This window comes from Anolis sagrei, chromosome 6 (assembly GCF_037176765.1).
Source record: "Anolis sagrei isolate rAnoSag1 chromosome 6, rAnoSag1.mat, whole genome shotgun sequence".
Classification (NCBI taxonomy): domain Eukaryota; kingdom Metazoa; phylum Chordata; class Lepidosauria; order Squamata; family Dactyloidae; genus Anolis; species Anolis sagrei.
In genome coordinates this window covers 78,732,474-78,876,652 of record NC_090026.1, presented here as the reverse complement: position 1 = coordinate 78,876,652, position 144,179 = coordinate 78,732,474, and the positions used below count along the sequence as shown (strand labels likewise).

General features: G+C 39.2%; 3 protein-coding genes across 5 annotated transcripts in view; all 3 read left to right on the top strand.

Annotated features, from left to right (window-relative positions):
• Positions 1–6,629, top strand: part of LOC132778630 (prostatic acid phosphatase-like) — a 25,921-nt gene extending 19,292 nt beyond the window's left edge. The window contains exons 9-11 of the mRNA XM_067470212.1: positions 2,083–2,193; positions 4,065–4,230; positions 5,930–6,629. Coding sequence (XP_067326313.1) covers positions 2,083–2,193; positions 4,065–4,230; positions 5,930–6,093 — 441 coding nt within the window. The 3' untranslated portion in view covers positions 6,094–6,629. The remainder of the gene's footprint in view (positions 1–2,082; positions 2,194–4,064; positions 4,231–5,929) is intronic.
• Positions 6,630–13,618: 6,989 nt separating this feature from the next.
• On the top strand, positions 13,619–40,533 carry LOC132779756 (prostatic acid phosphatase-like). The gene is made up of 10 exons (XM_060783427.2): positions 13,619–13,726; positions 18,488–18,583; positions 21,211–21,297; positions 22,712–22,864; positions 24,110–24,208; positions 26,706–26,810; positions 29,453–29,585; positions 30,963–31,045; positions 37,172–37,278; positions 40,374–40,533. Exons 1-10 carry the CDS (start codon positions 13,619–13,621, stop codon positions 40,531–40,533), a joined length of 1,131 nt encoding a protein of 376 aa, XP_060639410.2.
• A 21,102-nt stretch (positions 40,534–61,635) lies between these two features.
• DNAJC13 (DnaJ heat shock protein family (Hsp40) member C13) lies at positions 61,636–142,770 on the top strand. 3 transcript variants are annotated; one of them, XR_009631760.2, is made up of 58 exons: positions 61,636–61,886; positions 73,400–73,480; positions 83,151–83,226; positions 84,744–84,893; positions 86,130–86,171; positions 87,309–87,509; positions 88,498–88,704; positions 89,722–89,817; positions 90,028–90,119; positions 91,703–91,869; positions 91,998–92,077; positions 92,163–92,332; positions 94,526–94,625; positions 95,467–95,574; positions 95,847–96,002; positions 96,275–96,331; positions 97,568–97,689; positions 98,001–98,076; positions 100,268–100,363; positions 100,545–100,688; positions 102,639–102,653; positions 103,520–103,602; positions 103,796–103,949; positions 106,340–106,443; positions 106,532–106,691; positions 107,613–107,675; positions 109,567–109,668; positions 109,778–109,882; positions 110,516–110,718; positions 111,544–111,628; positions 111,900–112,054; positions 113,115–113,160; positions 114,668–114,822; positions 115,027–115,228; positions 115,547–115,662; positions 116,457–116,535; positions 117,122–117,257; positions 120,368–120,552; positions 121,052–121,126; positions 121,668–121,787; positions 122,211–122,390; positions 123,907–124,074; positions 126,045–126,158; positions 126,891–127,007; positions 127,452–127,629; positions 127,867–127,958; positions 129,787–129,886; positions 131,064–131,138; positions 131,241–131,353; positions 132,804–132,973; positions 133,273–133,315; positions 133,605–133,778; positions 136,047–136,226; positions 137,511–137,651; positions 138,615–138,758; positions 139,683–139,782; positions 140,203–140,317; positions 141,916–142,002. XR_009631760.2 is itself a non-coding variant. In XM_060781815.2 (57 exons), exons 2-57 carry the CDS (start codon positions 73,413–73,415, stop codon positions 142,011–142,013), a joined length of 6,738 nt encoding a protein of 2,245 aa, XP_060637798.2. In that variant the 5' UTR covers positions 61,636–61,886; positions 73,400–73,412; the 3' UTR covers positions 142,014–142,770. The 3 variants fall into 3 exon arrangements, 2 of the variants coding, with proteins under 2 accessions (XP_060637798.2, XP_060637799.2); XM_060781815.2 differs by lacking the exon at positions 140,203–140,317 and having other exon boundaries at positions 141,916–142,770; XM_060781816.2 differs by lacking the exons at positions 102,639–102,653; positions 140,203–140,317 and having other exon boundaries at positions 141,916–142,770.
• The last annotated feature ends 1,409 nt before the right edge of the window (positions 142,771–144,179 follow it).

The following is a 144,179-nucleotide window of genomic DNA, read 5'->3' as shown; positions in this document are numbered from 1 at the left end:
AGAGGGGAAACAAACAAGGACATCTCATCACCTCTCAACAAAAGTTTGCTCCAGGCACTGTGAGGCCATTATATTTATTTATTTATTTATTTATTATTTCACTTACTTATACCCCGCCCTTCTCACCCCGGGGGGGACTCAGGGCGGCTTACAGTGGAGGCACAATTAGATGCCCAAATCAATTGACAAGTAGTACAAAATACAAAAACAATACAACAATTAATTAAAACATCAATACATAATAAAATAATAAAACAATCTCATGCTAAAACAATCTCAAGCTCAGGGTTCAGAGTCCATATTTCATTCCATTCCATTCGTCCTTGTCTATCATCAGATCCTTAGTTTAGCTGTTAGAATGATCAAAGGCTTGGTCCCACACCCAGGTCTTCAGTTTTTTCCTAAACGTCAGGAGGGAAGTCGCCGATGTAATCTCCCCGGGGAGTGAGTTCCACAGGTGGGGGGCCACCACTGAGAAGGCCCTGTTCCTCGTCCCCGCCAGCCTCACTTGTGACAGTGGCGGAGTCGAGAGCAGGGCCTCCCCAGAAGATCTTAAGTTTCGAGATGGGATGTAGAGGGAGATCCGTTCGGACAAATACACTGGGCCGGAACCGTATAGGGTTTTGTAGGTCAAAACCAGCACTTTGAATTGTGCTCGGAATTGGATCGGCAGCCAGTGGAGCTGACGCAGCAGGGGGGTGGTATGGTCCCTGTACGTCGCTCCGGTGAGCAATCTGGCTGCTTCTCGCTGGACTAGTTGAAGTTTCCGAGCAGTCTTCAAAGGCAACCCCACGTAGAGTGTGTTGCAGTAATCCAACCGGGATGTGACAAGAGCGTGGACCACCGTGGCCAGATCTGACTTCCCAAGGTACAGGCGCAGCTGGCGCACAAGGTTTAATTGTGCAAAAGCTCTCCCAGCCACCGCTGAGACCTGGGGTTCCAGGCTCAGCGATGAGTCCAGGATCACTCCCAAGCTGCGAACCTGCGTCTTCAGGGGGAGTGTAACCTCGTCTAACACAGGCTCATCAAGGTGGTCAGTTGAAACATTCACACCTAGCTCCAGCAGACAGGAGTCCTTTGTCCCACCCTGGTCATTCCACAGATATATAGACCCTTTTTCCTAGTTCCAACAGACCTCACTACCTCTGAGGATGCTTGCCATAGATGCAGGCGAAACGCCAGGAGAGAATGCCTCTAGACCATAGCCATATAGCCCAAAAAAACCTACAACAACCCAGTGATTCCGGTCATGAAAGCCTTCGACAATACATTAATTAGTGTTTATTATATTTGTAAAATCTTTGGAAGATTCCAGCCTTTATCAAAGCCATTCTAAAGTATATTTGGAAACATTTGCCTTTGGGCATTCTCGTCTACATCTACAACAGTTTGCTCAGTCAATACAATCCCAGGCCCTCAAATTTCAGAGCCAAATCCAGACACATAGGGAGATCCTCTTCATTGTCAGCTTCTTTTAATTTGTACTTTTACAGTTTCATGATGAACAGAAATAGAAGAGAGGCAGGTTTTCCTGGAAAGGAGATGTGGAAATACATAAAGTGTCATCTAATTGACCTATACTTGTAGTAATGCTTTGAAGATTTATTGCCCTGCTGGAATTATGTAGGAGATTACACAGGGATGGGAAGATCTTTGGCCTAGATTCAGTTGTGATCACACCTAGAGAAGAACCATTAAATTTAAACATTTATTTATTTACCCAATTCCAACTGATATAATTAGTATGCTCTAACTAGCCCAGCCGTGGGGCCAGATGACTATAGGGCCAAATATCCACATTCCAGATAGAGCATAGTGGTGGTGTAGAGGGTGTGTTGCTTTTTATGTCTTGCAGAGGAAAATGAGCAAAGGAAGAAGAATATCCACTATGTATTCTCTGACCTGCTTAACTATTTTATTCATCTGACCATTAATAATACTGGCATCATTAAGATCTGTTTTCAGATTGTCTACATAGAATTTTGTGATACTGCCAATTGGAAACTTTGCCTTCCATTGACAATGCTGATAGATTTTGTCAAACGTAATATGCAATATATGTTCGCATTTGTCTCTTTGCAGCATGATACAACACTTGGAGCCCTGCAGATGGCACTCAACATTTACAATGAACAACTATTTCCATATGCTGCTTGTCAGTTTTTTGAATTGTATCAAGAAAGTGATGGGCAAGTATTGTATTGTGCTATCAACAATCACCATTCCTTTATTACCAAATACCAGTTTCCACTCATTTGTACTTTGCTTTGTTTCAATGTCTTCTGCAATGACTTTATACTTTTATAGATAGATGCACTCAGTGTAATAATATGTAATAATATGTACAAGGCCATTCAGTCCCAATTATGGCATTCCTAGCCACTATCTATTATTTGTATTTTTAAAAATGTGCTAATATGTCATCAGTTTGTAGAACGTGGATCAAAAAACTGCTTTCTTTCCATGTGAAACATGAGAGGCTTTACTATTACTTCTGCCAACCTAGCAGTTTGAAAACATGCAAATGTGAGTAGTACTGCTTTGGCGGGAAGGTAACGGTGCTCCATGCAGTCATGCTGGTCACATGACCTTGGAGGTGTCTACGAACAATGCCAGCTCTTCAGCTTAGAAATGGAGATGAGCACTACACCCCAGAGTCGGACATGACTGGACTTAATGTCAGGGGGAAACCTTTACCTTTACATTTATTATTACTATATATTGGCCTAGGGCAGAGTAAAAATGCAGAGGCAGAAAAATGTATCTATGTGTGACTCATGCAGAAAAAAATGGAGACAGGAACCTTGGTATGCCACTTCCTCTATTTTAAGAATGTCTTCTTTATATTCAATAATCAGTTAATTGTCTTTCTAATGTTTTTGTTGTTATTGTTGTTATTGTTGACATGATTTGCCAAGTGGAGAAAGGTGCCTGTTTGATACAGCACATTATTTCCCTTTCCTTAGCATCTTGTATTCAGTGAATTTTGTATTTTAATTAGTTATTGGAATTGAACATTGGATTGATTTGCAAATTTGATTGCAGAGACATGTATCTAAAGCAGTGGTTCCCAACCTTTTTTTGACCAGAGATCACTTGAACAGAGTCCAGCCTCCAACATTAGTACCAAAAGGATTATGAATCGGTTTTTTGGTCAACTTTAAATTTGGTTTGGTTAATCAGGGTGCTAATTCAGAAAATTGCATTGGATAGACCACATCAGCTTTAGTTTCTGATACAGAACATATACCATCCAGTAGTCGCTATCTGCTCACCCACAAAAAACATATTTAATAAGCCTCGGCACTATAAGAGAGTTTCACGAGCCCAGTTTCTCTTATTGCAACAGTGTAGTAACAGTGAGGCTGTTCTTGCGGACCAATGGTGGTCCACAGACCACAGGTTGGCAACCACTGATCTAAAAAAATCCCATGAAGAGAGCCGAAACAGTTTAATTATTGGGAATATGCATGCTGCTTAATGTCTAATCTGATCCTTTCAGCATTATACTATTGTGTATTATCTGCTGTTTCTAAACAGCTCGAAGACTGAAATGACAAAATAAAGTCACTCTTGGAGAAAGGGAGACAAGGATTCCCATTAAGATACTGGTTACCAATCATGGAATGGTTTAGGTTATTGGAAGAATAATTTCACTCCTTTTGTGGGTTTTATGTGACTTCACCTTTGACTTATATGACAGGTTACAGCAAAGCTTTCCAAGCAGTTCATGTTGGTGATACACTTTGTAGACTGGCAAACCAGAGATTGAACATTATGGCATAATGAGGCATTAGAACTCTCTGGCCTAGAATTCTAAATGCATATTCCCTAAACCACAAATATCAGAATCCCACAGAATGAAAGCATGGTAATAAATATTTGTGTGACCCTAGGTCATCAGTTCCATCCTGGGATAAATGTTGTCATCTAGATGTCATCTAGACCTCTGGAGGTCACCACTATATTTTGAAGAGACTCCCTGAAAATTTGGTAATCTGATCTTTTTCCCCTCTCTCTTTCTCTGCCAACTTTTCTTCATCTGACTCCTGCAAATCAGGGAGTACACAATCGAAATGTATTTTCGGAATGACACTACGAAAGAACCCCATCTACTTACCCTCCCTGGCTGCTCATCTGCGTGTCCACTATCACAATTTGCAGAACTGGTTTCTCCCATCTTAGTCGAAGACTGGGATAGTGAATGCCAGAAAACAGAAGAAAAAAAAGGTAGCGTAACAACTGAGTCAGTTGCATGAAATGGTAGAAATGAGTACCTGCAGATTATTGTAATATTCATTTGTTTAAATGTTTTAAATATTTTGAACAGCAGCTTGCAATTCAGTAGGAAAATAAAGCATAGCTGATTTTCACAGTGCTTTTACAAATTGTCAAGCTGCACTCTAAATATCTTGATACTTATAAAATGTTTTGTACTACATGTCCCATCAACCTCAGTCAACTTGGCAAGTGTTCAGAAATGAAGGGGTGGACTTTGAAAAATCTGGAGGGGAAACTGATACAGACAATCAATGTCAAGTTCCATAAAGTGTTGGTTTTCTTACTGTCTGTCATCTAGGCTTGACCACGATTTAGGTAGAATGTAGTAACCACCTCAAGTAGTAGAAGCAGGATTCAATCAACAGTCAACCATGCTGGAGAAGTTCAAGTTTCCACTAAAAATCTGATGCCATCCTTAGTCGAAGATGGGGCTAGTGAATGCCGGATTTGAATCTATTCAACAGCTTTAGCTCAATGGGATAGCCACAGAATAATGTGCGGATGGTTTTGCCAATAAAAAAAGAAAATGTAAATGTATCTGATGGGCACCTCTGATTTTCAGAGTTTTAGTAGCTAGCCTTGAATATATTCTAAGTTTAAATCAAAAGGGTGTATCCACACTATGTGCATATAGCGGTTTGTTACTACTTTGGCTGCCATGGCCCCATATTGTGGAACCCTGTGATGTAGTTTGATGAAGCACATAGAATCCTCTGTATTCCCCCAGAATACAGAACTATAATGTTTCTGGCAGATATTTTTCCCTGCTCCAGGTTTGTTACTATGGCCTTGACTATGCATAGGCTTTCTAATGGGAAGGCTAGAACAGTTGACTTCTGACTTCAGAGATGAAAGGAATGCTGGTATCTTTTAATATCTGAGGAATCTAAATTCTTATTTCTAAGAACTTCAAAGACAGTAACTACTGGGACTCTCTAACAGAAAATCCTCTAAGTTCTAAAACTAAAAAATCTCAAAATTCCACAAGCTGAAAGCATGGCTGTTTATGTGGCATCAAAGTACAGGCAGCCCGCAAGTTACAAACAAGATAGGTTTGGAGGTTTGTTCTTAAGTTGAATGTGTATGTAAATAGGAAAAGATACATTTTAAAGTGGAACTCCAGTCACACACACACACACACACACACACAGGCATATATCTTAGCTTTGGATAGCATAGGGGAGGTTTAACACCCCTGTGGTGTTTGTTTTGCTATCTGTGTCCCTGTTCAGATTATTTCACCTCATTTTCTGTCCCTGTGATAACTGGATTTTGAAAAAATGTGGCTTTTTTGTGGAAACAAAGATTGGTAGTAGATTTCTCTCACTTCTTGTTCTCACCGCTGTTCTTAATTATGACTCATTTGTAAAATGTATGTTTCTAACATGGGGACTGCCTATATTATATATAGTATGAAAACATTCCTGGTCCCTTGCCAGCTAGGCACAACTTCAACAACAGGCTACGGCATACATCTGGGTGCATTTCACTAACTCAGGAACTATTCTAGTACCATTTAGATTATTTTTATGGGTTAAATAGGTGGCTCAAGATTTGCACTTTGCTGATATTCAAAAAGTTGTGGTTGGAAAGATATCATTCGGAAATATCTTTCATTCTTAATCATTGTCATAATTATTTCCCACAGATAGTGACTTGGACATGAATCCAGAAGCTAAAAGACCAACAGTGCCAATGGAAAAGATACTAGACATCAGCGCCTCAAGTGAACCATACATCTCCAAGCCTAAGATAACTGGAACTCGTAAACCAGTCATCACCAATCCTAGACCAGGCATTGCATTCCCTTAATTCAACAACGGGCCACAACCCATTGAGCTAGGGCATCAGCATAGGAAAGGTGCTTGGCAAGAGTTCTTGTAAAGAGAAAGGGATGCTCAGCTGCCGGTCCAAGACCTGTCCTTTTAAGGCTTTTACATTATCACCGAGGGGGCAGAGCCAGAGATGGGTAGAGTTCAGAGTGTTAAGGCAAAAAAAGACACCAGTCTGATCCAAGAATTTATTGGAGTAAGTGACTCACTTGGCCCTGCCCTGCCCAAGGGATTCCCTCTGAGAGCTGGCTGGCAATTTTTTGTGTCTGTTCTGTCCATATGGGCAAAGGGAAATAATATAAAGATACCTGACTGGTTAGAAATGGTCTGGAAAGGAAAAGTCAGGTTTCAGGACACAGTATCTTTTCAAAATTCATTCAATGAGTTTGTTAAAAAAAGTCTTACAAGTTAGCACATCTTGAAAATAAAATTTGTTTTAAATAAAGTTAAGATTTATGTACTTGTTTGCAAATGAAACTTTAGCATCTATGGATTCTAGAGATTTCAACTGTTAGGCATATTCATTTCCAATATGATCTCACCTCTATGTGGGAATGTGTGTGCATGCACATGCATCATTTTTATACCCATACGGCAACTCAAGGCGGGTTACAAATTGGCATGATTCAATGCCATGCATTCATAAAAGTGCATTTAAAAACAGTCAACATAATAATATAAAAACATATATAAAATCCATTAAAACATGTAGTCACCAATGTCATCTTGTTAAAATACTTTTCCAGTAACATTATCTGGCCATTCTATGTTCATCATTCATAGTTTCATGTTATCTAAAAATAAAAAGATCCTGTCTGGATTAGACCAAAGGTATATTTTAACCGGAATCCTTTTTAAGAACATAAGAAGATCCCTGCTGGATTGGACCAAAGGCCTGTCTTGTTAGCTGGATTGCTTATGGCTCCATACTCTGTGTCATTTTACAAATCTTTATCATCCTTTTTTTAAACTACAACGTTTTGGCATAATTAGCTTTTCCAGTAGGAAATCACTTTCATTGCCCTTTCCTGATCTTTTCAAGCTCTGCAATATATTGTTGGGATGAGATAACCCAAATATTCCACAGTGTTCTGCAAATTGACAAGACTACCATCTTTGTAAAGGCATTCTGGTACTGGAAGATTATTTTCAGTCCTTCTTTTAATGGAAATGTCTATGTTTTTTCATTCAGCAATCTGAGGGGGTTTTTTGTTTTGTTTTTTCCCTAAGCATAATAACTGCAAGATTCTTTTTCTAGTTAGTCATTGTGCTTCACACCTGCCAGTGAATATATGAAGTTAGGGTTTACTCTTTTGTTCCAAATGTGTATCATTCTATACTTATTGTAGTTTGAACATCATTGCTATTTTATTCTCTGCTTATCTAAAATTTAATAAATTAACCTGTCTGTTTTATAGTTTGCTAGGATTTACCATATAGCATAGTGCACAACTGGATGGATCAACCTGTCTCTGCTCTGTGTTTTTTGCTTACTTTATTCCAGAACTTGGAGAAGTTATCCTTTGTATAGGATCCTTTGACTAGTATGACCAGTGGCCATGCAGACTGAACTTAGGAAGGTTTTGTTCTGTTTGCACAGAATGGTAATGGTTTCAGTTGTTTCAAGCAAGGAAAAATAATTTATATTCTATATAAATTAAACTGATCAATAATGAACTCATGGTGTCTCTCATGGCATTCACATGATGCATGGCGCTGATTTGCCCTGCATATCTGGAAAGGTAGCTTAACTTAGCCTTGTCACACATTACCCCAAAGTTTCACTGGACATTGGGGCAGTGCAAACAGTTCAGCCAGTTCTGATTTAGAACTGACCGCTGCCATCCCACTTTCCCTCACCTCGTGCAGCCTAGAGACAAAGGATGGCATTTGCCAGTCCCACCCTGTCCCAGTTGTAGCAGTGATCATAGGCCACGAAATTACTTGAGGTCTTTGTCATCACCAGTGCTAACTTTAGTTGAAGCGCCAACATGACTTGCAGAGGGAAGGGTGAAAGAAAGGGGTCAATCCCTCCTTTTTCCCATTCCCACTCCAAGTCATGCTGCTGCTTCCACAGTAGCTTGGAAGTTGGCCATGAAGACTCTTCAAGACAGATTCAACTCTATTCTTGATCAATCTCAGGTTAAGTGGCCTGTGTTAGATGTGCCAGTGAGGCACTGAATCTTCTCTGGCTTCCAGACTGAACTTCAAATGAGATCTCCAAAGAAGCCCAATATCCCGAGCCATAAAATAAGTTCAGCACCTTGGACAGTTCTGTTAGGGTTTTTTTCCCCATCGAACTCACTACTCCAGTAGCATAGAAGCTACCAGACTCCATCTTCATGTGTTTTGGTTATTTTTAGGGTAGATCACTTTAGAATGATGGCGCTTAAGTCAAGAGTAAAGTTTCATTGATTTCAGTTTGGACTGCTCCAAACGTTTGCTTCTTGGCTATGCAGACATTCAGCTATGAGATATGGGTGTTTAATGTACATAATGGTGTACTGCTTGTTTCTCATCTTGCAATATCATGTACCCAATCCTTTTAATGTTCCCTGTTTTTATGATCACAAAATAAATTATCTATCGAGCTAATGGTATTGTACTGTACTAATGTCCATTAGTCAAGCAGGAATGACCGTCCTGCTTGACTAATGTCAACCTTGATGTCCATGGTTATTTGCCCACACAGTATTTCAAATATCTAAAACCATCTGTGCCTACTCAATAGAAAGTCTCTCATACCAAAGGTCAGAATCTTTCCTTATTTTTAACTCAATCACAATCACTTGCTGTCCACTTGATTTACTCTCGTAAGGAAAAGAGTTAGATTTTTTTTAAAAAATCACATTTTAAGAAATGCATATGACAACCGTATCTGCAAAGGATAAATTTCAAGACCACCACTCCCACCTGAAACCATAGATAGTAGTGAATTCTTCACATTGACTATACTTTGGCCAGAAGTATATCATGGAATTAGACTGGGAGATCTAAAGAGGTCCATAAACAAAAGTATTCCACTGGGGAATATATATATTTTTGGAGGGTAGGGAGGTGAAACTGTGAGTAAACACCTTTGCAGAAGCATACGAGAAGTTTGGCCTCACATTGAAGATCGAGGAAACCAAAGTGCTCTTCCAGGAGTCACCAGCCAATTCCTCTGCAATGCCACAAATATAGCTCAACAGTGTAATATTACAAAATGTTGACCATTTCCGCTACCTTGGCAGTCACTTCTCCACAAAAGTCAGCATTGACACTGAAATACAACACTGCCTGAGCTCTGCAAGTGCAGTATTTTTCCGAATGAAGCAGAGAGTGTTTGAGGATCAGGACATCCGTAGGGAGACCAAGGTGCTTCTTTATAAAGCTATTGCCCTCCCAATCCTGTTATGCACCTGCAAAACGTGGACTGTTTACAGACATCACACTCAACTCCTGGAACAATTCCATCAGCGTTGCCTCCAGAAAATCCTGCAAAGACCCTACATTTGGAAGGCAATCATACTCGGACAACGAGAGATGACCTAAGCAAGTAAGTGAAACTATGAATATTGAACTGTGGATAACCCCCTTATCCACAGTTGGATATTCATAGTTTCACTTAGAGACCCTATGTAACATACAGTAATGTGCGATGCAAGAAAAGCAAGAAAATATAAACACAGAAGGAGAAAAAATAACCACATGTAAGTTTCTATAAAAGCTGATCAAATGGTCAAATATAAGTCCATTTGTAAATCCTGTCTATATTATTCTTTTAAATATTCTAAGCATTATTAGATCTATCTATTGGATTAAGGATAGAAAAATACATTTCAAGTAACAATGTATCAATCTTTCAGCAGTCAAAAGGATGTGAAAAATCCTCTTCCCTTTACTATTTGTTAATTTCTAAGAAACTGGTAACTGAAGAGAACATGCACAGCCTTAAATTAAAAAAAACTTTCCAAAAACATATTCATTCTGTGTTTATTCTTTCCCAAAAACGTAGGTACCGTTTAGAAAATCCCTTCTTGACATTGTAGCAACCAATACACCCACAAGAACCATTTCTGCACTGAACATTCCCTTCTCCACAGAACGACTATCAACTTATCCACAGATCATATCAAAATCTATTATTTTCACCCTAACACCTGCCCTCGATTTATACATGAGGTTAACTTATATATGAGTATAAGTTCTGGAGAATTTGTATTTTATCCCAATACTGAAATGTGTATACTTTTCAAAATGCATTTTTCTATAGTATACCTAACTATTTGTACCATTTACCTAATTTGTGTAACTTTTCCCTTGGCATTCTAGCATGTTTCTACATTTTTTAATGTTCATTTGACCTATTTACATTTTTAAATGAGCACATGGTCTTATGCACTTATCAATCTAAAAATGTAGGGCATATTTACAGTCTGAAAACATTACCTTTTTTGGATTGTGACTTCAAAGATTTCCCTGTGGCTTTATTGGAGATTCTAAGAGCTGTAAACAAACAAAGTATGTGTGTGTGTCTTAATATGGGAAATGCCATTACTTTCTACATACAAATTCCACATAGGGAGCAGTTTGATAGGCCCCAAGTGGCATCACAGGATCGATATTACAGGAAATTCCTCAAGTGATGCTTCCTATAGTACTGTATTCAGTAGCTTAGATGCATCTTATCCAAACTTGGAAACTGGGCATGCTGGATGAGAGGTAGTAGAGCCTCTAGTCCAAACAGCTATATCTTCCACGCTCTGCTCTTTTATTGGCATCTGATATAGATGGGCTCAAGAAGTGTGGAAAAGCAGAAGTAATGGAGTGGGAAGGAGAAGACAAAACTGGCCCACGAATTTTTTTTTTCATTATTGTAGAACTATAAAATTTGCTTTAACAAGGACCAGACAAAACACATGTGAGCCAGAACAAGCCCTCAAGGCTCTTAAACTGTTCAGGCTATCATTATATAGAAGTACTACCATTTTGACTTTGCCTCCTGGGATGACTGGATACACACAGCTTTTCTGTAATTAAGAAGAATGCGGTAGGTATTTAAAGATGTTACATCTGGAGGTAGAGTTTCTTGTAGAGGACTAAAGCAAATGCATAAAGTCCTCGGGGCAGAATTTCTTCACAGAATTCTCTGATTGCCCATTATGTGGTCAAAAAAAGCTTTCCTTGTATTCAATCATGTAACTACCAGCAAATATCCAATAATCCATTTTGGAATAAGGTACTGGACTTTGTGTTGCCATTTCCCAGCTTCAAGGATTCCTGAATGGAATTATTCTATGATTCTATGAATGGAATATCTTGCTTCATTTCAATCTGGCTTCAGGCCTAGTTATGGCATTGAGATCTTGGACAAAATAGTCAAAAGGAGTGTGTCCCTGTTGGTTCAGTTCGATCTTCAAGGGAATTTTGGTGCTACTAGCCATAATCTCTTTCTGGGTTATCTCCACAGCACAGGATTTGTAGGCACTGAATTGCAGTGATTCTGCTCCTTCTTGGATGGGTTTGTTTAGCAGATTCTGTTGATTGAGTCATGCTTGAACCCTTGCACCTTGGCCTGTGCAGACCCTCAAGGTTGTTTTGCCTCCAGTCAATTTAACATATACATGACATTATTGGGAAAAGTTGCATGGAGTTTTATTTCTATTTCTCTTTTTTGCGTAACTCCAAAGAAGTTGTCTCCATTCTAGATGTATGTCTGTCATGAGTAATGGATTGGATGAGGGCAAATAAATTTAAAGTTAATTTGGACAAAACAGAATAGCTTCTAATCACTTGAAAGAAAAATCAGGAAATAGAGTTTCAAACTATATGGGAGCTACATTTTCTTTAAAGACACAGGGCCCTTCCAGACAGCCTCATAATCCAGGACAAAGAAGTGGGTTTAAAAGCCATGGTAACTGAAAGCAAGTCCAAACATGGAGCTGTCAGTCCCAGCAAATAGTCCTCTACCCACCCACACACTCACCCCCCACCCCCACCCCCCGGGTGTCCTGAAAGTTTTGTTTGTAGTGGATTTTAGAAATTCACAAGATGGACTCAGGACATCTTCTGAAAGTTTTCTTTTAATTCTTATTGACTCTCCAAGATGCACACAAGCAGATTTCTTGTCATTATCTCTCATGCCTTTATGTTTGCCCTCTTGAAGCCCGTTCCCCTTGGGGTCACTTGCCTGTCTTTCTTGTGCCCACTGTGTAAATTCAAGCTCTGTTTAATTTCATAAATATGAGAACAAAGGAATGGTTACAAAGAGTTCTCATGGGAATTGCTTTGAAATTGTGCTTCCATTTAGCCACCTGTGTGTCAGTGGCTTAATTTGTATACAGCCCTCATCAGCTGTTTCGAGATTTTAAAATGCACACCTGCAGTAGAGTAGTCCACGCCAATATATCACAATGAAGTTTCATGTCAGCAAGTAGGGTCTCAAGCATTTTTGGTGTGTATTCATCCGCTGAATAAATATGCTATTTACTGTAAATCATAAATATATACATTACTGCAAAACAGGAAGTTCGTGAAAAACAAACTGCGAGGTAGCGCGGGAACACTGTACAGTGATGTGAGTAAACGCAGCTTCGAATTTTAAGCACACCTTTTAAATCCATGTTTTTTATGGATTTAAAAGTGATTCAGCATGCATTTTCAGCAAACATCATTTAGCTGCCATCACCCCTTTTATCCCAGTTTCTTTCTGATTTTAGGGCTTGTATAGAAGGGCCCACAGATTTGCAGTTTGGACACATTGCTGGTTTCACCTCTCAGCTGATTTCTGCAATGACCAGGAAAAAATTTGCACAGTACGTGTGCTGCCAGCTCCCATGCCTGGAACTATTTGTTCTGGTCACAATGAAATATGCTTTAGGTGCACCTTGTTTGGACTACAATATGACCCAATATGTGGCAGATAGGTTTACACACCCTGGCTTTGTGGATTGTGGCAACACTGGTCTGGAAACCCTACTCCAAATCAGCATTGCCATTTGTGGCCAGTGTAGATGCTCCCATTAACTGCCATGGCTCAATGCCGTGGGAACCTGTGAGTTGTAGCCTGATAGACCAGCAGCACTCTATGGCTAAACTACAATTGCCAGGTCTCCAAAGTATTGACTCATGGCAGTTAAAGTCATATTGATTCTACTGTGTGATTGCACACAAAGCCTAACTATCTTTTGCTCCAGGCAGGCAGTACTCTGTACTAAAATATAAACATGAAGATATCTCTTCATAGTTTGTGTTCTTAGCCACTATGTTCCACCAATATTTGATTGTTTACTATTAGTTTTGGAGAGGAAAAAGCCTCCGGACATCTACTGTGGTCACCCAATCCCACTGAATTTTCTGTACCCAATTAAAATAGATCATTAGTCAAAATGTTCAAATTAAAATTGAAGATTAAACAAACAGGGAAAAGAGAGTCTCCACCCCTCTCTTTGCTCTGTATAAAGCACAACTTTTTCCCTCATGGGCTACTTTCCACTAAAAAGCTCTTTCATACAGCTGTCAGGATGAGTATATCAGTGGTGTGTCTGATGTACAGCTTCACTTTCCTTAGCATCTTCTTTGGTCTACTTCTCCAAAGCACCACCGGAAGAGAGTTAAAGTTTGTGGTTACAGTAAGTATAAGATTTATTTCCACTGTTGCCTGTCAGCCTTGCAGTTTAGATCCACAACTCCTTTTCTGTAGCTGGCTCCCTTAACTAATCCAGCCTTGTACATTTCCCTTTGGCTGAAAAGATATATTTCCTTTTCTTATACCACCTTTCTTGCAAAATAATGGAGCAGTACACAAAAACAAAGAATCAACATCCAAAACACATTGAAACAAAAGGCAGAGTTACAATAAAAACAGAATTACAATTTATTTTCTTTAATGGACTTTGTAAATTTAGACTCTGATTTAACTTTGGTGCCTACTTTTCCCCGTCACAGCTTCACCACACTGATTTATCATCTACCATTTGCTTCAGCTAGATGCGTGGCTGATTTTATTGTTTCTCCTGTAGACACAGTGTTCTGGTGATGTTATCTATAAACTCTAAAACAAAATCCTGCCCACATTCATGCAGCCTTCTAGATTGTTCTGAAACTGTATTGGCACATTTGAAAACAGGTATAATAAAGTATTTTTTAAATCAAGTAGGTTAGAAAGTTTAGAAAGGTTTTCTTATTGCCAAGGGAGGAAAAAAAGCTTGAGAAATATTTCAGTGATTAATTTCAGCATGCCAGGCTTCAGTTAGAGTCAGGTGGCCTTCAACAATACATGGAGCAAGAATAGTATTTGTTTATTTAAAGAAAAGGAACTGGCAAACAAGAATAATAAGTTCCTTGTACATCTGATTCTCTGGATTAGAAGAAAAACTATGCGTTATTTCTGTCACTACAAACAATTTCTTACTACCATTTGATTGTACCAGTGTTTTTCTTCCCATTTAGTGTTACTATTAACCATAAACTTGTTTCATGCCCTGAAAAACGTCTGGATTGTATTTGGCCTAAGCATTCCATCTATTTGAACACATGTGATATTCTCATTACAGGTAGTTCTTGTTAACATTCTGGTTTTGTTTTGTTTTGTTTTGTTTTTGTGCACCTGAAATAAATAATAAGGTGCTTCAAACAACATTTCACACATTGCTTCCAAGGCCAGATAATATAGGCCTTAATATACAAAAACCATAAGCGGTTTATGTCGGCTGTCACAGAACTTTTTAGCCATGATCCACATTTAATTGTGCAAAACAAAATGTGCATTTTCACTTGTGAATTGGATTGGGGAAATGCAATGTCAGTTAAGTTGACAGCTTCATTTGTACCCAAAAGGAGTTTATTGCACGAGGGAGGCATTAAAGCAAGTCTACTACTTACTCTATTGTATGTTGTAAGATGCATCCCCCAGTTGGTCTGCCTCTTTTGTAAAGGCCATAAATACCTGTCAATCCTGCAACATTCCTATTGCCTACCTAGTGAGATGGAGCCACTTTGCTTCTGTGCCAGCATACCGGCATGAAGTGACACCAGGAGACAGGATACCCCTCCTCTCCCACTCTCTCCTCCCCTCACAATTCCTAAGCCAGTCTTTTTTATTTTAAATTTTGTAATATTTGGGGGTTTTCTTTCCAAAAAATTAACTCTAGCTAGAATTGTGAAAATTACAAAGCAGCAGATTTATGTGAAGGCAGGATTACGAGAATATGTGGAAGTACAAGTGCAGGACTACATATCAACAAAGTGTCCAAATTACACAAATGGAAGGAAGTGAAATAATGAGGGTACAATAGTCGTGATCCCCTGACTATTGCAGAATAGCAGCTTCATGTAATAAAGTCATATCCATTATTCATTGTGGCTGTATCTGATAGATCAAGGCTAAATAGAGTAGTGGTCACTAGATTGTTGGCTTCCCCTGAACTCTTGTCTATTGGTCCTGGATAAGTTCCTTGAAAAAAAAGAAGAAACTATTGTAGCAATGGGCACAGAATCATTCCCCTGGATATTAGAGGAAACAATCTATTTCCCTATGTCAGATAACATAAGCAGCGTCAAGACAGATTGCACAGCTAATGCGTACTGTGATGGGCAGTTTATGTTCCAGCACATCGTGTTCCAGTGCTCTTGCTGGTTGGCAGATTTGTGGAGCTAAAGTCTAAGGACCTAATTCCATTTGCCACTGAAATTGCTATGCATTGTGGTGAATCCAGCAGTACCCAGTGGGATATGTGGAGAATAAAGAGATTGGGATTTCGAGCATCCTCTGTCCATCAGAAAATGCTCAATGATTTTTTTTTATATTTCAAATATTTGTATCCCGTACTTCTCAACCCCCGGGAGGAGGGGGACTCAGGGTGGCTTACATCTGGCAGCAATTCAATGTCAGTACAAACAACAAAACAATATAACACAATCATTGGCTTAATTATTTTAAAGTTTATTTGCTGGATCCAGCACACTGTAATTTACCAATTAAAAACAATGGGACTTAAGCTGGAGGAGTGTAGGAGCTCCATTCATTTCAACATCATTTGTTTACCTGACTTTTTTTAGTGTTCTCCACCTATATTTGATTTACACCCCAAAGCTAAACAGGTATGCTACCCTATCTATCTATCTATCAAGTGAATAAAGTTCTGCTGTGTTAATGGGACAGTATGATTACCTGCACAACAGCCATGGAGTAACAGGTCCTTCTTATCTCATACAAGTAGAGCAGGTTTTGCAGGGCCGACTCTACCATTAGGCAGTGTGCAGTGCAAGCCACAGACTTACAAATTTCTACCATGCATCAAAAAATTGCCAGAACTCATATTCCTGTCATAAAGACATTGCATTATTTGGCAAGATTTTCTAGATGCCATGTCTGATCTTGCTAAGCTTAGAGTCTTAGTGGATGATCTCCGCAGAGAGCTTGACAGGGGGAGTGTGTCCTTGTTGGTTCTCTTGAACATCTCAGCAGTTTCCGATACCATCGACCATGGTATCCTTCTGGGTTGACTCTTGGGGATGTGTCTCGGGGGCACTGCACTCCAGTGTCTCCGTTCCTTCCTTGAGAGCCATACTCAGTTGGTGAACCTGGGGGACACCTGCTCAGACCCCTGGCCATTGACCTGTGGGGTCCCGCAAGGTTCCATTCTTTCCCCCATGCTATTCAATATCTACATGAAACCACTGGGTGAGATCATCCAGAGTTTTGGAGTTCAGTGCCATCTCTACGCGGATGACACTCAACTCTATTACTCTTTTCCACCAGATTCCAAGGAAGCCCCTCGGTTCCTGGACCAGTGCCTGATTGCTGTGATAGGTTGGATGAGGGCTAACAAGCTGAAGCTTAATTCTGACAAAACAGAGGTCCTCCTGGGCAGTCATGGGACTGATCGGGGCATAGGGTGGCTACCTGTGCTCGATGGGATTGCACTTCCTCTGAGGACAGGTTTGCAGCTTGGGGGTCCTTCTGGACTCCACTTTGACACTTGATGCTCAGGTGGCAGTGGTGGCTGGGAGGGCCTTTACACAGTTAAAGCTCATGCACCAGTTGCTCCCATACCTCGTGAAATCTGATCTGGCAATGGTGGTCCATGCCCTAGTCACCTCTAGGTTGAACTACCGCAATGTGCTCTACATGAGGTTGCCCTTGAAGACGGCCCAGAAACTACAGTTAGTTCAAAGATCAGCATCCAGATTACTCACAGGTTCTGGTAACAGAGAGTGGTCAGCCCTCCTGTTTAAACAGCTCAACTGGCTCCCAATAAGTTTCTGGTTCCAATTAAAGGTGCAGGTCATCACTTATAAAGCCCTAAATGGTTCGGAACCTGCTTATCTTCGCGATTGCATCTTCCCCTATGAACCATCTTGAGATCTTCTGGGGAGGCACTGCTCTCCCCCCCCCCCCCCGGCCGTCACATGCACGGTTGGTGGCGATGAGGGAGAGAGCCTTCTCTGTGGTGGCCCTCGAGCTCTGGAACTCCCTCCCTAGGGAGATCGGACAGGGTCCCACCTTGTCCTCCTTTCAGAGTCAACTAAAAACCTGGATGTTCCAGTGCGCTTTTGACTAAGCAGTTCACCAGTAACTTTCTTGTCCCTTCTTGAAGTTCTGCACTTATACCGACCTGCATTTTACACTGGCATACTTCCTACTTCAACATGTGTTTGACAGTATTTCCTGCCCAGTTTACTGTATTGTTGCACTTTCCTGCGCTCCTGTAAAAATGTATTGCACTCATTGAATCTGTACCTCAGTTATATTTCTTTCGGCTGTATTGTTTTTATATTGCTTTCAATTGTGTTGTTATTTGTTTATCTGATGTTTTAATTGGTTAAAATGTTTTACATGTGTGTTTTAATTGTAATCTTAATTGTAATCTTAATTGTAATCTTGGGCGTGTCCCTTGTAAGCCGCCCTGAGTACCCTAGGGGAGATGGTTGGCGGGGTATAAAAATAAAGTTATTATTATTATTATTATTATTATTATTATTATTATATAGAGTTGACCCTAAAACCCATTATGTGAGAACAATTCCTATTAAATTCAGTGGGAATTATCAGAGGTTAGTGGGTCTCACAACAGTGTCGTGGCGAATCCATTCCAGATTCCAGATTTCAATCCAAATTTTAAAAGGGTAATAAAGCTATTTTAGAGACAGAATTCATAACCTTGACGAGCTCCTATAAAGTCGGCAGTGCACCGATAATGGAGTCACTTAACAAGTCCATCCACACTTACCATTTCTGAGTAAACCTGCATAGAATTATATAGGTAAATGAAAGTTGTCCACTCCAGATATAGAGGTCAGTTGCTGACATTTAATTAAGTTAAATTACAGTAGTTTAAATCATAGTGAGTTTTCTGATAATTAACATAGTCTTTCAATGATTTCACCAGGTTTTCCGACATGGTGACCGGACTCCGATTTCAACTTTTCCCACTAACCCGGTCAAAGAAGATGTCTGGCCACAAGGTTATGAACAACTCACCAAGGTTTGATAAGTTTCTTTTAGAAATGAAAACATACCCATTAATCAGAATATAGTATGTCATTATTATTTCAAGCTCGAAACATTTTTCATGTCAGTTTCATACAGCATATTCGTACAGTATGTGCAATTCAGATCCCAGTTTACATTCCCAAAAGCACAATTCTACATTCCTACATGTTTTAAATAATTGCTTCCCTCTGTCTTTTAGTATTTCACCCTGTTAAGAGTCTGGAACAGTTACTTAACAACATGGGCAGAAGTTGGAAGCATTCCTTTTTGGGAATATAGCTCCCAAAATTCTTCAGCCAGCATATTAACCAGTCAAGGTGGGGAATTCTGGAAACTGTAGTCTAAAAAATTAATTTCCTCAGTGGTGAATCTTGGCTGTCCAGGGGCTTCAGGACTATAATTCCCACCAGCAATACCCTCTGGCTTTGGAACAGAGGATCAAGGGTCCAACCATATCTGGAGGCCAGAAGTTCCTCAGGCCTGACATATTTATATTCCCTCCCTATATCTTAGATGGGACTCAGGAAGGATTACAGTACGCATATATGGCAAACATTCAATGTTGTTATACAATTAACAAAGACAGTGCTCGACTCCAGCCACGGGGGGGCGGGCGGGATGCTGTCGTCCATCTTACATGCCGAAGAGCTTTGTTGTCTTTAGACATTGCTGGCATGCCCACATGGGCGCCTTTTATTACCTCCCTCCAAAGTGGCACTTATATCGAACAGCTGGATGAGCAGAAGTTGGGAGCTCGCCCCAACCTGGGCTTGAACTGTTGCCCTTTCGATCAGCAAGATTTTCTTCAGCTGCCAATTTAACCTGCTGTGCTAAAGCCTGGCAAAGTTGATGGGTGCCCCATACCTCCAAAGAGGCAGGCATACAAGCAAGTAGCACCCTTCATTCACTCACCCTGGTGTGGATGTGTTGCACTCCAGAACAGGAATAACCCTCTGACTGGTTAGGAAAAACAATTCTTTTTTACTGAAGACAAATAAAAACAGCAAAGTAAAAATATGCGTTGAAAAATAGATCAGTCTAATAAGGTAAAAAGGTATTCCAAGGCAGGGTTCAGCAAAGTTCAAAAGCAAAGTCCAGACTGTTATAATAAAATCCAGAGAACCAGGAAAATATTAATCCACAGCATGAATATATAATTCCAAGATACAAAGATTCAAACCATGAACAAGAAATCCATAACATGAATCTTCCAAGCAAGAATTCCATAGAACAACACTAAGGACTAGGCAGGATTCTGAAACAATGCTTCATCTGACAAGAATTTCCCTGGTGAGAACTATATAGGCTATTCCCTGCACCCAGAAATTGGCTTCGTTTTCCTTGACTGCCTCATGCCCTTATCTCTCGAAGCCTAGAAGAACAGTAAAAACCTTGGCTAAGCTGTCTATCCCGGCTGAATTCCAGCCGTCTGTCTATGTGCTCATTATCTATCTGCTCATTAATTTTTCCAGGTGTCAAGTTGTTTTCAAACCTCAAATCCTGAGAACTCTCTGTGTCAGGGAGTAAACTAACATCCCTATATTCTGTAGGAACATTCTCATGAGAAACTACACTTTGAACTGGTGTCCCTATGTCATTCTCTGAATTAATATCATTGACCAAACCATCTCCATCTTGACTCTCAATGACATCATAATTCCCCATATCAGATTCACCTTGATCCTGAAACACAGACACAGGCTGAACTTCAACAGGATGAATGAATAAAAGATGCAACTTGTGAGAGGAACAGTAAAACTGCAAATTTTGCCACTCTCAAAAGGGAAATTCAGCAGATATTATACCCGGTTACCTGCTCAAATCCCCTCTTCCATACAATCTTTAGTGGTACAGAAGCTCTTGCCAGTTTTCATTCTGACAATCCTACCCAAAAGTAATAATCCAAAAATAGACCTCCAGTTTCCTAGCCTACAAATGGGGCGATAAAAATCGGAGGGTTTGCTTCAACCAGGTTCTAGAAAAGTACCAATAAATTCAGAGCTGCCATCAGGGCTTTTTGCTATTAAGAACATCCTCATTATGTATAGGAGATTGTATCCTGTTCCTTTTTTAATTAGTCATGAGGTTATAGATATTACTGTTATTTATATAGATGCCATGAAGTTATGAAGGCATACTTCAAAGCTCAATTCTTTTGTTATACTGTATTATGATTGTTTCATTTGTAGTCAACACTGTTCTGGTAAAATGCAAGGGTCTTTTGAACTAGTAGTTAGCACAGAGATAGCTCAAAGAGGCATTAACAAATACATATGTTTATATTAACAGTATACTCAGTTAACTGGCATCCACGAGGATTGGAAGTTGCTGGATAATTTCTGGTTGCATGAGAGTTATGACAATATTAAAATAGACCTAAGTAATACTATACCATGATTGTATTGTCTTGATATTCATATTGAAATACAGTAATCAAAAGCAAATAAAGACAAATAAAGGTAAATGTAATATAACACAGTTTTACTGTTTCATTGTATTATAAAAACAGCTTTTTTCAAGTATTGTTTCTTTGATATTTTTTTAGCCTGTTGGTTGAGAGTTCCAGTTGCTTGAATTCTGGTTAACTGAAAAACTGCTGTATACTGTTTTCCCCCATAGATTGGAATGCAGCAGCACTATGACCTTGGACAATACATAAGGAAGACATATAAAAAATTCTTAAGTCAGGATTACAAGCGAAAAGAGGCAAGTACTTGAATCAACAATACATCTTTCCCTGCTCATTTAACAGTAGCATTAGCACAAATAAAATGATGAAAGTAATTGTGATCAGGGCTTTTGTTTCAGACAAGCAAATATGGGATACAAAATGAGGATTAATTTCCCTATGAAATGGGAATGTTTCACACCTGAGAGCAGCAATAATAAAACTTTATTTGTGGGTTGTTGTAGGTTATAGGAGGCATTCTCTCCTGATGTTTCACCTGCATCTATGGCAAGCATTCTCAGAGGTAGTGAGGTGAGGTGTATTTGTAACAATAGGATATAGTGCATCTTGCCTCAGAAATCCATAGATTTAACACATTCAGCATGTGTTTCAGTGAAGAAAAAGATACACAAGTATACATTTGGAAAATGTGTGTGGGGGAAAATGCACATCTTTTAAATATGTGCACATATATAACACAACCAGTAAGAAAATGTGTAAAAACGTATATCATAAGAAAAATGTAGATTTGATAAACATACTTTAAGAAACACATATACCAAAATATGTACATATTTCCATTTGGAAGATTAAGGAAAATCTTGGTGAGAGTCTGAAAAAGAGACTCTCCGTTTGTAAGGCAAATATGGCTCATAAAACTATTTTAATTCATCCCTGGTTGCTACTATATCTACTTCACAGTAGGCTTCTGCAAATATTCAGAGTGGTCGGTTCCCTTCAGCCAATCCGGATTGTTGGGCTTGAGCAGATGGCCATAACAACAAGGGCTCAGCTGTTACCTTTTTTCATCCATTACAGAACCACATGGCAGCCGATCACAGTTCGTTCTTCCCTATTTGACATCACACTGCTTGCACGGGATTTCCTTGTGAGCCCTGCATGTTGGGCCTATAGGAATAGAAGAATAATGTGATGTGGCTTACGCAAACTGTGTCTGCTTTCTTAACCCCATTGCTAAACTCAGACTCCCTTGAAGGGAAAAAAAGGAAAGGGTCCCAGGAAGATTGCTTCCTTAACCCTGTTGCTGAAACCCAGGCTCCCTTAAAGGGAAAAAAGGAAAGGAGCCATGTAAGTTCCTCATTGCTGCCAACTATTTGGATCTTTCAGCTGCCTAGGCAAAAACAGATTTTTCTATTAGCCGATTTTTCGGGAGGCTCCCAAAAATTTGGATGCCAAAAACCAATTGCCCTCCAGCCAAATTCCACAAGCCTATTTCATAGATACAAAACTTAATTCTTCTGTTTCACTTACCTGGTCTGTTTACTGTACATGTGCATGACTTATTATTAAGTCATGCACATGATGACTTAATAATAAGGATTCATCTACTGTAAAGTGCTAACACAGCTGCCGTGTGTACTATTATGGTAAAACAAGAACAACACAGAATCAACATGGCAGCTAAGCCATTCTTTCTGATTTCTTTTCTAGATCTATGTGTACAGTACAGATTATGATCGAACCATTATGAGTGCTCAGGCCAATCTAGCCGGTCTCTTTCCCCCTGAGGGCGAGCAGATCTGGAATGCTAAACTTCGTTGGCAACCTATACCAGTTCACACAGTGCCTCGGTCACAGGAAAAGGCAAGTAAATATGTGGTGTTTTTAACGTATCAAATAATGTGTATGTTATCTTGGAAAGTGTCCAGTTACGGTAGCAACATAGCAGTATTACAGTGATGGTGTACAGTAGTCACAACTACCCATTAGAAAAGCTTTCACAATATGCAAATTTGAGGAATTCAAGTATGGCAGGTCTAGGCACATCTCTCATAGTAATCAAAGTTCCTTGAAGCCAGGTCAGGATGGCAACATAGGAACAAGGAGGGAAAACCTTCCCCTTCTTATTTTGATATTCACCTCTATTGCTTTTTGTGCAGTGTTACAGATTTAAGAGAAGAGGAAAGGAATTGGTGTTTGTGAGTGATATGGTAGGAATAACCTTACAGATGGCAGATTCTGAATCCACTACACTGTGTATGGATGGTGGTGGTTGGGTGGGGCAAATGGACACATATAATTATTCCCAAACTGTACCATGTAGGGAACTGATTCTTGGCTCTACCAAAGAAGCCTTTGGCATAATTAATAGGGAAGGTATTCCTTTGTACACACAAAAGATAAAACAAAATACCGGTAATAATTTTTTTAAATGACCACCAAAACATTTCTCTTTGCTTTCAAGACTTCTCCACCAAACAAGTTTATGCCTGGCAAGTAGATGATGAAAATGTTTTCACTTCTCAGGCAATGACCAGAATGTTTTGAAAGTGGAGAAACCTTTCCTTAGCCCCATAGTAGATTTGTCAAAGAAGGCTCTGCTGTAATTGAATTAAGTCAAAGTTTTGAAAACATCAAACATTGGTGGAATAGAATTTAAGCCTATTATCTTCCCATTTTAAGGAAATGTAAAGCAAACAATTTTTGGTTAAGAAACAAGGTTGTGTCCTACCACACCTGTCTCCACCTTGCATTGTTCTTTTGTTCATATACTCTACTTTGCGGTGAGAAAATGTTTTGACCTGAGGGCCAAATTATAGGTTCCGGATAAGTATGTTGGGAGCACAAAACAGACGTGGGCAAGTCATAGTCGAAAGGGAATTGGCCCTACAGACGAGAAGCTCTCAATGTGTTTGTTATCCTCACACATGCATATACGTGGACATATACATGAACACATATACTGTATTTTGAGCATACTTACTCTGCCCCAAATTCCTAATATGTGGAGAAGACATCATACTAGGAATAATAATGAATCCAGTTATTATAGATAAATAATAGTAAAATAAATTTTATCAGCTAATAACATTTTTATTTGTTTTTTAGTTGTTATCATATCCTACTCGCACCTGTAAACGATTTCATGTCCTTCTAAAAGAAACCATGGCTGCAAAAGAAGTCATGGGTAAAGTAAAGCCAAACATGGTAAGAAACCAGAAGCAAACATGGGACAAATGTGTCAGGAAGTGGGCGTATTGATTGGTGGAATGACTACAATGATAGAGCTAATCATTATAGTGACATCTGGCAATGCAAGATCTCAGCTTTTTCTTACTGTGGAATTATGTATGTAATCTGATAACAGCTATCTTTTCCAGTTCCATCTCCTCACATTGCTTCTCCATAAGAGTTGCTAAGGTTTTGATAATTTCTGCTTGAATATTGTCATCTAGTTGTTCTGGAATCATTCTGAAAATATCAACATGTTTCACATTCCCTCAGTTCAATCAATGTAATCACACTCACGTTCTCAATTTTCCAGTTTTTTCTCTCTCTACAACTTCTTTATTTCTTTGTTTTTGATTCTGGATTTATTTATTTATTTATTTATTACAATTTTGTGAAAGTATTTCACTTCTGCCTCTTTATTTTTCATTTCCCATCTACAATTTTTCAACTCTGTTTAAAATCAGAGTCCATTTGTGCTATCTTAAGTTTTAAGGACTTCAGCTCATCTAAACTCGCTTGTGACATATCTCCAGATTTTCCTGTCATTTCCACTGATCCTCTTCCTTCATATGCTCTGGTCTTAAAACTAAGTCTAGAATTCACAATATCAACAAAAATAAAAAGGAATAAAACACTGACTGTAATTACTTATTTTGACCACCAGATGTGACCCTCTGCATATATATCTCTATATAGAGCAGGCATGGGCAAACTTGGGTCCTCCAAGTGTTTTGGACTTCAACTCCCACAATTCTTAACAACCTACCGGCTGTTAGGAATTGTGGGAGTTGGAGTCCAAAACACCTGGAGGGCCCAAGTTTGCCCATGCCTGAGATAGAGCCTGTTTACAGCAAACTTGCACATTTTTTGCTTCTAAAGTTTCCCTTTAACTTTAGAAGGCTGACCTTGGGCTTATGACAGGTATTCTTCTCACACCTTTGGTTTATTTAATATATTTAACATCCTTCTCTGTCATTCAAAATTAAAATCCCTCTACTTCTTCAGTTCTCCCTCCTGCCCCCAGTTCATTGCTTTTTGCTGTTTATTAAGAGCACTCCTTTAAAAAGACCGTTTAAGAAGGCTCCCAAGTTAGTTTTACTAACTGGCTGGATCTACGGCCCCATCTACACTGCCCTATAAAGTCCAGATTATCTGCTTTGAACTGGATTATATGAGTCTACACTGCCAGATAATATGGGATAAGCAGATAATAATAGGATCAGATCCTGAGATATAGGGCAATGTAGATCCAGCCACAGTCTCTTGATCACAGTGTGTTCCAAGGAGCATTTTAGGTGATTCAGAGTTACTTTGACTGGCAATCATCACACCAAGCATCTCCTTTCACAGCAGCCCTCACAGGAGAGAACCAGAGTTCCCATTTATTTGATTTATTTATTTATTTGATGCATTTATTAACCGCCATTCTCAGCCCTTTAGGGCGACCAGAGTTCCCATTCCAATGGCAGTTTCCCTAATTATCTAATATTCTTAACTTCTGAACTCTCTTGAGCTTTAGCAATATAGCAGTAGACTTCTGTGGCATATAACATATGGTCCTTTCATCCACCCCACTTTTACCACAGCCAGAGATGGCTAGTAGGTCCCATGTCATCGGAGACATGCTCCGGGCTTTATTACAGACTTAAAAGAAACTATCCAAGATGCTGAACCTGATTTTTTTAAAGTTCAGATGTGGGCACATCTACACTATCGCATAGTGCACAAGCTTCTGTGCACATCAAACAACTATTTCAGAGGCGTCCAAAGAAAATGATTGATAGCAGGGGCGGCTCAACCCATTACGCAAAGTAAGCATTTGCAGTACAGTTGATTTTGCCCAGGGGCACTCTTGAGGCACTCTTGGAGGAAAATAGACCTTGACATATGCAAGTTGTCGTTACTGGGATATATAGTTCACCTAAAATCAAAGAGCATTCTGAACCCCACCAATGATGGAATTGAACCAAATATGGCACACAGAACTCCCACAACGAACAGAAAATATATATCAGTGATTGGTGGGTGGGGGGGGGGGGGCAAAATACTGTTTGCTTACCATTGAAAATTACCTAGGGCCACCTCAGATTGATAGCCACAAAAGCACATGCTAGAATAAGCAAATTCATTTCAAAATTGCTACTGGATTCCTGGATTCCTTTTAATGCTGGTTTTATTAGTTATTGAAAATGTCTTACCTTTTTATTAAGTTTGATTTTATTGGCTTTGTGTTCCATTTTTCATTCTGCGTAACAGTCATGCAGCCTGCATTTTATCCCATGCCGTTGTTGTTGTCGTTGTTGTTCAGTCAGCCAGTCATTTATTGTATTCATTGCCTTTGAACTGAGCACTGAATACCAAGTTTAAAATCTGTAAGAAAAGTAAAACCCTGTCATTGCAGAAAGAGGCCCAAAATGTGTACACATTGATCCGAATGGACAAACTATTGACACTTCTTTGTTTTATTTTGCAGAAGTTTGTCGGTGAAATAGCAGCTAAAATGGGATTTGATCCAAAGAGTGTTCTCGATTTTAGCAATCATAAACTCTGGAATGCCTACGATGCTTTAATTGTCCAGGTATTTGTAATAAACTACTATAGGGGCCCTGGTGTCACAGCGGATTAAACCACTGAGCTGCTGAACTTGCTGACCAAAAGGTTGGTGGTTCGAATCCAGGGGGCAGGGTGAGCTCCCACTGTTAGGCCCAGCTTCTGCCAACCAAGCTGTTCGAAAACATGCAAATGTGAGCAGATCAATGAGTACCGCTTCTGCGGGAAGGTAATGGTGCTCCATACAGTCATGCTGGCCACATGACCTTGGAGGTGTCAATGGACAATGCCGGCTCTTCGGCATAGAAATGACGATGAACACCACCACCCCAGAGTTGGACACAACTAGACTTAACTTCAGGGAAACCTTTACTATGAGCCCTTCCACACTACCCTTTATCCCAGTATCTGATCCCAGATGATCTACTTTAAACTGGAATATATGAGTCCCAACTGCCAGATAACCTGGGTTAAACCTGGAATCAGATGCTAGGATATAGGGACAGTGTGGAAGAGCCCTAAGTCATATTAAGCTCCAACTATCATAAAATGTAATAAAAGTATTGCTAGTGAAGGCTTTTCTTATGCAATCACCTTCCCCAAATTTTATTTTTGAGGGAATCAAGAAGTCATTGTTTTCTTTTCATATAACATCCAAATTATCTGCTTTAAATTTGATTATATGGCAGTGTAGACTCATATAATCCATTTCAAAGCAGAAAAATGTGATTTATCTGCTTTGATAATCTGGATTATATGGCAGTGTAGATGTGCTGTCACACGCTGGGCCTGTGCATATGACTGTAGACAGGACATAAATTCTGTGTGCCCAACGGGATGCCGGGGCTGCCTCAGATTAAAGGCCCTTAGATTCCCCCAAACAGAGTCTTTAGATTGCTTAAAGTAAATCCAACAAAGTTCTTTATTAATGAAAAACAAACAGGTACTTTAAAGCATTCTTAACAGTCTATTGGCTCTTGCAATCTTGTTCACTGGGAACAGGCACTTTCTTCTTAACTGTAATTAACTAATGGGGAAATCCTTAACATCTAATCTGGGCAGTCTGTACTTGCCTCTGTTGGCGTGGAGCCCCTGCACCCGGTACCAACTGCGTCTGGCTTCCACGAGCGACCCTTGCCAAGCAGAGCTTTGTAGACTTCCAGGGAAAAAGAAGGAGCTGTAAGGCTGTATAATCCTTGGCCAAACTGTGGGCTGTAGAAGACGAAGCTTTCTACAGGAGCTCTTCTTTTATGTTCTGTGCGAAAGGCTTCTCTGTGAGAACTGAACTCAAAATGGCTCCTATTCCCACTAAAACTCAAAAAGGGGCGGGACCAGGGAACCTAACTATAATTGATAGGTGGCTTGCCCTATGATTGCAAACTATAACAGGACGCCACCCTGCTGCAAAATCCCAAGCCTGGGATTGCAAACAAACATTTAATGCAAAGCAAACAGAATTGGAACTTCTGGTACAGCTGTACCAGCACAGTAGAAGAGGCCTCAGGCAAAAAGCAAACTGTTGAACATCTCCCAAATTTTATGTTCTTCATGGATAACTCTGGCCATTTTGACCACACTCTGACATTGCTTTGCCATGTTTCCCAGTTTTCCTCTGTGAAATATTGGAGAGTATGAGGTTATGAGTGAGGCCTCTTCTACACTGCCATATAATACAGATTATCAAAGCAAATAATTCATATTATCTGCTTTGAACTGGATAAAATCATCTGGATTTTATATGGCAGTGTTGAAAGGGCCTGAGCTCTATGCTTCACAGGTATTATCAAGGCTGAAATGACAGCCTTCAATATCACACATCTTCCCCACAGATATGGAATGAAATGCTGGTTGGAATAGGGTTGGAAGTGAATTTATTTTTCCATCCTGGATTGTACTCCCTACTCAGCACTTTTTTTTTCATGTCAGGAGTGACTTGAGAAACTGCAAGTCGCTTCTGGTGTGAGAGAATTGGGCAATGTCTCCAAGGACGTTGCCTAGGGGACGCCAAGATGTTTTGATGTTTTACTATCCTTGTGGGAGGCTTCTCTCATGTTCCGCGTGGGAAGCTGGAGCTGACAGAGGGCCTCCCCGGACTCGGAGCGGCTTACATGAGGCCAAGCCAAACAGTATATCAATAAACAAAGCAATAAACAAAAACAATAAATACAATACAATTAATATAAATCACATATAAACAATAAACAGTAACACACAAGGATTTAAAAACCTATGGCTGGGCCAAATGTAATAGTTTAAAAATTAAAAAATGACAGAAATGCTCATTGCACCAAGTGAAAACGGAGTCTGGCCCCTTATACACTTGTCCTTATATCCCAGGTTTTCTTTGATCCCAGGTTTTCTGCTTAAACTGGATTATATGAGTCCACACTGTCAGATAATCTGGGATAAACAGATGGGATCAAATTCTGAGATATAAGGACAGCATCTGTTTTGTTTTATTTGATATATTTAAAATAAAAAACAATTTTGCGTGTTGTATTCATGAACTGTAGCCATCTGCCAACTTTTGGATCCTGTGTAAGCCAAAAAGTGCAGAAGAGGAGTCTTAAGACATAGTGTATATAAATAGGAAGGTCTATAAAACGCCCAAGCCAATGGGAATGAGAAAGGGAAGGACATGTCACAGAGAAATCTTTTTCTTTATTGCAGAAAATTCATTCTCATCCTGTACCGGCTTGGGCCACCCCACAAGCTATGGAACAAATGAAAAAGCTGTTGGGGGTTGCTCTAAGTGCCATGTTTGGGGTTCACAAAAGAGAAGAGAAATCACGGCTGCAAGGAGGTAAGCACAAAACCAAAAGCAAGGCCTTCCACATCTTTATTTGTACAATCGTTCAAACCCTAAATGTTGTTAAAATTGGGTTGCTGTGAATTTTCTGGGTTGTATGCCCATGTTCCAGAAGCATTCTCTCCTGATGTTTCACCCACATCTATGGCAGGCATCCTCAGAGGTTGTGAGGTCTGTTGGAAACTAGGCAAGTGGGGTTTATATATCTGTGGAATGTCCAGGGTGGGAGAAAGAACTCTTGTCTGTTTGAGGCAAGTGTGAATGTTCCAATTGGACAGCTTGATTAGCACTGAATGGCCTTGTAGCTCCAAAGCCTGGCTGCTTCCTGCTGTGCATTTGGAAACAATAAACATTGACAAAATCACAATCTGTCAACTGCAAAAGGCCACCTTATTTGGATCTGCGCGCATCATTCGAAAATGCATCACACAGTCCTAGAAGCTTGGGAAGTGTTCAACTTGTGATTTTGTGATACAAAATCCAGCATATAGATCTCGTTTGTTATGACATACTGTGTTTTTGTGTCAGTGTAATAATAATAAGCCAGTAAAGGTGGTCCCAGTGGTGATCGTCACACTGGTTGCAGTGCCTAAAGACCTTGGCCTGCACTTAAACTCAATCAGAGCTGACAAAATTACCAACTGCCACCTGCATAAGGCCACCTTACTGGGATCTCCATGCATTATTCGCCGATACAGCACACAGTCCTGGACACTTGGGAAGTGTCCAACGTGTGATCCAATACAACAGCCAGCAGAGTGATCTTGTCTGCTGTGGACTCATCTTGTTTTGTTTCAATAATAATAATAATAATAATAATAATAATAATAATAATAACAATAATAATAATACAGAGCTTTGGAGCACAATACTCCTCACCTCACGATTGTGGAAATAAAACAAAGTATGGATTGTCAATGTTGCAATCCCAGGTGACAGCAGAATTGACAAGAAGCAACTGGAAAAGCTTACACAATATGAGGATTTAAAGACAGAACTGCAAAGACTCTGGCACAAGCCAGTAAAGGTGGTCCCAGTGGTGATCAGCACACTGGATGCAGTGCCTAAAGACTTTGGCCTGCACTTAAAAACAATTGGCGCTCACAAAATTACCATCTGTCAGCTGCAAAAGGATCTGCACACATTATTCACTGATACAACACACAATCCTAGACACTAAGTGTATAACATGTGATCAAATACAAAAGCCAGCATAGTGAGCTTGTTCGCTGTGTACTAATCTTGTTGTGTATCAAATAATAATATCCATCCTTTTCTACGGTATTCAGACCTACTGTAAGCAGCAATATGTATTGAAACGCCTCTCCATTCCTTTAACATTTGTTGTTGTTTTTTTTAATACCCATTTAGGTGTACTTGTGAAAGCAATTCTGGATGACATCACAAAAGCTACCGATCCTAAAAATGAACTGAAAATGAAAATGTATTCAGGAGTAAGTTTTAACATTTCACATTGACCATACATGTAATATAACTTCTGGATTTTATATTGATATCGAGCTCTTTTGGGGGGTTCTCCCAGCGAGGGGAGACCCAAAGGACCTCGAATGGGGTCCTGACCTTGGCGAGCGGCCAGCGGATGCCAATTCAAAAAAACGCAAAAACGTTGAAAATCAATCTCGCCAGAGGCTGAAGAGGCAATCTGCGACCGAGGCGTTTATTTAGCGATTCAGCTGAAAAGGATGCATTACAGGGATGAATCCTCTAGTAAGCATGCAGTACAGTGAATTTCAGGCATATTTATACAGGCAGAACAAAGAAATCCTGGTTTGAATCCCCCGCCCGCCTCCTGTCAGTTCCCTCTGTCCTGATTGGCCGGCTCCAGAACAGCTGGGAGGAGGCTTGGCCGCTGGTCCCACCCTCCCTCCAATCGCCGGCCGCTGTTGCCTCCAGAGGGCCAATCAGAGCCCTCGGAGCGCCTCCAGAGATTGTCCAATCAGCGGCCAGGAGGCGGGCTCTAGTTTGACAGCGCAGAGGGGCGGAATGCCTGGGAGGCGTTTGCCAGCTGATGGAACACCTTTTGTCTCTTCACGGCAGGGAGGCGGATGGGGAGAACAAGGGATTTCCTGGGTCTTGATAAAAGATGTGTATGAGCAAAATGGGTGGCTATGGATGGTGTCTGGATCTCAACCCTGCAGGCGAAGGAAATCCTTTGACACAAGGGAGCATACACAAGCACCATGATTGATTTTATCAGTCTGTTTTTCCGGGCTTTTGGCTGACAAAATCTCTGGCCTTTGTTCGTCTGACTCTGAAAACAAAGCCATAGATCTGCCAGTATTTGTCCATGCAATGTCAATATGGATGGAGTTTCTTCCAAGGAAATTGGATTTCCTTAACTGTAATCCCCAGGTCACATACTTTAGTAGGGTAAAGTTCAGAGGGAGAAAAGGTGGGGGAGAGGGTCAGGGTACATTTCATAGATTTCATATCTTTCCATATCATGTACATTCTTCATAAACTTTCATAAGCTCACAGATTTCATAAAGGGGGTCCCCATCCCATCCCCATCCCCAGCAAAGTTTATTAGAAGCAACAACAATTGGCAAAAGCAATTCATCAGAGTTCTTGAGGTTTGATCCCTTGCAACGAGAGCATGCACACACAGGCGGGGAGCTCCTTCTCCCCAAGCGGCTTGGTTTTTGAGTTCATGGAGGAAGCCCGTGATGCCAGGGCACCAAGTCAATCAGAAAGGGCAGAAAAGTCCGCAAAGAGTCCACAAATGGTGGAGAGTGGGGCAATGTCCTTTGGGGGAACTGCATTTCCCTGATCAGGGGCCGGGGTCCAGTGCACAAGCCAGAGAATTCACAGAGAGGAAACAGGAACCCAGTTATGGGTGCTGGGTCAGGAAGCAGCAGAATCCATTTTCCGGCCCTTGGTGAACCACAAATACTTGGGGGGGAAGATGCTCTGCATCAAATCCTCCCTTCGAGGCTGGGAAATGGTTACACTCATTTCCTCAAGCCTCGACACTCCCCCCAAGTATCCAGGGCCTCTTTCTAGACTGATTAGATTGTGTTCAGTTGATTATTTCGGGGCCCAACTCAAGCAACAACAGCAGGACCCAGCCGGGTGGGAGAGACCAGTGGCAGAATGTCCTTTGGGCTGAAGAAGGTGAAGACGGTGGAGGCAGGGGATGATGGAGTCTGTGATGGCAGTCAGCATGGAGCACTCAGGGGTCCCGAGTGAGTTCCCAATGGAGAAGGATGGCACACGGTGGAATTCTCCCATCTGGCAGTGGTCCTCGGGCCTCCTGGGGGCGCTGGCTCCTCACTTGGCACTTGGGGGAGGGAGAAGATGGGGCACAGCCTTGCTACTCCTTCTGGCGTAGCGCCTCCTGGTGACCGCAGACAGGTCCGGCCCTCCATCATCACAGAGACTCAGGGATAGTGCCTAGGACAGTCAGAAAGAAGGTTTACAGCCCCCCCACCCCCCCCCCTTCCCAGCCCAAGGGTAGTTAGTGGGGAAACAAAAGGGAAAAACTTTCATACCTAGTGGGGACGTCAGTGGTCTCCTTTTGGGCCACTCCTCTGCACAGCCTCTGGAACTGGCAGGGCCTCCTTCCTCCATGGCAGTTGCTGTGGGATCCTGGTTGCTCCTCCTGCGATGGCATTCCCCCGTGGGGGCTCAGATCAGCCCCTAGGTGGGGGGGGGCTGTCTCTTCTGGGCGGCATGGGGTCTGGTCCTGCTCTCTGTGTGATCCTCCCATGCCTTCTGGGTTCCACACAGGAAAGTCCACAGACCTCCCATTGTTCACCGCACCCAGGTAGTTGTCCTCAGCGGCAGGAGTGGATTATGGGTCCCACAGTTCGACCAGTTGCTCTTCACTGCGCAGAGGGGACCCCTGGACCTCGACGCCCCCTTCATATTTAAGGCAGTTAATGGGATAATTTAGACATACACATACATGCGCTCAGGGAAAGGGGAGGGAGGAAGGGCCAGGAAGGAAAAGAGCATCAGAGGGACTGCGTGTGTGGGAGAGAGAGACTTAACCATAGATGTGGGTGAAATGTAAGGAGGGAATGCTTCTGGAACATCCCTTCCTTAGGTTTTAGGAGAAGGAGGTAAGAGAGAGCAGCAGGATTTCTCTGGGGGATAGAGGGAAAAAAAATTCGCAGAATGCTGGCTTCTTAGAAGATGGGAGGGGAGGGAAGAGAGAGAGAGAGAGAGAGAGAGAGAGAGGATGGGTTTCAGAGACATTTCACAAGCACATGGAACTCTTTGATGAGGTCTGGTCCTTAGAGAGAAAAGGGGAAAAAAAGGCAGGGGGAGAGAGAGAGAGAGAGAGAGAGAGAGAGAGAGAGAGAGAGAAAGGGACCCAGAAAACTTTATTTGGCAAGAGGAAACAGGAACAGAAAAGGTCCCCTCTTACACCTCCCTTTGCAAGAGGAGAAAGGGAGGAGGGGTTTTGGGAGGAAAAAAAGGGAAGTTGGGGAGTAAAGAGGGAACAAAGGATAAGGCAGGGACATTGGTGACTGCCCCTGAAAAATGGGTTTTGTAGTTGCACAGAAGAGAAGGGGAGGAAAAGAGAGCTCTTGGGTCAGGGAAACCAGGCGAGAGAGAGAGACTTTTTGCAGGGCAGCTGAGTCACATCAGTGGCAGGGTCTCTCCTGGTGAGGGGAAACACTGTTTATAAATAAACAGGCACTGAAGATTCAGCTTTTGAAAGAAAGGGATGTAGTGGCTTGGTGAAGGAGGGAATGAGCAATGCCTCCCTTTTCCATCTGAAGGAAGGAAAAAGGTGGCACAGGAGAAAGCAGGAGAGGAGGAGAGCAAAGAATTTCCCTGATCATTTCCTCAAGGAGCAGAGAAAAAACAAACAAACAGAGGGGCATATAAATGCAGACATATCATAAATAGGGAATAGGGAAATGGAGGGGTTGGGAAGGGAAGGAGGGAGTCAGGGAGATTGGGTAAAGGGAAATGGGAATGGGATGGTAGGGGAACAAGCAATTTCTTCCAAAGGGAGAGGGTGAAGGGGTCTGGAGGGGGTTTCCTGGGGGTTGGGGCTCTGTAACCTTCCCCTTGCATGGTCGGAGTTGGTCGCAGCTACCCCCCTTCCGCCTCCCACCGGCACATGGTAAAAAAGCATGAGGCAAAGGCGGTTTCGGCCCTCTTGGCCCCCTCACAGCGATCCGACTGCCATGAGGGGCCACGAAACTCCACCTGCTGAGGGCCCGGAGGGCCACCTCTCCATGCGATTTTTACCCTACTGGCCTGCGTCGGCGACGCAACCCTGCCCCATTCCGCCAGTATCTTCCCAAAAGATGTTTCCGATGAAGCAGGACGTTTGATCCCAGAATAACATGCGCCCATCTCTCTTGATAGCCCCACACTGAAGTGGCTAATCAGGGTAGCCCCCCCAACCGCTGGCAGGCTAGAGCCTGAACGGTCCCCTAGCAAGAGAGCCCGAGGCGATCAGCCCTTGGCAGCTAGGCAGTCCGAAAGGGAAGGGCTCCCTCTCCAGCGTAGCTCCAGCCAAGGCCGCAAAAGCGAGCTGAGTTGCTATTCTGGGCCTCAAACGTGGATGTTCGCTACCTCCCGCCAGGAATTTGTTACCGAGACCTAGAGAATCCCTCCCCAGTGGGCCGACTCCGAAGCTGGTTCAGAAAGCCTAGAATCCCCTCCCACCTGGCAGCCAAGGCAGCCCGCGGTTGGCTTCTTACCCGTCCGGACGTTTTCTTCCCCCCTTTCCGCGTCGGTCGCTCCTCTTCCTGGAAGTCCTTAGATCAAGGCTTCCCTGGCGCTCCTTTGTGCTGAAACCCTAGGTCAGAGCTTGGGAGGAAGTGGCTGCGGGAGAATTTGTAGTTTTGGTTAGCTGGTCAAATGAAAGTCCGAATTGGGAGAGGCGCCTCTTTTCCCAAGCCGTTCCTCCTTCGCTGCTGGCCCAAAGAATCAGACCAAGGCGCCTGCTTGAGAATTTAGGCTATAATTTGGTCTGGAACCTCAAGCAGCAGTCCCTTCGTGGTAAAGCCAAATGATATCGAGCTCTTTTGGGGGGTTCTCCCAGCGAGGGGAGACCCAAAGGACCTCGAATGGGGTCCTGACCTTGGCGAGCGGCCAGCGGATGCCAATTCAAAAAAACGCAAAAACGTTGAAAATCAATCTCGCCAGAGGCTGAAGAGGCAATCTGCGACCGAGGCGTTTATTTAGCGATTCAGCTGAAAAGGATGCATTACAGGGATGAATCCTCTAGTAAGCATGCAGTACAGTGAATTTCAGGCATATTTATACAGGCAGAACAAAGAAATCCTGGTTTGAATCCCCCGCCCGCCTCCTGTCAGTTCCCTCTGTCCTGATTGGCCGGCTCCGGAACAGCTGGGAGGAGGCTTGGCCGCTGGTCCCACCCTCCCTCCAATCGCCGGCCGCTGTTGCCTCCAGAGGGCCAATCAGAGCCCTCGGAGCGCCTCCAGAGATTGTCCAATCAGCGGCCAGGAGGCGGGCTCTAGTTTGACAGCGCAGAGGGGCGGAATGCCTGGGAGGCGTTTGCCAGCTGATGGAACACCTTTTGTCTCTTCACGGCAGGGAGGCGGATGGGGAGAACAAGGGATTTCCTGGGTCTTGATAAAAGATGTGTATGAGCAAAATGGGTGGCTATGGATGGTGTCTGGATCTCAACCCTGCAGGCGAAGGAAATCCTTTGACACAAGGGAGCATACACAAGCACCATGATTGATTTTATCAGTCTGTTTTTCCGGGCTTTTGGCTGACAAAATCTCTGGCCTTTGTTCGTCTGACTCTGAAAACAAAGCCATAGATCTGCCAGTATTTGTCCATGCAATGTCAATATGGATGGAGTTTCTTCCAAGGAAATTGGATTTCCTTAACTGTAATCCCCAGGTCACATACTTTAGTAGGGTAAAGTTCAGAGGGAGAAAAGGTGGGGGAGAGGGTCAGGGTACATTTCATAGATTTCATATCTTTCCATATCATGTACATTCTTCATAAACTTTCATAAGCTCACAGATTTCATAAAGGGGGTCCCCATCCCATCCCCATCCCCAGCAAAGTTTATTAGAAGCAACAACAATTGGCAAAAGCAATTCATCAGAGTTCTTGAGGTTTGATCCCTTGCAACGAGAGCATGCACACACAGGCGGGGAGCTCCTTCTCCCCAAGCGGCTTGGTTTTTGAGTTCATGGAGGAAGCCCGTGATGCCAGGGCACCAAGTCAATCAGAAAGGGCAGAAAAGTCCGCAAAGAGTCCACAAATGGTGGAGAGTGGGGCAATGTCCTTTGGGGGAACTGCATTTCCCTGATCAGGGGCCGGGGTCCAGTGCACAAGCCAGAGAATTCACAGAGAGGAAACAGGAACCCAGTTATGGGTGCTGGGTCAGGAAGCAGCAGAATCCATTTTCCGGCCCTTGGTGAACCACAAATACTTGGGGGGGAAGATGCTCTGCATCAATATGACAGTGTAGTTGGGACTTCTCACAGACATTGAGAGAAAGCTGGCATCACCACCATCAGCATCACAACTACGTGTAGTAGTACTATTTGTGTTCACTAATATATTTTTATTATGATAATTTTACCATTTTCTTTTCTTTCTTTGTGTAGCATGATATGACAATAGCTGCCCTCCAAGTAGCCCTCAATGTTTTTGAACCACATCTACCTCCCTATGCCGCTTCCCAGTTTTTTGAACTATATAAAGAAGACAATGGGCAAGTATTCTTAACTCATACATTAAATCAGTGGTTCTCAACCTTCCTAATGCAATGACTCCTTAATACAGTTCCTCATATTGTGATGACCCCCAACCATAAAATTATTTTCGTTGCTACTTCATAACTGTAATTTTGCTACTGTTATGAATTGTAATGTAAATATCTGATATGCAGGATGTATTTTGATTCACTGGGTGAAATTTGGCACAAATACCCAGAGCACCCAAATTTGAATACTGGTGGGGTTGGGGCAGGATTGATTTTGTCATTTGGGGGTTGTAGTTGCTGGGATTTATAGTTCACCTACAATCAAAGAGGATTCTGAACTCCACCAATGATGGAATTGAACCAATCTTGGTACACAGAACTCCCATGACCAACGGAAAATACTGAAAGGGTTTGGTGGGCATTGGCCTTGAGTTTTGGAGTTGTAGTTCATCTACATCCAGAGAGCATTGTGGACTCAAACAATGATGGACCTGGACCAAACTTGGCACACAAACCCAACATGGCCAACTGTGAATACTGGTGGGATTTGGGGAGGATTGGCCCACAATTTTGGTAGTTGCAGTTCACCTACATCCTTATGCATTTTCTAATAGGAACATTAATAAAAACAAAAGGAAAGACTAACTTTTTAAAAAGAAATAGTGTTACGAATTACCTAAGCTCCTTCTGCTCCTCCCCCGATGCTGCTGTCCCACGTCGTGTGGGTGCTTTCCCCCTGCCTTGAAGGGACAAGCTTCCCTCCAGCCTTTCGTGCTCTCCCTCATCCGCCAAGCACGCCTGCTCTCCCCTCCCCTGCTTGGTTTCAGAAACAGCTCTCCCCTTGGCTGAATGGCCATCTGAAAGGCCAGCTAATCACAGCAGGAGTAGGGCTTTTGGTGGGAGGATTCGCTGTCTGAAAGAGAAGGAGAGATAGAGAGATCTTCAGCCTTCTATGTCAAAGGGGTTCCTAAGACCATGAAATATGTGTTTCCTGATGGTCCTTAGTGACCCCTCTGAACCCCCCTCATGACTCCCTCAGGGGTCCCAACCCCGAGGTTGAGAAACGCTGCATTAAATAATCAACAATGGTGGTTTGCTGAAAAAACTTTTGCACCACTCATATTTTGAAACCAGACTGAACATACCATTTCTCCTCAGAATTAGTAAGATGCTAAAAAATGTGAAGATAATCAATTGCATTTCTTTTGTGCTTGAAAATGTGATGTTTCGCTGTTCAAATACTATTGAAAATTATTTTCCTAGATAAATGTCTTTACATTTACTTGGGAAAGACAAAAGGAGACAAAAAGAGTTAGATCACATTTGTTGCAACAGGTTTTTGTTTGTTTGTTTTGTTTACCTGTGCTTCTGTGTTATGCCAATTCTGCATAAGATTCCAATACTTATATCTAGTCTGTAGATGGTAACCTTAGTTTAGGGTACATACCTGAATTGCTAGATGGATTGTGGGGTATGCACACACATTTGCAAGGTACATGAAAATATATATAAACAGGTTATAATGTGGAGGGGCATCCTTATGGATGCTTTCTATCCATGCGTGCATGTCCATTTGTCTCCAGTTGGCACAATTCATAACTGATTTTGACCCACTCACACAGCTCCTGATCTAATGAGGAAACCCCACATGCAAACTTTAGTGTCATTTGAGAATGCTTCTGGAACATGGCCATACAGCCTGAAAAACTTACAGCAACCCATTTGCTCATTCAATTCTTGTAACTTAAATATGCATAACTTTAACTTGTTTGTATCTGTATTGTGAACACACTATGCACCAAATAGAATTTTATTTTTATACCCTGTCACCATTTCCCGGAAGGGACACGGGGAAGCTTACAAGTGGGACCGAGCCCAGAACATACAACAAAATACACCTACTAAAAACTCAATTAAAAATACAGCAGGTTATAAAACATCATTAAAAGTATATCAAGCCAATCTCAACAACCAGTAAGCAGGACAAGGGCATGATCTGACTAGAGAGGGCTGGGCATGGACTTGTGCAAAAAAGCAAACTATAGGGCCAAGGCTAGAGGTAAAGTGCTGAGAATGACCTTATCGGTAAATAGGGTCGGGCATTCATGAAGAGGGACTAACCATCATCAAATGCACACTGGAGCATCCAGGTTTTCAGATCCCTGTGGAAGGACCACAAAGTGGGGGCTAGCCTAATCTCCCTGGGGAGGGAGTTCCAGAGCAGCCCTATGTCCTGGACATAAGCCTAGGTACAAGAGACAGTCCGACCATTAGACTGAGTGAGAGAAGTGCTTCAGGTCACAGACGCTGAATTATTCCCTTCAATTGGAGGACAGACTTGTTTGTATGCATTCCCTAAAGAAGGCAGCAACCTTTAGATGCAGTTTAGAATATTGTTCCATTGTGTGTGCAGAAATAAACTTGAATTTCCAGTTCATCACCCCTTGTTAAACATCACTGCAGATGTTGACATATAACCAGTGGCATCTGGTGACTCCCATATCAATTGGAGCATTTAATCTAGGATGGAGCTCCTGGTGGCGCAGTGGGTTAAACCCCTGTGCCGGCAGGACTGAAGACCAACAGGTCGCAGGTTCGAATCTGGGGAGGGGCGGATGAGCTCCCTCTACCAGCTCCAGCTCCTCATGTGGGACATGAGAGAAGCCTCCCACAAGGATGATAAAACATCAAATCATCTGGGCGTCCCCTGGGCAACGTCTCTCACACCAGAAGTGACTTGCAGATTCTCAAGTCTCTCCTGACACGAAAAAAAATCTAGAATATTAAATGCCCACCAGAGTTCTGAACCCTATTTGTGATCTAGTTTATCACTTTAGATAGCTCCTAACTTTATGTAAAGTTGACCAAAACCTGAAATGGATTTACAGATCCACTGCCATGCTTACTCCCAAAAGTCAGAAAGGCTCCTCCGGTCTGTTTTATAAGCAGCAGAGAACTGCACCCAAGGGTTTTCAAAACAATTTTAGAATAAATATTTCTTAATGTGCATGTATACCAGAGGTCTCCATTTATGAAATGACAAAAATCTCAAACAAAGCAATTAGCATAACTTTCTTCTCTTTTTGGGGCCATCACTAAATCAGCGGCCACACCATTGAGATGTACTATCGGCCTGATGTCAATGCTGAACGTCGTCCGCTCACTTTACCTGGCTGTGAAAAGTCATGTCCACTGGAGAAGTTTAAGCAACTGGTTTCTCCTATTCTAGCAAATAATGTGGAAGAAGAATGTAACAAAGTCTAATCATAATCATAAATTACAGGTAAGGTTTTTGTATTATACATTGGAGCGCTTCAAGAAGTTCCCTCTTTGGATAGCTGTTCCCATAATTCCCTAGTCAGCATGGTCATAGCGTCTGGGGATAATGGATGTTAGAATCCAAAGTAACTTTTCACACTCTTCATATCCATGTGTTATCTGGTATTTTAAAAGGTATGATGCATTAGAGGTGGGAATGGTGTTTTTAAAAGTCCATAAAATTGATTTTGCATTCTTTAAAACCCCAGTTTGATTTCTTCGTTAAAAACAGTACTAAATAGTGAATCTGGCCCTGCTGTTTCTGGATAAGACATTTTTAACTTTCGGAGTACAGTTTTCGACATAGGTTTATCTGGACTCCTATCAAAGCTTTGTGTGTGTGTGGCCTATGACAACTATGGAAACTTTTATAGGCAACTGACTAAAGATAGTTTAGTCAGTTTATTTCTCTGAAATACAGCCTACAGCGTTCACTGATATCTCCCACCCAAATTCTAAACAGAATTGACTCTGCTTGGCTTCCAAAATCAGACAGATGTAGTGCCTTTAGGGTATTTAGGCTTTATACTGGCATAAATGCAAACGTCTTTCATGGAGATTGTGCAAGAGTTGTATTGTATCCAAGAGAAACAAGATAGTGTGAACTATCTAAAAGTGTAGTTCTGATAGAACAGTCCTTAGCATTAGATGGCGAGTTGAGCTTTGGGAGTGCTTATGGATGAACTACCTATTACCCAGTCAGTTGAACAGTAGTATGCCACAAAAACTGTAATGGAAGTATAATGTTATACTGTACAACTGTATAACATGAGGTCTTGGCCTTTTTCTTACCCTCAGCACTTTGGGGTTCTGTAACAATTAGGCTTCAAGAAGGTAAGGGACAAGCACTGAAATGGGCTGCTTCCCAGGCATGTCACATTTGTCCACTCACATTTCTTTCTCTTATTTTTCCTTTCTATCCAGAGGCTGGAAAAGTTCCCTTTTTGGTCTGTAACTCTCAGAACCTTTCAGCCAGTGTGAACATGGTGGTTGCGGGATTTTGGAAGTTAGGATCCCACAAAGCATGTTTCCAAGTTCTGCATTTGTGGGCAACCCTATCCATCTCAAAGGTTGCACCCTGATTATAGAAAGATAGACACTTAGTTTGCTGTGAGTTTTCCAGGCTGTATGGCCATGTTCCAGAAGCATTCTCTTCTGACATTTCACCCATATCTATGGCAGGCATCCGCTAACGCTGGCACAGTGCGTTAAACCCCTGTGCCGGCAGGACTGAAGACCGACAGGTCACAGGTTCGAATCCGGGGAGAGCGCAGATGAGCTCCCTCTATCAGCTCTAGCTCCTCATGTGGGGACATGAGAGAAGCCTCCCACAAGGATGGTAAAAACATCAAAACATCCAGGCATCCCGAGCAACGTCCTTGCATGCGGCCAATTCTCTCACACTAGAAGCGACTTGTAGATTCTCAAGTCGCTCCTGACACAACCAAAAAAAATTCCTCAAACATTGTAAGGTCTGTTGGAAACAAGGCAAGTGAATGTCCAGGGTAGAAGAAAGAACTCTTGCCTGTTTGAGGCAAGTGTGAATGTTGCAATTGACAACCTTGATTAGCATTGATTATCCTTGCAGCCCAGAAAACTCACAGCAACCCAATGATTCTGGCCATGAAAGCCATTGACAACACACAGATAGACATTTGTGGGAGAGCAAGTTCTGGTAGAGGACCATTCTCCACTGCCATATAATCCAGAATATCAATGCAGATAATCCATATTATCTGCTTTGAATGGGATTATCTTACTCTACACTGCCAGATAATCAGTTCAAAACAAATAATCTGTAATTTTTACAGCTCTTAAAAAATTAAGAGCTCTAAAAAATTGGCATCTCAGGCCGGAGCTGGCTCCAAGATACTCATTTTTACTGTCCTTCCACATTTCTGTAATGTCTTTTCTGTGAAGTCTGCCTATCCATGATATTATGATTTTTTAGGTGCCATATACTTGTTTGTATTTTAATTGCTAATAATAGCAATGCTATCTGAAATGCATGGAAATGTGTGTATATATTGTGCGTATAATGTGAAATAAGAACATTTATATTTCCCAAATATGTTTTCTTAATGTTGACAGTGCTGTTGCCCTTTTGCCATATTGCTGTCAGAAAGAAGTCAAAGGAATGGCAAAACAGAAAATTAAAATCTCAAGTGGAAAGAAGGAGGATGGCAAACATGAACCCTATAATCATCAGTATGATTCTCATTTTCCTCACAATTATTCCTAATCAAATAAAATGTATTAAAAAATCAGTTAGCTGCCATATAATTTTGTGGTTAATGTGGCCTATTCTACAGTGTCACTATGAAAAAGGTTGTGAACAGACATTCATCTTGCAGCCTTCTTGACAATAATGAAGATTTGGATTTTAAGGATATCTGTTCCAAAGTGCTATAGAGTTTCATAATCATTTTCAGAGGCCCGTTTCATCAAAATTCTCTGTCTTAACCTCAGAATCTCCAACTATTACTTTGATTTATATAAGGACAAATCACTGATGGTTAGGTGGGATGTCCACAGTCCAATGAGACATAGGTAACATGAAGACTGGATAGTCAGGGAAGGGGGGGGAGGTCGTCTTCAGTGTCAGTCAACTTTTCAAAAATATTATAGTGGCATCCGCAACTTGCAACCCTCCAGCTGTCCTTTAACTTAACTTCCCATCAAAGTTCCATCAATCTTGCCAGAAGCAAGAGATGACAAGAGGCACTGTTCAACAACATCTGGAGGGCAACATCTTTCCACTTTTGTTTTCAATGAAGAACATGAGAAAAGTGGCCATCATCCCATGAAATTATCAACAAGGACAATTTGTGCATCAGCTCAGAGGGATCAGTACAGCACTGTTTAGTTCATACAGCTTCTATTCTATTGACAGCCAGTCTAAGAGTAATCCTTTTCCATGCACAATATATAAAATATGAACATCTTCTCCTAGGCTATTTTCCATGCAATGTATCAATGTTACATAACTAATAAGTAATTATGGTGTTACTCTGTAATTTTACATTCAAGTAAAGTTGTAAAACTTTAAGATTATTTGAAGACTTGAGGTAGTCTTTGAAATCACTTTTAATACAGTATCATTAATTAGATGTCACTTTTTGCTTATTATATTTAATATGTTAATTTTGGCATACTTCCATGTGAGTCTTTCATCATGTGATAGGGTAGCAAAAGCAGAATTGTTGCACTTTTTTGTGGCACTAGGCATTATTTATTGGAAGCACAAATAACTGCATTTATCTAGATTTTATAGGACAGCTTCGAATCCTGTCATATATCTTTGGCACTGATTGCACAGTAAATTAATTTTTGTCAGCCTGTTTCACCAAGCAGAGTGTTCTCACAAGACTCAGACTTAATTAATTTCAATTAATTGATTCTAAATTTTATTAATTAAATACACTTAAACTCTTCAGATCATTCAAGCTAATAAAGAGAATGGTGTATCCACACAGATTACAATAACTGAATCTTCTATCATCACCTTTCAATGAAATCAGTAATTATATTGGTTTGTTCAGAAAATATCCAAAGCTTTAAGTCAAAGAAAAATTCATTCTTTGACTTTGGAGTCCTGGAACCAAATCTCAGTGGCTAACAAGGGTCCTTGTATCTGCAGACCAATGAGATTAACATGAGATAATAAGGTGGTTAACCCACTAAACATTTTCTCAATATATTCTTAACCGAACTGAAGGGAAGAGCTTGCACAATATCCATTGAGACTTTGTTATGTGTAATAACCATGCCAGGATCTTTGGATTCTCACCTATGTTGCCTTGATAAGATACAGTCAGCCTTTCATATCTGTGGGTTCAGCAACCACAGATTTAGCCAACTGCAAATTATCTTTTCTTTTAAAAAAATCAGTCCTGGATGTCTCATTTTTCTCATGGCCCACATGCTCTATGGTGGTCTCACAAGAGGACCATGGCAGAAATTTTTCTGAAGTCCTCCCTTGCTAAGGGTGAAGAAGCTGCTGAGACAGGGCAGAGGAGTATGTGAGAGGAAGAAAGAGAGAGAAGGAAGGAAGAGGATGCTCAGAGCAGAAGCTCAGTGAGTTTTGAGTACACTGAAGCTTAGTAGAGGCCAAAGAGCCATCCTACAGTCTTTTCCTATGGTGGTTGACCCAGGCCCCTTCATCTGACTCTTATAGTGGAGTGTATATTAACAAATTTTGGGTATATAGGAAAATTGTGCATATGTTCAAAGAAAACGATGTATAGTAAAAAAAAATAGTATTCAAAATGTGTTTGTGTGGAGAACTGCTTGCAAAAAGCTATATACATATATTCAATAAAACTTCATGAAAAATACATGTATTAAAAATGCTCACAAAATATATTCATACTTTCATACACATGTTTAACAAATTCTGAAGGCTCAAGGCAAAGCAGAATAAATGAGAAAAATTCAAATTGTAAGATAATCTGAATTTAAGATTAGAATCACCAGGGATCAAAGTTGATGGCCCTGTCTATCCCTAAATATATGTAGCTTCTCCATCAAAGTCATTACATTGTAGCTATTGACATGGTATGTTTGGATTTTGGATGTTTGGATTTGTGCATGGTGCTGTTAATACCAAAGATCTAGAAGTGTGACCTATCAAAGCAACATGTCATATTAGGTCCATGGCTTGTCTTTGCTATTTGCTGTCAAGCTGAGTTTGATTTATAGTGACCTTTGAAGGAGAGACCTTCAAGAGCAAGTAATCAATTCCTCTGTTCAGGATTATAATTCGGTCTTCCTCTTTTTCTACTGCCTTCCACGTTGCCAAGCATTTTTCCCAGTGAATCACATTATTTTATGATGTGCAGGGGCGGCTCAACCCATTACGCAAAGTAAGCATTTGCAGTATAGTTGATATTGCCCAGGGGTGCTCTTGAGGCGCTCTTGGGGGAAAATAGACCTTGACATATGCGAGTTGTAGTTACTGGGATGTATAGTTCACCTACAATCAAAGAGCATTCTGAACTCCACCAATGATGGAATTGAACCAAATATGGCACACAGAACTCCCACAACGAACAGAAAATATATATCAGTGATTGGTTGGGGGGGGGGGGGGGGCGCCAAAATACTGTTTGCTTACTGTTGAAAATTACCTAAGGCCGCCACTGATGATGTGCCCAAAGTACAACAGCCTCAGCTTAGGTCCCTTCCACGCAGCTGAATAAAATCCCACATGTTCTGCTTTGAACTGGAATATGTGGCAGTGTGGACTCAGTTCAAAGCAGATATTGTGGGATTTTCTTCCTTGAAATTCTGGGTTATATGGCTGTGTGGAAGGGCCCTGAGTCATATAGTTAGGATTCAGACTTGATTAGTCATTTATTTGTCTTTTGGGCATTTATAGTATCTGTATTCATGAGACACTCACTGGAACACCTCAGCAAGCAAGAGTCCAAAAGTGGCAGGCTCAAACCCAGAACCTTAATCAATGGCTGACACCACATGAGAGTCTGCCTTCTGAGCACACAGAAAATTGGGCGACTGAAGGCGCTGAACAGACTGCGCTCTGGCACCACAAGATGCAGAGCCAACCTTAAGAAATGGGGCTACAAAGTGGAATCCAGGACATGCGAGTGTGGAGAAGAGCAAACCACAGACCACCTACTACAATGCAGCCTGAGCCCTGCCACATACACAATGGAGGACCTTCTTGCAGCAACACCAGAGGCACTCCAAGTGGCCAGCTACTGGTCAAAGGACATTTAATAGAATACCAAGTCTGCAAACTTTGTTTGTTTATTTGTTTGTTTTTAATGCAATACAGCTGTTTTGGTCAGTTCATGACACAATAAATAAATATTCATGACTACTTCATGAATAATCTGAATATACAGGGAGTTACAGAGATCTATTACACACATTAAACATTCACAAATATGCACTATTTATGTTTTACATCACACCCAGACTACAGGATCATGAAAGTTGTAGACCAATTCCCTATCAAATTGTGCAAGGCAGAGGAAGGCTAGTGTGCATTTCCAAGTGTGTGTTCAAAGGTATTTTAAATTAAAGGCTGTTGCAGAAAAACAATGTAATCACTAGAGGTCACTCTACTCCTTAAAAACCTATTTCAATTCATTTTCGCTGAGTCCTTCCACATTGCATTTAGAATGTCTACTTTGCATACATTAACTTTTTATAGAGTGGCAAAATAATTCCAGATGGCATCATCCTCACCACTCACCCATTCTTAGTAAACTGTGGAGTGGGACTCAAATCTCTCCCAAAATAATACCAGTTGGGAAACTGCCGCTCCTCCACCAGGCCAAGGCTTGCGAGTTCGCTAGTCTCAACCTGACAGAGGGACATAAGCAAAATTTAGGTGCGCAGTTGTAATCATCACTGAATGTAATGCTCACCCTCATTTTGCCAAAAAACATGCACATTACATTCGAGTAAATACAGTATCAATAAATACAGTTGGACTGCAGCACGTCCAATGCTCGGCAGCCAGATTACTAACGGGTGCTGGGTACAGGGACCACACCACTCCACTGTTACACCAGCTCCACTGGCTGCCAATTAGCTTCCGAGCACAATTCAAAGTGCTGGTGTTAACCTATAAAGCCCTGAACGACTCCGACCCTGTTTACCTTTCCGAACGTATTCTCCCCTACATACCATCAAGATTACTAAGATCATCTGGAGAGGCCCTGCTCTCAGTCCCACCGGCCTCACAAGCGCACCTGGTGGGGACGAGGGACAAGGCCTTCTCGGTGGTGGCCCCACGACTCTGGAACTCTCTCCCACCGGAGGTCAGAACCGCCCCATCTATCCTGACATTCAGGAAACAGGTGAAGACGTGGTTGTGAAGACAGGCTTTCGATGAATGAGACAGCACCCTAGGATTGTGGATGGAAGATGAGGTATACTTGTTTTTAATATGACGACTGACCACAGTAGTTTTAAATATAGTTGTTATTTTAAATGTGTTATTGTAATTATGAACTATGGTGTTTTATTGATTGTATGTTTTTATGGTTGAGTCCCTCTAAGAGGTGAGAAGCTCAGTATAGAAAACTCTGAAATAAATGAAATAAATAAATAAATGATAAAGTAGAAAGACTTATCCCTTGAAACATGTGTTACACTGATCTCCATGAGATAACCTAGGGTGCATCTACATTGTAGAATTAATGCAATTTGACATCGCTTTAATTGCCATGGCTCAATTGGAGTTATAGATTTACAAGGTGCCTCACCAAACCACAACTCCTAGAATTCCATACCACTGAGCCATAGCAGTGAATGTGTCAAATGCATTCATTCTACTGTATAGAAATGTACCCTTGTAATGTAGATGATTCCAATATAATTTAGGCATTTCCTGCCATTAACAGTGCAAGATACAGCTATTTCTCTGAGATACTTATAGAGATGAAATTCCAATCATATTATTATCCAAGGTAGTGTCTTAGTTTTCTTCTATGGTTGAGTCAGCCCTGAGAACAATAATTCTTGTGCTTGTTGTTAGTATGTGGTTTCAGTCATTTCTGACTGATGGTAACACTTACCAAGAAAGATTTGTTCAGAGGGGGTTTGCCCTTTCCTTCAACTGAGGCTGAAACAAGACTTTGAAAAGTATTTTTAAATATCCTATGTTATCAAGAGACAAATGCAGTTCTGTGGGTCATCCACTGTCCGTAAACCATAAAAGTGTGGACTTTAAGTTGCTGAAACACCTACAAATCTTCATTATCCTATCAGGCCAGAAAATCAAAAGATGTCTGTCTTGTGCTGCCTTTCTTAAAACTGAATCACCTATGATAAAAGATAAGGCTCAACTCTGTGGCTGAACATTGAATTATCCTCAAGATCAATGAGAATCTTCTAGATTCCATTGAAACTGTAACATCAAACAGAATTATTTGGACAACTTTCTGCAGGGTAACAATAACAGGTCACAGTGGTAACTTGAAATATAACCCCTCAGAATATCATAATGGAATTGGTAAAGTTGTCATATAGGACACAATGGTTAGAGCAGTGGTGCACAACCTGTGGCCCTCCAGGTGTTTGGAACTCCAACTCCCAGAAGCCCTAACCAGCTTGTCCAATGGTCAGGTATTCTGGGAGCTAAAGTCTAAAATGAAAACACGCAGAGAGCCACAGGTTGTGCACCACTATGTCAGAGTGTTAAACTATAACCAGAAAGACCAGGATTCAAATCTCTACTTGAACATGAGGCTCACTGGCAGTGGGCCAGTTATACCACCTCAAACCAACCTCACAGATTAAATGTGATATCATTATGAAGGAAAAATACTCTTTGTTAGTATGAATTAACTGATGGTAATCATTAGCTCTTAAATATCAAGCAAAAAATGGGTGCTAGAAATAATATCATACGAAAGCTGACTGGCATAACCTTGGGATCACAACCAGATATAGTTATGACATCTGCCCTTGTGCTTTGCAACTCTGCTGCTGAGTACGCATGCCCAGTGTGGAACACATCTCACCATGTTAAAGCAGTGGGTATGGCTCTAATGGAGACATGCCGCATTATCACAGGATGTCTATGTCCACTGGAGAAATTATACTGATTAGCCGGTGTTGCACCATCTGACATCTGTCGGGAAGTAGCAGCCAGTAATAAAAGGACAAAGGCATTGACAGCTCTGGCCCATCCTCTATTCAGATATTAGCCAGCATGCCAATGCCTTAAATCAAGAAATAGCTTCCTAAGATCTACAGAGATACTCGCAGGAACACCCCAGCAAGCAAGAGTCCAAAAGTGGCAGGTTAAAACCTGGAACCTCAATCAGTGGCCAATACCAGATGAGAAACTCACGCCTGGGCACACAGAAGACTGGGCGACTTGGAAGGCACTGAACAGACTATGGTCTGCACTATGAGATGCAGAGCCAGTCTTAAGATATGAGGCTACAAAGTGGAGTCCACAACATGCGAGTATGGAGAAGAGCAAACCACAGAACACCTACTGCAATGCAACCTGAGCCCTGCCACATGCACAATGGAGGACCTTCTTGCAGCAACACCAGAGGCACTCCAAGTGGCCAGATACTGGTCAAAGGACATTTAGCATAATGCCAAGTTTTAATTTCATGGTTTTTCTATACATTATAACTATATTCTCAATTTGCTTCTGACAAGATAAAAAATTAGCCCTTTCAAGTTTACTTTTAGCAAACTCTTTGTATTTACTGGGCATTCGACACATTTCATATATAAATCTAATATAAAATATTTGAAAACATGGATATATCTGCATATAGATTTATTCAATATCAGTGTGGCAAGGATCAAAATGCTGAGGTGTATAATGTATATTGCCTTGAACTCCTTAGAGGAAAGGCAGAATATTTATGTAATTGCAAGTGCTAGAGTAAAAAAAATGGGTTAGGAAAATCATATATTTGGACAAATGTCTTTTCAAAGCACTTCATTTAAAAACCCATTAAATGTGTTGCCTAATTTAATTGTAATTTAATTAGTGGAAGGGTTTAAATGTAACATACTCATGTAGCAAACCTTTTCCAACATTATGAGCCTCCTCTCCATTAAAAAAGCATTAGTTGCAAAGCTTAAAACTGGCTTTATGATTGCAGTTCTAATACCCCAGTTACCTAGATTGTAGATTAGATACCATGCACGATGCCAAAAAAAGGTATGACTACCAATCCAAGTGAACCTTCTGTCTAGGAAAATGATTCAGGCATCATCACAAGGTATGAGCTTAACTACATCAGATCAAATCCATTTATTAAATTAGTCTATTGACTACTTCAGATGAAATAATAAAACAATACAATTATAAATATAGAATTCTGCAATGAGTGACTGAAATAGTGATACCTTTGCTTTTTGATGGTTCAATGTACACAAATCTCATTTCATACACATTATAAAATTACCTTCAGGCTATGTATATAAGGTATAAAACATACATGTTTTTCATGTTTGAACTTGGGTCCCACCTCCAATATATTTCATTATATACATACCGGTACGTGCAAAAATAAGTATTCTCAAATTTGAAAAAAAATCCCATATCCAGGATACTTCAGTTCTCAGGTCTTTCTTATAATAGATGTTCAACCTGTACTACAACACAGTTACAATAAAATTGTCAGAACCCAGAAGCCTTTAAACACGCCAGACACAGTTCAAAGGTACAAACACAGCTTTATTGTCAACAAAAGTCTTGAAAAGCACTTAACTGCAGTGCTTACGTCTGCTGGAGCAGTTTGGCACCAAAAACAAGTCAATAGAAGAAACTAAAATATAATCCGGATTATAGCACTGCCTCTTAATCTGGATTAAACTAAAGATGAAGCAAATTGCTTAAAAATCAAAATGCAGCAAGAATACAGTCTTTAAAGTTGAAAGAACGTTGTTTCAAAACTGAAAGTTGTTAAAGTCACAAAAATATAAACAAGCAAAGTCCAAAAGTCCAAAAGCGAAGTCAAACCAGTCCGTAGTCAAATCTGAGTTGAAGCAAAGCAGGAGCGTTGAAGTCTCTCAGGAAACAGGAGCACAGGAACTCATGAGGCTATAGCCCAGGACCCAAGGTGAAAGTTGGCAGATACAAAGACATGTCCCCAAGAAGACACTTTGCCTTCTGCAACCTGTAATTCAAACTGAACCCCCTTATATCTTACAATTCGTCATCGGAGCTTGATGAGCTCCCCACCCTCTCATCATCACTCCCAGCTGCTTCCAAGCCTGCAGCTGAATGCCCATCCCTCCACCTCTGCCAACGAATATCAGATCCTGCCAAGAGTCCTCTGGCTGCCAATCTTCAGTGAACCCCTCAAATTCCTCACTAGAGGTGGGCTGGTTACAGATATCCCTTATGTTTTGCACACAGGTCCAATTTAACTCTTCATCTTCCTCCATTTCACTCCCAGTCCCAGAACTCCCTTCAAACCCAAAGAAATCTTCATCCTCTGTTGGTGCACAAAGTATTTCCCGAATACGCTTCCTTTGTAATTCTCCTTCAGACTCTGGCTCTCGAGCAGCCCTCTTTACACCTCTGCTCCCTTCCCCATCCCCCATTTCCCAATCAGCGAAACCTGGGAACGTGTCAGTATCGCTTGGAGCCATAATGATTTCTCTAATTTGCTGACGCTGCTGTTCCCCTTCTGACTCCAAAGGAGACCCGTTCCCCCTGCTACTAGGAGTAGCAACTTGAGTAACATGCTGAACTACAACAGAAATCGTTGCCTTGTACTTAACTAGATACCAAATCAACTATGGAGATGGGAAAGGATTGCTTCAAATACTACTGGTTCCTTTTAAGTGCTGCATCAGAGAAGGAGATGGTCATAGTAGAATCAAACTTGCAGCCAGAGCAGTAATTTTTATGGTTATCTTACTTATTTTCATTTACATGTACTGCTTTGTGCTAAAAGAAAGGCAGAAGGGTTTTCTTAATAAAAGCCAAAGGCCCCATCTGTACACCCACACAAAATCCAGTTTATCTGCTTTGAACCGGATTATATGGCAGTGTAGACTCATATAATCCAGTTCAAAGCAGATAATCTCGATTATCTGATTTGATAATATGGATTATATGGCAATGAAGAAGGGACCTAATTCAGCAACTAAATCAAGGATGTAGCAGATAGTGGTAGGGGATAATTAGAACTATAGTGCAATGACATGCAGAGGGCCACGTTTTGCAAAATGAACCAAAATAGACAAACTTAACTATTACATCAGGCACGGGCAAACTTACCAGCTGTTAGGAATTGTGGGAGTTGAAGTCCAAAACATCTGGAGAGCCAAACTTTGCTCATGCCCATACTAGACACTGTGCATCCCACTTGGGATTGTGGAAACAAAGAAACAGTAATGCTTACTTACTTACTTACTTACTTAGGCGATCCCTCGTAGTCCGAGGATGATGGTCCTCCAAGTGTAGTATCCTGGCGGTGGGTCCATAGGTGACTGTGGAGCCCTATTCTTGATCTGCATCTTCTCTCACAGTGAGGGCATCGGTTTCCAAGTGGAAGGTGGTCCCGGTCGGGGTTGGCTTGATGCACCTTCCTCTTGGCACATTTCTCTCTTTCGCCCTCCATTCGTGCCTCTTCAAATTCTGCAGCACTGTTGGTCACAGCTGACCTCCAACTGGAGCACTCAAGGGCCAGGGCTTCCCAGTTTCAGTATCTATGCCAGAGTTTTTAAGGTTGGCTTTGAGCCTGTAATGAGTAACAGTAATGAGTCCTCTATCAAAATATCAGTTGCTCATAGTAATTATTATAAGCTTAAAGAGTAGGAGCATAAGTGCATTGTTTTAAATTGTCTTAAACTTGCCTTAACTTGTATTGTTTTCACTTGTCAAATTGTTTAATGTGCTTTAGCCTGTTTAGTAATTAAACATTACATTATTACATTACTTATTAAATACATTATTTAGATAATCATTAGTGTTTTATATTGTTTCAGGCGGTTTACATTTATTTTATTACATGTGTGTGTGTAATAGAAAATGGTTTCTTTTAAAACCCTGGGGGAGTGGGAGGAAAGAAATCCATTAACATACATGAAAATAATACTTGAAGGTGTTTACAGCTATTTGAATAAGCTTTGCCTCATCTCTAAACTGCCTGTGCCATATGGTGAAAAGTGTGCCAGCTTCTGCAAGTTATGGAGCTGTTACAAGCTGTAAGCTAACAGCTATGACTTCTGGTGCATTAGTTGCTAGAATGTCAAAGGAAACACAATCACACACACACGTGATCATTTCACTTGAACTTGGAACTTTTGGCAACCTCTGGTTTCAATTTGTTTTGCATCTAATCAGCCGAGCCTGTGCTTTCCTATTGTATGCTCGCTCTTCAGAAGAATCTGGTATCTGTCTGCAGAGTCAGCATTCGGAGCCTCTGTCACATCCTGTATTCATAGCTTTCTACAGCTGTTTTGAAAAGAAGGAAATCTACAGCAACAGTTAGCAATGACTGCAGAAATAGAAGGGTGGGGTCAAGAAAAAAACTCAATACCAGCTTAAAACGTCACTTTAACTTTGCATCTGTAGTTATTTGATTTATAGCTGCATTTCTCCTCCAAATGGGACTCAAAAGTATCATATGATTAATTATCCAAGTGAGCTTAAAAGTATGATATGTATAAAGAGGTTAAAAAAGATAAAGGACACAAAAATATCAGTAAAAGGAAAATTAAAAGTATTTTCTGCAACAAGTACAGTTTTATTTAAGGACTTCACCACACTAGAGAATTAATCCACTTAAAATCCGGTTTCTGCCTCCTGCAGAATTCTGTGGTTTGTAGTTTAGGGAGATGCCTTTAACAGCCTCACTAAACTACAAACCCCAGAATTCTGCAGGAGGCAGAAACCGGATTTAAAGTGGATTCATTCTCCAGTGTGATGAAGTACTAACTTGTATCTTCTTTGGATAATATGCAAATCTGAGGATGATATCTCTGGGCATTAATCCTCACTCAATATCCATATTTTTGGGGGCTCAGTTCATTAATCTAGCTAATGTTGGCCTATTTCCCTGCCCCATATGCTCTGGATTCACCCTAAATGAGTATTACAAAGGTGTCATGATTTTTGAAGTCTTCAACTTTATTTTGGAGATATTTATTGGAATGTTCTAGTCTCTGACTCTTGTTGTTGGGCAAGGAACTCTGCTGGAGGGCTGCATTTCAACTGTCCTTAAAGTCATGAATACAGCTGGTGAAAGCTGCCAGTTTAGTTAAAGAGCCCAGTCCTTTTGAAGGTCTTTCATCAGGAACTCAATCTTTCCAGCAAACTTGGAAATAGTAGATCTAATGCTCGTTGTTGCCTGTGTTTATCTCCTTTATTTGGGTGGGCCATGCACCATGTCCGTGTCGTCTCCAGGACTCAGTCTGTTTTTAGTTCCTTTGCAGATGGGCAGAAATCTGAGATCAACTGATCTGTGATCTGCTTTGGTTCTTGCATTTGATCATGTATTTATTTATTTACTATATTTGTATACCGCTCTTCTCAGCCCTCAGGCGACTCAGAGCAGTTATATGGAATTTCACTATTTGCTCAAATTTTGATAAAATCAACAAGATTCTGCTTCATATTCCCTTTAGGTTTCTGCTACAATGGAGGTTCAGCTAACCATACATTTTTTGCTTAAGAACAATTTGTTGGAAATGTGTCAAGAATCCTGATTACTTACAGCAGGGATGGGCAAAATCAGTCCTGTAATGATTGTTGGATACAGCACCACTCTTTTCAACTGGCTAAATTCCCTAGAGTTGCAGTCCCACAATATCTAGAGGGCCACTTTGTGCCTCTTCTCTATAGGAAAAAAATCTCACCTCATTCATGGTTTTCAGGATGTACGGGATAGAGAAAAATCCCTGTTCAAATTGAAATCTGTCATTAATTGTATTTGCTTACTGATTACACGTTCTTACGTTGAGAGATTCATGTGGCCATCTGTATACCTCATTAGCCCTAGTCAGTATAGTTGATAGTGAGGGATATTGGGAGTTGCAGTCAGGTCACATTGAAAGACTGTATGACTTCCACACTGTCACATATTAGAAACTCTTTCTGCTTTTTCATCAGAATATAATTCTCACTTCCTTTCTGTGACAGAAATTAATTTTCCACTTTACTACAAAATGATGAATGTATTGCGTACCATTCAGGAAACAGAAACAAAACTTTGTCAAACTGTGCAGACTGGGGTTTTATAATAAAGGTCTTCTCAGGATTGAGGCATAAGCTAATAATAATAATGATAATAGTAATAATAATAATAACTATAATTATTATATTATTTGAAAGACAACAAGATTAGTACACAGTATGCTGGTTGTTGTATTGGATCTCATGTTGGACACTTCCGAAGTGTCTAGGACTATGAGATGTATCGGCGAATAATGTGTGCAGATCCCAGTAGGGTAGCCTTTTGCAGCTGGCAGATGGTAATTTTGTCAGTGTCGATTGTGTTTAAGTGCAGGCCAAGGTCTTTAGGCACTGCACCCAGTGTATCAATCACCACTGGGACCACCTTGACTGGCTTGTGCCAGAGTCTTTGCAGTTCAATCTTTAAATCCTCGTATTGTGTCAGCTTTTCCAGTTGTTTCTCTTCAGTCCTGCTGTCACCTGGGATTGCAACACTGATGATCCATTATTATTGTTATTTGTATTCCACCCTATCTTCCCAGGGGGACTCGGGCGGATTCCAAATTTATATAATGACAAAAAACCTAAACAATAAAATATATTCAATTAAATTACAGAAAGCCAACTGAAGTTTGCAAAGGCGTGTCGGTTCAACCCCCCCCCCCCATTTTCAGATTTTAAAAACCCCTGGTTTTCTCATGAATTTTAATTGGTAAGCCAACCCCCCCCCCCCCCCCGCTAAGTCTACGAGAAGCAAAAATTAAACGAGTCCCTCCAGAACTGCAAGCACTATCTCAAGCAAATATGGAAAATTTATTCACAGTCATTACTTGCAGATATAGTTGATATAGTGGAAGCAATCAAGTTGGCCCACGCACAACTGATAGGCAAATCCTAAGGCATGGAAGGGATTTGAAGCCCCCCATGAAGGAGACAAGAAAATTGATTTAATTAAATCTATATATAAAATATAGAATGAATCATACCATTTAAATTATTTTGTGTTACGGAACTACTTCTCATGATTAGCTAAAAAAAATGTCAACTCCCCCCTCCAATTTTTTTTCTGGGGGTGGGGTCGGTCATGGGAACACACAGACACATACACACTATGATACAGTTGAACAAAGATTCCAGGTATAGCAAGTGTTTCGTTCAACATGATGTGTAATTTCACTCTTATATTAAACTCAGAGTTCTCTATATGAGAAGTGTATGCGTTATTAGCAAGCTAAAATATTTTCCCCACAAATCTGGGAGCTTAACAAAGTCTAGTGGAACATAAATGTTCAAGACAGCCAGCGAGAAGCCCTTTGCATCCTTCTTGGTAGAGGACAGAATGTGCATCTCTGTACTTGAGATGTGATTTTCTCAGCTGCCAAAAGTAGATTTCAACACATTGCCTACAGCACTGTGAACTGTAGTACAATAATAAGGCAATACTGCTACAGCACTGCCTGATTTACTGGGCACAAGAGCTTCCTCAAACAACAGCCTTCTTTACCAATAGTACAAAGTGACCTCACAGGATAGTAAACAAACAGTTGGCAAATGTGCTAATAAGATAAGTAAGCATATCCCTTGCTTGCTATAGTTTAAAATACCTTCTTGCAGGTTTTCCCCCCAAATAGAAGATATTTTCCTTTTGACAGTGAATGAATCACAGCTCAGCCTTAATTCAAGGATACTTCCCTTATTCTGAATTGTAACAGAATTTCTGGAAACTATAAATGAATCACCTCCTATTTCATGACAAGCAGTGCAGAAAAAAGATACTCATAAAATAAGCAAAGATTGATGTTGCTGCACTGGCTGACTGTTCTTTCTATCTTTTTCAGAAAACAATTAGGTTGGCCAATTAATTTTAAATGCATCGACAAGAAGATGTGACAGCAGAAGACAATGCTGACCAAAAGCAAGCACGATATTAACTTTATATCCAGCATCCAATTTAGAATGCATTAATTGCCTTCCTTATTGCAAACAAATAGAAGACACATTTAAGAATCCCATCTTCAAAGGAGGTCACCGGAAAAAGGAACATAGAAGAGGCCCATTCTGTGTGTTCTTATCTACAGTTAATTGACCAAAGAGTTTAGCGACAGAGCAGGGATAAATGAGATTAGGTTAGCATTAGATACCACTTTTCCCTTTAAAGTTGATTACAAAACTGAATGATGCCTATATTTCAAGCTATAAACTGGTTCTATGGCAATCATACATGTAAATGGGGGAAACCTAGAACAATTATTCCAACCTAACTTGTTTTCAGAGTACAACAAGTTGCTGACTTTTAGGAATGACTTCTGTGCTTTCATGCAAACACAGTTTCATAAGCACTGGCACAGAGCATTGATTTATGTGTGTTTTGAAAGACTGATAAATTAAATACAAAAGAGGAAGGGCACAAATATTTTAAAAGAACATTTTAAAATGCAAAATACCTTATCATAGAAATGCAGAACAAATATAGGCTGAACAAGAAATCTGAAATACCCCAGAAATCTGAAATATTCCAAAATCTGAAACTGTCCATATGGGTGGCTGTCTAAATGGTGAATAGCCCTCAATATATACAATTTTTGTTTTGTACACAAAATTATTTTAAAATATTATTAAAAATACTGTATAAATGACCTTCAGACTATGTGTATAAGGTGTATATGAAAAATAAATGAATGTTACATTTTGGAAATAGGCTGCACCATTTGAAACACAACAAGATTACTACACAGCAAACCAGATCACTATGCTGGTTGTTGTATTGGATTACATGTCGGACACTTCCAATGTAAGGAGGAGGGAGAAAACTGAAATTTCTAGTGTAGAGATTTCAGCTAGAGAGATCCACACCTGGTGAGCTTCCACTATACCAAATTAGCCAGGACAGAGAACAAGCACTCCAGGTTGAAGGCAAAGCTACAGAGTTTTATTCAGTTTGGCCAAATGAAATGTGAGTACCAGCAAATGCTCAATATGTACAAGCATAAATTCACTGAAAAATATAAGACAAAATATAAGTTCTGACAGATATTAAGACTTCCTGTGCCTCCCACTGATTGGCTGAGAAATCACACTGGCAAGAATCATTGCAGGGATTGGCTGGGGGTTTCCCTGACATTATTGACAGGAGAAGATCCCCATGGAGGGAAGAAGAACAGCTGATCATTGGAGGGGTTAAAGGTCCATCCTGTTGCAGATACGTCCACATGGAGAGTACAAAACAGAAAGGGGTGATGACATTGGTATGCAGATGATTCCTGGATGGACATAAGTGTCCAATTCCGTTGGGACAAAGAGGCAAGACTCAAAGGACAATAGGTGACAATCCCAAATAACCAGGAGCTGGGCTGCCTATTCAGAAGGCTAATGTATTTATATTTATTTAGTCTTCTCTTTCATGAAAATGTCGGGGGGGGGGGGCGCTAAGTCTGAGTGAAAGAGGGTCTACCCTAGCAAACCTTTTGTATTGTTACCCCAATACCCCCATGCATATGGGATATATTGAGCATGGTGATCAAATCAGTACCAGTAAGGCCTTCTCGCAGACCACCCTGAGAATTTCGGGGGGGGAGCTGAAGCCCCTCAAGCCCCCCTCCCCCCCCCCGGCTACATGCCTGCAAGTCCTGCCTTAAACTGAGCAGAAAAAAACCCTCTTAAGCTCATGTTGGTGACAAAAGGGATTATTGGTCTCATATACATACAAAAAGGATTTGATTTTATCTGACTTGGAAGATCACTAGAAATGCTTTTTGTTAATTATATAGCAATCTCCATACCCAGAAGCTTATGCAAACAGGGAGTATGGGGACAACAGATACCTTCAGGATACATTTGATACAAATGTATACATTTGGAAATTGATACAGTACACAAAAAATACAAGTTACACAAAAAGTATCATTTTATATATTAACTTTGCTAAAGTTTGGGACAGAGTTGCTGCTAAGTTCTTCCAGAGCCTCTAATGCAGGCATCCTCAAACTGCGGTCCTTCAGCTATTTTGCCCTCCAACTCCCAGAATTCCTGACCATTGAACAAGCTGGCTAGGGCTTCTAGGGGTTGGAGGCCCAAACAGCTGGAGGGCCGCAGTTTGAAGATGCCTGCTCTAGTGGGTTCGATAGATACTGTGCTGTTGCACGCTGGGCCTGAAGTAATGTCTGTTTACAGGACGTGACTTCTGTATGCCCAACGGGACGCCGGGGTGCCTCAGCTGAAGGGCCCTTTAGATTTCCCAACACGAAGTTCTATTGAGGCTCAAGATAAATTCAACAAAGTTTTTTATTTGGGCTTAAATCTTCAAACAAATGAATTAAACACTTTATAACCTTGGAAAACTGGTAGCTTCTTCAATCTGCTATCAAGGGGCAGGCAACTGGTGGTAAACTGTTCCTTTCTTCCTTATGGAAATCCTTTGACCCCTCCCTGGGCAATCTCTCTTTACCTTGCTGGCATGAGGCCCCTACTCCCGGCTCCAAGTTGCTTTATGGATAGCCTGAGTGGTCCCTTACCAGGCAAGGTTCCTGTAGATCTGCCAAGCTGAAATGTGTCTTTTAGTTTCTCCACAAAGGCTGTAGGAACTATTTCTTTACTCCCCAGCAGAGCTGTGGATCTATTTCTTTAACCCCCAGCAAAAGCTGTGAGAAGTGAAACCTTTGTGCAGGTGAGAGAGAGAGACCCACACGTCCAGCAACTACAACTCCTAAATGTCAAGGTCTATTTCCCCCAAACTCCATCTGTGTTCACATTTGGGCATATTGAGTCTTTGTGTAGAATTTGGTCCAGATCTATCATTGTTTGAGTCCACAGTGATCTCTGGATGTAGGTGAACTACAACTCCAAAACCAAAGGGCACTGCCCACCAAGCCCTTCCAGTATTTTCTGTTGGTCATGGGAGAACAGTGTGCCAAGTTTGGCCCAATTTTCTCATTGGTGTTCAGAATGCTCTTTGATTGTAGGTGAACTATAAATCCCAGCAACTACAACTCCCAAATGACAAAATCATTTTTGAGTGATGGTCACTCCTTGGCCTGAAAGGTGAATTGTGTCCAAATTTGGTGTCAATTCGTCCAGTGGTTTCTGAGTTGTGTTAATCCCACAAACGAACATTACATTTTTATTTATATATACTAGCCGTCCCCTGCCACGTGTTGCTGTGGCTCACATGGGGGTTCTGTGTGGGAGGTTTGGCCCAATTCTATCGTTGGTGGGGTTCAGAATGCTCTTTGATTGTAGGTGAACTATAAATCCCAGCAACTACAACTCCCAAATGTCAAGATTCTATTTTCCCCAAACTCCACCAGTGTTCACATTTTGGCATATTGAGTATTCGTGTAGAGTTTGGTCCAGATCTATCATTGTTTGAGTCCACAGTGATCTCTGGATGTAGGTGAACTACAACTCCAAAACCAAAGGACACGGCCCACCAAACCCTTCCAGTATTTTCTGTTGGTCATGGGAGAGCTGTGTGGGAAGTTTGGCTCAATTTTCTTGTAAGTGGGGTTCAGAATGCTCTTTGATTGTAGGTGAACTATACATCCCTGCAACTACAACTCCCAAATGTCAAGATTCTATTTTCCTCAAACTCCACCAGTGTTCACATTTGGGCATATTGAATATTCGCGTAGAGTTTGGTCCAGATCTATCATTGTTTGAGTCCACAGTGATCTCTAGATGTAGGTGAACTACAACTCCGAAACTAATGGACACGGCTCACCAAACCCTTCCAGTATTTTCTGTTGGTCATGGGAGAACTGTGTGGGAAGTTTGGCTCAATTTTCTCGTAGGTGGGGTTCGGAATGCTCTTTGATTGTAGGTGAACTATAAATCACAGCAACTACAACTCCCAAATGACAAAATATTTTTTTTTTTAGTGAAGGACATACATTGGGTTGCTAGGTGTCGTGTGTCCAAATTTGATGACAATTCGTCCAGTGGTTTTTGAGTTATGTTAATCCCACAAACTAACATTACATTTTTATTTATATAGATAGATTACTGTAACGAAATTTTCACTAATTGTACTTTAGAAACGAAATGCCAGTTTTGTAACGACCTTCGAACCATTTTTCAGCAGATCACACATCTCTAGTTATGCCTCTGAAATGTAGCTAGCAGCATGTGGCATTCATTGTCCGTCTCCCCTCCAAGTACTACCCAGGGTCGACCCAGCTGAGCTTCCAAGGCAAGACGGCGCCTTTCCTCAATGCTCCCCTTCAAGTAGAACACAATCCTTTCCATCTCTCTCTGCCCCGGACTTTGCCTGGCCGGCTCTTCCTTCTGCGCATGCTCTGCTCTCCTGATCAGGAAGAGGGGGGACTCCGAAGTCCCGGCAACGGAGGGAAGACAGCATCAGCGCGAGCGCCGATCAGCTGAACGCGTCGCGTGACACGCTGGGCAGCAGCGACTGCGCCTGCGCGCGGGAGGGAGGGCGGCTTCCCTGCCCGAGCGAAGATGGCGGCCTCCAGAGCCAGGCTCTGAGGGGAAGCAGGCGAGTTTCAGGCGCAGCGGGTGGAGCCCAGCCGGGGAGGGGAGCCTTCTTTCCCCTGGGCCCAGGCGAGGACGGCGGCAAGCAAAGCAGCCCCGGGTGAAGCTGGCTTGTCGGGTTTCTTTGCCCTGGGAGGCTTGGAGGCTCTGGGCAGCGCTGCTCCCTGTCCAGGTAAATGGCTGGGATTTACCTCAGGGAAAAGCCGAGGGGAAAACGCTCTCGTTTGGCCGACTCTGACGGAGGGAGGGAAGAGGACGCCTGGGGATAGCCCTTCCTTGGGGAGGGTTTTCCTCTTTCATTGATTGAATCCCCCCCATATTCAACAATAATAACAACAGCAATAATAATAATGGAAACAATCAATTGCATCCCAGTTTGTGGAAGTAGTAAGTTGGGGAGATAAGGTCGAGGGTGGCTCTGTACCTTCGTCCCCCCCCCCCCCATGTACTCTGCCACAGCAACAGGCAGAAGTATACACTATAATATATAACAAGTTGACCGTTATATTCCAGGCTTTCAAAAATGATGCTTGTTACCTCTCTCAAGCTTGTCTAGGAGCCCCTCCACACAGCCATAAAACCCAGAATATCAAGGCAGGTAATCCTTGATAGTGGATAATATCAGCCTGCACTGCCATATAATTCAGTTCAAAGCAGATAATCTAGATTTTATATGGCAGTGTAGAAGGGGCCGATCGGTTTCTTATTTATTTACTGTATACCTCCTTTCTCCCAGTATAGGAATCCAAGGCGGTCTTTTTACAAACCAGGCAGTGTCCACAAAGTCTCTATACATAGGGGGAAAATGGATAAACTCATAGACCTCACAACTTCTTAGGATGCAAGTGAAACGTCAGGAGGGAATGCCTTTAGAACAGGGGTCCACAAACTTTTTAAACAGAGGGCCAGGTCATAGTCCCTCAGACTGTTGGAGGGCCGGGTTATAATTTGAAGAAAAAAAATGAATGACTTCCTATGCAAGCTGCACATACCTTATTTGTAGTGTAAAAAACACTTAAAAACAATACAAGAATTAAAATGAGGAACAATGTTAACAAAAAAAACTTATTAGTATTTCAATGGGAAATGTGGGCCTGCTTTTGGCTGATGAGATAGGGTTGTTGTTGTTGTTGTTGTGTGCTTTCAAGTCATTTCAGACTTAGATTGACCCTGAGCGAGGGCCGGGTAAATGACCTTCGAGGGCCGCATCTGGCCCCCGGGCCTTAGTTTAAGGACCCTTGCTTTAGAACATGGCCATATAGCCCAAAAAACCTACAACAATCCAGTGATTCCAGCCATGAAAGCCTTCAACAATACAAACTCATATTATATTTTAGGGTTCCTCCACACAACCATATTGTCCATGACCCTTCCACACAGCTAAATAAAATCCCACATTTTTTGGGTTGAATAGGAATATATGGCAGTGTGGATTCAGATAACATAGGGCCTTCCACACAGCCCTATATCCCAGAATATCAAGGAAGGAAATCCCACATTATCTGAGTGTGGACTTAGGTAACCCATTTCAAAGCAGATATTGTGGGATTTTTTGCCTTGATATTCTCTAGGGGGCCTTCCACACAGTCCTATATCCCAGAATATCAAGGCAGGAAATCTCACAGTATCTGCTTTGAACTGGGTTATCTGAGTCCACACTGAGATAATTTGATATTTTCTGCCTTGATATTCTGGGATATAGGGCTGTGTGGAAAAGTCCTGGGTTATCTGAAGCCCCTTCCACACAGTTGGATAAAATCCCAGATTATCCGCTTTAAACAGAAATACATGACAATGTAGACTCAGATATCACAGGGCCCTTCCACACAGCCATATAACCCAGAATATCAACAGAAAATCCCACAAGATCTGCTTTGAAATGGATTATCTGAGTCCACACTGACATATATCTCAGTTCAAAGCAGAAAATGTGGGATTTTATTCAGCTGTGTAGAAGGGGCCTCAGTTCAAACAAGATATTGTGGGATTATCTTCCTTGATATTCTGGGTTATATGGTTGTGTGAAATGGTCCTTAGTCCACACTACCATATAACCCAGTTCAATTTAGATTTTATACAGCCATGTGGAAGGACCGTGGTTCTGAGTGTTTCTGATCCTTTTCTGGAAACTGTTGGTTTACCCTTTCCTACCCCTTTCTATGTGTGTGGTACCTTTTTAAAGAATGCTTAATTCCTATTTTCTGTGTATAATATACTCTAAATCATATGTGTATGCTCCAGTGTGTGTCTTCAAAAAGACTGCAATCATAGTTAAAGAAATTACAACTCTCAAGCCTTTCATTTCCAAATATAGTGAAATTTGCCTTAAATAGTGCATCGTCATTGTAGAATTAATGCGGTTTGACAGCACTTTAAATGCTATGGCTCAATGACATGGAATCATGGGGTTTGTAACACTCTTCAACAGAAAAGGCTAAAGACCTTGTCAAACTACAGCTCCCATGATTCCATAGCAATGAACCACGGCAGATAAAATGGTATCAAACTGTATTAAGTTTACAACACAAATGGGCAGCGCAAAACAATCCAGCTATCTTGGCATTTTAAAGCAAATTCCACTATATTTGGCAATGAAAACCTTGGCAGTTGCAACTATTACACAGCTGAACCAATCTTGGCTTTTAGACCTGTTCCTTGGATTATTTGAGGTGCTGATTCAGCAAATTGCATTGGATAAACCACATCAGCTATCGTTTCTTTGATATGGTTATCATAGTTTTATGTGGTCAAGCAGATGAAAACTGGTATATGGCATATGTTCTTTATCTCAAAATCTAGAGCTGATAGAGGAAACTGGTGGCATTTCTGAAATCAGGTCAAATATACCCAGAAACAGGTTTAACATTTGAGGCATCAAAATATGTCTCAAATAAGCCAGTGGTAATATATTTTTAAAGACCGAATTGATGTTAGTTTTTGAGCAAGGGTGCTGAATTGTTTGTAACTTTATGACAAGAGGTATAATTTTATATAATTTACCAAAGCCTAGAGACTTATCTTTTTCTGCAAAACAGATTGGTTGTATCTAGGAATTCTGCATCCTCAGATTCAACTTTTAATAACTTGAAAATATTCACACACATACACAGTAATCCTAAATGTGAGCCTTGGCTTTGCCATTTTGTATAAGAGACTCCATTTCACTACACCATAATATACAGTGAGACTTGGGTATCAACCGGTTTTGGGGTCCAGGGTGTCTGTCTGTACATGTCCTGGAACCAAACCCCAGCAGATAGCAAGGGCCCACTGTGGCCCCATCTACACAGCTGAATAAAATCCACATTATCTGTTTTGAACTGGATTATATGGCAGTGTAGAATAAGATATTCCAGTTCAAAGCAGATAATGTGAATTTTCTGCTTCGATAACCTGGAATTTCTGACAGTGTAGAAGGGTCCTGTATTTAGATTTATGCAAGCTGTGGCTTTTGTGAAGAGAATCTTCTTAGGGACTCCCACTTCCCTCGTAGAGAACTAAAATAGGAAAATAAACAACCAATGTATGAAATAGAATTTAAACAAGGGCCCTTCCACGCTGCCTCTACATCCCAGAATCTGATCCCATATTATCTATTTATCCCAGGTTATCTGGCAGTGGGAACTCATATATTCCAGTTGAAAGCAGATAATCTGGGATCAGATCTTGGGATAAAGGGCAGGGTGGAAGAGCATTAAGATGTTAATCAGTACAATCTCCTCCATGCCAGAGGCAGCCTCAGACAATTCTGGAATCTGTTGTCTTGATCTTGTAAATAATTTGAATTTGCATGTTCACTTGCCCACTGACCTGTGTAAATGACTTAATAATTAACACGTTAGCATCTAATGCCTTTTGTTTCCAGGGCGTATAAAATTATCTGTAACTAAATGATTGTTAAACAATTATAGTGACAATTGGAGATAGAAAGCTTTCTGACAAGGGCAGGGATATCACTTAGGAATGCAAACTGAAAGAGTTGCAAGTTTGTTATCTAGGAATGTATGCAGGTTCTGGACTCTGGATATAGATCAGTAGTTTTCAGCCTGTGGCTCCCCAGATGTTTTGGGCTTCAACTCCCAGAAATCCTAACACCTAGTAAACTGGCTGGGATTTCTGGGAATTTAAGCCAAAACACCCGAGGACCCACAGGTTGAGAACCACTGATATAGATAAATCTCATCTTTCTTTCAGCAATGTCTGTGCTGTATCTTGAAGTTATCAGATAGAAGATAAATGGCTTAATTAACAGTTTTGTTGTGTTTATTCAAGAGCAGGTGGCTTAAACGTAGCTTGGAGGATATCCCAACATTTTTTTACCATCAACCATAGTTTATGACAGTAGTAGTGTCAATTTCTTAATTTCCTCTGTATTCAATTTGTTTTTGGAAGGTTTTGCTATCTCTGACTGCAATATACTGTGCAGGCCTATTTAAGAAGATGAGTTTGGTGGGCCATTCTTGATAAATGTGTCTTCTATTGTATCCTTGAATGGTTGCTCCTTTATTGTTAGCATTTGAATATATTTGTTAAGAAGGAAGCGTTTCAAAATTAATCCCATGACTTTTCTCCATGACTTTGGTTGCAATGTTGTGGTTTTACTTTACGAGATGTACAATGCATTTCATGAATGAGAAGGATTTTCAAACTCACTGAATCTATAGACTAGGCATTCAACAGCATATCATGTTTCTGGTTCCTCTTCCATAATTTCCTTTCTCATTCAGTTATTTTCTATGCATTTTTGTTTATAATATTTGTTTATAATAATATTGGCAAATACTATGTTTTGCAAGGTATTTGATGACCTTGTCATGAATAAATATTCAGTTTGTAGATGATAATAATAATATTTTAAATTTTGGTAACTCAAATATGGACTACTTCTAAAGTTTTGCACATTACAATGTGTGTAGAATGAAGTCTGGAGAAAAATTCAGTGTTCTATTCAATTAAAATATTAAAAACGTTCATATTTTGGCCTTCTGTAGAAAACTGATTTGTAAAAAGGATAAAATAGAACAATAAAATGATAGGTGAACCTAACAGAACTGTTCAATGCATGTCTACTCAGATGCAAGAACTATTAGGGCCTGAAAAATAGGAGTAGGAATTTGAGGAAAGTTTTGCTAGTAACATCTGAGTATGAAGTATACATATATATTTATTATAGTCTTTATGAAGGGAATAGAATAAGGAGAGAACTACATAAATATTGCTTTGGATTATACCTGCTAGGTTTCCTCTCTCTTTATTTCTTGCCCCCTATAAGTAAAATCTTTAAATATACTGCATACCTTCAGATTAGTAAAAGTGTCAAACCCATACCTATCACTTTAAATTGTATTGCTTTGAAACTTCTGGCAAAGTAAATAATGCCTGTAGAGTCAGTGAAACTTTCATCCAATTAAAGCTTTAGTTTGATTCTATGTTGTTTTGAAGTCATGTGTTATTATTTCAAATAAATAAAATTTGAAGAATGTATTAAACTCTCATAATGGAACTTGAAATATACATGGTCCTTTCTTATGGAGAGAAAGAAATAACTTGCTTTCTGGTGATACCTTGAGTCCAGGAACAACAGATAGTCTTGTGAGTTACAAATAGTGTGTATATCCCGTGGTTGATGTCCTGTAATCCTTCCAGAATCCTCAGTTAGCATGGGCAGTGGCCAGGAATTATTGGAGATAATGTCTTAGAGAACTGTATGTTGGCAGTCCTTGATAGTACCCACCTGAATTCCAGTCAGTTTTAAACATTGAAGTCAGAGGGAAACTGAACATTGAAAATAGACTTGTGGTTGTCTTATGGGTGAGTGTTCACAAAACAGTTGGTGATAACTGTTTTGTGCTCACCCATATTTGTGTTGGTGAGCTAATGTAGTGTGGTGATAAACTTTTATCCCTGCTTGAGCTTCTGGTCTGAGGGTTTGGACCTCTTGGCTGTCCCAATGTGGATTCTTTTTCTGTTCAAGAAATCAGATAAAAAGGTCATGTTGAAGAGAATGGCATTAAGTTTCACAAAAGTAGGAATGCTATGATTTTATCTTCGCTGTGCTTGCTGTGAAGAATGAAATTTCACAAACTGGAACATAGTTGCTTCATGAATTGGAGCATAATGGAATAGCCCAGCAGCTTGATTAGTTTAGTATTACACCCAAACTCCCCAGTAAGAACCTACAACACAATAGAATTTCCAGGTATATGCAAATCATTGCAAGGAAATGCTTTCTTTCTTAATACGAGCTGTGTGCAGTTTCAGCTTTGGCTCTCTGAAGCTTTGGCCAACAGTTGTCCACTTCCTTTTTCTCCCTCTATTAGTGCTGTGGCTATGGGTTTAGTTATCATCTGTACTCATGAATAAATTGTCCTGATGGATAAGTCGAGGGAAGATTTGGGGGCCAAAATTTGGATTTTGATATGACCTGTGGATAAATTGAAGGTAATTCCTTGGAGAGCGGAAAGCACCAGTGCTGACTTGGAGGGGTGGGGGGATGGGAACCAGCCACTTCTAGCTGTCTCTGCCATTTTTCCACCCAGGCATTCAAACAATCCAAAAGTAGTGCCATGGCAGAGAGGATAGAGTAGGTCAGTGATTCTTTTAGGTTTCCCTGGGATGGACTAAGCTCGTTGTTTTTAACTTATTTGATAAGAGTTAAAATACCTATGGATAAGTTCACTCAGGGTTTTTGAATTGTTTTTGCTTGTCTAAAATTCCTTGATTTATACATGACTGTATAGGAAACTTGAAGCAACAGATCCTTGCATTACCATTTTTTTCTTTCTTTGTATGAAACCATATTAAAAACTGTAGCAGAAATTATGCTTTGGTTCCCTATTGTAAAGTTGGGAAAGCAAATAAAGTTGATGAATTATTGCTTGACTTTTCACCTGAAAGCAACTATGGGTTGTAATTGGAGATATTTTTTCTTGCTCCTTTGAGTTGTTTTCTGCTTAGGCAAATAAAGTTTATGTCTCAGGCCAAGGAAATAGACTTTCTGTCTATTTCCACCAGTGGTGCAGTGGGTTAAACCGTTGAGCTGCTGAACTTGCTGACCAAAAGATTTCCGGTTCAAATCCCGGGAGTGGGATGAGCTCTTGCTGTTAGCCCCAGTTTCTGCCAACCTAGCAGTTCGAAAGCATGCAAATGTGACTAAATCAATACGTACCGATCCAGTGGGACAGTAACGGCACTCCATGCAGTCATGCTGACCACATGACCACGAAGGTGTCTACGGACAACACCGGCTCTTAGGCTTAGAAATGGATTTGAGCACCAAGCCCCAGAATTGGACACGGCTGGACTTAATGTCAGGGGAAAACTTTTACCTTTACTACTTTTCCACCTACCCATACTTTTGAAGTAAACCTCTGTAAGGCCCCTTCCAGGCAACTGTATAAAATCCACATTGGCATTGTGGCCTCCCAATAACCCAGTTCAAATCAGGTATTGTGGATTATCTGCCTTGATATTCTGGGTTATATGGCTGTGTGAAAGGGCCCTATGTTTCATACAGGGCCCTTTTACACAGCCTGGGGAAAGGTTTATTAATTAATGGTGCCCTGACTTTGGAAAATTCTCCTAGCATTCAGTCTGTTATCGTTCCATTACCAAGTAAATTCTTTGTATTCCCAGTTTTTTAAACTTTTGTTAATGTGTTTCCTATATTACTTTTATGCAACTTTTAAATTTTCTTATTTGTAGACTTCATCGTATTTGGATATACTAACATTCTTGCAGTATTGTTTTATTGTAAACTGTGGTGAAGATATGACTAAAGATAAAATAATAATAATAATAATAATAATAATAATCTCTTTTCCACTAATTCCCCCACCTGATCTCTTAGGGCAGTGGTTCTCAACCTGTGGGTCCCCAGATGTTTTGGCCTTCAACTCCCAGAAATCCTAACAGTAGGTAAACTGGCTGGGATTTCTGGGAGTTGTAGGCCAAAACACCTGGGGACCCAACCACTGTCTTAGGGCCCTTCCACGCAGCCATTTAACCCAGAATATTAAGGTAGAAAATCCCACAATATCTGCTTTGAACTGGGTTATCTGAATCCACAGTCAGATAATGTGAAATTTTCTCCCTTGATATTCTGGGATATGGGGCTATGAGAAAGGGCCCGGAGTCCACACTATCATATATATATTCCAGTTCAAAGCAGATAATGTGGGATTTTATTCAGCTGTGTGGAAGGAGCCTTAGCTGAGATTTTGAAGATTTGTTGCCTTAATGCTTGTGAATCTACATCTAGCTGAAATTGTTTACTATTTTGATCCCCTAAGCTTCCAAGAATGCATCAGTGTGTTGAATAGACAAATCAACACCAACGCCTTGAGGAAAGTACACAACTCAAACAGGCATTACTGTATATTACAGTATATTTCAGAATTTGATAGCATTTCATTACATAAGGCATCTACCTCCTTGTGCAGTATTTTGTTCAGAGACTTCATAGTTCAGCATTGTGTGCATCACGGGCATATACATTGCACTAATTCAGCAAAACTATTGCTGCAGAATATAAATTTCGATCTTTTAGGATGACATTTCGTTGTAAATAAATATTCTCACTCATGACGTTACAGCTAGCAGTTTCTTCTGACATAACTGACTATAAGCAAATTGGCCTTGAACAATCTGGTTTTATAGAGCTTGCAAGCATATTATTTACATTTCCCTCATGTGCACTAATAAGCAACTTTCACTGCTTCACATTCTAGCTTAGTTCCAGAGGCCAAAAACTTTTTATTTTGCCTGAAGCTTCCTGCTCTTCATATGATCACTCCTCTTGGAGCTGTTATTATTACCTCTTTTTACAGATTCCATGCTTGTTTCACTACATCACAGCTGGTTAGCTCAGTTGTTGTTAGTTAAAACTCAGATTTGTTCTCTCAATAAATCTCTGTCTCAATAATATGTCTTTCAAACATAGAATATTTAACTTCCAAGTAACAAGATGGCAAATCTGATATAATTCCTGTTGCACAATGTCATATATCTTGGCTATAGTATCATCTAATTTTCATATATTATACTTGCAAGGAATATTTCCACATGATATTGTATGCAAGGAACCCTTTTACATCTGTCATGAATACCAGTGTAGAAATTGCTATGATATGTTCAACAAGAAGATTGCCCTTGGGTGTCTTGGGCCTTGTCACTGGCTTGTAAAATGAATGCAGTTTAGAAAGCCTGGCACTCTTCTGCAGCTGCAGACCTTTGGGAAAGGCTGAAAATGAAAGAGAGGCTCTTTTTAAAAAGCAAATGTGTTTTTGTCTGTTGAGAAAAGCAGATATTTAGTCTACTTGTAGGGTTCCCTGGAATACCGTTTAAAATTGATTTACAGGCAGTCCCAAGTGACGAATAAGATAGGTTCTGTTGGTTTGTTGTTAAGCTGAATTTGTTTGTAAGTTGGAACAGATACATTTTTCCAGTGTAACTCCAGCCACACACACACAAAAGCTTTGGATAGCATAGGGAAGGGTTAACACCCCTGTCGTGTTTGTTTTGCTGTTCAGAAATTTTCACCTCACTTTCTAGCCATGTAATAATTTGATTTTGAAAAAAAAATGTTTGTTGTGGAAACAAGGTGTAGTGAACTCATACCTTTGCTTCATAGGCCGCAGCCTGGGAGTCAGTGGGCAGGCCTCCATGTTGGGAGGGTGCTCAGGATAGCTGACATGTTGGGAAGGGCAGAGAGGCAAGGGGAGGAGTCAGCTAACTCCTAATTGGCTCAGACCCCTAGGGGAGGAGTTGAAGGAGTGTGTAAAAAGGCTGTACTTTCTGTCAGAGGGAGGGAAGAATGATTTGATCTAGAAGAGAGATGGTTTTGATCTAAAAGAGAGAAGAGGGATTTGATCTGAGAGAGATAGGATTAGGATTTTCAGGCAGGGAGAAGAGAGTTGCTGAGTGAGTTAAGAATTAGGCTGATAGGGAATAATAGAGGGCAAGTGCTTCAGGGTACTTTGGCTTGGGTAGTCAAAGTGAAGGCTTGTTGACTTGTATTGAGAGAGAATACAAGTGGGTTTATTTCCCTACAGTGCAGAATAGTCTAGAAGGAACCTAGTTACTCTTGCAGGCAGCCAGGGCGGCTGGTCTAAGAAACACACTGTTACTTGTTATAGGGATAGTGTGAGGAAAGTAACTCACGTCAAAGAAAAATTACTTCTTTTATAGAAACCATTTGTTTTATAAGTCTGTGCCTCAGAAACCAACTACGCATATGTACCACTCAGTAATGAGTTGTCTGTTTCAAATATTTTAATAAACCTGTTCTCTAGTTTACTTTTAATCTTCCTCAGCCTTGTTTTGTTATATAAAGCTAGATTCAGTCAGCCTCTACATCTCTGCAGTCCATCACAAGAAAGGGAGCCAAAAAAGAAGAACCGGTGTATAGGGACATTTTACCTCAAGTATATCATCTAGTTAATTCCTCAAACAGTGATTTGGGGTGGTGGCAGCATACCTATCATATACACACACCATTCTCTCTCATCACCTGTGTGTAACACCCTCGCACATTCCTGTCACACAGGAGCCATAAGAGACCCTGATCTCTTAACCCTCGTTACACAAGGATTGGTGAGAAAGCTTCAGTTGAGACACCTTTCCCCCATGATAACTCTTTCAGAAGATAATTTCCGCTTCCTAGGGGTAGATTTCTCACACTTATCTATGAGTAGTTTGTAAGTCAGGTTTCTGTAACTTGGGGACCGCTTGTACTTGTTTATTTTATAAGTCGTTTTTCTCCTAAAATGAGACTCAGAGGCTTGCAGATTTAAAAAGTACTGTTTTGATTCAATTAATCTGCATAGATAGTACATAGAACACAGTAGGGACATAAATAAAGACACCAGATGATTTCTGATCTTGGAAACTAAGCAGGGTCAATCCTGGTTAGTACTTGTATTGGAGACTGCCAGTGAATACTAGGCTATGTTTCAAAGGAAGAACTGGCAAAACGCCTTTCTTTTTGTTTGATTGTCATTGCAACACACACTCCCAAATGTTGATATTTGCCACATAAACTATAGACTCATGACTAAGTCTAGAAATTTTAGTTAAAAAATAGCCCAAAAAAGCAGGGTCAGCTTACCTGGGGGTAAATGTGAGTATTTAAACTATGTTACTTCTGGCTTTTTGAATGCCTGAGTGGGGAAATGGTGGTGGCTAAGGGCAGCCAGTACTTTGAAATGGCATTGGTTCTTTTCTCTCTCCATAGAAAACCCTTGTTTTTTGCATGGTTCATATAAAATCTATAATCTTGGCCCCCAAATCTGCCCCTGATTCATACATGAGGTCGACTTATACATGAGTATATGTTGTATATATTTTATTCTTATCTGCTCAATTTTCTTTTTATAAGTATTTAAAAGAAAGGAATATAGTAAAAGTGTTGAGTTTGATCAAAAGCAGGGTAGTCCCCATTAATATTTTATTCCTGGAAATGTGAACCCAGTTGTAGCTGTTTACTAAATTCATATAACACTCTTGATATATTGCTTAAAATTAGCTTGTCACTTTGCTAGTTCTTTGAAACATTTTGAATGATAACCAGCCTCCTCAGTAAACTGCATTGCTTTTATAGTTCTGTCTACAGAATGTTTCAGTATTTAGTAGAATAATTTATTAAAGTTAATACATCTTATTAATACATAGCTTATTTTGTTACAGGTCCTGACACAAAATGAATATAATTAGGGAAAATAAAGATTTGGCCTGTTTCTACACAACAAAGCATTCATGGAGGGGGAAGTAAGTAGTCTCCTTTACTTTGTTCTTTTGTTATGGATAATTATGCCAAATTACACTTACTACTTATATCCAGCTGTGAGTTCTCAAATTGCTATATTCAACATTTTTTTAGACTTGAATAGAATACACTATTCTAATACACAGTCTCCCTTTGAGTATTTATAATTTATAAATATCACTACTAAATTATCTATACAGCCTGCTCTAATGTGAAATTGTTTTTCAGCTGTTTTTCTTAGGCTGCACACCATATCCTGAAACTATGTTGATGAATTTTCGATTTGAATTCTGACTACACATTATAGGAATCATATTCTGCATACAATATGATATTTTTGTTGCCATCTGGGAGCATAACAAAATTGTTCTTAGTGCTTTTTGAATTATAGGCAAAGGTAATACATGCCTATGAAAGAAAATGCCTCAAATGGTCCAGTGTTGATTGATACTGGTTTATGGCCATGGAATGCTAGTTGACCCTTTCAGTTGGTGCTTGGAATGGAAATTTTTTTTTTGGTTTCAATATTCTTTATTAATTTTCAATTATAACATCGAAAGAGGGGGAACAATACTTTGAAGGGAAAGCTTGGAAATACTAAGATATTGGGTCAAGGGTGGGGTAGAAGACATGAGGGTAGTAGTGGGGGGAAAGGAAAGGGGGTCAGGGGGGGGTTAGGGGGAATGTGTTGCTGGTCACTTCCGTTTGAGTCGCAGAGGGGTAATATGTTATGAAGAGAGTCAATTTGCGGTTATTGGCTTAGGTTCCGAAAGGGAGCATGGGATAGATTCCCTATTTTCTGTTGTTTATATAAGTTGTCCTTATTGTTGTTGGTCTATTATTTCTGAATGTTCTTTAAGTATTCCTTACAGTGGTTCCAGTTGGTCATGGTTTCTTTATTCTGGTTTTTCATTAAGCACGATAGTCTATCCAAATCCATGAATTCTATAACTTTTTTGATCCATTCGTCGGCCGTGGGGGTTTCTTTGGTTTTCCACTTTTGGGCTATTAGTATCCTGGCTCCCGAAGCAAGGTAGAAGAATATTTTTTCCTCATTTTTGTTCAGGCAGAGGTCTGTTATATTAAGTAAATAGTGCTCCGGCTTCATTGTTAGACTTGTTTTAATTATCTTTTGTATGTGTTTATGGATGGCTAGCCAGAATTTTTGAATTTCCTTACAATCCCAGAACATGTGATAATAAGTTCCTTTCTCTCTCCTACATTTCCAACATAAATTGTTCTGGTTTTTGTTGATCTTAGATAGCAAAGCTGGAGTTAAATGCCATCTATAGAACATTTTGTAGGAGTTTTCTATGATGGTAATAGCTTTAGTAAATTTGTTAGTCTTTTTCCAGGCTAACTCCCATTCTCTGAGTCTTATAGATCTTCCCAAGTCTTTTGCCCATTTGATCATAGGTTCTTTTATCAATTCTTGTTCATTACTCCATTCGAGCAGGCATCTATATAATGTCGTAATCACCTTTTTCTCTTTTTTCATTACTTTTTCCCATACAGTTTCAGACTCATTGAATCCTTTTTTACAGTCTTCCTTGTAGCATTCTTTTGCTTGTAAGTAGTGGAACCAACCTACTTCCTCTTCCGACTCCCTAAGTTCGTCCATAGATTTAAGACGCCAATGATTATGGTCTTTCTTTAATAATTGGTGATAGTTCAACCATTTATTTCTGGGTAGTTCTTTCTTGTGGAAGGCCTCCGATGGCGATACCCACATGGGTGTTTTCGTATAAAAATAATTTTTATATTTTTTTCCATACCTTTAGGAGCGCTGATCTGATATAGTGATTATTAAAAGATCTTTCTACTTTGTCTTTCTCATACCAAAGGTATGCGTGCCATCCCCTTCTCGTATCCCAGCCTTCCAGAGTAAGAATCCTCTTGGGCTCTAGCGAAGCCCATGCCACAGTCCAGGATAAGGCGCATGCCTCAAAGTACAGTAAAAGGTCCGGCATTGCCAGACCACCTCTGCTTTTCGAATCAGTAAGGGTTTTAAATTTGACCCTGGGTTTCTTCCCATCCCAGACGAAACTCAGAATATCTTTGTTCCATTTTTTGAAGCATGTGTTGTTTTTAATAATCGGTAACGTCTGGAATAGGAAGATCATCCTAGGTAACACACTCATTTTAACAACCGAGATTCTCCCTAGCCAGGAGAGGTTGAGATATTTCCAGTTTTTAATTTTCTTTCGGATATTTTCCCATGTCTTCTCGTAGTTGTCTTTAAACAGATTCGCGTTGGATCCCGAGATGGTAATTCCTAGATATTTATACTTCTTGACTATTTCCAGTCCCGTTTCTTCTGTGATCTTAGCCTTCTTCTCTGTATTAACATTTTTAGTTAATATTTTGGTTTTACTTCTATTTATCTTGAGGCCCGCTAATTGTCCAAATTTATCTATTTTCGATAGCCATTTAGGGACAAGTTCCGCTGGATTTTCCATGATGCAAACAACATCATCAGCGAAGGCTTGAACTTTATATACCTCAGAGGCGATCTTTGTTCCTTTCAGAGTGTCATCAGATCTTAAATCGTCTAGAAGGATTTCCAGGACCAGTATAAACAATAAGGGGGACAGAGGGCAGCCTTGCCTGACTCCCTTTTGTATATTGATTTTATCTGTGTGTTGTCCGTTTACAATTATTTTTGCTGACTGGTTGGAGTAGATGGATTGTATTATGTTTATTATCTGATGTCCTGCATCCATTTCTTTTAATGTGTGAATTAGGAAGTCCCAGCTGGTATTGTCGAATGCCTTCTCGGCGTCGACGAAGAGAAGGCCTAATTCCTTTTGTCTGTTCTTCTCGTAGTACTCTACAACATTTAGAATGCATCTTATGTTGTCACTCATTTTCCTATTAGGGAGAAATCCCCTTTGGTCATCCTTGATTCTTACTTTGAGTACTTCTTTAAATCTATTAGCAATGACGCTTGCGAAGATCTTATAGTCACAGTTAAGTAGTGAAATGGGACGATAGTTTCTGACATTCGTGGAGTCTGTATTATCTTTATGCAACAATGTTATGAAGGCTTCTTTCCATGATTCGGGCATATCCCTCCCTTCTCTTGTGTTGTTCATGATCTCATTTAAGTATGTTACTAGTTCTTCTTTGTGTAGTTTGTAATATTGTGCCGGGAAGCCATCCGGCCCTGGGGCTTTATTGCCTGGTGTATTGTCTATTGCTTTATATACTTCTTCTTCTTTAAAAGGCGCGTTTAGTAGCTCTCTTTCCTTTTCGGAGATTCTGGGAAGTTTTTGTTCCGAGATGAATGCGATTATGTCTTCTTTTTTAGTCAAGTCTTTCTTGTAAAGTTTTTTATAAAATTCCCTAAATTGCTTGGCAATATCTCTTTCATTTGTGTAGTTTTTTCCTTTTTCTGCTATCAGTGTTATCATTCTTTGCTGTTTTCTCTTGGCCAGTTTCCTCGCAAGGAACTTGCCGGGTTTATTTGCTTCCGAAAAAAACTGTGCTTTTAAGTACTTCAAATTTCTAGCCATTAAATTTATCTGAGCTGCATTCATTTCTTTTCTTAGTAACTCAACTTCCAAGAATACTTTTTTGTTTTTCGGCTGTTTCTTAAGTTGGTTCTCTTTCTCTTGTAGTTTTTCTGCCAGTTTTGTCTGTTCTTCTCTCCTTTTCTTGTTTTTGATAGCGCCCTGTTGAATATAATGGCCCCGCATGACAGCCTTGCTGGCCTCCCAAACTATCTCCGGTCTAGTACCTTTGTCTATGTTGTTCTCGAAGAAGTTCTTTAATGTTTTTTTACTGAGCTCTATGTCTTCTTCTTGTTTGATTAGAGATTCGTTTAGTTTCCACCTCCTGCTTTGCGAGCCAATTTTAATTTCTATTTTTAGTGGGCAGTGATCGGTGGTAATCCTTGTGAGTATTTTAACTTTTTTAGTTTTAACTGCTAGCAGGCTAGTTATCCAGCACATGTCAATACGGGTCCAGGTGTGGTGTCTTGCTGAATAGAAGGTATAGTCTTTTGCTTCTGGGTTTTTAAGCCTCCAAATGTCATGCAGTCCTAGATCTTTTTTTAGTTGTAAAAAGTTTTGCGGGAGCACTCCACATTTTGCTTTTTTCTGTGTCTTGTCCATCCTGTTGTCCAACACTCCATTGAAGTCTCCTACCACCACCAAATTATCGCATAGATGTTCCGTTATTTTGCTTCTCAGCTGTTTAACAAATGAGGTTTTTGCTCCATTGGGGGCGTAGATGTTGCATACTAGTATGCTCAAATTGTTGGTTTGTATTTTAACTCCAATCATCCTCCCTTCGTTGTCTTTGAAAACTAACTCAGGTCCTAGGCTTTCTTTTATGTATAGAGCCACCCCTCTTTTTTTCTAGCGCAGAGGAATAAAATAATTTCCCCAAATGTTTGTTTTCTAAATGGGCGCTGTGTTTTTGAGCTATGTGTGTTTCTTGGATTGCGATAATATCACACTTGAGACTTTGGAGTTGGTGAAAAATAGATTTTCTTTTATTGGGTGCATTTAAACCATTGACATTATTAGATACAATCCTCAGATCCATCTTTAATATTAAAGTTTATCAAGTCCTTCCTTATTTGGTTTCTGGGATGTTGTTTAGCGTAGTCCTCCGGTGATGTGTGTCTAGCCCTTTTTTCTCCTTTTTTCGTTCCTGGTTCTCCTGAGTCATACATGGGTTCTGCGTCGTTCTCTTCCAGCTCGGTATCATCGTTTTTAGGTGGGTCTCTCCTGTGTGTTTTTCCTTCCTGTTCTTGTCCTCTGGTAATTTTTTGGTAAAAGGATTTCGCCTTTTCCACCGATGTTATCCATACTTTGTCGCCTTTTACGGTTGCCATTAGCCCTTCCTTTCTTTCCCATCGGAATTTAATTTGTTGTTTCTTGAGTTCGTCGGTTAAAAAATAGTATGGCTTCCTCTTGCTCATAGTGACGGCTGGTACTTCTCTTATAATGGCAATTTTTTTGCTTTTGTAGTATGTCGGTTGTTTGGCGTTGTTTTTCAATATCTGATCTCTTAGGTGTTTCCTTGTTAAGCGTACTACAATGTCTTGTGGCGTTCCATTTTTCTTTGCGTAGTTAGTTGGTACCCGGTAGACTCTATCTATGTTGGAGTCCATCTCTTCTATTGGTCTATCTAGTATTTTGGAGGTTATTTCTGCTATAATGCCTCTTAGGTTTTCCTGTTTGTCTTCTTCGATATTCCTAATTCTCAATTGGTACTCTGTCTCTTTTGTTTCCATCATTTCTTGCTGTCTGGTGATTTTAGCTGAAATTGCTTCCAGGGTGTCCAATCTTTTTGTGCATCTCTCCTGGGTTTTTTTCTGGGCTAGGCTATCCTTTTTCATTACACTTATTTCCTTTTGCATTCCATCTAGTTCTTTTTTGAAGGTTGATAATTCTTCTTTAATCTCTTCTTTCACTTTTCCCATTCCCTCCTGTATCAGTTTTTCCATCCTAGCCTGTTGCTTTTCTTGTGAGGTCTTCATTTTTTCTTGAGTTTCTTGTAATTTAGTTTGTGCCTCCTGCATCTTCACTTGAGTTTCCTGTATTTTTACTAGTTGTGCCATTAAATCCTGTAGTGATGGTTCGTTCTCTTTTGGGGGTGGTTCGCCTTGTAGCGAGTGTCGTCTTAAAGTCAATAGTTTACTTTGTTTTGTCATGCTAGGTTTTTCCATCTCTAGTTGCTTGTTCTTCTAGTTAGCTGAATGTCTTACTTTTGTTTCTTTAAGTTCAGTTAATTCACTCCAAGTAATACCCTTTAATTTTCTGAGGGTGGTTTTATTCTTCGAGTCTGTTTATTTTGTTTTGTTTCTTCTTGTTCTTGTTATCTTCCTGCCTCGTATGGTTTGTTTGTGTCACATTTGTTTTCCCAATATTTAGGTAACAAAGTTGGTTCAAATAGAATAGATTGTTGTATGATGTTTCCTTTAGCTAACACTTTTTATGCTACGTTACACTTAGGATTTTATATATTACTAGTACTTAGCTGGACAGAGTTTAGACTTTATTTACACATGGTACACATGGTGTATGTATAAGTAAATATACAGCTATGTTTCACATACATAATCTATACAGCTATGTTTCTATGGCAGTATTATATAGTTATTTCTATTTGTTAGATACATTAAGAATACAATTGAAGGGAAAATCAAACTATAACGAAAGAATAAAGAATGAGGATTGAGGCTTGGTTTACTCACGTAATCAATGTGCAGGCATCTGGCTATGCTTTTATCTCATATATTCTCTAAGTCTGTGATAATATCTTCTTTCAGTCCTTTAATGTCAGGTAAGGGTTAGGGTTAGAATGCTTGGAATGGAAATTGAGAGTGCTGAACGAGGGCATTGATAGAAGGAAACCTGGGCAGGAGTATTCCATAGTAGAGTACTGTTTCAGGATGCCCTAGCAAATTCCTGCATCAAGGGTGAGCAACTGAAGCATTGCATTCTCTGCGGAAACCAGATGTGAGACAATTATTTTAAGTAATCCAGAGTTCGCAGAGCCTCTGTGATGGGCAGTAGATGGGTTTTTGAGTTTCCTCCAAGGGTAAAAGATCTGTGGGTCAGGGAGGAGAGAGCTTGTGGGCAGCAAAAAAGGAATGAAGTGCACCTTCTACATCTCTGTCCTGCATTTGTGTTCTGATGTATCTGTCTATATTGCCTGTGTAATTTGTGTTATGTTTAAGTTCCATGATGAATTTGTATTTGTATTGAATACATGGAAAGCATTAGACACCGTCTGATCTTGAAAACTAAATCAGACCTAGTTATTGCTTGGATGGAAGACAGCCAAGAAATACCTGGTGCTGTAATCTATATTTCAAAGGAAGACAATGGAAAGCCCCCTATTTGTAGCCTTAAAAATGCTATGAAATTTATAGAGACCCCATAAGTCAAAAGCCAGCATGAAGGTATCCACAAAATCAAATCTAGAAGACCATACACACTTGAATAGTGGAAGTACTTTACATCACTTGAGGCACTCAAGAGCCATGCTAGTAATAGGTATAGAAGAAGTTATATGAGAAATCATGGTTTTCTTTGTAAAAAAAAAAAAAGCAGGTAATTTTCACTGAGTCAGGGGTCTCTAAAACTTTCATGTGGAGGGCTGATTCATAGTCCCTCAGACTGTGGGGGAGGGCTTTAGCTGTATCCAGCCACATGCTGGCTGTGACATATACCACCGCTGCTGCACACACATGCACTCTGCCACCAAAATCCTTCACCACACACACTCGCCTCCGCCACATATGTACATGTGTTGGCCTTAGTAGAGTCCTGGTTTGCTTGCGGACAGGATTTGGTAGTTAAAATTCTTAACTTTTAAACAAGCCAGGAGAACTACTTTGATTTATTATGGTTTAGTTTTCAGGAGTTTACTTAAAACAGTTTCTAGTTTGCATGTAATGACAAACTTAACAAAGTTTATTTCAGGTCAGTATTGCATATACAACCTACATGAACTGCATAATATCTCATCTAGATCTGTTTAAGAATAACTATTCACATAGATTGGATTATTGTAGGAGGAGAAAAGTATGGTATTTGTATGCATCTGGCATTCTTTGTAAGCTTGGATTTTCTCCTCTCTGTAGATAATTTTTTTAGGATATTTTTGTTGGCTCTAGTCAATAACCAAATTATTTTTTCTTCTTTCCTGGTTCACATTTTTAGTACTGTATACACTTCAGGCTCATGTTGAATAACTTAAAGATGTTTCTTGCCTTTCCTCAATTTCACTGAGCTCCATCACATGTTTATTGTTAACGCCTTTTATGTGTATTGAACATTTCCAATCTATGGACCTATATATATATATCTGTGCTGACATATTTTAAGGGAAAGTGGGTGATCTGTCTGTGTAGCTTGAAGCAGCTCTGTTGATAAGCCATATGTTCCTCGTAATTTATTTCTCTCAAGTGCCCTGAATACAGCTTCCACTTCACTTACTAAAATTGTTGATTTATTTTCAAATTAGTTTTCCTTAAATGAATCTGTTATCCTTATCCCTTTACAGAGTTCTTCAGTGTATTGTTTCCATCTACTTTTTACTTGTACTAAGTCATGTAATTTTATATTTCTAATTTAACATATTTGCATTGTATTATGAGTATTTTTGTGTGTGTGTGTTGTCAGCTTTCTTGAGTCCCTATATGAGAAGAAAGGTGGGATAAAAAATAAATAAAAATAAACAATTGTTTCCCTGCTGGTCATATGCCATACGCAGTCTTAGCTTACATTTCCCTTTAATTTTTTAGACTGTGTAGAAAAGTTCTCTTCTTTTCTTGTCATTTTTTAAATTTCTCTGAATTGGATATTATAGTCGTTTTACTAGTCCCTCTGCCCAAGTTGCTTAATGGTTGCATTTAGGATTCTGACACTATTCCTGTCTCTTTTTTCTTTTACTTCTTTTATGTCTGTCCATAACTGCTTGAAGAGTTTCATGTGCCATCCACTGAGGGTTCTGTTTCTTTTTTTTTTTTCTTCCAAAGATCTGGGAGTCTCATTTATTTATTTATTTATTTATTTACAGTATTTATATTCTGCCCTTTTCACCTGCAGGGGACTCAGGGCAGATTACAATGTACATATACATAGGAAACATTCAGTGCCATGGACACACAACATATATAGACAGACTCACAGAGGCTATTTAACATTCCAGCTTTCATGAGGATATTCTGGCCACCAGGGAAGCTGTCGCTTCACCGTCCATTTGTGACACTGATGAAGTACTTCCTCATTCTTTACACGCTTGCTGGAGAGTTTATGGTGCCGTAAATTAGTTAAATTAGCCTCTCAGCATAAGCGGTACCTAAGTGTCCTATTTAACAGATACAACTGTCTTTCGGGCTGCAAAAGTCAACAGCAAGCTACACAAATGGTTGGAAGCTCACTCCAACCCAGACTGGCTTCGAACTCATGACCTTTCGGTCAATAGTGATCTTAATGCAGCTGACTCCCAGCCAGCTGTGCTGCAGTCCTGGTACATTTTCTGGTACAATCTCTTGTTTCATTTTGGATTATCTCAGGATAGGGTTTTCATGGTAGAAGTCATTTAACAGGGGGTTACAATGTTTCCTTCTGTACAATGCTAACAAATGTTAGATATAGTGCTGTTGCTCTTGTCTCTGAAAGGTTCTTTGCCACTGGTAGTTCTCACTAATACTGCTGCCCAGTAACTGTTTGGCACATTTAGCCTAGGTCCTCAACAAAACCCTGTTTGACATAAGAGATGCTACCAACAGTACTTTTGTTGTCAGTAAAGCCACTTTCCTCACAGGACATGAAATCCCACTATTATGGAACATTAATCCCATGGTTCATCCACCATATATATTGTATTCTTATATAATTATCTTTTGATACCTCAACATTACGTTTTTCACTCCAGCTTCTTTCTATCTTTTCAGACAGTGTGCCAAAGTTACAGGGGTTATGAGTCATATCATACATAACATCTTATGTTCTCCACAGAAAAAAAAATATTTAGTGTCATCAAGTGTCTCCAAATGAATGTGGGAAACAGAATTGTTTCTTCTGTGTATATGCATAGACCAGTACATATAATAACCCCCTGTAATAGACAGAAGCTGTATTCTATGTTTTTGCTAGGACCTGGGACAAGCACTCAAACTAAAATCATTCTCTTTTATTGTTGTAGGTATAAAAGAGTCTTCTCAGTTGGAACGCATGCCATCACAACATATAACCCCAACACACTAGAAGTTACAAATCAGGTAATGGTATTTAGACAGTGGCTTTCTTAGCATGTACTGTCTCCAAATTGAAAATAAGTTGGCAAATGTTCTTAGATTCAATGAATGCCGAGAGAACTAAGGTAAATAATGATTTTGGAAACATATTCAAGAATAGCCATGTTGGTTATAAGTGAAATAAAACTAAATATAAAATCTGGAAAAGACTATCAGCCAATCAAAATGCACAAAATACTTCATGCAGATTTTATAAAATGCAATTGACTTCTTCATCAGGCAAAAATTGCCTATATGAAAAAAGGTGATGTTGTTGGAGTCACAGGCTTCCATTTTGTACTAGATGTTATTTCTGTTCAGTTGGTCTGTAGAGATCTCAGTGTAGGCAAGAATCCACTCCCCCATTTTTAGCATTGTGGGGATCAAAACAAAGGACACTAAAATTTAAATTCCTTTAGAATCAGTAAAACCTTTTGGTATCCAGGGTATCTCTGTCCCTTTTCTTAGGCAGGGAACATTGACTTTGTCAGGAAGTCTTTGTATTGCCCCCTCTGTTTAGTTTATCTCACTTGATTTGTATTTAGCTACATGACCAATAAATATTTTGGAACTGCATTGTCAGATTGTCAGATGCATTGAAGGATATATTTTTCCCATCCTTTTGGTAAACATTTTAAGTTTAAAAAAGGGGGGTGGGAATTGTAGTCTTTATTAGTAAACACTGAATTAGAGAGTTCTTTGCATCATTATATAATAGAAGAAATGATGTTGCCTTTGGTTTTTAGTAATAATAAAAATATTTTTGAAGAGGTACTGGTAGGATTAGATAATGACAAAAATTGTTGGCAGAAGTTCAACTATTACTTGCGTTGGCCTAAATCCAGTTGCTAATCTCAGCTAGAATAGATCAGCTGAATGAATGTATTTCATTCATTCATCCATTCAGTTGAATTTAGGCCGCTGAGCATATTCTCTAGTAATATACAGAACAAATGTATAGTATCTACGTCCATTAATGTCAGGAGGCATAAACTGTTAATTTGGGAATTCACCATGTCTTGCTTATTGATATAGTTTGACTAATACATTCATTAAATATATCTATATGTAGTTGTAGCTATTGGTGCTAGACTACATATTGGAAATGTTAATTTGCTTTTCTCTATGTCTTGTGATTCCAGAGTTTGTGAAAGAGTAGCAACAATACACTTTAAAAGTGACATTTTTGTGTTGTGTGGATAGATAGGACAGAGACATGATTATCTTGGTAGCTTTCCCCAATCCTCTGTTTGCATTGCCTTCTGAAGCTTCCATCACTGATGTCTATCACCATGTTAGTAGAGGCAAAACTCTCTTGTTTCATGCCTTATAAAGCTAATAACCTGAGATTTCAAAATATGGCACAGAAATAATTATTGAATTTAAAATTGTAGGAATTAATAGGCAGAATCAATAGTGGGTTTTACTCGTGCAATATAGCTCAATATAGAGAGAGTGGGCTACCTCACTTCAGCCCCTCAGATTCTGATCTTTTTGTTTAGTGGCCTTATGGAGATATCTGTGGCATTAGCCCTGTTGGAAAAGGACAAGGAACAGAATTCAATCTTACATTTCGTAAGGGAAGTGGAAAGAAGTCTGAAACTCTGAAGTTTTCAACAGAACACAGAACAGAACTCCTTACAGAAGCTCTGGTAGGAACCGTTAAAGATCTGAATTTTCTTTTGCTTTGCATGTTCTATTGCTAACTGTATTAAATATAATTTTTCTTCTAAATCTTACATACTGCATAAAAAAATTAATTACACTTTTGTTATAGATAAATTCAGCGAGAACAGTTAGAGCCCCACTAAATTTGGTTTGAATTCAGATACTGCAGAGAGCTTGGTTTGTTTTAGTTTTTTTAGTGCTGGACTCAAAAGCTGAAATAGATCATTGCTTTTCTAGAAAACTACTATTATACCACCATTTTAAGTGTTTGCTAAACAGTTCTGTGATACCATTTCTGTTTCTGCCACCTTGCACAAAGAATATTATCTTTGGATTTACAGTTAGGCCTCTTCATTCTCAGGGGTTATCAAGATCACCAAGAAAGTTTTTAAAAATGTGGGAAAAAAGCCTCTAGGACAGTGGTTCTCAACCTGTGGGTCCCCAGGTGTTTTGACCTACAACTCGCAGAAATCCCAGCCAGTTTACCAGCTGTTAGGATTTCTGGGAGTAGAAGGCCAAAACATCTGGGGACCCACAGGTTGAGAACCACTGCTCTAGGACCAACCACACATACACTTCATTGTTATTTCCTGCCAACAGCCCTGGCTAGTTATTCCCTTTCTCACATGCATCAGCATAACTTTGAAGACTTTCCTCACCCATCTGTCTCTTCCTCTCTCACTCCTTTTCCTCTTCCAATTTCTCATTGTCCCTTCTCCTGCCCACTCTGATGCCCCACACTCCATTGCCCATCATCTCACCACAAGCTCCAGCTTAAATTAAAAGCTTCTCCCAATCAGTCCACCTTTTTCCTCATCACACTTGTTCCTTATGCTCACGCAATGGGAGCAACGGATGAAGGAGTTTAAAATCTGGATGAGGCCTTGATGGGAAGTAGAAGAAGAGAATGAGGACCTGGCATTCTTGGCTGGACTGGTGGAGATGCAGGAGAAAGATTGGGGGTTGAGGAGTTCGATGTAGTTAAGAAAGCAACACAAACTCACAAATAATCAAATCCACAAATGTGGACAACCAACATTTCTCAAGCAATGATACTATTCAGTTGGTAAATTAGCTTTGCTTTGAAAGTGAGGTTATTTCATTGGTTGAAGGCTACCTTAGAGACAAGGAGTATGCTAAAATTCAAGGAGCCATGCTACAATTTTAATTATTTAATTATTTCCACTACATCTAACATAACTTTGCAATTTCCACTCCAGAGATTCCGAACTGATTTTGCTGAAGGAAAAATCACAGGAAGGGCAAGTATCTTTCATTTCACCACATAAATAATTTTTATTAGAAGTTTAGGTTCTGCTGCATGCTGAGGAGCTCATTTGATTTTTGTCATACTCAAACTGAGTGACAAATTTATCCAATCAGTCTGTCTGTTTTCATTTATTTCCTTTATGATAAGCCTAATTCACATGTCCTGGGATTGCAGTCGGAAAGGGAAGGTTATTCTGTCCAACCTTCATGTTGTTTCAGTGTTTTTAAATTGCATTGAGACTCATTTAATTGATAAATAAATGGGCTATAAATATTAAAATAACTTTTCTGACCCATATGTATTCATGAGATATATCTTTTATCTTCTAGGCATATGGGATGGTTTTGCTTTTGTTTCCTTGGACTATATTCAGAATAAACTCGGCTAATCTGCTAAAGTTGCTAGCAGTGAAGGTTCCTGGCACAGCATGGGAGATTATGTTGGGCTGGAATCATTCCTGCCTTGCATCTCCAGTAGTCAGAGGACTGGAATCAATTGCTAATGTTTGTGATAAAATACCCTAAACAAAATATAAACAAAAGCATAACCCACAAAATTTGTAGCCATTTTAGCTCACTTAGTTTGCATGCAGTTAAGTTCTGTTAAAAACACTTACTTCATTCTAGATTTTGATAAATATTTTGTTCTGTATCTTGTTTTAGTTAGGCAAAATTTATACTGGAGGAAATGGAAATAAAAATCTGCTATTCTTCTGTTTTTCTAATTATTACAACTATTTACTTCAGGATTAGATTTCTCATTTTCCAGTAATAGGACATTATTAGTTAATCTTTCCTTAGAGCTGTTTTGTATATTGAATTTTTCTTAAAAAGAAAACAATTGTGTAGGTCTGAATTGGAAACTCATGTAGAATTTGATTGGGGGGGGTACACATGTGCTATTTCACAGCTTGTAATTATTTTGGGATAGCACTATTGGTGCTGGTTACACAAATATGATCTGCTTGTAGACCACATCTACAAGTTGCAAAGAAAAAAAAGACTAAAATGATTTAATTTAAACACATTTTTAAATGTTGAACTGTGTCAGCCAAATATTGTTAGATTTTGATTTCCATGTTAACTGTTCTGTTAAGATATGATCCTGTATATATTATTTTTAACTACAGAGATACAACTGTTACAAACATCATTGGAGTGATACAAGAACACCTGTAATTCTAGAGGTGACTCCTGGAGGCTTTGACCAAATTAATCCTGCAACAAATAAAGTACTGTGTTCTTATGATTACCGAAATATTGAAGGATTTGTCGATCTATCTGATTATCCAGGAGGTTTCTGTATACTTTATGGAGGATTTAGTAGACTAGTAAGTACTAAAACAAAATGCAATCTGAATGTGAATTTTGATTTAGACTTAGTTTAGAAAATTTGAAATGCCGTGTTTAGCATTTCTAGACTGAATCCAACCCTAATCTCAACTAGAATATATTGAATGAAATGAATAAACCTTGTTAGTTTACAGTAATATGTCTTATAATCCAGTTAGTCTACTTTAGTCATGACTAAAATTGCATTTAGTAATGTATATTTTTGGAGAGTAGCCACATAATTTTATGCTATTGCTCCCTCAACGTTCTTGTCCCAGGAGTCCCGTCCCGTCCCCGTCCCCCCCATGTGCAAAGGTTTGCTTATTTCCTGTCTCTCTATAAATTCTCCCTTACAATTAGTTCTGCCCCCTATCTCACCCGGAGATAGGGGGCAGAACTGCTCTCTGTCGTTATGTTTGGTTTTCTATATTCTGTGTATATTGTTTTATATATATTGTTATATTTTAATGTTATGCTGTTTATTTTACTGCAATTTGTATTTCTATATTATAGTTTGTTGTTCAGGCTTGGCCCCATGTAAGCCGCTCAGAGTCCCCATTGGGGAGATGGTGGCAGGGTATAAACAAAGATGATGATGGTGATGATGATGATGATGATGATTATTATTATTATTATATTTCTCATGTCTTAACTGCCAAAAAGAGTATTTGAAGTAAAATATATAATTTTTTGTCCTTTTATCCTGTTTAATCAGAAAACATGACTGTTGTAGCTAATTAGGTGAACACTGTTTCCCTGGTGATTGTTCTTTGATATTTTGATTATCTGTTGCTATTTCTTCACTTAAGAAAAGCTTTGCTTATTGACTGATTATATTATTTACAGTATTTATATACCACCTTTCTCACCCCTGGGGGGACTCAAATACATTGCCTTAAAATTTTTGAATTGTGATTCTTTCCAGTTTATCAGTGTTGTTAATATATTCATGCCAATTCATTTATCAAAGTCTCTTCAAATTTGCAGCATTTATTTGCTTCTGAGCAAAGGGAAGACATTATCAAAAGTGCAATAGAACATGCTGGCAATTACGTTGGCATTTCCTTGAGAATAAGAAAAGAACCTTTAGAGTTTGAACAGTATTTGAGTCTTCGTTTTGGGAAATACAGCAATGATGAATCCATTACATCTTTAGCAGAATTTGTGGTCCAAAAGATATCTCCTAGGCATTCGGTAAGGCCTAATGATTTTAATGCCCTGATTGTGACTTTAAAATGGAAAATTCCCTTTCTTATGCATCTCCACTGGCTCTGCTCAATTTTTTTATATTTAATTCATAAGTTTCTTTTTAATGTGACTATTTTTTTTCTGAAGAGAATGCACACTGCAATTTTGTGCCATACATAAAGGTTCATTTTTTTAAAAAAAATACCTTGACAGATCTTTTAATGTTGGATACCTAGTAACTGGAGAACAGAAACTATTTTGCAAAGACATGACTGTTTATGTCTTTTTATAGAACAGTAGCCCTCCATGTATCACAGGCATTTTGAGAATGCTGTCTTATATTGAAAGTAGTCAGCAGTTTAAAGAAGGAATAGCAAGTTGTACTGGATACATTGTGTTACTTTTATGAGCTCTATCAATACTTGGATCATGGTCTCATTTTTTTTTAAAAAAATGCAGGCAAACATACAATCAGAAGTAAAACATGGTATGAAAATGTATTGATTTCTGTACAATATTTTGGTTGCAGTCTTAGTTGTAACTGTTTTCTGATATATTTATCTGAACACATTTAAATTTTGGGGCTGGGGGGGAAACAAGTCCAGAGTTATAACTTAAAGGTTAGTAACATATTGTAAGTATAGCTCATGATGACTCCTTATCATGGTACCCTCATGACAGTTTTCTTCCATGTCATAAACATCTACAATTTACTTCTGCAAAACAGGAAGTTTAAGACTTCTTGTTTATTTTATTACACCAAGTTAGACCTAGCAGCCTGAGTGTAGTCATGTAAAATATTTTATAGGGTTGGGGGAATTTAACATTTTGGCATATCTTTCTGCGTTTTATGCCCACTCTTCAATAATAACTTAGACACAATAAAATTAGTGCCATTTGATATCTCAGTTATAACCAGCATTTTTTTAATGTTGGTACTAGAAACGTTTTAGTGATTTTTTTCTTTTGATTTCTACAGTTACAGCAATTACAGTTTAATGGCGCTCTCCCTCTTTTTTCAAGGAACCAGTGAAAAGGATATTGGCTCTTACAGAAACTTGCTTAGTAGAACGTGACCCAGCCACATACAATATTGCAACACTGAAACCCTTAGGAGAGGTAAGGGGAAAGAAAACTTGTTTTAGGGAATTAGCTGGTATATGAAGAACAATAGAATGAAGAAATAGCCTGTTTAAATTTACTGATAAGAAAACATAGAAGAAGAAAAAAAACTAAAATGTTTTTGTTATGCTGAAAGTTTTGACTTGTTTAATTATATACTGTACAAAATTAGTATGAATTCCTCTTTGATGTACCCTTTCTTTAAAGGTATTTGCACTAGTGTGTGATTCTGAAAACCCACAGCTTTTTACCATTGAATTTATCAAGGGACAAATCCGAAAATATTCTTCGACAGAGAGGTATTTTTAAATCTTCTTGAACTACCAATTACTTTACTGAAGTGTTAGTTTACATAGTAAACTTATGCATAGCAGTTAGCACTTACATAAGTAGCTTCACTGCGGTAACTAGGTCACAGTGCCTACATTTACATTTGATTCATTTTGCAGACATCTTATGCCTATGCTGAATCTAGAAAGGGAATGCAGTAGATTCTTGAACTTGACAGCATGTCCTGCAAAAGTCAAGAGAATTCAAGTGGGATTCTGGAAGTAAGGCTTCCAATGGATGTATGGTTAAACAGATAGATAGAATGGCAGTTTCCAATCAGAACACAATAGCACTTTCCTAGAAGAAAAGTTGCCACAGCATATGAAGATGAGATGTGAATTACTTTTGCAGAAATAGTGAAATCAAGTGTGTAAAAATACCAAATTATTTTTTTCCTTTTACAAGTGATGTGGAAGATAAAGAAATCAAGTTATTTTTCCTTGCCCACTGCCTTGCCCAAAACTTTTTATTAAATCACGTACTTGGTGCAGCGAGTTAAACTGCTGAGCTGCTGAACTTGCTGACCAAAGGGTCGGCGATTTGAATCTGGGGAGCAGAGTGAGCTCCCGGTGTTAGGCCCAGATTCTGCCAACCTAACAGTTCAAAGACATTCAAATGTGAGTAGATCAATAGGTACCACTTTGACGGGAAGGTAACGGCACTCCATGCAGTCACATGACCTTGGAGGTGTCTACGGACAATGCCGGCTCCTTGGCTCAGAAATGGAGATGAGCACCAGCCTCCAGAGTAGGATACAACTAGACTTAAGGTCAGGGGAAACCTTTACCTTTACTTCCTATTATCTCACAAGCTATTAATTATTTTTTTACCCATCGCTCCTCTCGGGTTGAGGTGGGGTACAGTATGGTTTAAATGTACTGATAAATATAATAAAATACATATATTAAAATGCAGAGTACATAGAATGACGCCAATATTAATAACATGTAAAATTAACATTCACAGTTTAAAATTGACTAGGTAGGCCTGTTGGAAGAGGTAGGTTTTCAGTTGAATTCTGACAGTTCATTTATCTGTTGGACCTCCTCTGGCTGGTCATTCTCAGTCTTGGGGCAGCCAATGAAAAGGTCCTCTCGGTTACAGTTGCAAATTGGGTTCTGGCCTGAGGGAGTAAACATCCTCCAGAGGACTGAAGTGTATGGGATAGATGATATGGGAGACAATGATCCTGTAGGTAACCTTGATCCAAACCATGTGGGGCTTTAAGTATTATATCCAACACTTTGTATGTTGCCAGAAAACTAACTAGAAATCCAGCTTTCAAATGTCAGTGTTACTCAAGCCCTCAAATGTTAGCGTGCAGCATCAAATCAACACATACATTACAGGACAATCTTTTTCCCACCCCACCACATGTGAAGTGGTATACATTTACGGAATGAATCAAGTTGAAACATTGTGTTATGAAACATTCTGTATTTACAGCAGTTTCCATAAATACTTAGTCTGCATATAATTCTCATATTGCAATGCACATGAGCATATTTAGTTTAGTTGGATGGAAAACTAACTTTTTAAACAATTTGCTTAGGGATTCATTGTTAGCCAGTTTGCTGGATGGAGTAAGAGCCTCTGGCAACAGGGATGTCTGTGTGAAAATGACACCTACAGATAAAGGCCAGCGCTGGGGCTTGTTGAGTATGCCGGTGGATGAGGAAGTTGAAAGCCTCCATCTCAGGTTCCTGGCAGCACCTCCCAGTAAGTTTTGGGTTTGTATCCTTTGAACTGAGTACTTGGTGAGATTTCTGCAGAATGATCAATCCATGCTGTGATGATATCCTCTAATGCTTCATCTTAAATATTTATCCATTCTTTTTCTTTTGTAGATGGCAATTTCGCAGATGCTGTCTTCCGGTTCAATTCAAACATTTCATACAGTGGGGTTCTGCATGCAGTAACACAAGATGTGAGTTAAAATGAAAGTATTTTCATTCTTAAACATCAAACTTTTAACTGATTAAAAACCCACCAATGTACATCTTTTTTCCTAGGGCCTATTTTCAGAAAACAAAGAGAAGCTAATAAATAATGCTATAACAGCATTGCTCTCACAAGAGGGTGACCTTACAGCATCAACTGCTGAGCTTGAAAGCCAATTCCAAGCTGTTAGAAGATTAGTTGCTTCTAAAGCCGGATTCCTTGCTTTCACTCAGCTTCCAAAGTAAGTACTTGACTTTCAACAACAGCCTGATAGTATTCTACACATATTTATTTCTCACCATGTAGTAAATGTAGGGCTTCTGCAAAGTGATAGTGATGCTGTAGTGACAGTTATAATTTCTGCTTTACTGTTAACAGTTATTAAGTGATGCCAGTGACATGTAATCTTCAGTATTATTTGTATAGACTACTTAATTATTTAAAGAGGATGCTTCTGATGAAATAGCCTTCAGGTTTTCATTCCCTTTGTATTTGCTGTTTATTTTGTATATATGTAGTACATGTAAGGATTATAGACTATGCTGAATTGACCTGTTTACAGGACTAGATGGTTTAGGTGTTGTGAATTCATATTTTGATTATACAGAATAAACATGCTTATCATCTTATTGATGCCAAAGGCATCCATTGTGACAATTCAAAGATTGCTTACATGTTGAACTGGTTTGTATTTCAAAAGTGAATGTTCAGAATGCTATTTAAGTGTAGCTTTCTCAATTCCTATGAAGAAATTAGATTAAAATTACTATATATACTTGTGTATAAGTTTAGAAAATTTAGTCAAGAGATCAGTTTTAAAAACTTGGATCAATGTATCTACCATTCCATATAAGTACTGCTCCTTAAATCTTACGCAGAAAAACAAAGAATCATCCTTTTCTCTGAGTAGGCGAGAACAAAAGGCGAGAACAGTCCACTTTGGGAGAACCTTAAAAAGCACAATCTCTGCCATGGCATTAAAAAAGTGACAGTAGCTCTTTGACACTTCCCCTCAAAGAGAGTGCTGAAAGGATAGAGGGGCTGGTGCTTCTTTTAAGTTCTCTTTTGAGGGACTAAGCTCTTTCCTTCACTATCTCCTCCAAGAAGGCAGTGGTTTGTTAATTCTGTACCTTTTATCAAAAAAAGGAATTATTCTCATCTCTGAATATAGTGGCAGAACACCTTTTTGAATACCTGGGTAGAAAAATGATGGTGATGGCCAGGAGCTGCTGACCACCTGAGATGGTGCTGGCAATTTTCCTTTCTCCATATAATGATCCTCTATTTATTCATGGATCATATCAAAATCCATTATTTTGGACCCCAAGCCAGTCATTCACTTACACATGTCAACTTATATATGAATAGAGATGACATATATCAATGCTATTAAGCATTCATTTCAGTGTTTGCATCTGTAAAGAAGTGTTCAGCTGGTGAGAAATCTTGTGTCTTTTCTTGGCTGTTTAGTCATTAGTAGTCACTGAATACAACTAAAACAGATAGATGCTAGTGTTAAGTTATCATAGATATGTGTATAAGTTTTCCAACATATACATACTTATATACAATGTTTTCTTTGAATAGCAATTAGACTGCTATGTTTCTCTCTCTCTTTAGTGACTTTATTTTTGGATGATCGACTTTAATTGACCTTTCCTTGCATAATATTTGTCTGAATGCCACTCTTACATGTTATTTTATGGGATATTCTGTGGTTCATCCTTTTATGAGATTTAAATGTTTTAATCAGAGATCATCCTGGACACCTGAGAAACAGAGAATGCAAGTTATTATATGTACTGTATATAGGTCTTACATAAAACTAACTAGTAATTTTCTTGGATCACTGGCCAACACTTAGATTCATAGATGCTACAGCCTCTCTTTTCCCTGGCTATATACTGATATTCACCTTTAGTGGTACTTAATTTCCACATAGAATTTAAAAACTCAATATCCCATTGCAGCTATTTTTTGTAATTAATCTTTAGTTTCAGCTTTTAAAGCAAGTATTATTTTTGTTTTGCTTACAATATATTTTCCATAGCTTGCCGCTTTTGTTTTCCTTTAGGGTCACTCCTGACTTGTGACCTTAAAGTGAATTTGTTACCTTGGCAAATTTTATTTAGAGGGAATTTGCCTTTGCCTTCTTCTGAGGTTGAGAGAATGTGATATGCTCCAGGCCACCCAGTGTTTTTCGATGACCAAGCCAAGATTTAAACCCTGATCACCACTCAAACCACTACTACACGATGCCAACTTTATTTATTTATTTAAAGCATTTATATATGGTGATGTGAGATCTGTTTATTAATATCTTAGCCGGTCCACATCTCAAACTAGAAGACTGGTTTAAATTGAACCTGCACTGCTAGTCATTGATATTTCTGCCATTTAGGTATTAACTGTGTTTTTTTATATATTCTGAAAGATTTCGAGAACGCTTGGGTGTGAAGGTAGTGAAGGCTCTTAAAAGGAACAATGATGGAGTAACTCATGCTTCCATTGATATGCTTTGTGCCCTCATGTGTGTAAGTACTTTAATCTTAGTATGCTAGACCAGAATAATTAGAATACTTGAAATACCAATATATAAATGTATTTATCCATGGAGTGTTGTGCATTAGTTACTTTTATATCTTACCTTCCCTTAAGTGAGCTCAAGACAGTATACGTAGGCCTTTTTTTCCTGCCTTTTGTCTTCAAAACAACCCCATGAGGTGGATCAGGCTGAGAGACTGTGACTGACTCTAAGCAAACCAATGAGTTACTTAGCTCAGTAGAGTCATGAATGTGGATCTTCCAAACCTCTGTAGTCTGGACAACTACATTAGGTTGGCTATCCATTTTTAAGTAGTGATTCTTTTAGAGAAATTCTTTCTTGTGTTAATATAGAACTGCATAGAAGGAGGAGTTGCCTTGGTCATCTTAATATTTCAATACATGTTCTGACTGATCCAGCAGATGCTGTCTTGTGAGCCCTCTCCAATATGGATGGCTAGACATCATTTGTCTGAGTGGTTTTTAAAAAAGATTTTTTGCTCTCCTGTATTCCTTAATGGTGGGAGGAGGAAATAAGATGTCGTGAAAGCCTCAGTAACATCTCAAGAGGCGTTAGTATCTTAAAGCTAGCTTTAGGGGAAAGAAATTACAATGTTTTTACTTTGTAAAATATATGGCTTTCCATGTGAGATCCTAAATAGAGAGGTAATCTTCATTATCTTGGAACAAATAAAACAAGCTGTGACCAAGAATCATGAGTTTCCTGCTTTCATTGATATAGCCTTAAAGTATAGAGTGTTCAGAAAGGAGGCTGCTAAAGTTGTTTGAGGATTTGAAACCATTTTGATGAAACACTGCCTTTATCTTTAGCCTATGCATGATGACTATGACTTGAGGCAAGAGCAGCTAAACAAAGCATCCCTTCTTTCGTCAAAGAAGTTCTTGGAAAATTTATTGGAGAAATTTAATTCCCATGTGGTAAGTCTTCTACATTGGTGAAATACTAAAGACTACTGTGTTGAAAGTGCAGGAGAGGAACGAGGTCATTCAACTTTGATAATTTAAAAATTTGCAAGGATTTTATCTCTGCATGGCTTTTGTGGATGCATGATGTGGATGTGATCACATGTTTCTTGAATATGGCACTAGATGTGCAATTATAATTGAAAGCATGAGCCATTTTTTTCTGCAAAGACTTTCTAAATAAAGCTAACACTATAATAAAAGTTGTCAAATGTTTTTAATTTTAGGAATATGGAACGGGCGCCCTAGTTATTAGTTCACTTCTGGACTTCCTCACTTTTGCCCTCTGTGCCCCATATAGTGAGACAACAGAGGGGCAACAGTTTGATATGTTACTGGAGATGGTTGCATCTAATGGAAGAACCCTCTTCAAGCTCTTTCAGGTGAGCTTCACATTAAGAAATAATAAGATTGATAAAAATAGTTCTACGTGGTTCTTGGGAGTTCAAGTTTTTAAAGAAATAAAAACTGACTGAAAAATAAAGCATGTCAAAGCTTGTATTCAAAACTTACTGGGGGCCAGAATGACATCTGCTGTTGTAGATTAGACAGCTTGTCCTGTGCTTCTGTTGTAAATTATCTCCCTTCAGAGTGGTCAGTTAGTACCAATCCAGGAAATACTGATATCCTGCTCTCTTATAATTGATTTTCACAGCATCCTTCCATGGCTATTGTGAAGGGGGCTGGATTGGTTATGAAGGCAATAATAGAGGTAAGTCTTGTGTAACACTTTCGCAACATAAAGGACAGTTGACTTGGACAGTGAATACCTTCTGCAAAACAATCATCTAGAAAAGCTTGTTTGGAGAAGAAGAATAGTTTTGTGTTTATTTATTTTTCCAGATATATTAGCTTTGTAGAAGGTAATCAGTCATGCCAGCTAGCTTTGACTTTTGTCCAAACCTTCATCGTTAAAGACTGCTTTCAAAAACCCTTTCTTGGAGAGATGTTCTCCTTGAAATGAATACAGTATGTATCAGATGTCCCCTTTACTTTCCTCAGGATAAGTGTTGACCAAAAAATTAAAGGTGGTAGCGATTTTCTATTAGGTGTCATGATATGACATCTAATAGAAAATAGAACATCAGGCAGGCCCCATCACTAGCAATCTTTAGGAGGAGCTTGAAAACGGGCTTCCAGTGTGCCTTTCCAGAATAAGGAATCTCCAGCACTATGTCCCAATGCACTTTATCAGAGATTCAGGATATCTGCATTCCCATCCCCCTCCAAACACTCCACCTTGTCATGCTCAGCACTTTTAATTTTAATCGTTACAATTGGCCCGGGCATTGTTTTTAATTGCGTCATTGGGTGTTGTTAATTGTTATTGCTTTGTTGTTGTTGTTGCTGTTTTATTGTTGTATTTGGGCTCGGCCTCTTGTAAGCCGCACCGAGTCCTTCGGGAGATGGTAGTGGAGTACAAATAAAGGTTTATTATTATTATTATTTTATATTATGAGCAACCCTTTCGTTGTATGCTTGTCTTAAGATAATGTTCTGGAGGTTCTTTACTGGGTCATTTGGTTACTTTCAGAGAAATGTTTGGTGGTTATATTTGAAAATGTCAGAACCAACCTGTATCATTAATCAGCACTCACAGGATTCTTGCTAAGTCAAAGGAAAAATAAAGCATTGTTCAGAGAAGTACATTGACTTCAGTTTTAAATACATACTGTGCTATAAGTTCCAGGACTTCAGCATTTAATACTATAAGTAGAGTAAAAAGTTCCTAAGGGTAGCAGGTGCTTTCTGATTTGGGAAGCTAAGCAGGGTCAGCCATGGTTGGTAATTGGATGAAAGACTGTCAATGGATACCAGGTGCTTTCTTGCCTAAGGATACCTTATGAAATTTATGAGGTCACTATAAGTTGACATGCAACTTGAAGGCACATACACACATCGGAGTAAATTTACTTCTTTTATAACTATTTTCTTTCCATTTCCAAAGGAGGGAGACAAAGAGATAGCCACCAGAATGCAAGATCTTGCCCTCAGTGAAGGTGCCTTACCTCGACACTTGCACACTGCTATGTTTACAATTAGCACAGATCAAAGAATGCTTACAAATAGGTAAGTCTAGAATAAAGTATCTCATGTTATCTCTCCTAGATCATTGTATAATCTTCCCTTCTTTAAATCAATAGCACCAGAGCAAAAGCTGTGGCCATTGGAAATTCTTCCCTGCTGTTTCTCTTACCTTTTTTGCCCTGTAATTGGCCAACTGAATTAAAAATTCCAGAATTTAAATGGTACAATTTTTAGTAATGGTTGAATTTCAAGATCAATGTGACTGCTTTTCGTGACCTTAATGTAGCAAATATTTAAATTGGGAGTTAGCCTACAGAAATTGGGCGATAATACAATTCTTAATCTGTTATCAGACAGTTGAGCAGGCATCTTGTGGGTCTTTGGACAGCTGAAAATGCAACTGCTTTGAACTTGCTGAAACGTATTTTGGTAAGTGAAAACCTACCTTCCTGGATCACTTCAGTAATTGCATGTGCACAAACTATAGAATATCAAACTGGAACTCTTTGCAGCTATAAGAGGTGCCTCCTGGTTTTTCTCCGCAGAGATTTGTTGGTTGAAACTGAGGATTACAGGCAGTTCCTGGGTTATGAATAAGATAGGTCCTGTAGGTTTGCTCTTAAGTTGAATTTGCATGCAAGTTGAAACGGTTTTTTTTTAAAGTGTAACTCCCACCCAATGAAAATAAAAATTGGATAGCACAGGCAAGTGTTAACACCCCTGTAGCATTCATTTTGTTATCTGGGTTCCTGTTCAGAGGATTTCACCTTACTTTCTGTAATAATTGGATTTTGAAAATTGTGGCTTGCTGTGGGAAGTTTCCACTGGAAACAAGGATTGGTGATAAAACAGTGGTTCTCAACCCAGGGGCCCCATATGTTTTTGACCTTCAATTCCCAGAAATCCTAACAGATGGTAAACTGGCTGGGATTTCTGGGAGTTTTAGGCCAAAAACATCTGGGGACCCCAGGTTGAGAACCACTGTGATAAAGCTTCAGTGGAGACACCTCTTCCCCATGATAACTTTTTTCAGGAGTGCATTTCCATTCCTAGGGGTAGATGCCCTCTCACTTCCTGCTATCTCATCCTTGCCTGTAAATAGGAGTCATATGTATGTCAGATGTCTGTAACTCAGGGACTACTTTTGTTTTTGGGGGATATTTGTGGCTGCTCAGAGAGGAAGAACAAAACCAACATTCTTAGTCAGTGGAGAAGAGCCATCCATGAATGGCTTAACTCCTAGAGGAGACAATGTTCTTTTAAGAAGAACTTCTATTGATCCTGATCTTCTGCTTCAATTCTTGCCTCTCCTGAGAAAGTTTATATGTCCATCTTTTCTGTTTTCTCTAGCCTTACTACTTCTTTTTAAGTTTCTCTGTTTTATCTTTCTCCTTTGCAGTCATTTACTAGGTTTAAAAAGTTCTTTTGCCTCCCCCAAAAACACACACACACACACACACACCAGTTTTCTCTCTCACTAGCTTCCCCTTCCTTTTCTGTTGTTCTGTCGCTACTTTGTTCCTCTTTGCAAATCCTGCCCTCAGGATGAGGAAAGTCTGTGAAACCAAGGTCTACTTTGAGCTCTCCTGCCCAAAGATACTTCCATTTAGTCCAGGGCATGTTTGCACTCCTTACTTTTTCACCAGGAGCCACAAAGATGTGCAAATGACAGTACACACACACACTAACAGGTCAGTAACAGCTGCCTATTCTAACAAATGTTGGAATCATCTTATTGATGGAACATTATGACTCTTCTCATGTAAATTACTGCACCCAAACGAAACCATTCTCTTAAGAATCCAAAAGGAAAAAAGGTGACATTAGCCTTCTCTGTCATGTCCTCCCTTACAGCTTTCCTGATAGCCAGATTAGCCATGCTCTGGTCTCAGGATATTTTCACCAACCCAGATTTAGATGCGAAATCCCTGCACAGCTCCCATTCCTAAATATCTATAAATCCTTAGGAGATGCCACTAGAGACTCATTATTGTTCTCAGCTCATGTAATCTCTGCCTCCATAGTAGTGAGAAGTAATACCTCAAGCATTAGAATGCTGGCATTTAATCTAGAGCAAATCTATGAGACTTTAAAACTGTTGAACAGCACACTCAGCTAGGTCACAACTACTGCCTTTTCTACTAATGCGTCTCTAGAGGAAATCTGCCAAAAAGCCATATGGGCAGCTCCAAACATGTTCAGTAAACATTGCTGATTAGATCAAATTACCTCAGCCAAATCCTCCTTTGGTAGAATGGTTTTACAATCAGTAGTATCACATTAAAACATGTTATTGCAATTTCCTGCCATAATTCACATGACTGCTTGAGTAAATCCCATTCATTGGTGGCTCCTTCTCTGTTGGTTGAGAATGGCATATTGGGAAACTTATTGGACAATCGTGAATTAATTCAGGCTCTTTTAGTTGCATGAATGGATGAAAAGCAAGGCTGGTTAGGAGTTCCTTAAGGTGTCTGATAAAAGAGCTACAGTCCATTGAGGAGAGACTAATTGTAAGCTTGATTCATTTCGGGCCAATTCATAACTTTCTCTAGTTTTAGTTAATCCTTCAATTGTGTTCTAGATTACTTACCTTATGTTTTCTTCTTTGTGTCCTTAGCCATCAGGTTTGCTTTTATACCTGGACAGTAATGAGCCTGTTCCTGAAAAGGATTCTGATCGTATGCATATTAGGGATAATTTAAAAATTGCAAATGTAAGTATAATTTTCCCTAACTGCAAATGGGTTTGAATTCTCTTACTGTACACTGTCACAGCCTAGAACACATTTTGTAATATTAGGGCGAAGCACTCTACAATCTAATAACTTGAAGCATCTTGCAATTTCATATTCCTGTGAAACGAATTTTGTACTAAAGATAATCTTTGTTGTACAGGATCAGTATGGAAAGTTCAATAAAGTGCCGGAGTGGCAGAGACTTGCAGGAAAAGCTGCTAAAGAGGTTGAGAAATTTGCCAAGGAGAAGGTAGATTTAGTTTTGATGCACTGGAGAGACAAAATGGGAATAGCACAGAAAGAGGTAAGAGTTCCTTGTGTTTTATCCATTTAAATACTCCTTCATAACTCAAGATTACTCTGTTTGACTGGTTTTATATCTTTGTATATCTAATTGATGTGTTAAAACATCAATTTAAAGCAATGAGGAATTGCAATCAATTTCTTTTTAAAAATGAGGACTGGAGATAAACATCAGTATTCTCTGAAGCACCAAAATAGGGAGCTACACTGTCAATTGTGTAAATTGTCTTGTTTAATTCTGGCGACAAGAATTTTGGGATGTTTCATATGGGCAGGATTTTGAACATTTAAATTGGAAGTTTTCCCTTAATGTTTTCAATAACATGAGACCGAGGGTATTGCAAGAATCAATTATTTTTTCCTTTTTAAAAATCTTTATCTTTAATTGAATTGAGTAGTTTCTTTGTTCTATATGTGGTTATTAAGTGTATCCTTCTTTGTTGATAAATGTATAGATAGGTGGGAATGAGTAGCAGCCATATTTTTATTGTGGAATTATTTAGATGTGTGATTTTGTGTCTTGTTGTTTGGTTCCCCTTCCTTCCTTCTGCTCATTCTTCATTCCTAGTGCATATGGCTTGCTTGTGGTTTTTTGTTGGTATTCTGTACTTTGGTATGGTTAGCAAGTTAAAATCAGAATGTCATTTGTTAAATATGCTACACTTTAGTGTCTGAGAAGTTTTTGTCTTGTGTGGGCATGACAAGTAGAAAGGAAGGTGCATTTGTGTACTTTACATAATCTCTGTTGTTCAATTGATGTGGTATATTAATGAAGAAACTATGTGAAAGACCCTAAGCTACTTTTAGCTCTATATTGTGCTGTAACAACACTAAGGTTTTAGAACTTTTTTAGAAGATGGACAAAATATTAGAAGAAGAAGCAGTCATGTCTTGTTTTATACATGTTTTTCCTCCCGCGGTGGCAAATGTCATGGGGCCAAAAATTAAAGGGCTAAATCCAACACTAATGTTACCTAAAGAAAACCAGATGAAATGAATTACTGACAATCTCTATTCATTTCATTTCATTTCATTCATTTCCGAGCCCAATTTAAGGTGCAGGTGCTTACCTACAAAGCCCTGAACAGTTTGGGACCAGCCTACCTGTGTGACTGCATTTCCATCTACGAACGTACACGTCAACTTCGGTCATCTGGAGAGGTCCTGCTCGTGATCCCGCCTGCGTCACAAGCGCGCTTGGTGGGGACACGGGACAGGGCCTTTTCCATGGTGGCCCCCCGACTCTGGAACACCCTCCCCAAAGATCTTAGACAGGCCCCTACATTGGCAGTCTTCAGAAAGAACCTGAAGACCTGGCTATTCCGATGTGCCTTCCCAGATTAGGAAATCTCCACTACCAAGTCCCATAAGCACTTTACTAGAACTAAGGATTGCTGCACACCGCACACCCCACTTGCCCTATAAGCCTTATATATACCACCTGTCACATCAGCACTTTTAATCTTGTACCCATTACTCTGGCCCGGCCCAGTTTTATTGTGTTTTAGTGTATTGTTTATTGCCTGTTGTTCATTTTGCTTTGTTTTGCTTTAATTGTTTTAAGTTGCTTAGATTGTATTGTTATATTATGTGTTGAGGCCTTGGCCTGTGTAAGCCGCATCGAGTCCTTCGGGAGATGCTAGCGGGGTACAAATAAAGTTTAATAATAATAATAATAATTTCATTGAGTTAAATTGAATTAATGTTGGATTTAGGCCAGCATTCCAGACTGATATATCTTGCAGTAGGTGCAGCTTTAATGTTTCCAAGAACTTGTCTATGCATAGGCTAGAGACTGAAGGAGGTGGTTTGTAACGCTGCTCTTTCAAGTAGTTAGTCTGTTAACTTGGAAGGCTGGTTGTAGTAGATCAATCAAGCTATTCACACATTTGAGAGGCATCCCTGTAAAATGTTCAATTTTATTTTTCTTTCTACTCCCAAATCCAACCAGGACAGAAACAATATGGTGAGTCTGAATCCTTATCCCTTTCTGTAGATTGTATTGAATTATGCATGTAGTGACTTTCTTGTTAGTATATATTACATTAGAAAAACTCTACTAGGAATTAATGCTCCCCACTTTCTGATCTACACTTACTAGTCCTTTTATGCTTACTCCATTCCCAATTAAAATATGTATTTCCTGTTACTGAAAATATGCAGTTATGTATGTTTGTCTGTAACATGGTATGGTTTATAATATGGGTCCATCCCTGATTAATCAACAAATTAGATTCACTGGTAGTGAAATGTCACCAATTTTAAGTAAAAGAGAGAGTTTCAGCATGGATAAATAAACTTTATTTGCTTAAAGTAAAGGTAAAGTTTTTCCCTTGCTCATCTCCATTTCTAAGCTGAAGAGCTGCATTGTCCGTAGACACCCCCAAGGTCATGTGGCCAGTTACCTTCCTGGAGTGCTATTACCTTCCTGCTGAAGTGGTACCTATTGCTCTACTCACATTTGCATGTTTTCAAACTGCTAGGTTGGAAGAAGCTGGGGCTAAAAGCAGGGGCTTACCCTGCTCCATAGATTTAAACCACCAACCTTTCAGTCAGCAAGTTCAGCAGCTCATGGGGCCTATTTATTTGCTTACATTTGATAACATTTGTTCATGTTGATATTTGATCCACTCTAAATCCTGTATAATTCTTCTTACTGTTTTCATTGTGAGAAGAATGCTTCTAAATTCAGAGGTATTTATATATTTAAATTTGGGGTCTTTTCTATTTTTTCCATTTATTTTTAACACTGTCTTATAATCATGTTTCTCATCTTATTTCACAATATGTTGTGATACTATTCTGGACTCAAATCTGACATCTTATTTGCAGAACATTAATCAAAAGCCTGTAATATTGAGGAAGCGACGGCAAAGAATAAAAATACAAGCAAACTGGGAACTCTTCTATTACAGGTGAATATTTAGGCGTGAAATGCTTGTGAAGAATTGGGCAAAGTCGTACTTGCAGCTTCAGAGGGAGACAATGGTAAACCCTCTCTGACCAGATCGTGTGAAGAAAATTCCATGATAGTGTCGCCATAAGTTGAAAATGTCTTGACAGTCGATGACAACACCAACAAAACTGCTTCTCATTTCTTTTATATAGATTTCTTCAAGATCATGCTAGGTCCAATCTGATTTGGAATTTCAAAACACGAGAAGAATTGAGAGATACTTTGGAGTCTGAGATGCGGGCATTTCAGATTGACAGAGAACTTGGCAGTGCTAATGTCATTTCCTGGAATCACCATGAATTTGAGGTATGTCGTTACTCAATGTGTTCTGCACTCAAAGTTTTATTAATTTTAAAATACCTTTATTGGAACAGAGATTTATATATGGTTACATAAAAGGTTACATAAAGGGTAAGGTTCTATTTGAAATAGTGTAGTTATGTTGTAAAATAACCTTTACCAACCATATAGTCTTTATCTGTGTAGCTCCTATTAACATTCCTAATCATTAGAACCATTGCTTGATTAAAGAAATAAAATCAGTCATCCGATGAGTTCTATTGTGTTGTTCAAGTGATCATTCCCCTCTATTTTGAGTTAAACCTATGCAGTTTTTGGAACTTACTCCAAAATAATCTTCATAGAATCCTGCCTTGATAGATAATTAATTATTGGCTCAATTAAGAATAATACAGGCAGTATCCAAGTTGTGAACAAAATAAGTTCTGTAAATTTGTTCTCAAATTGAATTTTTGAAAGTAAGTCAGAAGAGGTACTTTTTAAAGTGTAACTATATATGCACTTTGGATAGCACAGGGAAGGATTAACACCCCTGTGGTATTTGTTTTGCTGTCTATGCCCCTGTTCAGAAGATTTCACTTCACTTTCTGTCCCTGTGATGATTGGATTTTGAATAATTTGGCTTGTTGCAGAAACAAGAATTGGTGAAAAAGTTTCAGTGGAGACACCTTTTCCCCATGATAAGTCTTTCATGAGTGGATTTCCCTTCCAAAGGATAAATGTATCTCATTTCCTGTTGTCTCACCCCTGTTCTTAGCTATGAGCTGTTCTTAAGTCAGATTTTTGTAACTCTGGGACTGCCTGTAGTTCTAGAAAATATAAATGTTTTGTTTTTAGGTGATGCGCCTATGCATCATTGGAGTATTCCCCTTTCTTTTCCAGAGGAAGAAATGTTACACCTAAGTTGATATTTGTCACCTGCAGCCTCTTAACGGTTATTTCTTTATTTACAAACACTTCATCTTATAGTGTATGTTTTCTTTCAACACTGATATCAAAAACTTCTCTGGGAAGTCACAGGGAGACCAGTTTCTTTTCATTGCCTTGGACAGGCAGGACCATAAGTTGTTAACATAAGAAAAGGTTGAGACATTCACCTCCTCACCCAGTTCTTTCCTTGCCTTGCCCAAGAGAACAAACATTTCTGAGCTATTGGTCCTCACAGTTACTTCATTTTCTACACCTAACGTATTTTTCTCTCCAAGCCTCCTTTCTCAAAAACAGATTGTTCATCTATTAAGTGCTTCCCCAGAAAAGAATCCAAGAATCCCCTTCTACTGTACCCTTCTCTTGTTCTTCATTTCCTTTTCTTCTAACACCAGACAAAACAGACCACAAAACAAAGCAAAAATAAAAATCTTCATGTCCACAGCATCATGCCCAAATCTGTCCCAGTGATTCCTTGTGTTGCTCAAGTTGACCAAGAAAAAATAGCACACTCAGTCTTTCAAACTATGCGTGTGTTTAGAGATCCTAGCAGCTTCCCAGATAGTATATTCTGTTTCCTAAGGGGTTTATGTGTCCTCCATCTCACAGCTCCAGGTCCTGTTTCAGCTTTTCAGCAGGTAGGGAGCCAGACATTTTGGTAGGCATTTTCCCTCTGCAGCTGCTTTCATTTTTTGGTTTTCACGCTCTTCCCTTGAAACCAGCACTTGAAATACTCACATGGGTATGTTGAAAACCAGAGATGCAGTCTAACTTCCATGGCCATGTTAGACTGGTTGTGTCTTCAGCCTCAAGGGTTCCCATACTGATTCCAGTAGCTTCTGTATAATATAGCGGAAATACATTTGATCAGATAGTGAACCAAAGTTTTCTCAACTTATCGGCCTTAAGGTGGAAACCAGCATGGTAACATAGGCCCATACATTCACCTGCCATTGCTATATGGATCTCTATATCCCAACAGAGGCAGCCTATGGCAGGTATACCCATTAGTCTGAAGTTGGTAAACCTTAGTGTCCAGAATAATAACCCCTACATTATGAAGGATCTGTCTTGGGTACTTCCCATTCTCTTGGATGTTAAGGTGTTCCCAGAAAAACTGTTCTTGGCATTTATATTATTTGTAGAATGACATCTATCTTTCCTGCTCTTTCTTAAGCGGGTTGAGGAAACAGGCCTGGAGTGCTAACATACAGGATGTTCAATTACCCTAGAGGGCTGTCATGCCCTCTTCCTCGCCTATCAACTTTTCCTTGGATCTAAACAGTCATTGCTCTTTTAAAGCTCAGCAGTAGTTGAAACAATCCAGAGAACATAACCTCTTCCTCAGTTATCAGTACGTGATTTTGCCTGTCCTGGATAATGAAGAAAAGATAGCCTGTCTTCAGACCTCATAAGAAGGTGATAATATGGTCTATGCCAATTTCTTTCCCATTTTTCTTCTTTTTAAGGTGAAATATGAATGCCTGTCAGAGGAAATAAAAATAGGTGATTATTACTTGAGGTTGCTCTTGGAAGAAGATGAAAGTGAGGAAAGCGGAGCAATAAAAAAATCGTGAGTTACTATTATCCAGATATCCTCTTGTGCTTTATATCTACTGTTGTGCCCCTCAAACCCTTTGTTCTATTTTTTCTTGTCACAGGTATGAATTTTTCAATGAATTGTACCATCGTTTTCTACTCACCCCTAAAATAAATATGAAATGCCTGTGCTTACAAGCCTTAGCCATTGTTTATGGAAGATGCTATGAAGAGATAGGCCCATTTGGTGACACTAGATATATCATCGGGATGTTGGAAAGGGTAAGTGGCTTTTTATTAGTACATGTAATTTGGGAAGAATGGAGTAGGCAAGCATCACTTAATGAAACTCTTTTTTTAAAAAAAATTAGGACAAGAACATACACATACACAGCATTTACAATTCCCACCACCACTAGGAGGATTATTTTCTTTTACATTTGAATCCTTTTTGAGACAGTCCTTCTAGATTGACCGTTTAACATTTGTATCCTATTTCTTATGGCCTGATCTCATCACTTAATGAAACTCATCTGGAATTTTTTAAGTAGCTTCCAGAGACACATAATCTGCTGTTTTCATATTTTACTGTAACAAAGCATTTAATCATGTTTCTTTTGAACATAATTTAATTATTCTTGTCTTTCAGATTGGGTATTATTTGATCACAGTGTTGCGGCCTATGTTCCTATAGCTGTAATGCATCGTATCTGAGCAGTGCTATTGTCAGAAGTCACTTTGCATAAAATGTGGCCTATATCTAAGACAAATTCCAATTTTTCCTGATCAACACTGTTCTTTTCCCTGCCCTCACCCAGCCACCACTACCACATTTATCCAAAAATATATCTATATTTTGGAGAAAAAATTACTTGTACCTGGCAAGTAAGACTTATAGGAAAGATGCCAAAGTTCAACTCATTATTGAGGCAGCTTTTATAATTGTTTTATTAATATTATTTGAGTTCTAGATCATTTTTTCCTAGAGCCAGACACAAAAGATTTGTGTTGCTCTTAGCCTCTAACTTATTGTTACAATAAACAAGTGCTCATTTTATTATAGTTTTGCAGAGTACATGCAAAATTGAGGAATTCAAGGATAATATTGTGTAAATTTTGCTGTTGGCATGCAGTTACTCTTTTATTTCCAATTAAAATATCTCTTTGTATTCTTTATTAAAATATTTTTGTATTTTTTTCTAGTGTACTGATAGACTTGAGCGGGACCGGCTGATACTTTTCCTTAATAAACTGATCCTAAACAAGGTGAGCAGCTGTACTGCAAGGCCATTGGAATAGTTAAATTCTGAAAATTTGAAGCAGTAATAAAGCACCATGGCAGTTTGAGTTGGCCATAAAGACATATTTTCCTTGAACAGCTCTTTATTAGAATGTTCCCTTATTTCTAGGGGTATAAATAGGAGGTGGTATTAAATCATAAAGGACATCTTATTTATCATAAAAGTTACATCTCAAAAATCTGGAAATAATCCCATAATTTGTGTCATGTTCCAGTTGAGTAGAACCTCAGACAAACTAGAGTCCACACAAGAGAGGTAGCTAGCATTACTTTGTTGCAGCACTAGATTTTACACAATAACTAAATCATAGGACTTTTTTAAACTAACAAAATACTCAGGAAATGTGTGTCTAGTTTTAAAGCAAAATCACAGTCTGCACAGTTGTGTTTTAAAATAAAGTTGATTCCCAGAGCATTGTAGCTTTGTTGTTGCTACACTCCCAGTACTTGATAGGAGGGCCCTGCCAATGACCTTCAGGCCATGTTTATCTGGACCTGTCTCTAATAGTCTTCCATATAAGCCAATAGATACATTTCTTTGTGTGTTGTTCAGGAGGTCTGGTTTTGGTTTGTTTGTTTTTTTACTTCCAGTGCATCAGATATCTGCACGTTTAGTTTGAGAGGTTTTTATAGTAGAAACAAATATTATAAATTGTAAGAATAGGTTTCATAAATCAGTTCTATTTTCTGGAGAGTGGTTTATCAAAAGCATCCAACCAAAATGTATTAGTGGTTTTGACTTACTGTATATACTCGAGTATAAGTTAACCTGAATATAAGCCGAGGCACCTAATTTTACCACAAAAAAACTGGGAAAATGTATTGGCTTGAGTATAAGCTGAGGGTGGGAAATGCAGCCGCTACTAAGAAATTTCAAAATAAAAATATCAATAAAATTACATTAATTGAGGCATCAGTAAGTTAAATGTTTTTGAATATTTACATAAACTGTAATTTAAGATAAGACTGTCCAGTTCTGATTAAACCATTATTCTAACCTTCAATGTAAACTTGCTTATTTAGCTTTCCAGTAATAATACAGAGTAAAATAATAAATGTAATTAAAATAATAATAATAATAATAATAATAATAGAGTCAAATGATGGAAAAGTAATAGTAATAAAAGAGTAAAATAATAATTGTGATAATAATAGAGTCAAATAATGTAAATGTAATAATAACAACAATAATAAATAGAGTAAAATAATAAATTTAATAATAATAGAGTAAAATAAAATAATTTTGATTCGAGTTATAAGCCGAGGGGGGCTTTTTCAGCCTTAAAAAAGGGTTGAAAAACTTGGCTTATACTCAAGTATATACAGTACATATATCAGTTTTGCCATGACCACTTAGAGAACCACAGTTACAGGTATGAAAATCTGGAAGCTTTGCTAATCTGTGACCAAATTTAGATGTTCCTGAGTGGCTTTTCCCAGGCCCTGGAGTCCCTAGATTGGCCTCTTCCTTTTTATAATTGTAAATAAAGTCATATTTTATTCTGACAGGTTCCTGGAAACTCTGTTTCCAAGAAAAGGACTTTTACTAATGTACTGTCCTGTACTTGTTATTAGTATGTTTTATAATAACTTTAGGTAGAGGTAAATTATATTTAATCTTTGGATGTTTTATCTATATGACTTTAAAATTATTATTGGTTTTTATTTTGTTTGCCACAAAGTCTAGTTCTGAAGAAGGCATGATATAAATCGAATGAATAAATAACACTAGTGCAAGCAAAAACCTTTATTTCCAGTATTGCACTACTGTATTACAAAAAAAAACTGTGGAAGAGTTTGCATTAAAAAAGACTTTTGAGATCTTTATTCCTTTTTTTTTTTTTTTTTTTTTTGCAGAAAAATGTCAAGGAACTTATGGATTCAAATGGCATTAGGATCCTGGTAGACCTCCTCACTCTGGCCCACCTTCACACAAGCAGGGCGACAGTCCCATTGCAAGTATGGCATCTCTATCAACTACTAACAAGCAAAGTTGCTTAATGTTTAAATGGAGAAATTTGTGTTTCCTTGTTTAAAATAATGATTAGATAAATTGTTTTTTTTTCAGAGCAATGTAATAGAAGCTTCACCTGATATGAAGAGAGAGAGTGAAAAAGAATGGTACTTTGGAAATGCAGACAAGGAAAGGAGCGGTCCTTACAGTTTTCATGAGGTAACTGGCAAGGATGTTTACTTGTTAATTTGAAGGTAATTTACATGAAAACTCAATATCATGAAACATGCTCATGTAAAAATTATTTTGAAGAGAGGAAATGTTTGTAGAGTGTATCAGATCTCACTGTCTGCATTCCTGGGATTTTCAGTTCATCCATTAATCTCAAGACCAGAATGTGCTGTTCAGTTTGCACTACTGGGTTTCTGTTGGTTTGGTGCTCACATTTGTGCAGATACGATCTTTGCAAGTGTCTTTCCTCCTTATTCCTGTAATCCTTCAAAGTTGTGTCTCATTTGTTTGCTTTCATGCTGATGAATTATTGTGCTGCAGGACAACTCAGCTGCTGGAGTTATCTAATGCTATTGTGCCACAGCCATCTTGTGAATCGCTAGTTTTGAGATCTGTTGAAAGGGTTGTTTTCATTTGATCCCGGGTCCTTGTGTTTTCACTCATTCTGTTAATTGCTTCATACTTCCTATAATACGTAGTTCTTAAAAGTGTGGTTCTATCAATATTTAGTTGAAAATGCTTGAAGGTGTATGGTTCTTCTTCAGCACAACTTAGGAAACAAAACAACAAAAACCCCTTGCTTGTGATTACTGTTGTCTTCACTGAAATAATTTCTAACAGATGCAGGAGCTGTGGAACAAAGGGACACTCACCTCGAAAACACGCTGCTGGGCCCAGGGCATGGATGGATGGCGCCCACTGCAAGTTATCCCTCAGCTAAAGTGGTGCCTGCTTGCCACTGGACAGGCTGTGCTGAATGAGACAGATCTTGCCACCCTGATCCTTAACATGCTCGTCACAATGTGTAGCTATTTTCCCAGTAGGTAAGGAGTCTAGAATTGTATAATTGGATATTTCTCTGTATACAAAGATCTAGAATGAAAATTGATCGTGTTGATAGAATTGGATCCAGCCACCTTGAGTCCCATGTTGGAAGCGAAAGGCAGGATGTAAATTCAAAATTAATAAATAGGAATGTGTGTGTCTCCATGCTTTCCAGTCACTTATCAAATTGTGGCTACCAAATGGATTTCATGGGACTTTCTTAGAGGTGATTTTGCCAGTTTCTTCCTCTGAAATACAATCTACAGCATCTGGTATTGGTTGGCAGTCTCCGATCCAAATACTAACCAGGGTTGATTCTGTTTAACTTCCAAAATCAGAAGAGATCTGTTGTCTTTTGAGCAGTATTCTCAAATCCTTCTCCTCTAGGTGTTTTGGATTTCAGCTCCCACAATTCCTAACAGCTGGTAAAATGGCTGGAATTTCTAGGAATTGAAGTCCAAAACACCTGAAGGAGCAGAGTTTGAGAAACACTTTCTTAGAGTATTTAGGCCACCTGTAAATAAAAACCATTTTGACCAAAAACAGAAAACAATTTCTGAAAGCAAAAGATACATGTAACTGCAACAATGCTCTAAGTTAACAATTTAAACAATTAGAAAAGTTGTTTTAAATTGCTGTCAAGTTGACTCCAACCATTGTCACTCCTAATTGAGACTAGAATAAAACTATAAATAGTGCATTGAAATGCATCTTGAATTTAATGTCTGTAAAATATTTTTTTCACTTCTATAAAATAAGTTGGAAAGCAATTAGAGTAAAATGTATTCATAGACCCAATTCAGAAAACTTTTTTTTCGTTTTAGGGATCCGGATAATGCTATTATAAGACCTTTGCCCAGAGTGAAACGGCTTCTTTCAGACAGCACCTGCCTTCCACATATTATTCAGGTTTGTTGATCTGCCAACTGATTTTTTAGAACTTGGTTGTTTGCTCTTCAGTGTGTGTTCTGCTATTGTTTCTTTGTTTCAGAAAATTCATGTTTTAATTGGGGAGGAGAACAGTAATTGAATTTGTACACAACTTTTAATTGTTAATGTTTACATTGCAGCTTCTGTTTTGCTATTGTTTCTTTAATTTATGAAATACATGTTTTAACTGGGAAGGAGAAAAGTAGCTTAATTTGTACATGACTTGTAATTGTAATTGTTTACATTGCAGCTTTTGCTGACTTTTGATCCCATTCTCGTTGAGAAAGTCGCCATATTGCTTTTCTACATAATGCAAGATAATCCACAATTACCTCGTCTTTACCTCAGTGGAGTATTCTTCTTCATTATGATGTACACTGGTTCCAATGTACTCCCTGTTGCAAGGTAAAAACAAAAAAAATTGTTCAGCATCATTTGTATTTATTCAGCATTTTTCATTTATGTATATCACACTTGTTAACTGCCATCAAATCAACTTCAACTTAAGGCAAGCCTATGAATGAGAAACCTCAAAGTCACCCTGTCATCAACAGTTGTGCTGAGATCTTACAGACTCAAGGCCGTGGTTTCCTTGACTAAGTCTATCCGTCTGTAATATGATTTTCCCCTTGTTCTCCTAACTTTCCGAACATTGTCTCTCTTATTGAGCCATATCTTCTCATGATATGCCCAAAATACAAAATTCTCAGTTTAGCCATCTTGGTTTATAGGGAAAGTTTGGGCTAGATTTGCTCTAAGAATAATTTCATTTGGGGTTTTTTTTAGCAGTCCATGGTATCCATAGAACTCTTCAACAGCACCATATTTCAAATGAGTTGATTTTCTTCTTAACAGCTTTCTTCACAGCATTCAAAACTATGGGAAATACAATGGCATGGACAATTCTAACTTCATTGTTCAATTATATATCTTTACACTTCAGGCTCTTGTCTAATTCCTTGGTAGCTTCTTGTCCAAATATTATTCTGATATCTTGACTGCAATCTCCATTCTGATTAATCATTGAGTCAAGATACAGATAATCTTGATCTAATTCAATATCTTTTCCATCTGATTTAAAGTTATAAACTGTATATCTCATATCTAAGTCAAGGGCAGGTTTTGCAGCCAAAATTATGGCTTTTGATATGATCCATGGATAAGTTGAGGGTAAAGCTCAGAGGCATGTAACAAAAGTTATAAAACTTCAAAGGCTTTACATTTAATATATTAACATTGCCTTTTTTAACCAAGAAAAGTTAACAGATAAATAAAAAATGACTCCTTGTAATCTCGCCAATGGCCTTTCACAATACCTGGACAGAAAATAGCAGCTATATGAATACCTGTGAAAGTGAGGAACATCATAAAAGACATATGACAGCCTTCAGAGACTGCATAGAATATACATTAAACTGTATGTAAAAGCTTTTGCCTTCAAACTAAATTGTAATTTATCTTCCAGGTTTCTGAAGTATACACATGCAAAGCAGGCTTTCAAATCTGAGGAGGTAAATGGCATTTACTAGACTAAAGTTGGTAATATTCTTGCAAGTAAACTAGCTCTGGTGATTTATTGAGCAATTAATATATGAATTTGTGCTACATGCTGGCTAGAATTGTCCTGTATACCAACTTCTTAAGTAGTTCGCTGTCAGAAGTTTCTAATTCCCTAGAAGTGGGACAAAAATGATTATTTAGTCCAGTCATGGGCAAACTTTGGCCTTCCATGTTTTTTGGACTTCAACTCTCAGAAATTCCAGCCAGCTTACTGGCTGTTAGAAATTGTGGGAGATGAAACCCAAAATTCCTGGAGGGCTGAAGTTTACCTAAGTCTGATTTAGTCATACTTGCAGGGAAACTCCCCCCGCCCTGCCCCGCCCCGCCCAAATTTATGGGACTTAATCATTACAAAAGTCCCACAGACTTTATTGAATTTACTCTGAAGATAACCGATCTATTCCAATATTTAGAGATAAATTTGCTTCCATTAATATATAAATGGAAATATAGCAGTCAGTGTAAATACAGTGGGTGCTGGTATTCACAGGGGTAGGTTCCAGAACCCTCTAGGTTCCAAAATCTGTTGCTACTGAAGTTTTGTTATGTAAAATGGCATCCCTTAAATAAAATGGGAAACAACAAGGGTTGCTTTTTTGGACTACTTTTTCCTAATATTTTCATGGTTGATTAAATCCATGGATGCAGAATCTATGGATGCAGAGGGCTAATTATGCTGTCAGAAAAATTTGATGGGTTTGAAAATGTCAGAAAACTTTGCAAATATCAACTTATTTTTGTGCTGTATTGTTGCATTTGGTGAGCAGACCTGTCCAACATCCCTTTTGAATAACTTTTTGTTCCCTACTTCCTCCCCTTCCTTTCTCCTTTTGTATAATTTTAAAGCTTTAAGCCTGCAGTGAAGAACCTTTAGTTGTTGTTCCACTTCTGGTTTAGTGACCTTTTTGGGTAAAGAGCAGGTCACAAATGCTTTTAAAAAAAGAAACCCAAAAAAACACAGGCTGCCATCCTGTATACCTTTGAGTAAGTCCCATTGCAGCCAATTGAACTGATTTCTGTGTTGTAATAGTTTCTTCGAAGAAATAATACCCAAGAAGCAATCCATTAGTGAAAATTTTTGAAACTTTGGCATTTTTCTCTTCCTGCAGTCTTCCAGGGTCTATATAAATAGTAAAAAATACTAAATAATGTTTTTTAAAAATCTGCCACAACTCCACTTTTTATTTTGAGAAATGGCTGTTCTTTAAAACAGCATGGGAGAACCATGCAACATACTTAAGAGGTGAAACGCTGCTCTTGGGGAAGCAATTTCTTTTTTTGGTTCAAAAAAGATAATCCTGGAGCCTAGGGTGGATATTTAGATATGGTTAAAATACAGACTTGTTGGGACATGTCAGTACAGAGCCCCTGTTTCCCCAACCTCTGCCTTTATGTGTACATTACACTCTTTTTGATGGTATTTATGACTCAGTTGGTCCCTTCTTTCCTTCATTTTAGACCAAGGGGCAAGATATAGTTCAGAGAAGTATCCTTGGACATATCCTACCAGAAGCTATGGTGTGCTACTTAGAAAATTATGATGCAGAAAAATTTTCTGAAATTTTTTTGGGTGAATTTGACACTCCAGAGGCTATTTGGAGCAATGAAATGAGGTAATGTATATGTTTTATTTAAAATATATGGTGGGCTGTGGGTGGAAGGCAAACCTGACCTCTGTTTCTTGTGGTAGTTTTCTTGCTTTGATGAAATCAATCGAGTGTCTTTTGTCTTGCTACAAATAACTGTATTTAATAATGTAGTGATATATCGGTATCTGATTCTGAATGTCAGCATTGGCTTGCTTCTGCAATTCACAGGCGCCTCATGATAGAGAAGATAGCTGCTCATCTCGCTGACTTCACTCCTCGTCTTCAGAGCAATACAAGGGCACTTTACCAGTACTGTCCCATACCAGTCATAAGTTATCCTCAACTGGAGAATGAGCTGTTTTGTAACATTTATTACCTCAGGCATCTTTGTGATAAGCTCCGGTTTCCTGATTGGCCAATTAAAGATCCCGTAAGTCATACTTGTACTCCTCTCACTTGGTAACACAGCAGAATACGAAATAAAGAGGACATTCATGAAGAATTGTTAAAGCTGTGATTGCACAACTGGAAATCCTCAGTTTTCTAATAAAAATTAATCTTAAATTACCTATCAAGTTTTGAATATCCTCTCCTGGAAGAGCCCAAAGTGCACTTTAGAAGAAGGATCAGATTTGTTTTGGCCCACCAGATTTTGTTAAACTGCAACTCGAAGAGCTACAGCAATTGTTTCACAACATTAGTCCCATTCCTTCTGTAAAATAATTCATTGAGAATTTCCTTCACTTAGGTTAAACTTTTGAAAGATACCTTAGAAGCTTGGAAGAAGGAGGTAGAGAAGAAGGCGCCTACAATGTCAATAGACGATGCTTACGAAGTCCTGCATCTTCCAAAGGGGCAAGGACAGTAAGTTTTTCATAATTAACATGAAATGTTAATGTGAAGGAACCTTACTTGCATTGTCTTATATTTAATCGACCTCTGGTTAGCTCCTAAAGGTAGAAAAGTGACATTTAGGATATCTCAGGGCATTTTTATGTGGTACCAATATTCTAGTAGTTCAGCATGGAGTGCAATTCTGTTTGAGAATATCGGTATCCACTGATTTATCTCTGTATTGCTTATTTAAGAATACTAGTTGTATGTGCAAATATAGTGTTGGGTCGAGGAAGTTGTAGCCTTTCACATGTTGCTAGATTGATATTCCCATCACCCTTTACCATCTGTTCTTTGGTCTAAGGCTGATGGAAGGTACAATCCAGTGATAATCAAAGGGCAACACATTCACCTAGCTCTGGTATAGTGGGAAGGAGTGAAGTATTTTATTTCTGAGAACATACATTTGCATAATTAATTCACTATACCAAAAAGCTCTGGCCCTCCTGCAATTGCAGAACTGTTAGGGGTCTACCATGTCCTGAGTGTTTGTAGTACATTCCTTTTGAAGGAGTTGTAAGTGTATCATTACTACTACTATTCAGCAGCAAGCAGAAGATTGGGAGTTATGTGTGTCTTTCTTTTGAAAAATGAGTTAAAATGCCCAGGCAATGGGCTAAAATCTGTAACTCAAAATAACCATTGCCAGAGTACACAGAAAATAATTTATCAGTTACTATTCTGTGTGTAAAATCTAAATCTTTGTTCTCTGACTGAATAATGAGATATTGAATCCTAGGTAAGCAACTATTTTTCCCTGTTAGACATGAAGAAAGCAAGATCCGGAAAGCTTATTTTAGACTGGCTCAGAAATATCATCCTGACAAGAATCCAGAAGGTCGAGTAAGTGCTATACATTAAATATGCATTATGCCTGTAAAAGGTGTTTTAGCCTGGTGTGTTGGTCATTACGAATATAAGATCTCCAGAGCATATCTGTAGCTGCCCTATTTATTTGGAGGAGGAGGTTTTGCACTTGATCTCATATTTCACTCACTTCCTTCACGGGATACTCTTGTGACAGCTCGTGTTGCAAGAATTTCATCATAATGTGAATGCAACACTGTTTTCTTCAGTGCTTGTGTCCTTACATTAAGTTACTTTTGGTCCTGGAATCACAGAGCTGGAAGAGACAACAATGGTCATCCAGTCCAATCCCCTGCCATGCAGAAAAACATAAAGAACTCGCATGCAAAGCTTGTTAAGGCTGGGGTGGGTGTGTTTCAGGACTTTCCAGAGGAAAATCTTTGTTGCAAGTTGGAAATGTATTAAAGTGATCCTAGAAATGGATACATGTATTTGAAGTTGATGCAATAAAATACAGCTTTTCTCTGAAATGTAGATTGGTTGATTCTTTTCAGTATTTTGTAACAATTGTGAATGTATTTTAAAATGAAATTCATGTTTCTTTATATGCATATATCTGCAGGATATGTTTGAAAAGGTGAATAAGGCATATGAATTTCTGTGCACAAAATCAGCCAAAATGGTAGATGGTCCAGACCCTGAGAACATAATTTTGATTTTGAAAGCTCAAAGCATCCTTTTCAACAGACACAAAGAAGGTAACTTGGCTTAGCATGTGCATATAAAACTTAGATTGAGGCATTACCGGAAGCAGCAAATAAGGAAAATTACCATATTTTGGTTTGTAGCAGAGGTATTTTACTTATTTTATGTCCTGTACTGTAGTAGACTCATTTTGAAACCGTAGGTGTATTGACACTGCACCATTCTAAATTAACATTTAATGTTTAAAATGAGAGTATCAAGCTCATTGTTATCGAGGGCCACATCAGTTTATTGTTGCCTTGAAAGGGCCACTGAATCCATGGATAGAGAATCCATGGATACAGAAGTCTACTAGTGTGTGTGCACACACACACACACACACACAAATACACATGGTGATCGGTGCTCTTTAGTTTTTAGGGTTGATCAAAACACACACCACAGAGTCAGTATAACTAAATGACAAGTTGAACGACTAAAATAGTCTTAAGATCATTTCTTCAAAAGCTTTTCATTTGAATCATACATTTTCTCAGAAGCTGCCCAATTTTTCTGATACTCAAACACTGCCTCTAACTTAATATGGGGAACTGGTTTCAGGATATGGTAGACATAAAGACCATGACAACATAATATATACTGTTGTACATTATAAAAGGTTTTCTAGATTGTGCTTTGCTGAAAAGCAACTACATTGTGCTTCCTTTTGGTCACAACTCTTTTCTTGAGCGAGAGAAGGACTAATCCTGTAAGGACTTAAAGTGTTTCCCTTGGATGCTGGACCAGCAGGTTTTTGAAATTTGAAGATTGTATATATGTATCCTCCAGGACCACAGTAGACTGCTCAGTGGAGGCTATCTTTACCTGCAGCTGATTTTCATTCGGAGGAGACTTTATGTAAAGCTCGTAACAAAGTTGGACACTTCCAATTTTGGGGGGAAAAAAGCTCTCAACCCCCAGATGAAAACATGTATAAAATCATTCTCTGTATCTGCTAGAGCAGGGATGTCAAACTCATTTTCATCAAGGGCAAAACCAGCCTTATGGTTGGCTTCATGGATGGAGAATACATGCGTACAGAGGGCCAACTATAATATTTTTACTCAGTTTGGGTCCCCAGATATTATTGAACGAAAACTCCTATCACTTTTGACTGTATTCCCAGCAGACTGAGGATAATGGAAATTGCAGCTCAACAACATTTGTTGCTCTGAGATTGCCAAAAGGTTCAAGAATATTTTAAAGGCAGACATCATATCCACAAGCTTTGCATCTAAATTCAGAACCCACTCTCCTTACTCGATCCATGTCCCTCTTGGTTGGTGAAATCCTGCTTGGAGGGATTACGTGACCCTTTGCTGAAGATTATAAACAGCTCCCTTGAGCAAGGAGTTTTTCAAGAGGGTTTAAACAAGGCAGTGGTCTCTCCCCTGCTGAAGAAACCAGACTTAGATTGCTCGGTTCCCTCCAGTTACCACCCAGTTTCGAATCTCTTGTTCCTGGGCAAGGTGATTGAGAGGGCAGCAGGGGAGCAGTTGCAGCAATTCCTAGACGACACAGCCAGACTAGATCCCTTCCAGTCCGGCTTCCGTGCGGGGCACGGGACAGAGACTGTGCTGGTCTCCATCACGGATCACCTTTGATGCCAGCTTGACCAGAGCGGTCAGCGCTGCTTGTGTTATTGGATCTCACAGCAGCATTTGACAGTCGACCACAATCTTTTGACCCACCGCCTTGCTGCTGTTGGAGTCAGGGGGACAGCTTTAAATTGGCTGTCCTCCTTTCTTCACAACCGTGGACAGCGAGTGGAGAGGGGAGGCCTGGTCTCTGAGAGGTCCCCTCTGTCTTGTGGGGTTCCTCAGGGGGGCATTCTCTCCCCTCTGTTGTTTAACATCTATATGCGACCACTTGCTCAGCTGGTCTGAGGTTTTGGGCTGGAGTGTTATCAGTACGCTGATGACACTCAGCTGGTGCTGAAGATGAAAGGCCGACCGGACTCTGTACCCAATTATTTCAATCAGTGCCTCGAGGCCGTTACTGGATGGCTGTGTGCCAGCAGGTTGAGGGTGAAACCAGCAAAGATGGAGATCCTATGGCCGGGCAGTGGGGATATCTAGCTGCCTACCCTGGATGGCGAGGCGCTACGCCCGTCATCATTGGTAAAGAGTCTGGGAGTCCTTTTGTACCCTCTGCTGATGATGGAGGCCCAGGTCTCTGCCGTTAGCAGAACCGCTTTTTTTCATCTGCGGCAGGCTAGACGGCTGGCCCCCTACCTGTCCAGGGAGGACCTAGCTATGGTGATCCAGGCTATGGTCATCTCAAGACTGGACTACTGTAACACCCTCTACATTGGCCTTCCTCTGTCGGTGATCTGGAAGCTTAAGTTGGTACAAAATGCAACTGCTCGGCTTCTTGCGGGAATTCTGATGAGATGCCACATAACACCGATCTTACTACAGCTGCATTGGTTACCAATTGAGCACCGGATCACTTTCAAAGTGATAGTACTCACCTTTAAGGCCTTGCATGGTCTGGGGCCGATGTACCTGAGGGACCGCCTCACCCCCTACCAACCCCAGAGATCCCTCCGTTCTGAGGACCAAGATCTATTGGAAATTCCCAGTGTCAAGACCTTGCGTCTAACAGCAGTGGCACCATCACTCTGGAATACTCTGCCACCTGAAGTCCGTGCCTTGCGGGACTTATCAGCTTTCCGCAGGGCATGTAAGACATACCTGTTTCGACAGGCCTTTGACTTTTGATATTGCTGTTTTTAAATTGTGTTAGATTTTAGTCATTCTTGTAAGCAGCTCCAGGCCTCAGGGGAGTGGCGGCACATAAGTTCTAATAAATAAATAAATAAATAAATAAATAAACAGAACAAAGGGCAGCCTTCCAGATGTTACTGTATCACAACTCCCATCAGCTCTAATCATGATAATGTCTAATGATGGAGTTGTAATCCAGCATCTGCAGGGCCACATAACATGACATGGCGGTCTGATTCAGCCCATGAACCTTTAGTTTGACACCCCTGCTCTAGATGAAATAGGGGGAATTAGGTAAAAAATGGGCCTGGAGATCTAAATGTACCTTTGCCAATCCCTGTGGCATGACAGTACTCAACTTATTTAATAACCTTTGTATTCTTTTCTTTTTCAAGATTTGAAGCCCTATAAATATGCAGGTTACCCTATGTTGATCAAAACAATCACAATAGAGACTTCAGATGACCTCTTGTTCTCCAAAGAGTCTCCCTTGTTGCCTGCTGCTACTGAGCTGGCTTTCTACACTGTCAACTGTTCAGCACTTAATGCAGAAGAACTAAGAAGAGAGAATGGAATAGAGGTAGAATCCTGTTATAGTAAAGCTTAGAAAATAGTTGTATTTCTTTCTGTTAAACTTTTATTTGCAAAATTTGTTTAAGTGACACTCTTATTACTATAGTTGCACATTCTCTTGAAAGTAGGCTTGTTAGCTGTTCATGTGATGATATCCTTAAACTGTTGTTATTGGCTAGTCAGCAAATTTACATAAACAACACAAAAATTCATATGTTACACTAAGTTACTGACAAATATTAAGCACATAAGCGACTTCCATTCTACATGAATTAATGTTAAAATAGTTATTTTCTTCCAAAGAAAGGAAATTGTATATTTGCTTCAGAGAAAGCTATAGTACTCTAAACAGTACCAGCAGTCTGGCTGGGAATACTATTTATACAGAATATATTAATTTTTATGACATAGTTCTAAATTAGTATCAGAAGTTTGCAGAGAAAAATCTTTGTTGTTTTGATAGCTTTTTTGGAAAGCTACAGAAAAAAAATGTTTATTCCCCACAGGTCTTGCAAGAGGCTTTTAATCGTTGTGTTGCTGTCCTGACACGCTCTAGCAAACCAGACGATATGTCAGTCCAAGTAAGTTTTAAATTCTGTAATGGAGAATTTGTCCTGTGTGTCTGCTTGAACTCAAATATAAATTGTTACATGGTGAAGTTCATGGGAACAGGGGAGTTGCCTTAAACCATGTCTGCCCATTAGTTCGTGTAGTTCAGTATTAGTTGTGAACTGAACATCGGCAGTTCTGCAGAGTTTCAGACAAGAGTTTTCCCCATATTTATCTGTAGAAAACAATAATTGTATTTATGAAGAGCTCTCTTCCCACTTCCATTATCCACAAACTGTTGAATGACATTGGACGGATTGCTGTTTCTAATCCTTTGTTGTACATCAAATAGAAATGAAAATCCTCCCAGGCACAAAATCAGGGGTTTCATAAACAGTTGGTAGTATGTGGGAAGAGAGCAACAAGATAAACCTGAGCAAATAGCAATGCTGTAAATGCATTGTTTGAAGCTCCTTCATTCCTTTAAAAAGCACAATATTTACTCTCCTCATTTAGCCTTTGTTATACACCATCTTACTATTTTGCACCTTAGGAAAATCTTTCTATTTATAGGTGTGCGGCCATATCAGTAAATGTTACAGCGTGGCAGCCCAATTTGAAGACTGCAGAGAGAAAATAACTGAAATGCCAAATATCATCAAGGATCTATGTAGAGTGCTGTATCATGGCAAGGTAGGCTCACGTATAGCTACTGTGTTCTGGCTTCCTTTGATCTTTTATGGAATAATTCCTGCGTGTGATGAGAAAATGAGCACATCAGAGACATCCATTAAATAGATGGAGCACCCCTGAATTCTCTAAGGTTTGGAAACATGGTATAGGTCTTTGAGACATGTTTAAGACATTTCTTACTTGCATAAAAATGTGTAGTTTCCTAATTAACATTCATCAGACTCTGCAGTTTAACCCACTGCGCCACCAGGGTCTCCTCGTGACTTTATAACACAATAGCATTAGAACATAAGAACTAAAACAAATACATCTGTTTCACTTTATGGTGTTTTGCATTTGTTTTTATCCCCTTACTTTCCAGCTGGGCTGCAACATAACTTGTTCATACAGCAAAGCGAATTAAACATGTTCCGTTTTCTTTAGAACATTGCACGCGTGGCTTCTCTTGGTGTAGAATGTGTCAGCTCATTTGCTGTGGATTATTGGCTACAGACACATCTATTTCAAGCTGGAGTTCTGTGGTATTTGCTGGGCTACCTTTTCAACTATGATTACACGCTAGAAGAGAGTGGTATCCAAAAGAGTGAAGACTCCAATCAGCAGGTAATCATATTATAAATATATTCTGAACATTTAAAAATGGTTTGAGGAATTTGCACTAACTATTTTAAATGGAAATTCATTGTTTAACATGCTCTGCTTTCAGGTTAAACTGAGTAACTTTGAGGATCTGGGGTTTGAATCTGTTTCCTCTGAAGTGACAAGGAGCCATTTCACCACACAATGGAATTTTCTGCCACAGTAGCAGAAAAGCAGTGCTTTGATTTTAACTTTACCATGTGCCTTGTTTCTGGGAGTAAAACCTGTTAGTAAATTAGGCATGTGTGGAATATGAATTGTTTGTAAAGGAAAATATGCTTTTTAAATTATACAATTCTGCTTTTTTCACTAGTAATAACTGTAGGAGACTGTTGATGAACTGAGTAACGAAAAATGGATAGGGAGATGCAGACAGTCTGTGGGTTGTATAATTTTGTGACTTCTTATATATTACAAGAAGTCTTCTCTTACCAACTCAAGAGGCAATTGACCATGCTAATAGATTCTTGTTTTGCTGTTACTTCGGGACTCAAGCAACATTTTCTTTCCCCAAATCTCTGTCCCCAAATCTTGGCTTTCTGATCTTAACCTATTATGCCATAATTATGTCTTTATTGCACATCTTGGCAAACCTTCTTCTGAGGAAGCAAAAATAATTCACTAGTATATGTCCTGCCTGCCTCATGAACCCAGAAGCCAGGGTAAAATTAGGAGACCTTCCATTTCTCATTAAGCAATGGTTTCCAACCTTTTTTTGATCAGGCACCACTTTGACCAGGGACCACTCTCCAAGATTAGTACCAAAAGGGTTACAATCAGTTTTTGCTCAACTTTAGATACAATTTGGTTATTTGGGGTGATTCAGAAAACCCAATTTGGTTATTTGGGGTGATTCAGAAAACTGCATTGGCTAGACCACATCTCTAGTTTCTGATACAGAACATACAGTATGCCATCCAGTAATCGCCATTTGCTCACCCACTCCACTCAGGGGGAGGAGAAGCAGCAGTCAGGAGGCTACTTGTTGTACCTTTTGTGGGTAGTCAGCCCCTCCCCTCCTGACATCCAAGTTGCCTCAGCACTTTAAGAGGGTTTCATGAGACCAGTCGCTCTCGTTGCAACTGTGTAGTAATGGTGAGGTCGTGGACCATATTTTGTTCTTGGGGACCACTAGTGGTCCACGGACCACAGGTTGGGAACCACTGTCATGAAGGAAAAGTTCAGATAGTGGCAATTTTTCTATCCCGAATATCAGTCTTGTTTGCTTGTTTATATGATGATTTGGCTCCAAATGAAGTGTTTCAAAAGTGGTTTGCTTCACCTCACAATGCTGTTTCACAGCCTCCTGATTTTAGGACAGATTGGGCCCTGAAAGCTGAGCTGTTGTAAATTGCCTCATGTGAGAGAAGAACATCCTCCAGGGCCTGTTCCAGTATTTCTTTGCTGTATGTCTTGTGGAAGAAGAAGATCCTAATTTATTTGTTCAGACCACTTAAATGATATTATTTTCTTTTAACAGGAAGTAGCGAATACCCTTGCCAAGCTGAGTCTCCTTGCTTTGAGTCGCCTTGGTGGTTATCTTCCGGGAGAACAAGCCACACCTGAAAATCCAACGATAAGGAAAAGTCTTGCAGGCATGCTGACCCCGTATATTGCAAGGAAACTTGCAGTGATTAATCCAGTTGAGGTACGAGAGTACTACAACATTGATAGTAATGCTCTCCGCTTTATTTTAAAAGAATACAATGACAAATTAGTTACGAGCATATATAGGCTGATAAGGTGATGAGGAAGAAAAGAATTTGTCTGTTTGTGTTTGGAAAATAAGTTTTTCCATCACCTTCAATTCTTAACCAGTAGAGCAAGATCATGCAATGTTTCTCACCATCCATGTGAGGCGAAGCATTGCATTTTCTTAAGCAGACCCATTCTCTTGGACCCTCACCCCACCTTTCTCCTGCCATGCCCAGGAAAGGTTATATCTCTTGTCTCTGATTTTTTTTCTATACTTTTTGCTTATTTTGCTTTCTCTATCTCCATCCTCTCACTTTGATAAATCCTGAGCTTTTGTGGTTAATCCTGCTGTTTCCTCCTTTCTTGACTAGCTGCCTCCACAGAGTTGAGGAGATTAATCTTACTAAAACCAACATGCAATCCAGATCTAGTCTGTCTACATTTCCCTTTGAAAGAAACTTTCTTTTGCTTTCAAAGACATTCTCATTGAGATGAATAAAAAGAAGTCAATGCAGTCCATTCAAAAGAAAAATGCAAAAACGAAGAGGGCATCTCCACTGTAATTTGATACAACTTTGAATGCTATGGGTCAGTGCTATGGAATCATGTAAAAGGCTAAAGACCTTCTCTGCAAAAGAGTGGTGGTGCTTCATTACAACTCTCATGACTCCATAGCATTGAGCCACTGTCATTGTCCAAAGTTCAAATTGGTCCACTGGCACTGGTTTTCTACTTTTCCAGTGTGCTAAGGAATATCAGGAGGAACAAATGTCTTCATGACTTCACAATAAGTAAGGAGGACTTGGTTCTTCTTTGTGGTGCTGTGAAATCACATATGTGGGTTTACTTTTCACAAACGCAATGCAGTTTGGAACCTTCTAGATCTTTCCTATTGAAATCGTTTGATGGTAGCCCTGCCTACTCTCCCAGAGAGTATATATGCCAAAGGCGGGCTAAAGCCTCAGTTCCTTTTTTCTGTGCTGACTGCAGCTAGAAACCTTGGATTTGTGCCTTTATTACTTTTTCTCTTAACAGCTTACACTGGACTTGGTTTTGCTGTCTTTCTGTATTCCTGGCTCCATGCACTGCATTTATTATGCCTAAGGAAAGGTGATGTTGCTCAGGTCTGTGCCATCTGTCTGGCCTTTAGCCCCCAGGCAAGGTGCACGAAACAGTCCAGCTTGCAAGCGCTCTTGTATGAGCAAGCTTTGGCACTAACGGCTAGGCATTACTTGCGGATCTTAGTTACAGAAGGGGTATCAAATTCTTGCTTACCAGTAATAAGGCTGTGTGGCTTTAATGTGCATTTAATTCATATAATTGTTTGGTTTTAATTCTATTTTGCACTGAATCTTAAACATATTTTATTAGGCAGTTTTTAAATTGTTTTTCCATGCTTTTATCCTTTTGTATCATCCCAACATGGTCTATTTATTTTCCCAACAAAGTGTGCACACACATTTTTCTATATATGTGTAAGATGTATATATCTATAGCATTGGCTTATGGTTGTTGACTGTAATAAAGGCATCATTGATTGATTGATAAATATTAGAGGTTGGATATTTGCACCAAGAGAAAAACAACATCTTAGAACCAGCTCTGTGTGCCAAGATGGCATATAAACGCACACCCTTCTCTTTGTTAGCATGCAACAATCGTAAAATGGAGGTTGTTTGATCTGACTCCTAAAACTCCTGTTAAATCTAGGACCTCATTGGCTAGAGATATATTTGTTAAATGAAGAAAGACTGTGAATATAAATGTATTAAAGATGAACCAAAAGGAGTGTCTTGAAGTATTGAAAAACAGAAGGTCAGTGGTGCTCCTGAAAATATTACAGGGATGTGAAGCTGATTAGAGGTTAAAAAATGTGATTACTGTTTTGAGAAATGTGTTTTGTTTTGTTTATTTCTTACCTAGATTCTGAAAATGTTGAATAGCAATACAGAGAGCCCTTATCTAATTTGGAACAATCGGACAAGAGCAGAACTCATTGAGTTTTTGGAAACTCAGCAGGAAAGCATGATTAAAAGAGTAAGCCCTTTTTCAAAGTTTCCAAACTAGAGGTACTAGAATAGAGGCAAACAAACCCATTGGTACATTTTTCATAATACATAAATAAGCAGACAATGTGGCTATTTTAGAGCTTTGTTTCATATACTACTGTATTAAATGTTGCTGGCCTTCTGTGACTATATAGTTGTTATAAATTTAATTTGAAAATTTTCTCTAGCTTCTTCTTTTGAGGCTTACTGTGATCATTTAGCAACATCTTGAATCCACTTAAAGTGGCCACTGGATCCATTAGATTTGGTCTGTATGCCATGTGCTATAAATAGCATCACTTCATAGTAGCATGCCTTTTGAAAAAATATTTGAAGCTAGAAAGTTTGAAAAAAAATGCTTTCCCTCAAATATTTGCCCTCAAGAAATACCAGTATTGTTTTTCTCAGTGGTACAACACAGTGTTGCTGTAGCTTTCTACATTTTTCATTTTTTGTCTCCCTTCACCCCGCATGTGAGAAATACTATTTGCAAATAATTAAGATTCTGCAATTGAAATAACAGTTGCAGACATTCTGTTCAAATTGACAAGATTTTTAGTTGCAGGACTCCTTTTGCAGCAATGCATGTGGATTATAAGAGCATGTGGGACCTGGGGGAAAAGTCGCAAGTAAAATTCAGTTAATGTTCTAAGGAGCTGTATATTATTTCAGAATAGAATTCACTGTATGCAGATACTAAATCAAACATTTCTTTCTAAAGGGAGACTGTGATAAAAGCTATGGATCAGAATTTGTCTTCAGTGATCATGCAAAAGAACTTATTGTAGGAGAGATTTTTGTCAGAGTTTACAATGAAGTTCCCACATTCCAGTTAGAGGTAAGACTCTATGTTTTGGTATATAAAGGGGGAAGGGTTAACCAATTGTGTACATATTTGCATACAATATGCCAAGCTGATTCTTGGCTCTGGATGTTATCAGTTGAAAAAAGTTTGATTCAATTTGAGCTCATTGTTCAGCTTGGTTCATATCTTCAAAAAGTTCATATCAATTTTCTTGCCTTCATTATCTGTTCACTTGCCTCTTTCTTTGTTAACAATTCAAAAATTGACAGAGGTAGTATTCAGAATGGGATAACTGCCCAGGGCTGCCGTATACCAGGAAATATTTTTAACTAAAATTGAGCAGTTTACCCTCATACTAGGTTTGATATTTTTGTCCCACAATTGTAAATATTATGTGATTGATGGGTTAAATTTCTTGAAACTACTTTCTTCATATTTAGTACATTACTTCCAACTAGTGTGTTTATTGATTTACAGGTTCCAAAAGCATTTGCTGCAAGCCTTTTGGATTACATAGGTTCACAAGCACAGTACCTTCACACATTAATGGCTATGACTCAGACAGGAAAAGTTGAGTCTAACCAACATGTAGACAGGCTCAGAAGGGTTGAAATGGCTTTGGAGGCTTTGAGAAATGTAATAAAGCACAACCCCGGTAAGTGAAGTGTATTGGACGATTTAAACACACATCCTAAAAAGGGTTAACTTTAGATCTGTAGGGTTTGGATGAAACATAAGTTGTACATCTTCGCATCATATTTACTGCATGAAAATGACTATTTTTTTAAGTAAAACACATTGAGATACTGTTTCCTCTCCATAAAATTAAGTGGCCAGCTTTAGTTCATCTTTATACTCTGACTAAAGTAATTCTTTTATTTTCTGCATTTAGGTTCAGAATGTGAATGCATAGGTCACTTTAAGTTAATATTCTCACTGCTGCGTGTCCATGGAGCTGGTCAAGTGCAACAATTGGCTTTGGAGGTAAAATAATAAAATATCTTTTAAACATGGCTTGTTGTAGCAGAAATGTTAATTAGTGCATTGTGTGTAGATGAATAAACATGATAGTCACTTTCTCATAATATATAATAGATTTAAGTACAGTTGGCCATATTACCAGATTACATTTTGCAGATTTGATTATTTGCAGATTTTGACTAATATGTTCTCCTTGGGAATTTAGACCTTCCAGTGTGACTCTGTGGTCAGCTTCTTTTGAAAGTTGACTAAAGAGACAGGTTGATGATCTGAACATTCCAAGAGAGGTGTTCTCTCAGGTTAAAAAGAAGTATTTTTGTAGGTGTATGTTTTCCACACCTTTATTGTGTCCTGACTCCAATAAATGTGGAGGGCCCCATTGTAGAATCTCTCTGAGTTAACAGTGATTCCAATTTGGGCTTTTATAGCTTGAGGGTGAAGTGCCAGGCACCAAATAGTTACTGCCAATTAACATCTGATTGTTAGTTTATAGAATATATAAGTAGGGTTATAAGAAATGCTCTTATAGGAATCAAGAGAAAAGTCAGCATAGGAAGCTACCTTGACATGTGGCTGAACACTGTCTTTGATAATTTGTAGTAGCTTTATAGTGTTCTTTCAAAGAGTTAGCATGGAGCTTTTTGATGCAGAAAATAATCTGCTATTGAGTTTTAGTCCCTCCCCACAATACCTCTAAATTATTTTCACTACCCCCACCCCACCCCTCACCAGAGCAGTAAAGCACTGGATTAATTATTCTCCACATTTATTTGGAGTGAGATCAGTGCATGGACTTCACTTTCCCATTACACTATGTAAAAAAAAATTGAAAAAAAATCTGGTTGTGGTTTGAAAGTGCTATTCTTGTTTTACAGTTCTGTACTTGCTTTGAAAGTCATTGTTCTACTCCAGAAATTTTGTTTTTGTGGCTGCCACAAACTGGGTTAAATTGGTTGAGACTCTGAGATATTAAATGAAAAACCATCGCACAATGTGCTGCAGGATGTCCTGCAAAAACAAAAGTTTTTGCAATTTAATAAACTTTTCCTATGTTTTTATGATAGAACCAATTAAGAAAATACATTTGTAACCCAGAAACAAAAATCATGTTACATAGTGTTATATCTTGAATGGGGTGAACAGCTGCAGTGGGTTGGGGGCTACATGGGCTGCCAGAAATCACAAAAAAGGAAAAACATAACTTGAAGAACCAGGATATCTACTTTGGATTATGAAAAAAAAAATCAATCCAGCACTCTATTTAAAGGTGAACCGCTAAAAGAAGTGATTTGCCTTTATTGGCCAGAAACATAGACTAAGGTTGAGGCCTGAAAAGGTAGAGAATTGGAAAGGTTGAGGTCTTCAGAAATAATCTTGGCTGGCTGCAGGCAGCCTCCGAGTCACATTTTGTTCATGTCTTATATAGACAAATCTGATTCGTCTTTGTCATATTACATTGTATATATTATCCTTCCTTTGTTGGGATCATATATATATATACAGCCAGAAGAAAGCAGCTAGTGGAAGGATCAGGAAACGAATGGATGTGAAAAATTAAGTTTTGGGAAATATAGATAAGAGGGTAAAGTGTAGTAGACCTTCACAAGGAAAAACTCAAATCAGACTTACTAGTTTTTCTTAGTCCAGTATTGGGAAATGTCTAGAATCAAAATGCCTGGTCATTATCGAATGGTAATGGCTATAATAGTTCATAACATTATGGAAGGCTATAGGTTTCCTAATCTGACAGTCCTCTCATCATTTGAAAACTATCGGATTCTAAAAAGGTTTGCTGATCTAATCGTTTTAATTATTTCTTTTTCTTTCTTAGGTGGTGAACATTGTAACGAGTAACCAGGAATGTGTAAATAATATTGCAGAAGCCATGGTTCTTTCCAACTTGCTAGCCCTCCTGCATTCACTACCCTCAAGTACGTAGAGTTTGTATTAACTTGCTAAATGATAAAATGACCATAAAAACAGTATTTAGGAAAAAAATGTAAACAGTAAAACAAAGAGAAAAGTAAACATGCCTTCACTTCTGCCTGCTACATCCCTTACTCCTGCTACTTAAACTTTAACACATTTATCCACAAGTAAGCACAACAGAGTTCAGTGAAACTTGTTCCTATGTATCTGAGAGGGATGTTTGGGAATCTAGGTTGTTTTAATAAAGAAATTATCTAACCTGTAGACATTGCCTCTAAATGTGAAATGGCTTAAAAATACCTCCCCACCCCACTGAAAAATTCCCAAAAGCAAGTTTTGATCTTTGCCATTTTGTATAAGTGACCCCATTTTACTACATCATTATTTGTAATGGGACTTGAGCATATATCAATTTTAGTATCAGTGGGGGTCTTGGAACCAAACCTCAGCAGATACCAGAGGCTCACTGTGGTGGTTGCTCACTGTTGAAACAGAACCATCCACCAGGTATTCAGTAGCATCCATTTGTTAGGTTTTAGTCCCGACAATCAAATTTAAATGGGCAAGTAGCACCCCATTGCAATTTTGCTTGGGGAGGGGGGGGGGGGCGGTATTCAAAAATACCTGCAAAAATGGCACTAAAGCCCTATAGAAGATAAGGGGGGTATTTATATTACATCTGAGGTTCAAAAAACATTGTCAAAGATTGCAAAATGATTTAAAATGATTTAAAATGATTTTTAGTCTTAAAAATACCCTCTTGGGTGTAGGAATATTTCCACCGGGTTTTGGACCTATCCTGGGCCAATTTAGGACCCAGAGAGGCCTTTTTGGATCAGGAAGTGATTTCAACTTACTTCCTGTCCTTAAGAAATGCTTTTTCTTCATATAAATTATACATTCAAGCACAGAAGATGTCCATTTAAAATATTAACATTCCAGATTGTATGAGTAATGGTAAAGTACAAAATGAAGGTCTTCATTATTGTAGCTAACCAGAAATTTAAAATTAAATCGATGGAAATTCTTTCTTGTCTTTTAAATCACTCTTTTTTTTTTTACTGGACCAAATAATCTGAGTCATGTTGCTCAGAGATTTTTTAAAAATAAACTTGTGTCATTGTTCTCTGTCAAGTACGTTTACAAGCTGTGTTTCCTAACAATCATTAATCTTGGCAGGTCGGCAGCTTGTTCTTGAAACTCTGTATGCTTTGACTTCCAGTACCAAAATAGTTAAGGAGGCCATGGCAAAAGGTATGTTTGGTTTCTGTTCAGTTTGTTTCATTATAACATTCCAAAATTAATGGCTCCAGAATCATTGTGATTAAAAGTATCAACAGTTCTGTCCTTCCCTAGGTGCTTTAATCTACTTACTTGATATGTTCTGCAATTCAACACACCCACAAGTTCGGTCTCAGACAGCAGAGCTCTTTGCTAAGATGACAGCAGACAAGCTGGTTGGTCCAAAGGTAAGGAAATTGTTTGGAGCTATTTGAAAGGAACTTTTTTAAAAAAAATCTTGTGGCAGAAGGTCAGTGCTTTTTATAGTGTGCATTAAAGTGGCACTATCCCATACTTGGACCTGATTTGAGGTATGCACATTCAAAATACATATTTACAGAATCGGCATAAATGTAGCCGCCTGGACAATGAATGTGGGATTAGGTGCTATCTTTTAACAGTTTGAATTGTATTTCTATGTTTTATTTTGATTTTCATGCTCAATGTGTTGTATTTCTATGCTTTGTTTTGTAATGTGGCATTGAATGATGGCCAAAATTGTAAGCCATTCTGAGTCCCCTTTGGGGTGAGATAGAGCAGGGTAGAAATATATCAAATAAATGAATAAATAGATAAATAAAAAAATAAAATATTATCGTAGCATTGCATTAGGAGTTGACATTACTTTGTGTGGTCACAAATTACCCAGTCTGGACACTTCTTTATTATTATTATTATTATTATTATTATTATTATTATTTACTTGCCTCTCCTTACGAGACGTCTCGAGGTCGGGCACAACATATATCCATAAAAGCACATATTAAAAATGGACATAGTAAAATACATGGAACAAAAATTAAAGCACAATAAACTGAGAATATGATTTTAAAATTCACAGTTAAAACTGACTCACCATGGATTGTGCTGAAATCCCCACTTGTCAAAAGCAGGACTTCATAAATGTTTTCCACTCATGACACCTTTACACTCGAGAAATCTTTACATGACCCTGGGTATATAAGTATATAAGATAGGTATACAAATCAAACATTTATTGATAACAAAATGTAACACGATTTTTGTTTCTGGGTTGGTTCTATCATATAAACATGGAAAAGTGGGTTGCTGTGAGTTTTCTGGGCTGTATGGCCATGTTCCAGAAACATTCTCTCCTGACATTTCGCACATATCAATGGCAGGTTATGAGGTCTGTTGGAAACTAAGCAAGTGGGGTTTATATATTTGTGGAATGTCCAGAGCGGGAGAAGGAACTCTTGTCTGTTTGAGGCAAGTGTGAATGTTGCAATTGGCCACATTGATTTAATGGCCTTGCAGCATCAATGCCTGCTTGGTTGCTGCCAGGGGGGGGTCCTTTGTTGGGAGGTGTTAGCTGGTCCTGATTGATTCTTGTCTGAAATTGCCCCTTTTAGTGTTTCTCTTTATTTACTGTCCTGATTTTAGAGTTTTTTAAAATGTTGGTAGCCAGATTTTGTTCATTTTCATGGTTTCCTCCTTTCTGTTGAAATTGTCCACATGCTTGTGGATTTCAGTGGCTTGGATGAACATATGAAAAAGGGACTTTTCACTGAGAAGTCACATTTCTTTCAAAAAAAACATTGTAGTCCTTTGTTTAACTCTCAGTATAATTTATAATACTTTGGTAAACTCTCTAATTTGTACGTGGTTCTTTTCTAGGTTAGAATCATCCTAATGAAGTTTCTGCCTGGTGTCTTTATGGATGCCATGCGAGATAATCCTGAAGCTGCCGTCCACATTTTTGAAGGAACGCATGAAAATCCAGAGTTGATATGGAACGACAACTCCAGAGAGAGGGTCTCTACAACTGTTCGTGAAATGATGTTAGAGTACGTCCCAAAAATAATGAATAACTGCTGTGCATAGGTAGCCAAAATTGTAGTAAAATACCGCAGAAGCAAATAAACGAATTCCAGGCTTCGATTTGATCTGGAGTCCTCTGGAATTGTTGTAAACAGTCTGTTCAAAGGGTATAATGCTTTTGCTGAAATGTGTAGAGCAACTAGAAAACTGTGAATCTAAAAAGCTGTGGTGATCTGAATCTTAGCTGAGCAAAAGTAAAGTTCATTCATTTTTCCAACTGTTAGCAAGATAATGTGTTAACACTCTTATTTCCTTTTCTTAAAAGGCACTTTAAACTACAGAGGGACAACCCTGATATTAACTGGAAGGTAAAAAAAAGTTTATATCTACAAAAAGAGGAGACAGATCCTTAGCATTTTTTTTTCATGTCCATGTAATTTTTGAACATTTTGTTTGTTGCAGGTTTTTTTCTGTATCAACGCACGGTCTTTTCTTGTTACTTGCCACAAGTAGGACAATACTGTAGAATATTCTAAAATGACATGCATCCTTATAGTAGCAATTGGATTCACATCTTTAGCTAGCTCCTCTTTATTTCTTAATGAATTCATCTAATGGACAAACAGAATGACATTTCTCCTTTTCTGATTGATCCAGTTGCCAGAGGACTTTGCTGTGGTCTATGGCGAAGCGGAAGGCGAACTGTCCGTGGGGGGTGTCTTCCTCAGGATCTTTATCGCCCAGCCGGCCTGGGTCTTACGCAAACCAAGAGAATTTCTCATTGCACTGTTAGAAAAATTCACTGAACTACTGGAGAAAAACAACCCCCATGTAAGTGGAGCATCTATGTTTTGTGTAACAGTTTGAATTTTTAAAATGAACACGAGGTCGCTGAAGCGCTTGAGAAGAATGTTCAGATTTTTTATATAGCTTGAGTCCAAGTTGTTTGTAGGACCGTATCTCTCTCTATGAACCTGTTAAAACATTATGATCATATGGGAAGGGCCTTCTCTCTGTCCCATTGCTTGCTCAAGTGGGAGGATATTTAGTTTTAACTTTACTTTAAATGGTATGATTATTTTTCATGTATTTTAACAGTATTTTGTATTCATGAATCAAAGATGTTTTTTAAAACTTTTGTATTTGCCATGGTTTAAAATGTATTGGATTGTGCCATGTTATTGAAAGACGCCTGGAGGTCCCCATGGGATAGAAATAATAAAATGAAATACAATAAAAATTAAATAAATTATAATTCAGTACAATTCTAAAGTAAAGTTTTCCCCCTGATAGCAAGTTTCACAAAACTGGAGTTTGATACAGAGTTCAATATGAATATTTCTGAATTATTTGGGGACTTGCTTCTATTATTTTTAGAAGTAGTAGTTTTATCTGTAGTAAAGTATTTAATATACAGAGCACCCCAAAAATGTTTAATATACAGGGAGTCCCAAAAATGTATGCACCCTCTACAACTAATCATCCATATGGTGATTATTTGAAGGCTGAATAAATACCTTTATATTAAAGCAGTGGTTCCCAACCTGTTGTCCATGGACCACCAGTGGTCCCCAAGAACTAAAATATGGTCCACAGCCTCACCATTACTACACCGTTGCAACAAGAGCAACTGGTTTCGCGAAATGCTCTTATAGTCCCAAGGCAACGGGGATGTCGGGAGGGGAGAGACTGACTACCCACAAAAGGTGCGACAAGCCTCTTGATTGTTGCTTCTCCACCTCCTCCCTCCCTCTGAGCCGAAGCCATTCCATGTGGCACCTGGAAGCAAGGGCGCCTTGGTGTCTTCATTATTAGGCCTGTTCCTGGGGTTAGTTGGGGTGCTGATTCAGAAAATTACATTGGATGGACCACATCAGCAGTAGATTATTAAATATGGTTTTCTGTGGGCGAGCAGATGGCGACAACTGGTAGTAGTAATTTTATTGATTGGCCCTTAGACCATATCACATTAAGAAACAGAACAAGGCCTGACAAGACCTGATCACACTCCACGTAGAAAGTTAAAATGAGACACTTATAATAATACAGTAAATACATATGATAAGACATGATAAAACTGATAAACTGAATGGCATATGTTCTGTATCAGAAACTAGAGCTGATGTGGTCTGTCCAATGCAATTTTCTGAATCAGCACCCCAAATAACCAAACTAATTGTGCAATTGACTAAAAACTGATTGTAACCCTTTTATTACTAATGTTAGAGAGTGGTCCCTCACCAAAGTGGTCCCTGGTCAGAAAAAGGTTGGGAACCACTGTATTGCATAAGTGATAACTGACTTATTCAGTTATATGTTCCTTACAGTTTTATGTCATGTGTCCAAATTGCCATTCCTGCCTAGCAGTGCTGAGTTGCAAACCTCATTTATATTATATTGTCAAAGGCTTTCATGGCCGGAATCACTGGGTTGTTGTAGGTTTTTTCGGGCTATATGGCCATGTTCTAGAGGCATTCTCTCCTGATGTTTTGCTTGCATCTATGGCACTCATTTATATTTTTGCTTGTAATTTTGCAACACTTCTCTACTACTGAAATCTTTAAACATGTTAAGGACACATTTTTTAAAAAAAATATTCCCAATTTTTTTCCAGCATTATAAGCTGTTAAGAATGTATATGTTTTTGGGAGACACCTTATATATTACTAACAGATGGGTGGTAATTGAAGATGGTCGAAGAACAGTATTGGCCCTTAGTGCAGTTAGGTAATAATGAAGACTCTGAAAAGACTGTCTCCTCTATAGAAGCAGTTGAGCTGTCTGAACGCATTATATGATCAGTTAAACTAGAGAAATTGACATATACAAATATCCAGATTCGTTGGATGTAATTTAGATGGGTCATGGTTCTTGCCTATGAAAACAACTGTTCAGTTTGTTGGGACTTGGACCCCACTCTGTCTAAATATCATAAGCTTTTATTGTCATTAGGTATTTTTTAGATGTTACAATCATATGATTCCTAAGCATTGCTAAGTAGTTTCATGTTAATGTGGCTCTTCGTTTGTTGACTTTAAACAGATTGACTTTTTCAGATTTGGAAATAAAAGATTGACGATATGTTCTATTTTGAAACAGGGGGAAACATTAGAAACTGTAACAACAGCAACTGTGTGCCTCTTTTGCGCTCAGCCTCAGCTGGCGGACCAAGTCCCCCCACTTGGCCACCTTCCTAAGATTCTCCACGCCATGAATCACAAAAACAATGCCATCCCTAAAAGCGCCATCCGTGTCATACACATCCTGTCAGATAATGAGGTATGCTACTTTAAGTCTGGCTCAGCAATTATGTCTTAGCCAAGAATAGGTAGGGTCTTCCAGAATAGTTACTATTTGCCTTCAGAATTGCCATCTCCTGCTCTTCGTGCATGTTTAATTTATAGCCTGGATAATCAGTGATAAAGGTTGAAATCTTTCAAATGAGGCAAGCATCAAACTTTACAAACCTGATCAGCTTTTCTTTTTTTTTTTTTTAATCTTAATGTTCTCTACTTAACACATTGCTGGATGTACAGTATGCAAAACTCACTCTGGCCTTTGAACAGATCCAAATGTCTCCTGACTCATAGTCATTGCAATCTGACTGTTGGCTGTAATCATTCACTACTATTCCTACTACTACTACTACTACTACTTCTTTTTCTTCTTCTTCTTCTTCTTCTTCTTCTTCTTCTTATTATTATTATTAAAATGAACACATCAAACTACTCTGGGACTTCCGAATTCAGACTGAGAGAGTTTTGGAGCATAATACTCCTGACCTCACCATCCATTGGGGGGGGGGGGGGGGAGTGTGGGTCGTTTATGTTGCAATCCCAGGTGACAGCAGAATTGACGAAAAGCAACTGGGAAAGCTTATGTAATATGAGGATTTTAAGATAGAACTGCACTCTGGCAAAAGCCAGTAAAGGTGGTCCCAGTGGTGATTATTCGCATTACTATGTGTCAGCTGCAAAAGGCCATCCTGCACGCATTATTCACCAATACGTCACACAGTCCTAGACACTTGGGAAGTGTCTGACGTGTGATAGAATACAAAAGCCAGCATAGTGATCTTGTTTGCTTTGTATTAATCTTGTTGTGTATCTATTATTATTATTAATAATAATAATAACAACAACAACAATAATAATGCTATTTGTTACCCGCCTCTCCCTGCAGCTCAAGGTCGGGTACATTGTTAAAACAAGAGATAAAACACTAATCAAACACATACAACAAGATAAACAGAGTTAAAATATCAGTTTACCAGGGTGCAAACAAGTCACCATCTCCTCTGGCAAACAAACTTTATGCACTAAAGAACAGAGCAGTCAAGGAACTCAAATCCTTTTGAATTCCATAACGGAATAGCTGAAATTAATCTTCACTATGATCTTCACTTCGCTGCCATTAGCTTCACATAATGTTATCTTTTGAAGCACAACTTGTAACATAGCTAATCACATGTTGTTTTACTGTATGTTTCATGGTAGCTTTCACCTCTTGGATCTGAAACATGGACAGATGGAAGAATGTTGGGGTTTTTTTCTTTTTACGCAGCTTTGTGTTCGTTCGATGGCAGCACTAGAAACCATAGGCCCCATGATGAATGGAATGAAGAAACGACCAGATACTATTGGCGTGGCCTGTGAAGCACTTAATCGGATGTTTCAAAAAGAACAAAATGATCTAGTAGTCCAAGTAAGCAGGTTCTCATTTTCCCAGGGCATTTTGTTTTACTTTGAAATCACCTAGATTGCAATCAGCTAGCCTTCCTTTGCTAGAATATGCAGGCTTGCTTCTTTGTGTTAGTGGGAGAAAATACATATTTTGTGGAGGTGGGGGTGGTAGAGATATTCATGATAGAGCTATAACACAGTTCAACAAAAAAATTCATGGTGTATCGGTTTTAGGCCTGTTCTGGGGTTATTTGGGGGCATTTATCCCGAAAACTCCATTGGCTAGACCCCATCAGCTCTTGTTGCTTAGATATGGTTATCATGGTTTTTTATGGGCAAACAGATGGTGACTGATGGATGGCACATGTTCTCTGTCTCAGAAACTATAGCTGATAGGGGAAACTGCAGCCATTATTGGAGCCAGAAACAAGGCTAACATTTGAGGCACCAAAATATTGTTGAGCCAGTATAATCAGGTTTTCACAATAATTCTGTGTGGAAGTGATCTTCCGTGATGGCAAGGTAGAAAATTCATCTTGCATTTGTATTGTATTTCAAGATTTCCTGGTGTAAGCAATCACTTCAGTGTTATACCTAGTCTACACAGGTACTTGAAATATTTTGCTATTAAACCTGGGCAGAAAGTTACTTTATCTTCCTTTTCCAGTTCTCATGTTAGACTAGTAAGATGCAAAGGGTCAGTTATCTTTAATTTGGGTCGTTGCCCCCTTTTTAGTTGCTTTCTTCACATGAAACTGAGAGGAGTTTTTGTTCACATGGGCAAGAATTCAGGAATCACTTAAATGATAATTCAGAAAACTGGTGATCCAAGTTACACGGAAGGCCTCCCTGTCAGGTTTTATTTTTCAGATATATCATGTCCACATGGTAATGACACTGGGGAGTGTTCCTTACTCCCTTGTGGAAGAAATTGTGAGCTGTGCCTGGACAGATCTGTGAAGTGTGCTATAACCATGTTTTTCAGGCTTTGAAAGCAGACCTAGTCCCCTATCTCCTAAAATTGCTTGAAGGTGTTGGCCTTGAGAATCTGGATAGCCCTTCAGCTACAAAAGCACAGATTGTTAAAGCCTTGAAATCAATGACTCGAAGTCTACAATATGGAGAGCAGGTAAACATTCTGTACATTTTATCAATTATTTCATTGCATTATGATAGCCACTGCGATTGGGTGAAAAAAATGGTATTTTGTGTTCATCACATAATAGTCGCAGAGCCATTTGGGGCTGATCCTCCCTCCCTCCCCTCCTCCCTCCCTTCTTTCTTTCTCCAAAGGCAAGACAGTTTGAAAATTATGAAATGGAGATTGAGGTCTCTGGAATTTGGAACTTCCTTCCTTCCTTCTTTCTCCAGAGAGCTCAATTTCAGGCTTTGTAAACTGACTTGCTTTCAGAGGAAGCAAGGAATCTTCCCTTCTCTTTCCTTTAAGGGAAAACTGGTTTTTTTATTTTAAAAAACTGAAACTGAGCTATTAGTTTGAGGCTTGATTAACCCTTCCACCTTCCTTTCCTTTCAGAGGTAAGGCAGGTTTCTTGTTATAAAAAACAGAAACCAGAGACTTAAAAAACATTTTTTTAATCACATAATAGTCATCCCCTTTTTTGATCAAAAAAGGGATAAATGTGACTATTTTATGATGAAATATGATACATTATTAACATTTTGCAATTACATTTAGAGGAGAGGCCAGTTCTTCATAAATGTGCAGTTCAAAAAAAAAACCCTGCAGCTAAAAGAGGTCACACTTCACTCATTGAATTTGATTGATTGGACGTATATCCTGCCTTTCTTCCCACTCCCTCCACAAATAGGGTAGAGAGCAGTTCTCAATAATGAGCATTCGCCTGATTAAAAACTAAGGTCAGTCCCCAGAAGAAAGACAAGGAAGGGCCAGCCAAGCCTACCTTGGTGAGGGGTTCCACACCTTTGGAACAAGCACCAAGAAAGAAAGAAAACCCCAAAACAAAAGAAGTACCGTGCTTCTTTTCAGTTGGTTGTTGGTATAAACCATTTCTGGGCTTCCTTGCTTTTTCAGGTGAATGAAATTCTGTCTCGTTCTTCTGTTTGGAGTGCCTTCAAAGATCAGAAACACGACTTGTTCATTTCTGAGACACAAACAGCAGGGTACCTCACAGGTGGGTCAATATCCCGATGTGTGTCCTTTTGCTTGTTTTGTTCCCCATGTGATTTGTTTATCCTGGGAACCACCTTTAATTTACTTACCTCCTCTTATGTGTTTGTGTGCTCAAACTTGTTGATGAAAGTGTTTAAATGGGATAAATAAATATGGATTCCTGTTCTGTTTTGACACTAAATAGATGCATGTGCAATAATAACTACCAGTTGATTTCAGGAAACGGGTGAAATGAACGTCCTGCCTTTAATTCTGCATTTGGGAAGCACAGCTGGTTCTCCTAGAACTGTGGAGTGTGTTGTGTTGGTTACTGATGATGTGCCAGAACCCTCCTCAAGGCACAATGGAGCTGTGCTTCACTTTTGCTTCCAAGTGCTTTGCTGTCTGTACTTCCCTTGCTTCTGGTTTCTTTCTCCCTCAGGTATCTCCTCTCCTTCCCTTCTCTCTGGTAGCAGTCCCCTTCATCTCAGAAGTGGGCTTTAGATCTCCTTTGGCAGGCAGCTTGCTAAACTTCTTTCTAGCACTCTCTAAAGCAGGTAGATATCTTTTTTGCTCAGTGCATGTTGCATCTGCAGTGTTCCTAGACTAAATGCTTACTAGATGCATGGCATATAGTTATAGTTTGATATTTGTAGAATGCCACAGAATCCTCTAGTTGGCATGCTGTGCTTTTTGCAACAGTGTCTTCATGTTTTAAATGATAGGTGTATATGTTATTGTGGGTGTCTCTTAAAAACTGATGTAAACACATATCCTGAATAATCTGTTTGTACAATGAATGGTGGGAAAGGAGAAGTGTGATACTCAGTAGGAGATAGCATTCAGGTGAGAGATTTTTAAATGTGAACTATGCCATAGACGGATTGCCAAATCATTAGTTGTGATAGAACTAAATTTTTGAAATCTTTCTATTTATTATTTTTATCAACAAAAAAGTATTACATAAATTATAAAGACAATAATTTCCACCTCTCTGACTTACATTGCTAAAAAGATAAAGGTTTCCTCTGACATTAAGTCTAGTCATGTCCGACTCTGGGTGATAGTACTCATCTCCATTTCTAAGCCGAAGGGCTGGCATTGTCCATAGACACCTCCAAGGTCATGTGGCCAGCATGACTGCATGGAGCACTGTTACCTTCCCGCAGAAGCGATACCTATTGATCTACTCACATTTGCATATTTTTGAACTGCTAGGTTAACAGAAGCTGGGGCTAACAGCGGGAGCTCACCCTGCTCCCTGGATTTGAAACACAACCCCTTTGGTCAGCAAGTTCAGCAGCTCAGCGGTTTAATCCGCTGTACCACCGGGGGAGGGGGCTTATATTGCTATATATACCAATTTAAACTAGTTTCTGCCACCCGCCCCACTACAAAACAGTAATGAAAATTGAGCATTGTGTGGTTTCCGAACTGTATGGCCGTGTCCTAACAACAGGGTTGTACAGCCTGATAACCACATGATACCTAGTGATTCTGGCCATGAAAGCCTTCGACAATAATGGAAACAATAATAAAACATCAAAATCAACTTCCCACCTTAAAGAAACTAAGTGAAAAATTGTTATAATCCCATTAGTCTAACACAGGCATGGGCAAACTTCGGCCCTCCAAGTGTTTTGGACTTCAGCTCCCACAATTCCTAGCATGCTGTTAGGAATTGTGGGAGTTGAAGTCCAAAACACCTGAAGGGTCGGAGTTTGCCCATGGCTGGTCTAACATTTTAGACAGTTTCTTCATTCTACCTTTTATTTTATTTTTTCCCAATCTTCAAAACCCACCAGTGATTTAACATTTACTTTTATGAATAATATATAAATATCCTCATTATTTAAAAAAAGATATTGACTTCTCCTTAATCAAGCAAGATAACTTGCCCATTTCTGCCCATTCTAAAACTTTTGTGATCCAATTTTATTTTAGGGATAGTTCTTTAGTTTTTGCGCATAGAGTAGTCTTGCTGCAATAATCATATAATATACTGACTTGAAATCTATGATTTTTGTTGTTTTAATTGGGAAGTCCCAATAAAAGTAATGTTGGATGTAATTGCAACTTGATGTTAAATAGCTCTTGTAGCCAACAATTTCAATTGTACTCCTCTTTTATGCATTATCCTTCATCCTTGAAACAGGACCTGGAGTGGCTGGCTACCTGACTGCAGGGAGGACTTCCTCTGTCCTGCCCAGCGTCCCTCCTCCAGTCGACCACGAAGCTGGAGATACTGGCTAAAGGACTTGAAATGCCTGTGCAACAGTATCCAAGGCAGACTGGCCAGGAATAAGGGAGGCCCCATTCGTTGGGTTTCAGCCGTTGGAACAAAATCTGCCTGCCTTCCCAGTTTCATGACAGTGTTACTCCTTTTTCTATGAATCTATTTTTTTTAGAAAAAAAAGTTCACAATTCTATCACATTGTAACATAAGAAGAGAGTACTTTGTGGATCAACCTAGATGGGTGCACAAGAATGTTTTTTTTTTCTTGCTGTACATAAGCACATTTTGTTCCTTTATATTTTTGTTTACAAGACTGTGAATCGAAACAATTTTCCTAGTTTTTTGTATTTTATGAACTAGCATGACTGAAGTTGAACTGCAGTCTCAAGAATTGGGCTAAATCACTTGATCCTCACTAGAAAAAATGGGTTTTCTCCAATTGTTCTTCCCGGGGTGGAGCTTTCATCCTTCCAGAACTTGACAGACTTTTTGTTCACCTTTGTCCTCAATCATTAACATTTCCCTTACAAGACCTAATGAGATATTTGTATGTATAACTGGCTTTACCAAATTGAAAAATTAAAATGCAGCAAAAAAAGACTATTTAAAATGATGTTAACATGTTATATAAAAACATAGTGTAATTGTGATCTGTTCTATACATTATCCAGTATAAAAAAACTTTCTATATTGAATGTACATTATACAAATCCTTCATATGTACATAAAATTTTAAAAATAAAGGGAACTGAAAGCCTTGTTGATGAGACAAAATGTGTGTTCTGTGGCTCCTTTGTAAATCCAGGAAAAGGGTTTTACACATATTTTCTCCTTTCCCTGAAAAGTGATATTGTTCCCTTGACTCAGGAGCTCTGTGTTCTGGCAAGGCACCTGAAGTAGTACTTCATTGAATTTTCTAGATCAAACCTTTTCCATTTATGACCCCGGGTGTATAAATATATAAAGGTAGAAGGTAAAGGTTTCCCCTGACATTAAGTCTAGTTGTGTCCAACTCTGGAGTGGAGGCACTCATTTCCATTTCTAAGCCAAAGAGCTAGACACCTCCAAGGTCATGTGGTCAGCATGACTACATGGAGCATCGTTACCATCCCACAGAAGTGCTTTCTATTGATCTACTCAAATTTGCATGTTTTCAAACAGCAGGTTAGCAGAAGCTGGGCCTAAAAGCAGGAACTCACCCCGCTCCCCGGATTCAAATTGCCAACCTTTTGATCAGCAAGTTCAGCAGCTTGGGGGCCTTATAAGTATATAAAATAGGTATAAAAACCTAATATTTACTGGCAACATTTCCAAGGCTGACTAAACAAGCTAATTTTTCTTTTTGTGGAGTTAGTTAGTTAGTTAGGTGATCCCTCGCTTTCCGAGGATGATTGTCTTCCAGTGTTCTTGTGGGTCCGAATGTGGCAGTGGAGCCTTATTCTTGCTCTGCATCTTCTTCCTCAGTGAGGGCATTGGTTTCCAGGTGGAAGGCGATCTCGATCAGGGTTGGCTTTACGTGCCTTCCTCTTGGCACACTTCTCGCTTTCGCCCTCCATGCGTGCCTCTTCAAATTCTGCAGCACTGCTAGTCACAGCTGACCTCCAGCTGGAGCGGTTAAGGGCCAGGGCTTCCCACTTCTCAGTGTCTATGCCAGAGTTTTTAAGGTTGGCTTTGAGCCCATCTGTAAATCTCTTTTCCTGTCCACCAACATTCCATTTTCCGTTGCGTTTGGAGTAGAGCAACTGCTTTGGGAGATGGTGGTCAGGCATCCAGTCCAGCGGAGTTGATGGCGGAGGACCATCGCTTCAGTGCTGGTGATCTTTGCTTCTTCCAGCACGCTGACATTTGTCCACCTGTCTTCCCAAGAGATTTGCAGGATTTTCTGGAGGCAGTGCTGATGGAATCGTTCCAGGAGTTGCATGTGACGTCTGTAGACAGTCCAGGTCTCACAGGCATATAGCAGGTTTGGGAGGACAATAGCTCTATAAACAAGCACCTTGGTATCCCTACGGATGTCCCGGTCCTCAAACACTCTCTGCTTCATTCGGAAAAATGCTGCGCTTGCAGAGCTCAGGCGGTGGAGTACTGTACAGCTGAAGCATTTTCTGCAGACTCCATTGGAAACACTGCATCTTGTTGCTAGAAGATTGGTGTAAATGAAAAGCCTTTCACTGTTGCCAATT

Coding starts and splice junctions, on each gene's coding strand:
- LOC132779756 (XM_060783427.2), top strand. CDS start 13,619: ATGAGTATATCAGTGGTGTGTCTGATGTACAGCTTCACTTTCCTTAGC. Junction 18,584..21,210: donor GTTATGAACAACTCACCAAG/GTTTGATAAGTT, acceptor TTTCCCCCATAG/ATTGGAATGCAGCAGCACTA. Junction 37,279..40,373: donor CTATATAAAGAAGACAATGG/GCAAGTATTCTT, acceptor TCACTAAATCAG/CGGCCACACCATTGAGATGT.
- DNAJC13 (XM_060781815.2), top strand. CDS start 73,413: ATGAATATAATTAGGGAAAATAAAGATTTGGCCTGTTTCTACACAACA. Junction 87,510..88,497: donor ATGGAGGATTTAGTAGACTA/GTAAGTACTAAA, acceptor TCAAATTTGCAG/CATTTATTTGCTTCTGAGCA. Junction 96,332..97,567: donor TTATGAAGGCAATAATAGAG/GTAAGTCTTGTG, acceptor CCATTTCCAAAG/GAGGGAGACAAAGAGATAGC.